Source organism: Cololabis saira, chromosome 13 (genome assembly GCF_033807715.1).
Source record: "Cololabis saira isolate AMF1-May2022 chromosome 13, fColSai1.1, whole genome shotgun sequence".
NCBI classification, from domain to species: domain Eukaryota; kingdom Metazoa; phylum Chordata; class Actinopteri; order Beloniformes; family Belonidae; genus Cololabis; species Cololabis saira.
Genome location: NC_084599.1, coordinates 26,676,788 through 26,793,921, shown reverse-complemented (window position 1 = coordinate 26,793,921; position 117,134 = coordinate 26,676,788). Strand labels below are relative to the sequence as shown.

The 117,134-nt window shown below is 38.5% G+C and overlaps 5 protein-coding genes and 4 non-coding genes across 13 annotated transcripts; 7 read left to right on the top strand and 2 right to left on the bottom strand.

Moving 5' to 3' along the window:
• The first annotated feature begins 12,707 nt into the window (after positions 1–12,707).
• ncl (nucleolin) lies at positions 12,708–21,019 on the top strand. Its single transcript, XM_061738483.1, has 16 exons — positions 12,708–12,867; positions 14,251–14,343; positions 14,429–14,528; positions 15,301–15,420; positions 15,760–16,086; positions 16,270–16,422; positions 17,104–17,187; positions 17,359–17,482; positions 17,639–17,775; positions 17,868–17,994; positions 18,081–18,217; positions 18,324–18,453; positions 19,188–19,330; positions 19,552–19,678; positions 19,850–20,139; positions 20,321–21,019. Exons 1-16 carry the CDS (start codon positions 12,850–12,852, stop codon positions 20,380–20,382), a joined length of 2,172 nt encoding a protein of 723 aa, XP_061594467.1. The 5' UTR covers positions 12,708–12,849; the 3' UTR covers positions 20,383–21,019.
• On the top strand, positions 14,998–15,137 carry LOC133458865 (small nucleolar RNA SNORA57). The gene has a single exon (XR_009783982.1). It is a non-coding gene; the product is annotated as a small nucleolar RNA SNORA57 (small nucleolar RNA).
• Positions 15,524–15,663, top strand: LOC133458864 (small nucleolar RNA SNORA57). Its single transcript, XR_009783981.1, has one exon. It is a non-coding gene; the product is annotated as a small nucleolar RNA SNORA57 (small nucleolar RNA).
• LOC133458863 (small nucleolar RNA SNORA57) lies at positions 16,617–16,754 on the top strand. Its single transcript, XR_009783980.1, has one exon. It is a non-coding gene; the product is annotated as a small nucleolar RNA SNORA57 (small nucleolar RNA).
• On the top strand, positions 17,221–17,290 carry LOC133458860 (small nucleolar RNA SNORD82). The gene has a single exon (XR_009783977.1). It is a non-coding gene; the product is annotated as a small nucleolar RNA SNORD82 (small nucleolar RNA).
• An 8,434-nt stretch (positions 21,020–29,453) lies between the features above and the next one.
• Positions 29,454–33,007, bottom strand: b3gnt7 (UDP-GlcNAc:betaGal beta-1,3-N-acetylglucosaminyltransferase 7). Of its 2 annotated transcripts, none has more exons than XM_061738481.1 (2): positions 32,833–33,007; positions 29,454–31,621 (listed from the first exon to the last, which is right to left on the bottom strand). In XM_061738481.1, exon 2 carries the CDS (start codon positions 31,618–31,620, stop codon positions 30,373–30,375), a length of 1,248 nt encoding a protein of 415 aa, XP_061594465.1. In that variant the 5' UTR covers position 31,621; positions 32,833–33,007; the 3' UTR covers positions 29,454–30,372. The 2 variants fall into 2 exon arrangements, with proteins under 2 accessions (XP_061594465.1, XP_061594466.1); XM_061738482.1 differs by lacking the exon at positions 32,833–33,007 and adding an exon at positions 32,317–32,732.
• A 13,278-nt stretch (positions 33,008–46,285) lies between these two features.
• LOC133458509 (lisH domain-containing protein ARMC9) lies at positions 46,286–75,969 on the bottom strand. Of its 2 annotated transcripts, XM_061738479.1 has the most exons (26): positions 75,820–75,969; positions 74,940–75,104; positions 74,603–74,728; positions 74,089–74,259; positions 73,511–73,666; positions 73,239–73,331; positions 72,691–72,715; positions 71,959–72,116; positions 71,601–71,699; positions 70,331–70,366; positions 68,972–69,006; positions 68,764–68,875; positions 68,267–68,359; positions 67,540–67,630; positions 66,892–67,015; positions 66,300–66,439; positions 65,295–65,371; positions 63,943–64,017; positions 63,363–63,453; positions 63,062–63,114; positions 61,932–62,030; positions 55,473–55,588; positions 53,025–53,206; positions 52,471–52,573; positions 49,968–50,149; positions 46,286–47,231 (listed from the first exon to the last, which is right to left on the bottom strand). In XM_061738479.1, the coding sequence occupies exons 2-26, from the start codon at positions 75,066–75,068 to the stop codon at positions 47,209–47,211; spliced, it is 2,589 nt and encodes an 862-aa protein (XP_061594463.1). In that variant the 5' UTR covers positions 75,069–75,104; positions 75,820–75,969; the 3' UTR covers positions 46,286–47,208. The 2 variants fall into 2 exon arrangements, with proteins under 2 accessions (XP_061594463.1, XP_061594464.1); XM_061738480.1 differs by lacking the exon at positions 70,331–70,366.
• Positions 75,970–76,632: 663 nt separating this feature from the next.
• Positions 76,633–80,332, top strand: polr2h (RNA polymerase II, I and III subunit H). 2 transcript variants are annotated; one of them, XM_061737181.1, is made up of 6 exons: positions 76,633–76,809; positions 78,343–78,434; positions 79,102–79,185; positions 79,420–79,513; positions 79,683–79,766; positions 79,955–80,332. In XM_061737181.1, the coding sequence occupies exons 2-6, from the start codon at positions 78,362–78,364 to the stop codon at positions 80,070–80,072; spliced, it is 453 nt and encodes a 150-aa protein (XP_061593165.1). In that variant the 5' UTR covers positions 76,633–76,809; positions 78,343–78,361; the 3' UTR covers positions 80,073–80,332. The 2 variants fall into 2 exon arrangements, with proteins under 2 accessions (XP_061593165.1, XP_061593166.1); XM_061737182.1 differs by lacking the exon at positions 76,633–76,809 and adding an exon at positions 77,245–77,319.
• A 4,283-nt stretch (positions 80,333–84,615) lies between these two features.
• On the top strand, positions 84,616–98,838 carry mfsd8l1 (major facilitator superfamily domain containing 8-like 1). Of its 2 annotated transcripts, XM_061737178.1 has the most exons (12): positions 84,616–84,942; positions 86,275–86,460; positions 86,617–86,679; positions 87,378–87,497; positions 88,102–88,181; positions 88,283–88,631; positions 90,716–90,789; positions 91,142–91,355; positions 91,572–91,694; positions 91,822–91,952; positions 92,578–92,689; positions 96,855–98,838. In XM_061737178.1, exons 1-11 carry the CDS (start codon positions 84,867–84,869, stop codon positions 92,653–92,655), a joined length of 1,494 nt encoding a protein of 497 aa, XP_061593162.1. In that variant the 5' UTR covers positions 84,616–84,866; the 3' UTR covers positions 92,656–92,689; positions 96,855–98,838. The 2 variants fall into 2 exon arrangements, with proteins under 2 accessions (XP_061593162.1, XP_061593164.1); XM_061737180.1 differs by lacking the exons at positions 92,578–92,689; positions 96,855–98,838 and having other exon boundaries at positions 91,622–91,694.
• The last annotated feature ends 18,296 nt before the right edge of the window (positions 98,839–117,134 follow it).

Genomic DNA, 117,134 nt, shown 5'->3' with positions numbered 1-117,134 from the left:
TTCTGAGGATAAGGGTAAACTTGTGATACCCTCCATGCATGATGCACAGTGCATACAGTTTGGTTATGTGATGCTTTTTCCTTGGTGACAATACATATCAAGAATTCAATAATAACAGCAGTCAAAGGATTTGTAATTTAACTCCATTAGCTATTATGCTGTCCCTGGTTAAAAGAAAAAAATTATTGACGTATTGGGAAATATTAACAGTTTATGATTTGGATGACTGCTCATGAATAATGTGTTTTCTTTGTGGTGGTGAAAATCCATCAATTCAGGATGCAGCTTTTTCACCCTTCTTTCAGCCTTCTACATGTCAGATTTTGTTGATTGAATATGGCCTTTTTGCGCAGCACTGGATAACAGGTGCAGGAGGAGGTTTTTCAATGAGGAAAATTACCATCTAAGTTTTACATACTGTAAGTCCTCTACAGCAGCCCTTTTATCAAACTTTCCATTTGGAAATAGTTCCTCAGTTATTCAGAGATAGATTGAAACTTGGCAGGCCCTAACTAGCAGAGGAAATTTGCGATAACTGAGCCGAAACGTCTCAAAAAGGGTCAGTTCAGGGATGTTTTTCCCCCCTTTCCATGAGTTGGAGTCTGAGTGGTTTCATAGACAGAAAGATATCAGAGAGAAGTCAGATAAGCATCATAGACAGTTTTGTATAAACTATTCTTAAAAATTCTGTACAGTTTGCTAATATCAATTGTGATTCAATTCAGATTGAAGGAAATGGAGTACAGTTGACATTAAAAAACGAAAAAAGACACAAAATTAATATTGCCATTCACTGGTTAAATTTAGTTCCACTTGTATGTCACAGCAACTTTCACTGTACAAGTTTCTTCAAGGGGACTTTATACATGGTTATGGCTGTGAAGGATCTCCTGAAGCTGTTTACCAACACAAATATCACAAAACCTCAGAGTAAATACAATGTTGTTGAATTATTTCTTGGATGGATTATTAGTTTTATCCATTATGTATTTCATTTCATAAAGCGTCTTTTTTTATTTGCATAATTAGTCCTTGAGGCTCCAGTGGTGTCGTTTCTTTGGAGCTCCACTGTGAGTTAAATAAAATGCAATACTGCCTCTGTGTGGTGTTGAGGGTCAATTACTTAAATGTGCACTTTTTGTCCTCTTAGACAAATGTCTTTTTTTTTTTTTTTAGTGGAACAACCCTGTTAAACATTTTTAAATACATATTGAAAATATTTATATTGTTCACAGTTCATTTGCATGCATTTTATATTTGCAGTTATCTGTGTTTACATTTGTTTTCAACTTATTAAAAACAAAAGGCATATAATAATACATTTTATTTGTTAAGACACCTTTCATGGCACTCAAGGTCCCCATACAACAATCTAAGTATAAAAACACAAATTAAACAACAGAAAACTGGAGAGTTTGCAGCAGAAGATAAATTATAAAAAATAATAATCATAATAAAATAATAAAACAGTTATTGTAGGTCAAATGGCTGTCTAAATAAGTAGGTTTTGAGATCAGTCTTAAAAACTGAAACAGTCAATATTCCAGGGGCCTCATGTTCGAAACGTGCGGCGCACAAAAAACATGCGTACGCCACTTTCTACGCTCACGGTCGTATGATCGAAAATTGATTTGAACGTAGAAAGTTGTGTTCTTTCACACACACACCAAGGCTGGCGTATGCACTTTTCTGAGGTTTCGTCCGTTGGCAACTCTCATAACTGTGTCTGGACAGAAAAACATTAAAATGCATTTTGAAGCGAAGAACCGGTTCTGTAAAGTTGTCTTTTAAAACAAAACTAAGATGTCACGGAAAGGTTGGTTGGTACGAACTGATGTGATTCAGCAATGAATGAATAAAGTTTTTATTGACTGCTTAGGCAACTTTCAGAGTCTGATATGGAGTCAGCTGCAGGTGCTGCAGGATCCAGAATTTCTCTCGTGATGGACCGGGACACAGACCGGTCTCTCCTCCTGCAGCTGCAACACTCCGAGTTACAGCGACTTTGCTCTTTATTTCTCACGTTTGCACCTCGATAATCCCGTCGGCACAAGTTGTCTTTCTGCAGCGGAGGAATCAGATCGTGATGCTTCATGTTTTAAATATAAGTTTATATTGTTCATATTGCTTATGAGAGAGGTGATCGCGGACATCCACAATGTGTAAAACTCAATAAACGTGTAGGCCTACATTGGGCTTAATCCGTCAGTATATAATACGCGTGACAGTAAAGCTGAACGAGGAGCCGTTTTTCGTCCCACCAATTTAAGTTCTGGTGTCGGTCCTTAAAATACAAACAGGAAGAGTGTAAGGATGCACTAACGCTGCCCATAAACATTCACAAATCCTTACGATCATAATAAAACCACAACTCTGCACGGAACGCAACACAAGGCAAAGAACAGCATTACCCGTAATGCATTGCAGCTTAAATCGGAAGAAATGCCCCCAAATAACTCATCAACCTGTTTTTTTTATTTCACTTCCCTTTCACCAGTCACCAAGATTGATTGATGTGCGTAGATGGATGTGATTGCTACTTGGATACACCTGTTGAACACACCTGTCACCTATATGTGTGATGACAGGGAATTAGTGCATTGAGGAGCAGCGCTGCGTGTCTCCACACACCCGCTGTGTGTCTCCAAACATCCGCAAATACAACGTTGATGAATGCAAGATTCTGCTTAATAGTGAAAAAGGTCAAGCAGCTAAATAAACTTCAGAATATTTTTTTGAGGTAAAGGATACTGTTTTACTAGTCAGGAGGATACAATGTGGTCCTATATGCTGATCGTTAAGTTAATTTGTCCATCTTTCACATTTAAAAAAAAACAATACATTTCCTCAATATTTTCTTACCAAGACTACTTCTTATTTACCGGTAGTTTATTTATTATCTTAGTTTTTCATTATAACACACATAACGCACAGGCAGCAGGGAATAGTGTGTTAGATAGCAGTGCTGTATGTGAAAATGTGCTGATAGTGATCGGTGATTGATTTGCCTGGCATCGATTGATTTAGTTTCAGAACCGCGGTGGTAGACAGCTCCTCCAAAGAGCTTCTTAAAGAGTGATCTTAAGAGCGGTCCTAAGAACGGTGTTAAGAAGTAATCTGGGTGACACCCGTATCTTAGGGCGTTTTCTTTGTTGAACCCTTCTTAAGAGCATTCTTAAAACCTTAAGAAGGGTCAGATCTGAGAAACCCGGGCCAATGTGGTTTTCTTCATCTCATCCACAACATCTCGATCCCGGTCTCCGTGAAATTTAGTGGTACGGTGGCCTGGCTCGACACGTCTCATTCATCCTGACGCTCAGCAGAAACAGACTGCAGGCAGGCGCTGCGCATGCTCAGCAGGCTCATTCATATGCAAATACAGTCATCAAGTACTTTGGATTGACCATTCATAAGGTTGGCGTGTAGAGGGCGGGATATGAGGCGAATTCACGTGCGTAACCTTCCAGGTGGACTGTGATTTATAAAGAGAACATTAGTACGGATCGTACGCAGTCTTTTATAAATGAGGCCCCTGGACATCGCCTTATAAGTATTGTATCTCCAATAAAATAAAAGAGTTTCACATTAAAATTCTGCACACTATATATCCAACAAATATATATTTTTCTAAATTCTTAAATATTGAAAATAACTGAACTTTTTGCAACGTGGAACCAGAAACCATAATTCATTTATTCTACCACTGTGCTCGATCTCTCAATTTCTGGTCTCAATTTGAACAAAATATAGTGTCTAAAATCAAGATAAACTTCTAAATTGACTGTAGGAGTGTGATATTTTATTTAGTCCATGAAGAAAATGATATCACTTTTATTATAAATCTGTTCATTCTGTATGGCAAATTTCACATACACAAATGTAAATACTCCAAAACTCTACCCCACTTTAAAGGTCTCTTACTTAAAGAGTACATTAAATCCCTTAAACTAATGGACACCAAACAAAGTATAACATCCACTGATTTTTTTTAAAGATTTTTTAAAGTTTTTTTAAAGATGAATACTGTATTTACATTTTATTTATTTACTTTTTTTTCCTATTTTATTTATTCACTTGTTTATGTGTCATTCTCCATACTTCTGTTGATTTCACTGGAATTTTATATTTATTTTTTTGTTACATATATATATTGGAGCACTTGTCTGATGTTCTTAACTTCCTCTCAATAAAAAAAGAAGGACACGGCAGTCACCAAATCACCAAATAGGTGACAGCTGAGTGGAATTGAAACAATTAACCACATGGTCTGAACATATAAAGGTTGGCTCAGGACAATGTAACCTTCAAACCACAATGGCATTCTTGTTTTTGTTGGAGGACAACAGTAATGGCAGGATCAGGAGGGAGCGAGTCTTCAGAGACCACGCTGATTTACTGGCCAACGATGATGACTGGCTGTTCAGCCATTTCAGATTTCCAAGGGCCATCCTCTTGGAACTCTGTGCTGAGTTGGGTCCGAGTTTGGAGAGGAGCACAAGGAGGAGCCACGCACTACCTGTCCCCCTGCAAGTGCTCACTACGCTTGGTTTCTTTGCAACCGGGTCCTTGCAGCGGGAGTTGGCAGAGAGGTCAGGAATCAGTCAGTCTTCACTGAGCCGTGCAATGCCAGCTGTATGGGACGGGATCATCGGCATGTGTGCCAGGTACTTCAGGTTCCCTTTCGATGCAGCTGACAATGCAAACATCAAAACGCAATTTGCAGCGATTGCCGGTTTTCCCAATGTAATCGGCGTGATCGACTGCACACAAATTGCAATAAAGGCCCCATCTGGGTTGAATGAACTTGCATACATTAATCAACATAATTTTAATTCAATCAATGTACAAATTATATGCGACGCACAAATGCGCCTTACAAATGTTGTGGCAAGGTGGCCTGGCTCGACCCAAAACTCCTACATCCTCACCAACAGCCGGGTGGGGATGAAGCTCGAAGCTGGCAGGGTGCAGAATGGATGGCTCCTTGGTAAGTGATCGTTTACAATGTCGACTGTAAAGCCACCTTACTGTTAATTAATGTATTTATTGACGATAACCCATCAGGTGACAGCAGTTATCCACTGAAGACATGGTTGTTGACCCCCCTCACCAACCCTCAGACTGCCCAAGAGCGCAGATACAACCACGCTCATTCCAGCACTAGAGCTGTTGTAGAACGAGCGATCAGGCAGCTGAAATGTCGGTGGCGCTGTCTGGACAGGAGCAGGGGGATGCTGCTGTACCGCCCTGACAAGGTGTGTCGTATTGTCATCTCATGTGCCGTCTTGCACAACCTGGCGCACCACCATGGCGTCCCACTGGCAGAGGTCGAGCAACCAGCAAATGAGCCGGAGCCAGCACCCCTCCTTGAGCAGCCCCATCCAGCCATTCTGGCCCGACAACGTGTAATTGACACAATATAAATGGGAAACTTAATCAAGGTTCATGTTTTTATTCTTTAATGTTAACAAGTGTGTCAGTCATGTGTCAGGTTTTTGTTGATTTCAGTAATTGACTGACTGATCCTGTCCTGGGAATTCCAGAACTGCATCAACACGCGGCCAGACGGGAGGCGCAAGGTTCTTCAGGAGGGAGGGATGGCAGCGTGACCCCAGAAGTTCCCAGTGTGGCATCTAAAATAAAATTTTAACAACTTCAGTCACTCAAGTTATTTCAATAAGAGCACAAATGAGTTCCCGTCAGTCAGGGTGGGCTATGGTACACTTGAACGAGTTAATTTAGCTTATGTGGATGCTCAATTAACTAAGTTGCCCTCACCGACGGGTAGTATTCCTGTGAGGACAGTGTCACACACAATAGAGCACACGTGCTCCTCGAACAGCGTGAGGTCCTCCATGGCTGATCCACCACCTGTCCTGGACGCGCTTTGCCGGTGTGCAGTGGCTCTCCGCTTTATCTCCACCTTCCTATCCGACCACTTTTTTTTTTTTTTTTTTTAATTTCCGGAGTGGTGTGGTTTTCAAAGCCCACCACATTTACAGACCCAGCCACAAGCTCACTCTAACCTTTCTTCTGCTTACTAGTCACGCCAAAGGACAGGGAACCAAATCCTGGCCTCCACTTCTGACAACAGTGTCTCCAACTCACACTGTTTTTTTTTTTTTTTACGCTTACTTTTCGCCATTTCTATAGTTTATTTCGCCAATTACCACTTGTTAGTTATACTCTTATTCAAATTGACCTACTAGAGGAAGGAGACAGGGCGGAATGTTGTGCTCCTGCATGTGCGCTCAATTCCATGTTGATTGTGATGTTCAAAGAAACATGCGTGGATTTGGGCATACGCACAGTTTTGAACATCTGAAACAATATAAATAAGTCACATTATACTCATCTCCCTACAAAGTGTGCTTACATAGGCAGAAAAATATGACTCCTATACATATGCAACGACAATAAGGTCATAAATAACCTAACAGAAACGCAAATTAACCACTACATTCACTAGTCCAATAGCTCCATCTACTGGCCAAACCAGGTAAGAAACTATGGTATGTGATAGGCGCAAATTGCGGCCCTCTGCTGTGTAAATACCACCTGAGCCAGGTATAGTTACTGGACTCTCCAACCACTCAGATATCAGCATTCTAATCCTTAACAATGCTAAACATTTTTTTTTTCTATTGGCAATAAACACACGTGATAGTAAACGAGGTGCGTCCTAATAAACACAAATTACACTTCGTGCATCCACTTAACACTCGGAGTAGCACAATAAAAAGACACTAAACAAAAACATGATTTCAGGCACAATATACTCGGAAGTCCCCACAGGTGTGCCAAGGTGAAAAAAGGAGAGTGCGTGCCGTGGGCTCCAACTAAACAGTCATCTGTGCGGCTCGCTGATCTACAAGGGTGATTGCGTCACTCCACTAAACGCACCTTCAAAATAAAAGCCTTTAATACAGTAGGAGTGTAACGGTATATTTTGTATTCGTCCCATCACGGTATGGGCTTCATACGCTTCGTGGGCCGCTGATGAGCCGTGTGGCCGCCATCTTGGAACGGGCACCCGCTCCGCTCAGTGTCATCTGTCTGGGTGGCGCAGTTAAGTGTCAGCGCATTTAATCAGTCATATTAACTCGCAGAATACAAAAGACATATTACTAATATAGTACTTTTAACAGTATGGAATATTCCGGCACGATAGGTACCTATTTTGCAAGACACACGATATATATACATATTTATAAAATACACACACATACATGTAAAAACACGACTATATGATAGACAAACAGAAGCAGATTGTGTAAACTCAGCTATTTTAATAATATGAAGAAACAATAATAAACATATATATATATATATATATATATATATATATATATATATCCATCCATAAACATCTCCATATATATAAATCTAAACCATATTTACATATGCTAAAAGCCCTGAAAGATGACTGCTTTGCAGAGCTTCTTTCTCATGCTCCCTTTCTGTAGGTCAAGAGAGGTGAGTTTGGCAATGTGACGTAGCCTTATTTTTAGATTTTTTATTTTATTTTTATTATTTTGATCCCTGGTCGCAATTGTTCGCCGATTTGTACCTGAATACGCGGCACACTGCTCTGGAATCTTCAATACTGTTGAGGGTTTAGGGCAGAGATTGGAATTCAGGGACAGTGTAGCAATATAACGTAAATCATGGGTGCCAAAATGAAAACCATGCAAAGAATAATAAAACTAAATATATAAAGAAAATCTCCCCTCCCTTAAACAAAAAATGACAATAAATCACAAAATGGCCTAAAAAGTAATGACAAAACAGAAGAGCAATGTGAATATAAATGCATGTAGGCCTGGAGGAGCACTGCATAGACCTGAGGAGCCACAGCTGAACTGAATCCCCTATAATTATGTATGTTTTTTGTCTCTTGTCTCCATACACCCTGAGGAAGGCACAATTTTTTTAGATGTAACCCAGTCTAAATAAAGTTTTTTTTTTTTACTTTTTTCAAGCCACCAGAGTGCCTCCATTTTTTCTTTTGAGTTCACTGTTGCACCCATCGCAAGAGCACCGGTGGTTGTGGGGACACCAGCAGCGCTCCTGTTATTCTGTATTTAGATTTTGGCCTTGCTCGTTGGACCGCTCTCTCATTCAACTCACTGAATCCCTTTACCATGTATATATTATTTACCATGTGTATATTATTTACCATGTATATAGTATTTACAAAAATATGTTGCACCAACTATGCCAAAACAAATTCCTTGTATGTCCAGTAACGTGGCAATAAACCTTTTTCTGATTCTGATTCTATATATGTGGCTCTGCCATAGACTGCTAACCTGTCCAGGGTGTACTCCTGCCTTTTGTCAGAGGAAAGCTGCGATGGACTACAGCACCTTGAATAGGAAGAATCGGGGTAAAGATAATGAATGCACAAATGATTTTGGTGTTGATGTTAGGCTTGAGAGCACAACCTAAATCTCCATGTTTGCATACTCAAATAAATCAAGTGATTGCATGAATGATAAAAAAATGTAATAGTTCAAATAAATATTTTCAAAAATACTGATATCTTTACTTGCTGCCAGAGGGATGGTAGTGGTAGTCATGTTAAACAAGTATACATGACAAAGCAGCAGTCCTTCATGAAAAACTGTTCACTGTTCTTACCATATCTATCTTACTGCGTAGAGCTCTGGGGAAACACCTACAGAAGCATCTACAGCCGATATGCACACTTCAGAAAAGAGCCATAAGGACAATAAACAATGCAGGATACAGAGAACACACAAACCCACTGTTTATAAAATCACACACACTGAAATGTATGGATCTGGTTAAATACAAAACATCGCAAATAATGTTCAAAGCAAGGAATAATCTACTACCAAAAAATATCAGAGGAATGTTCACAGAGAGAGAAAGGGGCTATAATCTAAGGGGAGAACTAAATTTTAGAAAACATAAAGTACGAACAACAATGAAAAGCATGTGCATATCAAACTGTGGAGTGACACTGTGGAACAGTTCGGAGCAGTAAATGAAACAAAGTACTAACATATCTGTTTAAAAAGAGATACAAAAAATTATTTGGAAGAGGAAATGGGTTAACGAGGAGTGTGAGAAACAAATAAAATAGGGAAAAAGGTATATTATACTTGCTTAAGATATGTTTAGATATTTATGTGGATATTTATGTAGTATATTATATGTTGAGAGGGATAGTTATAGTTATAATTATGTAATATATGTTATATATTTATTATGTATGTAGCATATATATTTATGGGGATATTTATGTAGTTTATATAGTGTATATTTATATAGATTTATATAATATTTGTATTTTCTATATATTGATATAATATTTATGTCATATTTATATTTTCTATATACTTATATGGATCATTATGTATTAATAGGCATGTTTACGTAGTATTTATATAGACTATATTTATATGGATATTGTGTAGATATAATAATAACAATAATGTAAATTCATAGTTATAAAGGGGTAGGAACTAGGAAAGTGTATACTTCTTCCTACTCCTTTTTTCGAACATATGTGAATATGAAAATGTTACTGTTTATTTTTATAATATACATGTTTGAAATAAAAATTCATTCATTCATTCATTCATTCATTCATTCATTCATTCATTCAAAAAAACAATTGTGCGAGGGCGACTATCGGTTGAAGAAACACCATCCGTCCATTATCTGTATTGCTTATTCCCTGTAAGGGTCATTGGGGATCTGGTGGAGCCTACCCCAGCTCTCTATATGGACAAACACACCCTTGGAAACACAGGCAAATTCAAAATCACCAACTGACCTTACAAACCTTTTTTGGAGCATAGGAGAAGGCCCACACAAGAACATGGAGAACAGACAAACTCCCCACAGGAAAACCCAGCTAAGATTTGAAACAGAATCTTTCTGGCAACAAGGGTGTTTCTTTTTCTTTTTATGCCTTTTTAATATGACAGTTCATAACCGTACTGACAGTATACATTTTACAAATGTAACAGAAAATATACAGCACTGCAACAAACATAGAGCACATGTAAAGACACGTGGCTCGGTGGGTTCCACCCACAGCAGGCCCATGCAGGCACATGGGGCAACTGGCCCGGACCACGTGGCTCCTATAAACAGCTGCATGGCTTGTAGGGCTAAAGCCTGCTAATGGCACTTTTTACAGTTCGACCCAAACATGTTGCAATTTGAGAAAATCTTAGCAAGTAAATTAAAAAAAATCGTAATATAGTTTTAATTCTAAAAAGAAACTAAAAAAAAACAACCCACTAACAGTAACATCATTGAGGAACGTATTTGTTATGGAAACAATTTATCGTTTGTTTCTTCTTCTTCTTCTTCTTCTCTGTTTTATTGGCGGATCGCAAACAACTTTAAGGTGCATACCGCCACCTACTGTACAACAGTGTGTAACATAATTTCATTTAGCCTGTTTTTTAAATTCTATTTATCAGCCTAGTGTCTTTTAAGAAATGAATGAGTGCCTTTCTGGGGATTTCAACCCCCTCTCCCTCTGTTCCCAGTATCTCCCTCAAATTCCACTCACGTCCTGCCTCTCTGATTTTTTCCTGTAGCCTCTCTCTTTCTATTTCATATCTGTTGCAATACATTAGAATATGTTCACTGTTTTCTTTTACTCCACAGTTCTCACACTTATCACTGTCCCTTTTTCTCATAAGATACAAAGTGCCATTTAATCATGTGTGATCCAGTCTGAGTCTTGTTATGACTATTTCCTCCCTTCTGTTCCTTTGTGTATAATTCTTTGTTATGATAGAGTTTTGTATTTTGTGATATCCCTGTCCTTTCTGATCCTCATCCCACCTTTTCTGCCATATTTCCATTCCTTTCTTCTTTATTACTGCTTGACGTTCTCCTTTTCCTAGTGGAACTAGTATTATTTCATTTTTTCCCTGTTACTTCATGTGATTTTTGATTGATTGATTGAAGAATTTATTAGAAGAATTGCATAGGATCAGGTACAGTTTAATGACAGTACAGATTCGCTGATACAAAGTCAACTAAAAGGCATTATTCCAAGAAAGCATTACACTTGTTTACATTGGAGACCTTTTTTAAACTCATATAACATTGAATGACATACAGGTAAGAAGCAGTAGGGAAGATTGTAAAAAAAAGAAAAGGGGGGAATTACTGTTATTTTGCACCGAGAGAGACTAAAAAGGTGATGAGACAAATAGAATAAGCTAGGTAATACAAAACAAAAGCAGAAAACCAAACAAAAAAAACAAGAAACAATAATCAGAAGGAACAGCGGGATGTGCAGTAGAGGCTTTGATTATTCCCAGTTACGAGTAGCAGCCTCCTGTAGGTGGCTTTTTAGGGCAGACTTGAAGGAGATTAGGGATTTGCTCTCTTTTATGGCTGTCGGTAAGGAATTCCACATGTTGGTAGAATAGGATGCAAACAAATTTGAACCTTTCTTGGAGTTTACCCTGGGCTGAAAGTGATTTGTGGAGCTGTGTGCCGGTACCCAACAGAACTGTACATCTATGCCACATCTGTGTATTCTTAATAAACTACGATCAATATCTACGAGTAAGTCTTCTCTGCAAGTTGTTGTTGACTGTATACTTTTCAATACAGCTATTTGGATCTCTGCCAGGGGTGCAGATCCGATGTCAGGATTGGGGGGGACACCAACGTGATTTTAATTTTTAATTTTTTGCCAATATGCAAGTCATACCATGCCATAAATTGGTAAAGGCTCGCCAAAAAATACTGCACAGGGAATCATTTATTGTGCTTACCTTTCTTGTTTATTTGTCCTAAACAGCGGACAGTGTGTGTCACTGCTTACTTAACTGTTATATTTGTAAATCATAAATTTAAGGGTTTTGGGCATGTAGTGTCTACTCATCTCAAATTCTTCTCCCCATCTTCCTTTTATCCTATGGGACTACTTTATGCACGATCAATTGATATATGGATGAAGTATGGAGCCCTAAACAAGTTGTTTAAACTAACTGATTATGTTTTAACACAGTTATGGTGGTAAACATTTCTAAAAAAAAAAAAGGACCCATTGCTAAGAGCACAATAAACACAGCACAAGTTGACCCAACATCAAATTTATTTACATAAATGTCCATGTTCGATTTCATCTGTCATTTTCCAGGACTCCCTGGAAGAAGAGATCCTGTATCTTAATAGGCTAACTCTTCTTGTCTGTATAAATCTTCTTATCTGTATCTAAACAACTCATGGATAATACAACTTGACAATAAAATCATATTCATTCATTGAAGAGACAACAAAATCATGAAAATTATCAACAAAATGTACCCATGTTGCCCTGTTTATCATCAATCTGACCAGTATTTTTTTAGAAATATATTTTTAATAAATCTTCTACATATTCAACCTTTTAAGTCTGAAAATACATTTGTTAAATTTTGATTTTGGTGAAATTGGTATTTTTATTGGGGGGGGACAATTCATGTTTTTCAGAAATTGGGGGGGGACATGTCCCCCCCGTCCCCCCCGGGATCTGCACCCATGATCTCTGCATACCTCCACCTTATCAGGTTTATCGTTTGTTTCACTGTGCACGCATAAAATTAAATGTCGTAACCGAGGCGCGGGCACGATGCAAATATCCCGGCTTGTGATTGGTCGGTGTCCGTCCCGTGGGCGGGCCGCGGTGGGCGCGCAGAGAGGAGAGCAGGCGCAGCTGCGACTCTCCGTCTTTCCTGCCCAGTATCCGACGGAGCGGACGCAACCACGTGTGCGCACACAGGCAGTTCTGTTAATTGTCTAAAGTAATTCGCTTCTGGCCCCCCTCAGTGTTTCTTTGAAACACAACTAAAAGCAACCATGGTGAAATTAGCAAAGGTAAGACAAGTTATTCTTATTTTACTGTTTTTATTTCACTGAAATGAAGCCCTGTTTTATATTTTACGCACACGAGGCCTTTAAGCAGAAGTTGCTGCGTTTGTGAGAATGGGAGAAGCTGGCACTGGTGGGGGGGTAATACTGGTGTACAGCGGTCAACATACTGTTCATTTAGAGATCATTTATGGTTTTACTTAATAGAAATGATCGTGTTTTTGTGTATGTATTTTGGCTTGAAGGTTTTTTTCCCCCTTTCTTCGGTCGTGTTCAGCCATGTTTGCAGGCCTGTTTGGCCTATCTACGCAAACGGATTATTCAAAATGGCATTCATGCTCAACTCGGATTTAAACATGGTCTTTCGAACTGCATATAGCAAATTACTATTTTTGATTTTTTTTTTATTTTTTTGAAGAAAAACACAGCATGCTTACTAACAAGATTTTATTTATTTTTTTGCAAGAAATAAAATCTGATGCGGCCAGCACGAGGCACCTTTTGGCAATTAGGTTGTTTTCCTCGGTTTTGATTTAAGTTCATTGTCTTCCATTTGTGCAGATTCAACAGTTCAACGACACATTAAAATAATCCTATGTATATAACACGTGTGCATGGGCCGTTTAACCTGTCGTGTAGCACATCGTGTTAGCCGCATGCTAGCTGGCTGGCCTCCACGTGGGTCGGTGCGTGATCTGAGTGACACACGAGGTGCAGCCCACACCAGGCTCACCTTAAACCACCTAAATGCTGGCTAGGACTAATTCACTTTTGGTGCAGTTAGGGATTTTCATGTTACAGTTTCCACACATCGTGCAGAGGATTAAAGATTAAAATGAATTCCCAAATGTATGCATAGACAGGAGTTCATAGGTGTTTTTTTTGAGACACGAGGTGGTGATTGTGTGGGGATTCAGCATAATGTGTATAGAAAATGGTGTATATGTAAAATGATTATATTGTTTATATGATAATATGTGTGTATGTATATTTATAATTGCTCTGGTATATCTATTTATAAAGCTCAGGTATAATAATAATGCTCAAGTATATGTATGAGGTATAATGCTGTACTATTTTCAAAAGGTAATAACAGGTATAATTTGTTTTGGTAAAGTAGTAAAGCTTGCTGTTATAAGCAAAATAGAAACAAGGGGTAGGACCTCATAAGTTTTTTACTTCCCCCTACTCCTATTTCCCTTTGATTTTGTTTAATGACTGCATTTTTTGTTTTGTGTAAAAGTCTCGCATTCCTTGACAAAGTATATTTAAACATGGTTGTTAACTTATACAGCTATCGTGTTTGAATTAAGGACGATTTAATTGAAATTAAATTGAGACAAAGTCGAACATGTTCTTTCATTTAAATCCTTTTTTTTGTCCTTCCAGTCAGTAAATCAGCAGGCTCAGAAGAAAAAAGCTGCTCCACCCCCTAAAGAGGTGGAAGAAGAATCCAGTGAAGAAGACAGCGAAGAGGAAGAGGTACGAGACACAGCTACTTTAACATTTCTGTCCCTGTTTTGTGTGCATTTATTGTTATTGAAAGTAATTATTTTTTTTGTTTTAGGCTCCTCCGCCTAAAGTGACAAAGAAAGGGGCTAAAGCTACACCGGTCAAAAATGGCACCCCTGCCAAAAAGGCAGAAAGTGAAGATGATGACGAGTCTGGTGAGTAGCAAAATGTTTAGTGTTCTGAACTGGATGTCCCTGGTAGTCCCTAATAGTTGCTGCAGTTTACAACTTTAACTTGAGCATCTACCGAGAAGGACAAATTTGATATTTATTACATTTTTATTTACAATAGTAGTAAATAAATAGTAAAAAATGTATTGTAGTTAGACCTGACATAAAGTTCAAAAGGTTGACTGACATTTTCTGACATTGAAAATGTGTTTTCCCCAAATAAGCATCTCTGATGTCTTGTGACAGTGTAAATTGTGTAAATGGTGCATTGGCAAGCTTGAGTAACTTAAGTCTAATGTTGGGCCTTAAACATGATTTAAGAATAATCATGTCATGAAGAATCAGATGATGGTATGTAGTGTTGCCGTATTAGAGGTGCAAAGGCCCATGGTGTACTAAATGTAGTCCAAAAGCTTATCAAAGTTTAATGTTTTAAGTAAATGTCACCTGAAATCCTCCATTTCTTGGCATGCATGTGGTTGTTCAGTACTCATGTGTGGTATGTACGGAGGTAAATAAAAGGCAGTGCTATGTCTTCGGTACCGGTGTGTATTTCATGGTCTGCCGGTTCTATCCTCAATCGCTGTCACATCAATCATTTATTTATTATATGTTCCATACATTTATTAATGTTGCACTCCCAAGAACTTTGATTTGTTGTAATTAAGAGTTTGCTGTAAATGGTGTAAATGGTGCATTGGCAAGCTTGAGTAACTTAAGTCTAATGTTGGGCCTTAAACATGATTTCAATCAACAGAGGAAGAGTCATCTGAGGAGGAAGCGCCTCCACCAAAGAAGACGCCTGTAAAGGCAAAGGCAACACCCGCTAAAGGAAAGGGTAAAGCCACCCCAGCCAAGGCAGAAGAATCAGATGATGGTATGTCGTGTCGCCGTATTAGAGGTGCAAAGGCCCATGGTGTACTAAATGTTGTCCAAAAGCTTATCAAAGTTTAATGTTTTAAGTAAATGTCACCTAAAATCCTCCATTTCTTGGCATGCATGTGGTTGTTCAGTACTCATGTGTGGTATGTACGGAGGTAAATAAAAGGCAGTGCTATGTCTTCGGTGCCGGTGTGTATTTCATGGTCTGCCGGTTCTATCCTCAATCGCTGTCACATCAATCATTTATTTATTAATACATACATTTATTAATGTTTGTCGCACTCCCACAAACTTTGATTTGTTGTAATTAAGCATAAGGGCTGTTTGCTTCTAGATGAGTCTGAAGAGGAGGCACCGCCCCCCAAGAAAGCAGGCAAAGCAGCTGCAAAGCCTGCCAAGGCGCCCGCCAAGTCCCCAGCAAAGGGCAAGGCTGCACAGGAGTCCGATGATGAGGATGATGAATCGGAGGAGGAGGCCCCACCCCCCAAGAAAGCTGCTAAAGCAGGAGCCAAAGCAGCAGCTAAAGCTGCTAAAGAGTCCTCTGAAGATGATGAGGAGTCAGAAGAGGAGGCCCCACCCCCCAAGAAAGCTACTCCAGGCAAAGCTAAACCACAGCCTGCTAAAGAGTCTGACGATGACGACGACGATGATGAGGAAGATGGTAAGATTAAGACTGACCAATTCCAAAATGATTTGGTATTACAAAGAACTCTATGATGATCAACAAGGGACTTAATACTGATCTTCTGTGATGGTACATTTGTATATCTGACACGGGCTAATGGAGGGGTTTGCATGGTTTTAATTCAGTCACAAAAATAGTCAAGTATTGTTTACTTTTCAGACTCCGAAGAAGAAATGGACACTACTCCTGCACCAGCAAAGGCAAAGAAAGCCGGCATGGTCAAGGCCAAAGAAGAGTCGGAGGAGGAGGATGATGATGATGACGAGGAAGATGATGATGACGACGATGAGGAAGATGATGATGACGATGAAGGTGGGTTTCTGTTATTTGATATGGTGGATTTTGACCTAGTTTTAAAATAGAAACACGGTTTTCTTAAAAATTAAAAGGTAATTTTTATTCAATTCAAGGCCAGGATGTCAGCAACCACACAGCAGACATCCCACATTATACCAAATGTTGTCCAAAAGCTTATCCAAGTTTAATAAGTAAATGTCACCTGAAATCCTCCATTTCTTGGCATGCATGTGGTTGTCCAGTACTCATGTGTGGTATGTACGGAGGTAAATAAAAGGCAGTGCTATGTCTTCGGTGCCGGTGTGTTTCATTGTCTGCCGGTTCTATCCTCAATCGCTGCCACATTCATCATTTATTTATTTATATTTGTTTATTCAAATGAAACAAGCAAAATACTAGATAAAGCAGTGTAGTTTGGTGCAGTGCCTGTAATAATGGCAAAGACTCAACATTTTTCAGCTGCAACTCTGGTAAAAGAAAAATAATACTTGCTGCAGAGTACCGACACTGCCTCCCAGTGGCTGGTGGAATAATTACTGAGCAACACAAACAAATCCAGGTGTAAAAACACCAGAGGTGGCATAGCCCACGTTTGTAGCTGCTACACCAAGTCATAGATGGTAAATTTAACCTATAACTGTCATATTAAACTTACTGAAATGACTGCATAATGAACCACTGCTTCTTTCTTAACAGACTCTGCAGGCAAACCTGCAAAGAGGAAGGCAGACAACAAGAAAGATGCACCACCTGCAAAAAAAGCAAAGGCTGAAGGAGAAGGTAAAATGAGTTGCTTTGTTATTATCAGAGTTCAGCTTCTAATGATGATCAACAAGGGACTTAATACTGATGTGTGATGTCACCTTCTTTATTCTGAATGTGCTTAGCTTCTTTATTGTCATTCTAGTCTTTCCCAAATGATAACCCCCGCATCTTTTCTTTATTTACCAGGCTTCTGTCTGTTTGTCGGAAACTTGAACGCAACAAAAGACTTTGATGAGATCAAAGCGGCCCTCAGGAAATTCTTCTCAAAAAACAGTCTTGAGATCACCGATGTCCGGTTAGGTGGCTCAAAGTAAGTAGTAGTAGGAAAGAGTGATTTAGCCTGATTTATACCTATACAGAGCTTGGGTGTGTTGGTGGAAGGGTTAAAATAAAAGATTTTTCAACACCGATTCTTAAAAAGTGTTTAAATTGGAATGTAGTAACAATGTGATTTTTGTCTCAACAGGAAATTTGGGTATGTTGAGTTTGCATCTGAGGATGACATGAACCAAGCACTGGAGCTCAGTGGCAAGAAAATCATGGGTCAGGAGGTGAGGCTGGACAAGGCCCGCAGCAAAGAGACCGCACAAGAGGGAAAGAAAGGTACGTTGTAAAGCTGTAGATCCCACACGAAACTAGTTTCTGTAATGAACGCATCTGAAATTAAAAGTCAATACTTTTACATTTTCCAACAGAGAGAGACGCACGCACACTCTTTGTAAAAAACCTTCCATTCTCCACAACGGTTGAAGACCTGAAAGAACTGTTTGAAGATGCAGTTGATGTAAGGCTACCTCAAGGCCAGAACGGTTCAAACAGGGGGTAAGAACTTTTTTCCTCTCCCAACTTGCAAATTGATGGCAATTTTCCAATCTGGTCCCAGACAGTTAATCTCCTTTTCCTTACAGCATTGCCTATATTGAATTCAAATCTGAGACTGAAGCAGAGAAGATGCTGGAGGAGGCCCAGGGAGCCGATGTCCAGGGGAGGTCCATCATTGTCGACTATGTTGGAGAAAAGAGCCAAAAAGGAGGCAAAGTTGCAGGTATGATGGCATTTTTTTTAAAAGCCAAACTGAAAACGAATCCAGCCTGATAAGGTATCAATGAAAATGCAGTTTTGTAACTCATCACTGTTTTCTCTTTGTACAGCGGCCGGAGCAGTAAACAAAACACTGGTGGTGAATAATCTCTCCTTCAGTGCCACAGAGGAAACCCTACAGTCCACGTTTGAGAAGGCTGTCTCTATAAGGATTCCACAAAAAGACGGCAGACCAAAAGGGTAAGTAGCTGTTTGGCAGATGTCAAATTTGACGTTTGTAGTTCCAGGAAGACGACAACCACTGGGATTTGTTTTGGAATTCTCCAAAGCTTCCCAGACAAAAGCCCCTTCTCATGAGCTCCTCTTAATCATACCTGTGATTCTGAATGGATTCGCACGAGAAGCAGAGAAAATGCTCAGTCAGAACATGCTGGCCCCATTCCTATATGGGTGTCTCCCACGTCTGCTGTGCAACACATGTAATTGGGGAATCGCTTGACTGTGTAATGGACGATATTGAGTGTAGGGCTGTGCGATTAATCGATTTTAAATCTAAATCGGATTTTTTAATCACAATCGATGTTAAAAAAAGGAAAATCGATTTTCCTTTTTTGCAGCTGGCTGCATTACAGACAGAGCTCGTCTAGTCATCTTTGTTTGGTCAAGAAAATGGTAAATGTTGTCACTTTACTAAACTCAAGGAGGATTTACAGTATCTTTCAATTGCACTTCTTTCCCAATAGGGAAATTTGTTTGCTATTTTTCTTTAAAAATAAAGATAAAATATTTGAAACATTTTATTCCATTGTCTTTTTTAGTTTTACCAAAAAAATCCAAAATCGGGATTTTATTTTTGTCCAAAATCGCCCAGCCCTAATTGAGTGGGAACAAAACTGTTGATTGTTTAACAAGATCTGAGACCTGCGAATAAGTCGCTTGATGTGTTACCTAACGTTATGTCTCTCTCCTTTTAGTTTTGCTTTCATAGAGTTCGAGAACACTGATGATGCCAAGGAGGCCATGGAAAGCCTAAACTACTCAGAAATTGATGGCCGGTCAATTCGACTGGAGTTCAGCCAACAAAGCGGAGGAAGGGACGGAGGCAGAGGGAACTCTGGTATGCTTAAACAGTTGGTAGTTTGAATATTGTTTGAATATTGTCCAAAGATCAAACTGGCCAGATATGATGAAACTTTGATCTGAAATTTCGGTGATGATTCAAAGATAGTCAAGTCCTGATCTGGTTTGTTCAAGAGGCTTTACTGTGTAATATTGCTTTTGTCCAGATAATCAATGTGGCGCTAGATTTTTAATTCTACATTTTCTTTTCCTCACCAGGTCCAACAAAAACCCTCTTTGTGAAGGGACTTTCTGAGGACACGACCGACCAGACCCTTAAGGATGCTTTCGATAGTGCTGTTGGCGCCAGGATAGTTACAGACAGAGAAACGGGTTCATCAAAAGGGTAAGGTGGAATATACCGACTGCTCTTGTGAGCCCCAGCCTGTCTTAGTGATGGGCTAACTACAGTTTAATGGGCTGTTACAGTTGTGTAGCACAACTAATTTTTAGTCTGAGCTTTAAAAAATGAGTCCAGTCTGATTGTTTCACTTACATCTGTTATTAATTCCAACAGATTTGGCTTTGTGGACTTTGACAACGAGGGCGACTGCAAGTCAGCCAAGGAGGCGATGGAGGAGGGTGAGATCGACGGCAGCAAGATAACCCTGGACTACGCCAAGCCAAAGGGCGACGGCGGCTTCCGTGGAGGACGCGGCGGCGGTGGAGGATTCGGTGGTCGTGGTGGCGGATTCGGTGGCCGTGGAGGAGGATTCAGAGGAGGTCGTGGTTTTGGAGGTGGTAGAGGAGGAGGAGGACGGGGAGGAAGAGGAGGCCCTCGTGGTGGCGGACGTGGCGGATTTGGAGGTGATTGAAACATTTATATCAAGAGTTGTTTGTTTTTTGTTTTAAGTTACCTAATGGGCAGTTTATAATATATTACGAGAACTCCAGCTAAATATTAGACTGGTGTGCTCTGATTAATCTTAAATCTTGTTCTCCCATATGACCAAATGTATTGACCCGTTTCCTCTGTTTTGATTTTTAGGTGGAAGAGGAGGTGGTGGATTTGGCTCAAAACCACAGGGAAAGAAGATAAAGTTTGACTAAAACTTTAATGGACTGAATGGACTCTGGTGTCATCGGTTTTTCAGAGCTTTTGGACATTCCACAAAGCGTCGTTGATATATATTTAACTGTAAATGGGCATTTTTTTAGCCCTTTATGTAGAGTCCTCACACATACTCCACCCAATGCCAGAATGGCACTTCTGACCTTTTTCAGCTTAAGTGCTACATGTGAGAACTGAATGTCCTGACCACAAACCCGCACCTCTTGCCCTCCTTAGGAATCTTTTTCTGAAGGAGTAAAATGGAAATGGTTCTGATGAGCGACGTTGCTGTGAAAGGAGGAAACAAAGGCTTGTCAGATATATGGTGTAAATTTAAACCGTTTGTATGGTTTCATTTTACCTTTTTGTAAAAAAAACAAAACATCTTACAAATGTATCCATATGCTTTTTATTTTGTTTAGTTTTCTTTAATCTAAGTTTTACTGTGCAGTTCATATTTTGATAATCCAGGCGAAACATTTATGTTGGATGTTATGGTTGTTTGATGGGGCCGAGTCTCTTGAGTCTTGATTGAGACATTTAATCAATGTAACATAAAATATTTGTAGCACATTGACTTTTTTTCCCCCCATTGTAATTTTTTCATGTGATGAAATAAAACCTCTTAGATGGTGATTTTTAAAAATATCTGTAATACTCTAAAGCATCAAGTTGAATACAAGCAGGGTCTCAGGCTTCAACTATTCACCGGAGAGCTCGAACGCTGATATGAATTATATCAAGTAAACAGCTTTTATGGGTGAGGAGTAGCACTGTTTGTGAGGGTTGTGCATTGCACCTGCATCTGCCATCAAGGTCATCTGAAAGATGAGTGTAAACATTCATCAGTTCAATTAAAAAAATACTGTTATCCTATTAAACCCCAAAGGGAAATAAAATTGCAGTATTAATGATATAAATTGCATTAGAAATTCATTGTAGAGGTCTGTTGCTGTGAGCAGGAAGGTTCTCCCGCATCGATCTGTATCTGAAGTGATGCTCGGGGTTGTCTGCTCTTTAGTTTCTGCAAAGGAGGATCCTTCATAATCAGAGCCAGCCATATCAGTTTAGTTTTCTATGTCATGGGCTCTTTTGCCCCCCCCCCCCAACACATGGCTGCAGATGTGATTCCACAGACATGTAGCCATGTATTTCGTCCATAAATGTGCTTAATGGTAGGGATATCCACGTTCCAGTAGGGGGCAGTATTCCAGTCACTTCAGATGTGCATTCAGCTTCGATTTTGAAATTGAAAAAAACTGAGCCGGCCTGCCTGCTCGCCTGCATAACGGTGGTGCTATCGGCAATGCAGCAGTCGTATTTAGTTAGGTTGTTGCTGAGTTGCCATTTAATGGAGTGTAGTTATTTAAAAAAAAAAAAAAAATCTTCAAACGTGAACAGGTTGAGAATATGGAGAATTTTGCATAAAAAGTGACTTAGTCAAGAACTAAAAGCACTAGTCATAACGAGCTGTCACTTCTGTGATTTAAAAAGTTTTCTTTTATACAGGAAAATACGACTTTATGAGAGAAATGAGATCACTGTCCCCAAATTCCCCATGGTAGTAAAAAGCTATAAAAATTACTGATACATTTCATTTTAGTGCCTTTTATTTTTCTCTTAAACTACCAACCTTAGGTGTTAGTCAGTGAGGCCTGTGAGACTCGACCAGACTAATTTAGAGTTCTACAGAGACCAGTGCAATGAAAAAGTCAGCCTCATAGTGGTGCTAGAGGAAAAGTAAACGGACTGCTGCTACTGCAGTATGGAATGAAACGCAAATTATAGCTCTAGTATCAGTTATTTATCTCTTCAGTGCATCCAAGTCCATACTCACATTTAGGAAGGAAAAAGGAAAGTTTTTACATACAAATTTGTGTAACAGCGGTCCAAAACCTCTGCCGAGGCTTTATGAATAAATCCTTGATCCATAATTACATTAAAAGTTAATCTCAAGCTAATCATCCTTTTTCTAAATTGGTAAATTCAAAATAAAACAAAAATAACTAAATTTGTGAAGTGTGCCCCGCAGCGTTTCAATTAAATTAGTTTTTCCTCTTGAAGCGGCTTCGCTCCGCTCCTGCAGCTTCTCATTGTCTACCAGGCCAGACTGCATTTCCACCAGTTGCTCATTTCTAAAGCATTCTTTCAGAATGGTCCCAATCATTTCAAATAAAATGTGCTACAGAATGAAATCTGCACCATTTTATTGGAAGATGGATAGAGGACTAATTGTTTGGTAACGGTGACCCTGAGCTCTGTCAGTGACACCAGACCAGACGAGGGACAGCCGAGTGCTGTTATCCACTGTCTGGCAGCTGAACGGGGATCTTTGTTTCTACAGATGCGTGCATGGAGGTTCTGATGATGGCATCGCTGAATCTCTCCATTTAGAGATTGGTTACGTCCCACCCTGAACGCTGATGGAGATCGTGCTAGCCTTTCTCTGTGGCGCTATGTCAGCCATCTAGAATGACCCATGTCCTTTAGTCTGTGGTTCGTCACCTGATGGTGATCCTCCCAGATTTCATTAATCTCCTGCTTCTTATGTGTTTGGGAGCTTTCAAATTCTTGAATATTGACCGCTAAAGTACAGAAGTGTTTAATGAAAGCTTCAAGACAGGCTGATGAAGAGGGGAGGGGACAGAGATTAACAGTTGATCCAGCTGATTTAAACATGGCCGTCTTTAAATGAGAGTATGGTTAGTGTCCCGATCACAGAGGATCTTTGTCTCTGTCGTGGTGTCACTGCATGCAAGGTGACCTGCTGTTAAATCACAATGCCTCACCTTTTCCAGTGTGATACGGGGAGTGCGTGACGAGACTATCTGTCTTCTGAGTGGGCATACGAGTACAAATGTATCATCGCAGAAGTTGCATGTTGAATGTCGCGGCCTTCACAATGTAGCAGCATCAGTTTTTATTGCTGCTCTTACACCCATGTACAAACCGAAACTCTAGACTCCCAACAATGTACAATCTTGATCTCAGACACATCAAAGGGATATTTATGTTCTTACACTCATACGTATTTGCGTGAGATAAAATAGTCAATTTTTTTTTCTTGATCTTAAAAAATATCATTCACTGTCAGTGTGGTTGACTATAAATATTAGCTTCCTCTTCTGACTGGAAAGTTCCATGTTTCAGAAGGTTTTATCAGATATACATATGTGGGTTACTTAAAAACTGAGCCATAGTTTGTAATATTTTGTTGCATTGTGTCTCTTCAGGCAAAACCTTAAACAGCAATTTTCTGTTGTGGGTTGAAGTGTCTGCATACTCCAAATCTGTCTAACTGAAGGATTTTTCACCTTCTCTGCTCACTAATATACAAATGAATCTTGTCCAGAGGAAAAATGTTTCAAAAGACCTTCCTATTGTACTTTTTCAATGATAAAGTGTATCCCTTCATCCACCTTTACTGTAATATTGCTAAACACAAGAGCATCCTGTCTCACAGTGATGCAGATAAGCTGACCCGTGCATTTGTTTCAAGATGGAAATTCAGTGATTCCTTATTATTGGCTTGTCCCAAAAAACCTCTCAGCTTATCCAAAATGTTTCAGCCGGGATTCTGATGAGAACTAGCAGAAAAGATCATATTTCTCCAGTTTTAGCTTCTATTCACAGGCCAGCTGTAAAATCCAGAAAATAATTGAAGTGTCCCATAGCTCCTTATTTTTCAAGCAGAACCGTTTGCTCCAAGACTGCAGGTTTACTTGTGTTTCCTGGAGTTTCTAAAAGTAGTCAGAGCCTCCAGTTATTAGGCCCCTCACCTGTGGAACCAGCTTTATTCATGATATTGTTCTTGTTGTCATTAACCCGTGTTCCTTCTTCCCAGCCCCTGTCCCTGGTGTGTTATTGTTGTAGCTATTCTCTCCTCTTTCCTGTCCTTTTAACCCCAAACCGGTCAAGGAAGATGCCCTCCTTCCTGATTCTGGTTCTTCTGGGATTTAATGGGGCGGCAGAAAAAACTTAATGCAATCTGTTGGTTTCCTTTAGCACAGGAATAATTTTTGTTATTATTTTTTGTATAGACTGTGTAGTAATTGGACTAACTTGGAATTAGTTGAACTGCACTCAAAAAGTGCCTTAAAATGACATTTGTCACAATTTGGCGTTATCTAAGTAGAGTTGGACCGAACGGCTTGAACACAATGATGCAATAAATATTAAAAAGAGAATGAAAGAATAAAGAAGCTTGTGAGCAGACAGCAGGTTTAGCTGGCTCACATTCCTGATAAAAGCCTTACCAGTGATGGCGTGCCATAAGAGTCCTTTAAAGAAAGTAGAGCTTTAGTGCGAACGCTTGCATCCCCATCCGCCCGACTCATTGACCAGGCTCACATCAAAAACTTTTTCCAATTAGTGTCAGCAAATATGAAGCTCCTGGTCTGCACACAGAAGAGAGAGCTGGCTGTGTGCTCACTTCTCATCACCACAGTGGCACGTTTACACTAGATAACAGTTCATTTTGGTTAGTAGTTGGCAAGTCAAGGTACAAAGTCAGCATTTTCCTTTCCCGTGACCTTGGCTCAGAAAGCACATTCATCTCTTGACGAGGGTGTTAAAGTATCCAAGTTTATAAGCCGAAATAAATATATTTAGAGCCTGGTTTAAAAAGAAAAAAATGTTTTGGTCTCTGTAGTGAGATTTCACATCCATGACAACTCTACAAGAGGAAATTTGTATGTAGTACAAAAGGTGAAATAATATAAAGCCACACATTTCTACATAATTAGGGGTGTGTTCTTTTGGAATTACATATGTTATAGCTAATTTGCTGTCATCATTTTTGGTGTCTGGAGGGTGCCCCCTTCCTGATTTCTTATTTTTTTGCATGTTTGTCGCACTTAAGTGTTTCAAATCATCAAACAAATTGAAATATTAGACAAAGATAACACAAGTAAAAACAAAATGCAGTTTTTAAAAGAAGGATTTTATTATTAAAGGAAAAAGAAATCCAAACCTACATGGCCCTGTGTGGAAAAAGTGACACCCCCCCTGTTAAAACATAAATTATCTGTGGTTTATCACATCTTTGGAAAGCCGAGTTCAATTTCTCTAGCCACACCCAGGCCTGGTTACTGCCACACCTGTTCTCAATCGCGAAATCACTTAAATAGGACCTGCCTGACAAAGTGAAGTCGACCAAAATATCATCAAAAGTTAAACATCATGCTGCGATGCGATAAGAAAATAAGGAACAAATGAGAAAACAAAGTATCGAGATCTATCAGTCTGGAAAAGGTTACAAAAACATTTCTGAAGCTTTGGGACTCCAGCGAACCACAGTTAGAGCCATTATCAGTGCTGAACCTTCCCAGGAGGCCGGCCGACCAAAATTACCCCAAGAGCACAGCGACGACTCATCCAAGAGGTCACACAAGACCAAAGAACTGCAGGCCTCGTCCACCTCTGAATGGCTTAAGAAAAACAAAATGAAGACTTTGGAGTGGCCTAGTAAAAGTCCCGACCTGAATCCAATTGAGATGCCGTGGCATGAACTTAAAAAGGCTGTTCATGCTCGAAAACCCTCGAATGTGGCTGAATTACAACAATTCTGTAAAGAAAATTCCTCCACAGCGCAAAAGCTTGATTGCAGTTGCTGCTGCTGAGGATGGCCCAACCGGTTATTAGGTTTAGGGGGCAAACACATTTTCCCACAGGGCTATGTAGGTTTGATATCTTTGTATAATATTTAAATTTGTTTGATCTGAAACATTTAAGTCCAACAAACATGCAAAAAAATAAGAAATCAGGAAGGGGGCCAACACTTTTTCACACAACTGTATCTTTGCTTCACTTTGAAGGTTTCTGGCCAGGGCTGACTGACACAAGCTGAGCTTCCTCCAGCTCATCAGCTTCTTCCTTGTGCAGCAACTGAGACTTCCAGTTGAACAACTTTCCCCCCACATCATTTCAGGACCCTGCTGTGCAGATTTCTGTTGCCCTGGTAATGCATTACAGAAACAAATGATATTGATTAGTCATTTCAAAACCACTTCTCAAACATTAATTTGTGTGTCAAATTGATTTCCTTTTTATCAACTTTGTCATGACTGATCAGTCAAAGAAAAATCTGATCTTTTTTTAGCGAATGGTTCACCTTTTTGTATGAAACACTAGTTCAGTTTAAGAATCACATTTTTCTATGTAAAATTGCAAAGAATTTGGGGATTTACTCGAAACGTAAAAGCATTTCTATCTTGTTACTTATATAATCTCTCATTACAAATTAAATGATTGAAAATCCTTATTTCATATATATGGTTTTCAGACCATTTACAACAACATTTCATTAAAAACACATAAAATCAATGGAGACGGTGCTTATTAAAGCCGTTGTAAATGAGCAATCTCAAACGTAGCATGAGACTTTTCCATGTAAAGCACAACCTATGCGTCTGGGACATCAGAAAAATTCTCCATTTATGTTGGGCAATGAACACAGGCTATGATGCAGGTATACAGGCGGGTCGTCAACCAGGACCCTGCTTGCTAAGCCTCATTCTGTACATTTTACAATCTGAGCAACCGCCGAAGGCCCACAGGCTCCACACGGCTTCTGTTGTGGACGCCCTCCCGACCTCCCAGGGGGACGCCTGATTCGTTTCCACCAGTGCCACTTGCGAGGAATGCAGACGTCTAACAAACCCAGGCTGTAGGTTTTCTGGAGCCCAGTGGAGTCCAGCACCTGGCCTTCTCTCGTCACGGATACTCCTGTCGGCAAGTCATGGTATTGCATTGTTAATTTCAAATTAAAGTATTTTTGTAAAAGTTGCGTCAGATTTATCTACTTAGTTTTGTCCATTTGTATTTAAAATACACCAAATACTTAATAAGCACTGAACTCCAACAACAGTACTGCTAAGTTTTTCTGGTGTTTGGTTACAAAAATACCCCTCCGCTCCACTGGTGACCCGTCCAGGGTGTATGCCTTCCTTTTGCCAGTAGAAAGCAGGGCAAGGCTTCAGCTGACCCCTGGGACCCTGAAAAAAAGTGGCTATAGATAATTGATGGAAGGATGAGCAAAAAGCTATGTTTGCAGTAAATTCAAACTGAATCTAAAGAACCCCCACTCGGAGGACATGTGGATGATAATGACATGTCCCGGTGAGAATCATAGAACCATTTGCCCGGCGTGACTACAAAGAATGTGAAGCCATAGTTTTAAGAACTACGCCTGCAAAGGTCCGCCGAAATATGGTTGAAACCTTTCTTTGCTGCTAGACAGTCATTCTGAGACATTTCCCCTAAAGGAGAGGAAGTCAGTACCACTGAGGCCAGATCAGTGGTTGGTTGAAACCTCTAACTACCTTCACTGCTATTGGTTCACTTCGCTCGCATTAACAAGCCTTTGTGTTGTACAATATTATATACGTGAACAAATTCAACCTGATGGTTCTTTTGACGGCACGTATTTTTATCCTTCTTGTTTTTCTTGCTTTTCTTGCTTTGATGCTTTATCAGAAACCTGGGAAAGTTGAATTAAAATGGTATAATGAAAGAAATACCTTTCTCTTGTTCTTCATAATCACTTCTTCAGTTCCTCTTTCTCTTGTTCTTCACATTGTTCATATGTACAGTACAGACCGAAAGTTTGGACACACCTTCTCATTCAAACGAATGGGGAAGTGTGTCCAAACTTTTGGTCTGTACTGTATATGCTCCGAGAGTTGATCAATTTAACACTCTATGACTGTATGTAACAAGAAACGAAGGAAACTAACTTAAACTCTCCCTCTGTGTTGGCAAGCGGGACCCGACTGAAACCTAATGAACCAGTTTCTGTACAGATCTGGTTTCTTTTTTCCTCACGAAGATTGTGAAGAACAAGAGAAAGGTTTTTTTTTGTGTTTGTTTTCGCAACGTATTCTTTGTCATTTAAGGCCAATTTAAAGCTCGGTGCAACATGCAATATATTCATTCATTGTTCTGCTCGCTGTATCAGTGTCAGTGGTTTAAATGTAAAGGGTGGAAACACATCATTTGACAGGGACAAATACAGTGAAATGTGTCACCAAATCTAGCCTGTGTGCGGATGTGGTTTCTGAAGATAAAAGCATGTTGAACAGGTTGAAGCAACAAATGGAAAAAAAAACATATGTGGGGGTGGATATGTGGGGGGGTGTTCATCGTCGGTCTTGCCCTGATAACTGGCAACAGTTCTGTATTGTGTCATTTCTAAATGCCACCATACAGAACCTCGGGAGCTGCGTGCTGACCTGCAGTCCCCCCTCTGATCGTCCCACTGCTGCTTCCACCTGTCTTTGTAGATGTGTGCTGTATGCTTGCTGACATCCTGGCCTGCCCCCGCCCCCTCTGACCACCTCTGTGTCTGCGGTACGTCTCTTTATGCAGTCTTCCTTGTAGTGCACCAGTTAACCATTGTGTCTGTGTCTCTCCTTTCTCTCTTATTCATTCTCTCTGTCTGTTTTCTCTTTTCCAGCTGGCCCCCAGCAGGAGGGCCCCCCCTTATGATCCAGGTCCTGCTCAAGGTTTCTTCCCTCCTAAAGGGGAGTTTTTTGACTGTTTGGCTTAAGGTTTTTCTCCCACTCTGAGAGTTTTTACCTGCCATTGTTTATGTTAAGTTTATGTAATAACTGCTCAGGGGTCATGTTCTGGTATCTGGAAAGCGCCTAGAGACAACTTCTGTTGTAACAGACGCTATATACAGTAAATAACATTGAATTGAATTGAATGTATGCTGTGCTCCACTTCTCCTTTTTAAGTTTCTGTTGCATTTTACAAAACATGCCAAACGCTTTTTAAGTCCACTGAATGCTCTTCAATACCTCAACAGGCGGACACTATTGTAGAGGAAACATGCAAATAAAATAAGTAAGTAATGTACAGCTTGGGGTATGCTAGTATGTCTTTAGAGTGTGTTTAAACATATGCTGTACGTTCTCCCACTTGCTCATTGCATAACTGATACTGATTGCAACCGTTGACACTTTAGTTTGGTTACCTGATTAAGATTTTTACAAAGATGTTAGGTATCGTTAAGCCACAACCCAGAAACAGCCAATGTAAGACAGATTTTCAGAGAACACTGTGTTTTCAATATCTTTATTTATAAATGACATCGTATGTACTTGTTGATTTTTAAATATAATTACATCATTTAGACACAATCATCATCCACCACACCCTCAACAGTCAACTGTAAGATTATTTAATCCTGTTAATATGTTCAACTGTGAGCATAAATTAAAAACCCTGTATCTGCCCTTTTTTAACGGAGGAACAGTTACATTTACACGTCATTCACTCGTACCAGCAACAGTTATAGTTCACAGTGTCATTGTAAACCCTCTCCCAAATTCACGTCAAGTATGTCGGCACATTCACATCCTCACACAGCACACGTATCACAAATATAAACATTCTTTTGTACGTTCCCAGTAGTATATGTGCATCCAGACCAAGCCAGTTAAAACAGTAAGTGCACAGACCTCTGCAATACAAAAACTGGTTCGGATCTTACTTCAGGAAAATTATATTGTGGCAAACAATTTGACAAAACTGACAGATTTTTCTTTTTTGCCTGAACCAGTGAGGTAGAGAAAGTTGTTTCTTACTCTGGTTTGAAACATTTTGCGCACATAACGACATGCTATGCATACAAGGTCGAAAGGAAGAACGTTTCCAGACTGAAAGCATCTCTGCAGCAGCTCCATGTAGTCGCTGTGTAGATTTCAATGCTGACAGTGTGAATTCTTCAAACATCAACATAAATACACAATTCTAAATAAACCTTCTTTTAAAAAATAAATCCTTATAATTTACTTTTTTTTTTTTTTTTTACAGATTCCTGTAAAACTTGCATTGCTGCAAAGACACAAGATTCCAGTGTTGCACTGGTTTCTCTCCACAGAAAGGAGAGTTCACTGGAAAGTGTCATCTTGCACGTTCTTTTGGCCTTTGTAGAGGTGAAGCTCAGCTCCGTTCTGTTGTCCTCATCTGGTGCTCCCGCCAAGCTATAGGAGTTCCAGTTTCTGTGAGCAGACCAGGTCCCCGTTGACCAGGTTCCACATGCGCCAGAGGTCCGGTGGGAGCAGCTTGTGCACCACGATCATATTTTTAAAGAAACAAGGTTCTTGGTTCATCTTGCTGTTCTTATTTTTCACCAAGCCGAACGTCTTAAAGGCATTGTGGTGTATGGGAGTAACCTGCAGCACTTCTAAACACATGCCCAAGAAAACGTCGTCGATGGGGTAGAGCTCCACGGTGTCTGCAGCATAGTGAAGTCTCCTAGCCAACCTCCCATCCATCAGGAACCCCCCTCCACCGGCATATGGAGGGTAGTTCGTTTTATCATACAAAGCCGTGGGGATGTAATATTTGCTTTCCTTTCTACGAATAGGCACAGCCTTGAAAATGACATCCCCAACAAACAGGTTTTTGTCATTACTGTCTTCCAAGTACTCCAAAATATTTTCTACACTGACAAAGACATCGTCGTCGCCCTTGAAGACAAAACGTACATGGGGGCAGTAAGTGTGGAACCACTTGAGGAAGTGGGTCTCTTTCAGTGTCAGATTGAAGAAACTATCTAAGAAGTCCCATTGGAGAATATCCCCGTAGATCTGGTCTTCGTACTCCACAAGTTTTTGATGGTTATGTTTTTCTGCTTCATTGGAAGACTTGGCGAGGAGGAAGACGGTTTTTATTCTCTTGCCGTTCACCGCTTGCTCTTTGCCCCAGGTTTTCCGGATGACCTCCCTGCGGTCATACTGGGTGGCCACGGACTTAATTACCATGAGCAAATGTATCTCTCCCGTGCACTTCTCTGGGTGGTTCAGGACCATGGGGAACCAGCGGCAATGTCGATAGAGCAAAAACTGCTTGAATCTGTCCTCAAGGCCGCTGAACGACTCCTGGTTTGTCAGGTTGAAGTTGGCGCTGCAGTTGGAGCTGGTTACGTCCCAGGTGGCCGGGCTGCTCGGCTCAGTGATCCTGGGCTCCTCCGTGGCGGATCGAGCTTTACGCTGCGGCTTCTGCCTGCTAACCTTCCAGAAGTCCATCTGGAAATGCGAGCCCGTTTTCTTTTCCTGGGCCGCTCCGGGGTCTTCTTGGTGAGAGTCGTGCATGCGAGCCTGCCTCTCAAGCGCAGAGGAAACTCCCATGGTGATGTTACCCCTCTGGACAACAGTCAGCGCCACCGCAGCCAGGAAAAACATCACACACAACCTCTTACACACTCTCGAGCGATCTCTGATGTTCATTCTACAGGAAGACAAAAACCAGAAAAGGAGAATTAGATCAGTCAGATTTTTGTACTATTTTAGAATCAACACATCATTGAGTTTACAAACAATTTACATAGTTAGTTAATCTTTATTTCGGTCAATTATAAGCATAAAAAATCAATATGGTGCTTATTTTGACCGAAAAGGTCTGGGCTTGAATCATAAAGGTTATCTTGCCCACCTTTTAACATAATAGAATATGCAAAAAGAACAAATGAAGTATCATGAGGTTACACAAAATAATAATAATAATGATAATAATGATAATAATAATAATGATAGCTCTGAAAACAGAAAGTGAAAAGATGCTCAAGAAACCGACAAAACCAATTTAGGTTGTAATTTCATCTCATGCATGTGTATCGTGTCTATACATCAAATCCTACATACTATTCATGCATATGTTCATACCGGTACATACAGACACACAGGCACACACACACCTACACGCATACATGTGTACATTCTTCTTTGTTTGCTTATTCTGCTTCTATATAAGTGTCCTTGTGTGACATACGCAAGTATGTGGTGGAAATGTCCCAGAATATATCAATGTTCCTTTGGTGTTAAATGGCATGTGGGAGTTTTTGCAGTTTAAAGAATAGGCAAAAAGAAAATACTTTAAAAAAAAAATAGACTCCAGAGACAGGCTATATTAGTGGTTTTGCTTACGTGCAAAAAGAAATGTTAAAACATCAGGAAATGTCATGTTCAAAGACTTTGTGATCTTTGCAAGAGGTTTTTGGAAAAAACAAATGAAAATTCAAATATGACATGTTGATGCCCCATCAGCCATCAGCTCACCGACCACACAACGCCGTGCTTAGTTCAGGGACACTCAGGTCGAAATTGCCAAAAAGACGGTAGAGAATTTGTAACAGTCTTTGTCTGAGACAGGTGCACCACGGCTGACAGTGGAGGTTAACAGGACTGCTCTGGCATCATTGTCTTTAAACACCGACATCAGCAGATTTTCACGTGTAGGCTAAAAATAAAATAACTATGTTGTCCAATTATTATCAAAGTACCATATACCTAGATCTCCAACATCGCCTTCAATTTTGAGTCAATTATTTTCCAGGATTTTGCGAGTTTTATTTTTTTACTTCTCACGTTCATAACTGCGAGAGCAATTTCGTTTTATAGGCTTAGAAAACTTTTTTAATTTATTTTTCATGTAAAACTTACTTTGTTCTCTCCTGCTTTTGACGATTGATGAGAAAGAAAAAAAAGTGATGAAAATCGAGACAAGAGAAGTGGAATTATTTCACGTCCTTTTTTTCCCAGCTTTTTTTAGGGAGAAGAAGGGAAAGAAAAAAAAGTGTAGTCCTTCCAACAGAGCGGGGTCTTGACTGAAGCAGCCTGATGAGGACTGGTGACTCCTGCACCGCTGCGCCGCTTTTTAAGCGCTCACTTAAGCCCGATTTATGGTTCCGCGTTAAATCGACGCAAATCCTACGCCGTAACCTACGGCGTAGTCTACAGCGTATTCTACGTTGGTGTCACGCGGAACCATAAATCCGCCTTTACGTGGAGCGCCTGGACAGGATATGCGATGAATGAACAGAGAGCGACGCACGCTCTGGACTCGAGCGGAACTCAACAAAGCCCCCGAAGATAAAGCAAACAGTCGATTTGTGTCGTTTATCCTGTGTGCATGGTCAAACAAGTTTTACTTTCCACCCTCATCTAACGTCATAAGAGAAATAAACATAAAACCACAGTCCACATTTCACACCCAGGCAAATAGAAATGTTTTTAATATCCGCAGATGTGACGTGTTTTGAGGGGGTTGACTCATTTAGGGAAATGTCATATGGCCAAACCCCTTAATTAAATTAAATAAAAAAAATTGGAATATACTTGTCAAGATTATCACATATTTAGCTGTGCATTTATATTCTCTGGGGAAATGTTTCATCCTGCATAAACTGGATATAAAAAGTATTTGAGCCTTTTAATAATTACCATATTGACCGCAGAAAAACTTCAGATTCAAATCACTTATTGTAACACGTATTGTGTTTATTTATTTATTTTTTTTGAATGAATTTTTTTGAATATTTCGGACAGAATACATTGAAACATTTACATGTTTGTTTCACAAATAAAATAAAAGGTAAATAGAAATGTCCGAAAAAGGAGTAGACTGAAGCCAAGGGCTTATAGCCTATCCTGTGCAGTGTATATCATTCGGTGGATGATAATACACAAATAAGAAAAGAAATATATAAAAAGAAAACAAAGAGAAGTTGTCATTGCATTATATTATATAAAAATAGTAAAACCAATAATGCAAAAAGGGGTATATAGTGGTGCTATTTTCATTTTATCTATAATAGGCTATACCAACATAATTAACAAATTTCTTTATAACTGTTTATCATTTTATATTTAAACATTTTTTTGAAAACATAAATTGAGGTACACCTTCTTAAATCATTATCACAGCAATTCCACAATTTCACACCTTTCACGGAAACACAGTTTTCTATTATTATTGTTATATGTTATTTCATTTATTCATCAGTCTACACACAATTTCCACAATGGCAAAAAAAAGTGTTTTTAAGTAGCTTAAAAGAGAAAAAAAAACTGGCCTGTTGAAACGTGAGATGATTTTATTGCTTGACAGAAGTCCATTTATTTTCATTTTAATTCTTTAGACACGGTTTGTACATTTTGTAGTCGTCACAGTCGAGCTCAGATCATTTAGTATACTTTTAATGCTCTGCTTGATGTAGTCCTCTCCGTGCTTCTGGGTTCAAAACTGAGCTAAGGTCCAGGCTAAGACTTTATGGACTACAACTGACAACCAACACCGCCCTTAAATGGCATAAAAGTTAAAGCTCTAAAACATGATGATGCATGTCGGTCTGTAAAATAAATCAGGAGATGCAGATAATTATCAGAACTAGTCGACTTTTCAAAACAGGCTAATTATTTGACAGATAATCTTTCAGTGTTTTGCATTTTATAAGTCAACATTAGTCAAAGAGGGACAGACTGCTTTATGTGTCTGCATCTGTGGAGGTGTGCATGGTTTCACAACCATGCAGACAGATAACTGAAAGCATCAGGACGCATCACTTTGAAATACTTTGTTTTCTTTACGAGAAGCTTCTGAGACACGCCAATTACACATTAACACATGCTCTTTATTTGTTTTGTTGATTTCCTCCAGAGTTTTAGTTTTTTATTTCATTAACCAGCTCTCAGAGCTGTGTGCATGTCAGTCTGAAGACCTAACCACGAGGTCAAGAGAAAGTGAAGAACCAATCAACAATTTAACACAAGCTGACCATGTTATGCAATCAAAGAGTCAGCACTTTAAAAAAGGTTTCCGAAGAAGCAGGGAGACCTATTTGTCCGGGCCCCGGCCTAACTTACGGTAAGTTATCCTGATAAATCACCTACAGTATGACACACAAAGACAAGTAAGCAGCAGAGCTTTTTACAAGAATGGCACTGAAGAATGAAGGACATTCCCCATGTTTGTTAGGTTTTAGATCTGTTTGCACATAGTCTAAAAGTAATTCAGTGTCTTCGCAGTCACAAATGTCAGGAGAGTCGAAACTTCAGCTGAGCATTTGACATTCATGAAACAGACATGGATTTAGCAGTCATCAAATATTTATTAAGCTTACTCAAAACTACGCTATGAATTTGATTAAACTTGGTGGAGAGATAAACCAGGCCTAGCCCCTAAAAATCAAAAGGTTTGTCAAGTGTTTTCAAAATGTAATTGACAAATAAAGGCACATATTCCCAACAGCCAATGAATGCTGATTTGTTGGGTGGGTCCGTTTGTCTTTATTTGCACTGTAGAACACAAGAAGGGAGAACAAAAGAGAACTTTGAAGTTCAACAGTTTGACTTTGATATAGTCCTCCAATGACAATCATTTTCTCAAGCGTAGGATTTTCCACCGCGCCAGTGACATCAGCAAGAAATCGTTGTGTTAAGGAGCTGACGCTAAGCTCCATTGCGTCTGCGACACTGTCCAAATAGAGGTTTCCGGTTAATTTCCATAAAAAAGACATGAATGGGATTAATGATTGACATATCACAGCCTTATACTGGAAACGGCTCTCAGGAATGGTTATCACTTTTGATAAACGCATTCCTTCAGCATAGGTCACAAACTGTCCCTGCAAGGTTTAAAAGTTTGAAAACATTTACAGAGTGAATTTTTGAATGGTTATCACTTTTGATAAAAGCATTTCTTCAGCATAGGTCACAAACTGTCCCTGCAAGGTTTAAAAGTTTGAAAACATTTACAGATTTGAATTTTTTTCAATCATATCATCATCATGGATCATGATGAGAGAATACAATAAAAAAAATCTACTTGTGTGTCGTCAAAAGAAATTGATGTACAGGATGGTTCCAATGCTGATTCTTACCACAGCAACCACACTTAATCCTTGTTCTGGCAAAAATATGCCTCTTTGCTTCTTTTTTTGTTTTAGGAAAGAACAAACAAAATGTCTCTCTGTGGTCCAAAACAGGAATTTCTCAATCTGAACACAGCTGTGATTCAAAATCTCTCCTTCCTCTTTTCTTTCTCTCCATTTCCTGGATTCCAACCAGCCATCCTTCTCGGGCCCATGTGCATCCTGTTGCTTGCTGACAGTGTTTTTTCCCGTTTTGAATCCCCTTCCCCAACTTTCGGTAGATGTGTTTTCTGTGTTTCTGCAGGGAAGCGATGTGGTGATGGACACGACAGCGCTTCATCCTTTCTTGGCTGATAACACAACATTTGTCACTCAAGCCCAACAGAATCTGCACGTTGCAAACATAGAAACTATTTATAACCCTTCAGATGATGAAACTTATCGTTGCATTTCTGTCTAGATTCCTAATTGACTTCATGTCACAACTGACTGACATACGTACGTATATACGTACATACATACATACATACATACATACATACATACATACATACATACATACATACATACATACATACATACATACATACATACATACATACATACATACATACATACATACATACATACATACATACATACATACATACATACATATGGAGGCAGTGTGATGCTGTGGGGCAGCATCTCTCTCACTGGAAAAACGAGGCTTGTCATCATTGGAGGTAATCTCAATGCAGGGAGATATCGAGATGAGATTCTGCGACCAGCAGCAATCCCATATCTCCACAGTCTGGCACCAATTCCTATCCTTAAAAGTGAGAACGCTCGTCCCCACAGAACGGGATTTATCAGTCTATCTCCAGAATTTGGGAGTGGAGAAGATGGACTGGCCTGCCAGCATTCCTGACCTCAACCCCACTGAATACTTGTGGGATCAGCTTGGGACTTGCTGTTCTTGCCAGAGTGACCAGCACAACCACGTTGGCTGACCTGTGACAAATGCTGGTTGAAGAATGGGGTGGGAGATGGCTGGTGACCAGCATGAGGAGGAGGTTTGGCTTAAGGCTTTTCTCCCTAGGGGAGTTTTTACCTGCCATTGTTTATGTAATAATTGCTTGGGTGTCATGTTCTGGGTCTCTGGAAAGCGCCTATAGCCAGAGCCGGATTAAATAAATGGACTACACTAAGCAGACTGTGATTTTTGGGCCCCCCTCCATCTATGTTATTTATAAAATCTTAAACTTACCAAAGTTACTAATAAAACTTAATTCACATTTTACATAGCATAGTCATAGTCAAGTTGGTTCTTTGTATTCCAAAATAAGTCATGTGTTGTATATTAAACTTGTCTATCAGACTATTTTTAGATTTTTATTATTTATACGTTATTACAATGCTCTATTAAATGCTATTAAATTATCCTTATCTTATCGATTGTGAGCATTTTGCAGAAAATCTTAATTAAATGTGTTGATTAAATTGAATTGTTAAATAAGAAGTCAAATCTACAAAGACCAATAAAATTTGCAGTAAGACAAAGTGTGCTGTAGTATGTATGTCTGTATGTGTACAGTATATGTATGTATGTGTATGCGTATGCAGAGCCGTTTGGGAGATTTGCGAGGCCCTGTGTGAAATGGCCAGGAGGGCTAAATTTTGGGGTTTTTCGGGTCGGATCGGGTGTCTATATGTGCAATTTTAACTCTCCAATTAGCAAAATACTGGATACCTTCCCCTGCCTCATCATCATCTGGGCTTGGCTCGACGCGGGGCCCCACGGCTGCTTGAGACCCGATCAGATCGGTGATTTTTGCAACAAATTTATCAAACGTGCCTTTGAGAGAGGCATTAAACTCTTCCATTTTCTTTCGTTTTTTTCTTTTTTCATCCCCTGATGGAAATTTCCTGTATCCGTCTCGTTCTCTCGACATTGTGTGACAGTTTGTTCCAACTCCACCCGTCTGGATCAGAGCAGCTTGTGTCCGCGCTTGGTCTGATCAGTTGTATTGAACAACAGACACGCGTCATCATTGCACATATATTTATTGATATGCACAGACTAGTACACATTTAGGTCTGTAATGGAACGTGACTGTTGATATTTATAAGGGAAAAAAACGAAAAAAAACGAAAAAAAAAAAAAAAATTGTGGAAAAAAAAAACGGCCCATAGCGCCAGGCTCCTAGGGGCGCGAGGCCCCTTGGGGCATGTTATCAGCCATTAATATGTGTGCAGACAAAAAAAAATAAATAAATTTGTCCCTCTGTCTGGGCCCCGCCCTGTCAATCGGGCCCTAGGCACATGCCTAGTTTGCCTTTGCGTTAATCCGGCTCTGCCTATAGCGCCTTTGTTGTATTAGACGCTATACAAATAAAATTGAATTGAATTGAATTGAGGTGCCAGGCTGTCGTTGCCGTGTCTGGTTCTTCCACATGCTACTGATGCTCCTGTTTGTTAAAACAGTTAAATTGTTAAATTGCCAATATGTGTTGTTTCTTTAAACTTCAATCATCCAATTTACCAAACAAGTGGCAAAAAAAGTTAGTTGGCACTGGTAGAGAAGATTTGGGAAATTTTTCATGGGCACAACCCACATACTCTGCTCTGCTGCTTGTCCCACAAATGCACGTTCCTTATAAATAAAAAAGATTTATTGCCAAGAAGCATTGTTACAATAAATAAATAATCCACCAAACACAAATCTCCTTACATTGTGTGCTAGGTTTAAAGTGAAATTATAATAGTAATGATTGCAATGGTAATCCTGACGATAACCATGGTAGTACTTATTAACATCATTGGCTACTGCCAGCAAAATCTTCCTGAAGACCTTCCGTGACTCTGTCGTGGCATCAGCCATTCTGGATTGGTCTGCTGGAACAGTGGCATCACAGAGAGGGACAGGAAGAAGCTAGGTAAGTTCATCAGGAAGTCCAGCTCTGTCCTGGGCTGCCCTTTGGACTCAGAGAGGGAGGTGGGTGACAGGAGAGTCCTGGATAAAGTGTCATCCATGCTGGACATTGAGTCCCACCCCCTGCACGGTGACCTGACAGAACTGAGGAGCAGCTTCACTGACCGACTGCTTCACCCTCAATGTGTGACGGAAAGATATAGAAGGTCTTTCCCTCCTGCTGCTGTTAGACTCCGCAACGAACCCTCTTAATCTATCTCTTTGAACATCCCCAATGCTGCACAATTTCCAACCAGGGGCCGCTGAGGCCGGGCCCAGGAGATAAGGGCCACGATAAGGCTGCCCCTCCCCCAAGCCTCCCAACTCCATCACACTGTTCACACATTGTTTCTTGGAGTAATACTTGTTCGGATTACAGGTTGATTTCTTGTGGTGTGCCTCAAGGATCAATTCTGGGCCCGTTACTCTTTCTTATTTACATTAATGATCTATACATGGTATCATCTAAAACATTTTTTATTGTGTTTGCAGATGACTCCAATATTTTTTTATCTGGTAACAATGGTCATAAACTAATATCTGAAATGAACATGGAATTGATCAAGGTTGACACCTGGTTCAAGGCCAACAAATTATCACTTAATATAAAGAAAAGTTCATACATGTTATTTTCCCCTCTACTAACGCCCTTCCAAATGTTCATATTTCCAATAACATTTTAGAAAGAGTTACGGTAACTAAATTTCTAGGTGTTATGATTGATGAAAATCTCACTTGGAAAAATCATATTGCACTCATTTCGAACAAGATTGCAAAGAATATTGGAGTAATCAGACGTATATGGCATCTATTATCAAGAAAAATCTGTATTAATTTATATTATACTATGATTTATCCTTATATTTCATACTGCAATGTCATTTGGGCAAGTACCCCCATGAGCAACCTCAACTGTATCTTTATCCTGCAAAAACGTTTTATCAAAATTATTTCATTTTCCAATAGACTTACTAGATCCACCCCATTGTTCCAATCCCTAAGTATTCTCCCTATTTTTGCTGTAAATGTTTTTCAGATTTGTCTTTTTGTCTATCAATGCATTCACAAGCTACTTCCAACCTGTTTTCATTCTTTATTTCAATTAAATTCCCAAATTCATCACTTCAATACTAGGTCTGCAAACAATCTCCATCCCACCTTTTTCAGGTCTACTTTTTCCCAATTTCATTTATTGGAACACCTTACCACACCATATTAGAGAATGCTCGAGTACAAATAATTTAAAAAAACAAATCACAATATTTTTACTAGCCCAACTTAGCAAAGCTTAACCATTCATTGTCAGTACTTCTCTTCACACCCTCATTAGATTCCTGTTTTTGTTTTCTAGCAATTTAGCTTATTTTCCTTAGTTGTCCTATGTTTTACATATTTCTGTAGATATTGTTTGTTTCACTATAGGAGGACCACTCGACAAGCCCTTATGGGTTTTTTTGGTTCCTCCCGCACATTTTCTGTTATATTGTATTTCTTTTTTTTATTTCCTTTTTTTTCTACATACTGTTCGTCTGTACTTTTAAAACCCCTATCCATGGTAATAGCACCGCCAAGTATAGCCAACCCACCAAACTCCTACCCCATGCAGCCCAGCAGCAGCAGCAGCAGCAGCAGCAGCAGCTGCAGCTGCTGCATCCGCCGCCCCAAAACAATGGCGATCCATGGACCAGACCCCCCAGCTGAAGGGCACCCTGGGCCCACTAAAGTCCCGGAAGGTTCCCAAATAGCAGGGACGCACACCAAACAACCCGGTTATCCATGGCCTGCCAGGACCTACTTGGCAGTAAACGGCCAAAATGCCATCAGATACAAATTGCCAACCTCCCTCCATCCCAGCTGACGCCACCAAATGTTTTTTTGGTATGTATTTATTCTTGGTATGCTATGTGTACCTGAGGGCATTAAAAAAGAAGGTGGAGAATCATGACCCAGCTTTCCGCTTGAATAGTGATTTCTATTGTCTTACCTGTTAATTTGTTTGTTTGTATAGCTTGTGTCTTGAATGCATTAAAGGGGATGTAGAACCGGAGTGTGGCGATTTCCCTGCATGCCCCAGCTTTCTGCAGAACTACAACCTGTGGAATGTGGGTGTTTTATTAATTTTTTCCTTTCTTTTTCCCTCCACCACGTTATTTCGCTTGTTTGTAGAAACTATATGTGTGTGAGTGGAAAGAAAGTGGGGTGTGCAGGGTGGAGAATCCTGGCGTGGCCCAGCTTTTCACGTGGCAAGTTTGAGGGGGAGGGGGCGTAAGACAACATTTATCACTCAAGCCAAACAGAATCCGCACTCTGCAAACACAGAAACTCTGTAATTCATCATTTGTGTGAAACTCATCGTTGTGTTTTTGTCTAGATTCCTGTTTGACTTCATGCCAATCCTAAAACCACAGAAAGCCATATAAAACAATAGAACAGTCAAAGCAAAACTTCAAAGGCTTATGAGAAACGAATACCTGTTGAGAAGAAATAGAAACTTAGTTGGAAAATCTTTGTCCTTATCAGTTGAATTTGCACAATGCGATTGCACTTTTGTCACACTTGCCACTCCCACAAGGGCTCCACCTATGAATTTTAAGTGATACAATTCAGCTTTTTTAACTTTTACTGCTTGTCTTTTAAAAATAGTAAATAAGAAATGGAAAAAGATACAAAGAGAGAAAAAAAACATTTAATAATTAAAGTAGTTGTGCCGGGAGTGTGTTGGGTTTTACCACAGATGTGGAGGAGAGGATTATCCATGGTTTCTCTGACTTTGGTCAACAGAATGGCTGGAATGAAGGCTAAAATCTTTGTCCTTCTCCCGCTTTCAATGGCTCTGAGCTCCTCAGGCCCCATGAAAAATGTACTGCTTGAGAGTAAACAGTAGCTGAAGGGAATTTGCCCTCCATCTCTTTCATTCAGCCATCAACGGAGGTCTGTCGTGACTTGCAATCGACATTCTACAAAGGAAGTGTGAGGAGGCTGTGCTTTGAAAGCCCCTTTGAGCTGTAGGTAAACACAGGCCACATGTCCAACCAGCCGGCTCTTCACAGGTTTAGTGTTTAGTGTACCTCCAAGAGAAATCAACCTTCTTCTTTCCAGGTAGACCAATAAAAAATAAAATCATTTATTGCTTTATTGTTTGATGGCGCTGACACAACTTCCCGATTTGCCTCTGACAAATAACTGATTTTACTACTTGAATGTTCCAGCAACAAAGTCATCAGAAAGATATTAATGCTTTACTGTTGCTTGGTGGAATCTTGGGAAACTTAATGTATGATCAATGCCGGCAAAGACGATTACAATTCAAGAGGTGGAGAAAAACATAAAGTACATCTAAAACTTAGCTAAAACGTATATATCCGCTAAAATCCCCCACCTCTAATGCAGAGCAAACATGAAGTATACATTTTACGCTAACATAAATAGAAATATCTACTGCTTCATCCAACATAATCAAAGCTCTGTAACAAACACATTAGTGGCTCAAGTTAAGATATCCATGTCATCGTATTTCAGGGATAACGTTGGATTGTGTTTCTTAAATCTATGGACGCTGTCACCCGTAGCAGCCGAAGCAGTTGCATTTTTCCCCCCACATGCCTACAGCTGGGATTTTCTCCAATGTTCACACAGTGAAAACACCCGGGCTTTCAATTTAAATGTTAACTGGTGATTTGTGAGGGGCATTCCTGAGAAGGTCACCAATTTAAAAGGAGAAATCCAAACACGTCTGTTTGATCAGCAGCTTCTTTGACCTTTATCATAAAGTACTATGACTTCCTTCAGTTTCATCAGTATTCTTCACTTTTCTTTTCCAGTGCAAAGGGAAAAAAAAAGACCAAAAGTCTCCCCGAAAGGAAAGAAAGTGTTTTGGACAAAGTTCAGCTGTGCGAGCCGACTCTGATCCAACTGTTCAAAGGGTCTGGGCAGGAGGAAACAGGAGGCTTGGGAGACACGTACAGTAGATTAAACTTTATTATCATTGCACATGTTAAGGTACAGGGCAACGAAATGCAGTTAGCATCTAACCGGAAGTGCTTGTGCAGTGAAATAAACACAATGAAATAAACGTACACTGAGATGTTGTCTTTTCTTAGGTGACGTAACCCTTTCATCAGAGGTATGCATGGCTTTTTACTGATTACAAAAAACCTGAATGGCTGATCCCAGTGACTCACAGATTAACAGAGTAGAGGATGTTCCTGCTCTGCAACATGGGTACTTTTGTAGTTTTGTACGCACAAAATTGAATAATCACCGTCTTCAAGTCAAATAGGCATTCTTATCTAATTACCAAACATAACGTTCAGGTAAAGCCACTCAACGTGAGAATCCCTAACTGTAAGCAGAGGTGTCAAGTAACGAAGTACAAATACTTCGTTATCTTACTTAAGTAGAAATTTTGGTTATCTATACTTCACTGGAGTAATTTTTTTTCAGACAACTTTTTACTTTTACTCCTTACATTTTCACGCAATTATCGGTACTTTTTACTCCTTACATTTTAAAATCAGCCTCGTTACTCTATTTCATTTCGGCCTTTAAAAAAAAAACTATCCAGTTAAATTGCTCCATCCGGATAGAGTGAATTTGGTTGTGGTTGTTTCAGATGTTCTTGTCCAGTTTTGTTCTTACATCCGTTCCCTCAGATTCCTGCAACTAAACTTGGATGTACATTCCAATAAAGGTTAGGATAAATGATAACATGCCTCTGAAGTTTGACTTTTTGCACCATTACAATACTTATAGGCAACTAGTCATCATATCTTCTGCTCTCTGAAACACATGTTAATGCTCAATAGTACACATATATGGTTCTTTAATATATTTGCATTATACTAAGATGCATTAATTTTCAATGGCTTTTGTCCTTAATAGCTTTTTTCCCCCTTACATTACGTTTACTTTTATACTTTAAGTAGTTATGAAACCAGTACTTTTATACTTTTACTTGAGTAAAAAACTTGAGTTGATACTTCAACTTCTACAGGAGCATTTTTAAACTCTAGTATCTATACTTCTACCTGAGTAATGAATGTGAATACTTTTGACACCTCTGACTGTAAGACCCCTCCTCTTGGTCATTACTCATACCTTTGTTTTGAGAGAAAGCAACAGCTTCCTCTCTCTCCACTACAGCTGGACCGGTCCTGCACGGCTCAGGCTCAGGGTTACACGGCCACCTGGCCGCAACTACGTCAGCCTGTCATGTGTGGCCTGTTTCCTCACATTGTGCTTGTCCTCGTGTGCCACATTCAGAGTTTCAACTGCTGTCATCTCCCGGGGGGCAGTGGGGGGTGGCGTGGAAGAGTTCGAAGACTTCACCAGTTAAAGCTGTCACTCCACTTCTTGCAGGCATTTATTCACTGCCTGCCAGCTAACATCTTAATCAGGTAATCAAAAGTAAAGGAACTAAAGATGTTGATCCGTAAAGTTGGCCTAACAAGGTTAATGTCCAGAAATGCGTTACCAGGGTAAAATCTTAAATGATTTTGATCAAAAGCTCAAAAAAGAGAGTGAAATTAAAAAGCTCAACAGTGCAGCTCACAGAAATGATTTACGCTGGAGGACAAGCAGACAAGTGAAGAGATGTTAAAGTATTGCTGTTAAGCATCATAAAGTTTGGATTCTAGAACAATGGAAGAAAGTCCTGCTATTGAAGGCCAGATTACCCTCGTTCCAGTGGATCTGCAGGCAAGACTGCAGATCCCAGCGAAAAGGTGATATGACATTTATTTAAAATCATCTATCAAAATGCATTGCAACAAAAATGAAATATAAATACGCATCACAACAACAACAAACGTACGATGCTAAACTTAAAACACCCACGAAAATTATTTTGCTTGTCAGATGTTGTACAGATTTCAAATCGTTTTAATAACATACAACAACTTGACCAGTCATACCAGTTTAACAGGAGCCAGTACTTTGATCTGACCGTGCATTTGGAATGTGTGAACCATTTCAGTCAAAACCTCATTCATGAGGAAATACGCAGTGAGTTTTAAAGGACTTGTGGTTTTCGAAATCTAGATAAGAGCAATTAATTTGATGCTGGAATGGTGGCTGCATTCATCTCATTTCCACATTGACTGAACCTTGGCTTATGTAAGAACAGGGGATGCAATGACGGCATGGGCAAACACCAATAATGAAATTATATGATAAAATAAATTGCGAAAGAGTCCAGACCATAATCCCACAGTGCTGGAGAAGAGTTCACAGCAGTAATACGTCTCTTCCACCTTCACTAAAATTCATGATCTCAGGAAGTTTGGAAATTTCCCCTCTGAGGGACTATTAAAGGATTTCTTATCTTATCTTAAGTTTAATTTTTTACCAATTTTGGAACCAAGATACTTTAGAAACACCCGTGCTTTCCTGAAAAAGTTGCTGGTGACATTAATCATTGCCAGTTTCTCCTTAAGAACCCACTAAGCGCCGACGGTAACGGTGACTCAGTTTTGTCAGCACAATTTCAGGAAGCTGAAACCAAATGACCTGAACAGAAATCAGGTTTAACAGGTTTTACCCTACATGCAGCTTTCCACCTCCAATAAAATCGGTTTATTCTTCCGTTAGTTGGTATTGATGTCATCCCGAGCAGATGAGTCAGACTGAAACATGAGGGACAGGTAATGAGGCTGAGCTGTATGTGCTCAGGAATGATCACAACGCACAAAGACTTTGCCAGACCTTTCATACCTTCCTCACGGGCTGTTCCAGTCGTTTTTTTCATTTCATATATCTCAAAGTAGGAAAAAACCACACTAGGGCTTTATTCCTCTCAAGGCAGGGCCCACTGCATTGTGGCGTTTCCTGACAAACACCATCTAAATCCTAAAAAAAAACTAAAAAAAACCCCCACTCGTCACATAAATAGCATAGACTTCACCATATGACAAAGATAACCCCTATCAATCAACAATTCACTATCAATGACTTGTCAGGCCACTGATAAAAATACTTAAAAATAGACCAGGGGTTGGAGAGAAGGGCAGCAAGTAAAAGAAACTATGAAGGAGAAGGAAAGTGTTACTCTTAAAGCCCGAAATGTGCATCTCCTCACAGCACAGTAGCCATTTTATATTATGATGAATTTAACTCTGTCCAGTGCAAACTTGAACACCCCACTGTGTAAGGACAGAACGCCAGGTAATACAGTAGGATTAAGTGACTCAGCTGTTTTTATTCTTTTACTAGCTGCCTACTCTGATGCGAATGAGAACATCATTATTGGTTGTATTAAAATGACTTTAACAGGCAAGACTGCAGATCCCAGCGAAAAGGTGATATGACATTTATTTAAAATCATCTATCAAAATGCATTACAACAAAAATGAAATATAAATACGCATCACAACAACTACAAACAGTGCAAATGTACAATGCTCAGCTTAAGACACCCACGAAAACTCTTTTGCTTGTCAGATGTTGTACGGATTTCGAATCCTTTTAATAACATGCAAAAACTTGACCAGTTATACCAGTTTAACAGGAGCCAGTACTTTGATCTGACCGTGCATTTGGAATGTGTGAACCATTTCAGTCAAATCCTTATTCATGAGGAAATACGCTGTGAGATTTAAAGGACTAGTGGTTTTCAAAATCCAGATAAGAGAAATTAATTTGATGCTAGAACGGTGGCTGCATTCATCTCATTTCCACATTGATTGAACCTTAGCTTTAATCAAGTCTGAACACATAAGCTTCCAAAAAGAAGCTCTGGTATATTTTTATCCTCATAAGGACGTAAAGAAAAAGGTCAAAAACCAGTAATCTAGATGAAAATGGAAAAGAAGGTGACATAATATTCTCTTTTAGATGGCTCTAAAATGATAGATTAACGTCTAAGTAATCACGCAGCTTGCATTTTGTTACACACAAGTTTTGTCGTTGCTCACGGCGTTCCAGTACCATCTTAAGCACAGATTCAGAGGCTACAAGCTGCACCGAGCTGCACGGCTCGAGGAGGCGATTACGTTCTGCCTTCATATTATGTTACCAAAATAGTCTGTGCTGAAGGCAGATGGGGGGAAAAAATGCAAAGCCACAATCCTACACATTGTTCCACTGACTCCTCTTGCTGCTGCCGCTGATCCTTAACAATCTGTTCCTCTGACATGGATCACAACCTGGGGGAGATGATGTTACAGGAAGCCGACACTCCTAGCGAGATAGTGCTGCTCCATGGTGACAGCTCCCTCCTCACCTTCTCTTTGACTGCTTACCTGAAGATTGAGAGAAAAGAGGAAGGGATGAAGGGAAGGGCAAGGAAGGCGGGTGGAAAACTATCCCGTTCAAATCCTAGTAAAGTTTTCAATATTTCTATACACAGCATTTTAAAGGTTTACTCACTGGACACCAGCCCTAAGACATAGTGTTGCACTTCCTCCTACTCTGGTTGCTTGGCAACATACGAAGGCTCTCTCACTACATTCAGCGGTCCGACTTGTCCTGCCTGAGTATTTTCTATCCTCTCAAAATTAAGGGACAATAGAGGTTCCTGTCCTTGTTTGCACTGGACGGGTAGATGGCCCTGTCAGCAACACAAACGCTTCTTTAATCTTTCTGTAACCAAGGGAGTATCTTTGTTAGTTATTGCCCTTGTGTATACCGAAGGTGGGCCTGAAGCGACTCTGCATCATTGTGTGGCATGTACGAGAAGAAGAGTCTATAAAGCAGGAAATATTAGACGGATGTTATACAGACGCTTGACAGACAGAGACTCCCTTCAAGTGAATATGAAGATTAAAGACTATAAAAGAAGCAGGAGTCCAATGACCGCTATAGATGCTCACAGAGGAAATGTACTTATGCTGTTTTGCGATACGTATTCTCTTTAATACGCTTTAAGCTGAACTATGACTTCAATAAGTGATTTCCCTCTTAAGGCAACAGACGTAAGACACTTGCCAGATCTCATAAGACTCGAAGGGAGGATGTGGTGGCTTTGAGTGAACATTAGGTGCTATCACAAGCATTTTTGGTAAGAGCGCTAGGCGGAAGAGCTGGAGATAATCGCTCATAAAATGCGATTAAGATGCATGAGCGCATGGCGAGATGCTATCATCAAGCTAAGAGCACCAGATCTTTTCTGGAATAAGTCAAGTTGTTTAAGTAAGATAAGAAGTTGACAGCTAATAAAGCTTTTTCTTTGTACAAATCGAGCTTAATACAGTTTGTTTACCCGTTTTCTGTAAATGATCTCTTAAATAAAAAACGATGAGAGTTCGCCGTGTTGTTCGGTTTACACAACTTGCCTTATGTCTTGTGCTGATTTGAGTAAAACAAATATCACTTCTTCTGTGTATTATCTATCAAAAGTAAATATATTAATCATCTAAGGAGCAAATAAAAAAGTAATTATTTTGGCCTAAATAAACTCCGACATCTGCTTAGTCTACATAAGACTGTCCAGTCATCCTCATACTTGCAATGGCTACAGAATCCTTGCAAACCCCCTCTTTTCCAACTTTTACAGAAGAAATTAAGAAAGAAAATAGGTGTGTACACACTGAAAATATACTGTTCACGAGGAGCTGAAACCTGATCAGTGTTGGGAATTAATCTTAACCGTTCCTTTTTGTTAACTGACTATTGTGTATCGTCACTTGCAAAACACTGCTATCGTTTGAAGATAAAGTTATAAAAGCTTTAAAACAATTATATGCCACATTAAGTTACATATTTCCAGTTACAACACTGTAGCTCCAGATTTGAGCTTCAGGAAACTAGAAAATCATTGGTCATCTTCCAGTAAATGTCACTTTTGCTGATTGGAGAAGTGTTGGGCTTTGAGGATAGCTGTTTAAACAAGCAGTCTTTTTTTCCTACTATTTAAAAAAAAAAAACCCAATATTTTCTAGACAGATTCAGTGAGGTGAATCTTTTTGGTGACAGCTCATTGTAAAAGTGCAGTGAATGTGACAAATGCAAATAGGCGTCTGACACATATAGCGTGAGGACAGTCAGAAAGAGAGTTTATCAGGAAGCTGAGCATCAGGGTGTGAATGTACAAGAGGAACAAAGTTATGATGCGGTTTGTGAAAAACACTAAAAGATGTTTGACAATGTTGTACAAAAACCCATCAAATGCTCTTTAATGTTTTCTCTCCAACTAGGTGAATAACTGGACTGAAACTGAGTCTAAATTACCAAGAATAAGGCTTGAGAAATGATCCAGATTTCAGTAGATTTAATTAAACAATTGCATGCAAAAGGGTCAGAACATACCGGTAGGTGTCAGGTGTCTCGATGCAGAATGACAACGTAGCAAAGGAAGCATAATGATTTTAAGGCACAAAGGATGATTCATTCTTACGATTCGATTAGACAAAAAACCTCTTTAAGGTCTGTGTTAATCTTTTTTTGAGCAGATTACCAGTCATTACACTCTTGGGCCAAGCCTGTTATTTTGCTGCTCTCAGCAGTTTTGGTTTAATCAAGTAGCCAATTCTGAATTTTCCATCACAGATAATGATGCAGAAATGTCAGTGAACTTCATCGCTTGTCATCTGCCACACCAAACCAGATTACCTTGTGATTGTGTCAACTTAGTGTTTTCTATGAGGGTGATTAAAGGGAAAAAGATTAACCAACCATAAAGATTTAGCTTTTAGTGTGAAGTTTTGGAAGAAATGTTTCAAAGGGGACACTATCATGTAGAATTGAAAGTTTGGGGGAATTTTTACTTTGCATTCTACTCCAGCATTTTTACTTTGTCACTTAGTTTTAATATACGTAAAGAAATGGGTCTGAGACGGAATCACAAGCGTCTTATGTTTACTCACACTGCTTTGCTACCAACTTGATTTTTCAGAGAACCACTGAACCTTTTAAATCCCGGCTGGCTGTCCTCCAACATGACTGGCAGTAGAGTAGATGAAGTAACCAGGTGGGGTCAAGATGTGCCAGTACTGACTGCTGGCTGGGACTGATTTTCTCAGCTCTTAGCATATGCTTACCTCCACTTCCCCCTCCTCGTCCCGAGGAGCTGGCAGAACCAGGACAGCTGCTCTGTTGTGGCTCTGCCTGTGAAAAGTGTGGTGCCAGGCTGCGATCCCGGTGAGCACCGTTGTGACTGACTGGATTCTCAGGGGTGCGGGGTAGCTTGGACCGGGTTTCAAAGGGAGAGATGTAATTATCACTGGGGAAACGTGGAAAAACAGAAAAAAGAATAAGAAAATGCTGAGTTACATTAGTAGTGATAATGATATGGTGTCGTTGTTGTTATCACGCCACCATCATGTTGGAACATTAACATGGGATACTGCGGATCATGAGCTCTGTCCCTTTCAATCATCATATTGCTGCAGGTTCATCTTTGTTTCATCACCAGTGAATCTAGGATTAAAAACTGGGCCCATTTAGATGTTTTGTAGCAAAATATGTTTGATGTTAGGAGGTGTGCCTTCTGTATTTATTTACACCCATAAAGGTCTGATTTTATTGCAGAGTTTGATAACCATTTAAATACCTTCCCAGAAATGACTTGGTTAGAAATTGTGGAGTGCTTTTCCTTCAAAATCTAAACAATTTCATCATAACATACTTTAGCTGTCCTTCAGGCGTGTTGGTGTTGCTAAGTTTAACAGTTTAGCCACTACCTCAGACTTTAATGTAGTGACAGAGTTGGATTTCACATTTGTATCAGAGTTTATTCTCTGAACAAAAGGTTACCAGCACAAGTACAAATGAAAAAAAAGTATGCATCCTTTTTTGTTGGCTGCGGTATTGGTCATATAATGTAATGAAATTATGTAAAAAGTTACGCCGAAGTGTAACCGTAGTCTACACCTACATAAATAAAGGCTTCATCTCTTTTCTTTTCTTGCAGATGTACTTTGTTACTACATCAGCTTCAGTCAAACAGCAATGGTCCACCTTTCCTAATGTCCTTATTAGGCAGGACTCATATGACCTACATCCTGTGTAGGAGATACATACATTTAAAAATTCATTCTTGCATTCTTGTTACAAACTATCATTGGGTTAGATGTTGCATGAATTGCCTTAAGTCCTTTAAATCCTATCTATAAAGTCAATAGGAGATGAGCAACATAAAAACATGTTTTCTACATCACTATGAAATCTGAATCAAAGTAAAAGTAGCTAGTCCCCATATGTATGTATGTATGTATAACATTCACTTACACTGTGTGTAAGTGAATGTGAAGAATGCTGAAGAAGTGTTTTTCCAAAATGTGTTTCCATTTGTCGAAAAACAAATTGAAAAGTATTAACCTTCTATCCTGTCATCTGCAAGAGTTACGTTTCTCAGTTTGTATCCTCTTTAAAATGAAAGTCCTTTTCCCTTGACTGTTAAAGTCTTTTAACACAGACCAGGTTGAAATGAAGTTGTTCAGTTCGACTCGGCAAGATTAATTTTGGAGGGGTTTTAAATGTCTAGGGGATGAAGAGAGGGATAACTAATGCAGTTTCCTGGACATTTATTACTGTTGGTGGGATTTAGGAGTCAAGTTCCTCTGGGATTTAAAAGGAGAGGAGAAGCAGGGGAGGTTTGGCTGAATGGATCTCTTTGTGGCTGCTGCTAGTTTAAACGCATGTCACAGTCTCACAGACCAGCTTGGATGTGCTGAGTCACCCAACAGTGTCCAACAACTCTTGCCAACTCTCTCCACGAACACACAAACATACACATCTTAATTATCTACAGTAATCTGGGCAGATTTTTCTGCCTCTTTCTATTTACATTATGTAATTATAGCCATAATACAAGAAATACTAATAGATAAAATGTATCTCATATTGGTTTTGATGGATGAACTTTTTATTCTTCAATACAATTTTCACTTTTTTAAGTCATTCACGTTTCATGATTTGTGTAACACCCCGTATTGTTAAAAACTGTCAGGGTAAATGCAGATCAAACAAACTATGGATAATATCACTGATAAAATTGTAACTTTATTACTGCAGAAAAAACTATTAACTTAATGTGTCTTGTGTTATCATGTTATAAAGTTCCTTCTCAACTACAGCTGCATAATAATCCAACATGGATAAGAGAAACAACAGGTGCATTTAATGGGTTAATGTACCTAATAAAAATGAATACATTGCTGTTATTGCAGATAAATGTAATCTGTCGGTGGTTTATAGTAGCTTTATCTTTAAACTTAGTGCTACCTTTTTCAGAAGCCATGCGTGAGATTTTCAGTTAAAACTAACTAACTTGTTAAGTTCTTTGGAAGAAGTTCTTTGTTTTCTGCGTGTCTTGTCTTGGCAACTCTGTGTACTGGTGTGAATACATTTATAGGAATAACTGCACAACAGAGATGTATTTTTGTATCTGTTTGGAAGATACTTTGCATAGATGTTTACTTTCACATTTTCAAACTCAGACTGACTTGTGTTATACTCACTAAGCAGCAGAATCATGAAAACAGGCAGAGCCACATGTCACATGTGTCTGTGTGTGAAGTGAACATTTGTGTGTCACTTTACCTGGCAGCGTGTCCATTTTGTTCGTCCTGGGAACCTTTTCTGGCTCCATCTTCATACACCCCGTCCAAGTCTGAATCCTGGGAGAAACGCCCACACTCCGAGTCTGAATGAGAGAAAGTGAACGAAAACCGAGACTAGAGTTGAAATAAAACCACAATACCTGTTTTTCTAGTTACGGTATAGGCGAAACCTGACCACAGTCATTTAACACTAGATTGTTGTTAAATATTAACATCAACATGAGCACGATCTGTTACCGTGGTGACATTTTTAAAGAAAGCCAAAATGGACCATAAGCCATTTGGTGTTCATTTTGAGTCTCTACCCTTAAAGACTTTTTAGGAAGTTGCTGAAGCTTTCTTGTCTGGAAGTGCTTTGTGATCACTGCGCAGGTTGGACACCACTTCAAAAAAGTTCTGTATGCGCCGCATTATTAACAGGAGGCAGAAAGGAAATGAAATTGTTCCAGAAAAATGCACATATGTATGAGTATCCTAACCACAGACGTACAGCCACAGCATTTTCTACAGAAAACAGGTACACAAAGCACGCACCGATGCTGTGACGGAGGGAGTCAACGGTGCCGGGGCGACTGCCGGGGCGACTGCCAGAGCGTGTAGGAGGCCGCGAGTTGTATCGGGAAGGAGGGAGGCTTCCTTCCTCGCTCTTCTGTCTGCTCTTGGGATATTCCCTGTCCCTGCTGCTCTCACATCCATGGTTGGTAACTTGGTAGTCACTATGAATACAAGAACAAAACAACATGCTGCTTTTCAGAGTTTGTTAAAAAAAAAAAAAAAAAAAAGTCTGATTGTTCTCTCGTTGATCAGAGCTACGTAATCAAGGTTCAAGTTACTGACTATTAAAGTACAGCATGTTTAAATATAAGTTTAGAATGACCATTATTGATCCCCATCGGGGGAATAAAGCCGCTGTTTGACAATCTGATGGCAGTGGGCACAAATGAGCATCTCAAGCCCTCTGTCTTGCTCCTGCGCAGGGCGAGTCCATGACTGAATTTACTGCCCAACTGCCACAGCTCAGCATGGAGAGGGTAAGAGCGGTTGTTCTGCATGACCTGATTTTGTTCTTCATTCTTCTCTCAGCCACCGTTTCCAGACTATCCAGATGCAGAACAACCACAGAACCACTCTTCCTCACCAGTTTGTGCAGCTTGTTGGTGTCCCCAGTCTGGATGCCACCAGAAGAGGCCGCGGGCCACCAGCCTGGTAGAACGTCTTCAGTAGTTAATGCACACACAGAAAGATCTGAGTTCCCTCAGAGAGAACACTCTACACGGTCCTTTTACTGTAGAGGGCTTCAGTGTTGTGGGTCCAGTCTAATTTGTTGTTAATATGTAACCCCAGATACTTATATGACCCCACGCTCTCTACCTCCTATCCCTGAATACAAACAGGGACAGGTTAAGCCGAGGACACACCAACCCGACGTCGGCCGCTGTCGGCCGACTGCTGTGTCGCCTCGCGTCGCCTGTGTCGGGCTGGGTCGGGCTCAAAAAGAAGCACTTGGACACACCGCAAAGACGACACCCAGCGGTAGTCTGTATTCACTCAAAAACAAGGGGAAAACCGGAAGCTCTGGGAAGCCGTAAACAAAACAAATATGCTTCATATTCACGCCACATTTCCACACCACTCTCGCTACCACAATGCGTAAGAATAAAGAATTGGCACTGGCGTTGTCAGCACTCGGCCTTCAGCTTGTGGAAGAAGAAAAGAGGAGGCGGAGGCGAAAAATAAGAAGAAACTGCACTACATGGGTGAAATCATGGATACAACAGCGACAGGCTCAAGGAGCTTACCCGAACCTGTGTCGAGAGCTGGAGATGAATGAAACCAACGATTTCAAAAATGTCGCTCGGCTTTTCCCTGTTCAGTTCCACGCTACCTGAACAGCCAATCACAGAGTGAGCTGTTTGACCGACGGCCGACGCCGATGCGACATGTCGCATCGACTGAAAAGCTGCTGACGGGAGGCCGACCTGTGGCGACGTGTGGGACACACCGGGAAACTAGGCCGACAGACGCGCACCGACGCTCATCGACGGCCCGACGGCCGACAGTCGGCATGGTGTGTCAGGGCCTTTAGTTAAAGCTCCTATCAGCTCTTTGGCCTTTTTGAAGCTGAGCTTTGGGTAACCATCTGGTGCTGCTGACCACAGCCGTCCCCTCAAGCTGTGGTGGACTGGTGAGGTTGTTTATGATACGGGCTGTGGTGCCGGGGTGCAGGTACATCTCCTGTAGCTTTTCTCCTAGCAGGGAGGGCTGGATGGCAGTAAAAACCCTGGAGAAGTCAAAGAACACGACTCTCACTGTGGTTTCCTACTTTTCCACAGTGCCCTGTGCATCATATAGATGATGGCATCATCTACCCCTGGGGCCAGAGAAGCTGTCATGGGTTTACAGGTGCCACAGAACCACTCTCTCAAAGGTGGATGATAAAGGTACATTTATTGATGCTTTCTTGTTTTCAGGGCTGTCATGTTGCATCTCAACTGCCAGTTCAGGGTGGAAGACAGAATATGAGAATGGTCTATTGTCAGTGTTTCAAGTTTCAATTTACTTCTACTGACTTAGTTTTCTAAAGTTCAGGCTTTGCAATGATGTATGCAAGTGAATCCACTCTTGTTTTGACCTACTGCACTAGTTTTAACAGTACGAGGAACTTCAGTATCTGAGTGGTTGAACAACAAGGGAACCACAATCGTTGTCAAAATGGTCTATATGTGAGACTATAAGCCATTTGTGCATCTGTAAATCAAGAAAAGTAAGCAGTATCTTCATCCAAATCTACATTTTCTGGTACTTTGCAGTCATATGGAAATGCTTACATACTGTTATAATGCATCACTCATCTTTCCTTAAAAATAAAACCAAAAATTGAACACTACAACATTTCTTAGTAATTTTGTTGCCGCTTTATCACAATGACAAATCAAAAAGTGTGGCATCACAGGAGGGAACCATGATTTGGATTAAGCTTACCCCATGCTGACATTACGATGAGAACTCGGGGTGACTGGTCGTTGGAGGGGCTCATCCACATTTGGCTGTGGCAAAGGGGTTGACCTCCTGATTGTTTTTGCCATGTTGGTCATAATCTACCGGATACACAACATTAACATAAGTAGCATGTTGGCAGTAAAAACAAGATGGGCATGCATATCTTTTTAATAGGTTACAAATAAGACCTCATATGGAAGATAAGTACAAGCATCACTATTTGCCCGTGTCCTGATGAAGTGAAGCTATCGACTGATCAACACCTTGTGGTGAGTTGGCTCCGGTGGTGGGAGCACCGACCGGTACTGTGTATGGAGGGGATGGTGCTGCTGACCTGGGCTAGGGACTTTGTGAATCGGTGGAGGGAATACTTGAGGACCTCCTCAATCCCAGCGAACATGACTTCCTATGAGGAAGCTGAGCGTTCAAACTTGGAGGTAGGCTCTCCTATCTGTGGGGCTAAGGTCAACGAGGTGGTTAAGAAGCTCTTGGGTGGCTGAGACCCTGAGTTCCTTAAGGCTCTGGATGTTGTGGATTTGTCTTTGTGGACATGCTTGTGCAACATTGTGGGACAGAGTCTCTGGATTGGCAGACTGCGGTGGTGGCCCCCCTCTTTAAAAGGAACCCTGGCTATTAAGACATGTAGGTCTTAAAAGATAAATGTTGGTATCAATTATAACTATGTGATATAAAAAACCTTTTTGATGTCTTCGTTTTTATGAAATTTGAAAATATAAATTTAACTCGTAGGTCGCCATTGTTGTTTACACCGCAATGCATTCTGGGCAGTGACGTCACACGGTTGCACCTGCTGGCCCCCGTACACTGTTGTGACTGTTCAACGAGATAATCCAGAGGATAAACATGTCATCTGTTCAGCCATTTCAATTTGAACCCGAGCACAAGGTCAAGGAGGAAGACAACACTGAAAACATATCTCAAAACGAGCCAAATGAAGACCAAGAAAGACGGGATGAGGCGACAGTGGGACAAAATCCCAGCAACTGCGTCTCAATGCAAACAGAGGAGGAGAGCGTTTGCTGTCAAGAGCTCGTGTTTTTGTCAGCAGGTGTTCACTTTAAGCTATTATGTGATAAAACGTATTCCAATATCAATAATTTTGGAGATTATTAGCATCCACCGCTGTCCCTTTATAAATCATTAGGACAGTGGCGCCGTCAGGATTCAATTTCGTAATAGGCACAGAAACAGTCCGTCCACTGCTCTATACGGCTAATTTCAGGGTCCCACTCGGCCTGAATATTCCACTATCCATTAGGGAGAGGATAGGTTGGTTGGCTATTCAGAGTTCAATAAGTATTTCAAAGATCTTTTTTCCTCAAACAAAACTTTGCAGTGACAAATTGGATAAGGTGCGCACGGCGCACTACACATGGTGACATTATTATGCGCATCAGAAACACAGATGAAAACATAAGCATTATGGTGTCAGCGCATCAGAAACACAGATGAAAACATAAGCATTATGGTGTCAGCGCATCAGAGACACAGATGAAAACACAACTAAACATTAAAGGTGACGGCGCACCCAGAAACAGATGAAAACCCAGCTAAACAGGTGGCGGCGCAACAGAAACACAGATGAAAATGCAGCTAAAAACATTAAGGTGACGGCGCACCTACAAAAAAGTAAAAAAAAAAAAAAAAAAAATTACCGCACCATACAGCATGAACTATAAAAACACCATAAAACTCGGATAGACTAACAGACCACACGTTTCAACTAGCAGATAGCCGATGCTACAATAAAAACCCCAGCCAGATCTGGCGTCATTAAATTAAATAAAGATGTTCTTGCCTATTTGACGCGAAGTCTGCGCCTCCCGTTTCGTCAAAGTCCCGGGCCAGTCCCCTCAGCCTCTGGTCTGTCATCAAACCCAGCACGTAAAAATAAATCCTTCAAAAAAAAGGGTATGCACAGTGCGTACAGGATTCCGGCTGGCTGCGCCGCTGCATTAGGCCTATATACAGTTTAATGCACTGGTAAGATGCGCACGAGTTTTATCTTTTTTTAAAATTTTTTACTTTTTTGTAGGTGCGCCGTCACCTTAATGTTTTTAGCTGCATTTTCATCTGTGTTTCTGATGCGCTGACAGCATAATGCTTATGTTTTCATCTGTGTTTCTGATGCGCTGACACCATAATGCTTATGTTTTCATCTGTGTTTCTGATGCGCTGACACCATAATGCTTATGTTTTCATCTGTGTTTCTGATGCGCTGACACCATAATGCTTATGTTTTCATCTGTGTTTCTGATGCGCATAATAATGTCACCATGTGTAGTGCGCCCTGCGCACCTTATCCAATTTGTCACTGCAAAGTTTTGTTTGAGGAAAAAAGATCTTTGAAATACTTATTGAACTCTGAATAGCCAACCAACCTATCCTCTCCCTAATGGATAGTGGAATATTCAGGCCGAGTGGGACCCTGAAATTAGCCGTATAGAGCAGTGGACGGACTGTTTCTGTGCCTATTACGAAATTGAATCCTGACGGCGCCACTGTCCTAATGATTTATAAAGGGACAGCGGTGGATGCTAATAATCTCCAAAATTATTGATATTGGAATACGTTTTATCACATAATAGCTTAAAGTGAACACCTGCTGACAAAAACACGAGCTCTTGACAGCAAACGCTCTCCTCCTCTGTTTGCATTGAGACGCAGTTGCTGGGATTTTGTCCCACTGTCGCCTCATCCCGTCTTTCTTGGTCTTCATTTGGCTCGTTTTGAGATATGTTTTCAGTGTTGTCTTCCTCCTTGACCTTGTGCTCGGGTTCAAATTGAAATGGCTGAACAGATGACATGTTTATCTTCTGGATTATCTGGTTGAACAGTCACAACAGTGTACGGGGGCCAGCAGGTGCAACCGTGTGACGTCACTGCCCAGAGTGCATTGCGGTGTAAACAACAATGGCGACCTACGAGTTAAATTTATATTTTCAAATTTCATAAAAACGAAGACATCAAAAAAGTTTTTTATATCACATTGTTATAATTGATACCAACATTTATCTTTTAAGACCTACATGTCTTAATAGCCAGGGTTCCTTTTAAGAAAAGGGACAGAAATGTGTGCTTGAATTACAGAGGGATCACACTTTTCAGCCTCCCTGGTGAGGTCTATCCATGGGGACTGGAGAGGAGGGCCTACCTACCGGATATAGTCAAGGGGCAACTTTAGAAAAGAGCCTCCGTTAAGACTTTTGCTCACATGTCTGGGTAAAGTTTGACAACCTATTTTTTTTGTTAGAACAAATCTATAGAAGGAATTTTAGGGGTGTTGTCATCTTGAATTTTTTAGCTGGTGACCACTAGAGGCGCTAGAATATTCAAGTTCTCAATTCAGGCATATGGTCAGTTTTGGTCAACGTGTACAATTTATATGCATAATTGTCAAGATTAAAACATTGTATATCTAAGGAAATAGATAAAACAATAGTAAAAAAGCCTTTATGAATCATTTTGTAATATTTTAGCCAATATTGGATAAAAAATATCACTTTTTTTATAGATAGTCAGGGGGCAAACCCTAAGATTGATAACTATGCTCACGCTTCTGGGTAAAGTTTGACAACCTTATTTCTTTGTTAGAAGGAACCCCTAGGAGGAATAATAGGGGTGTTGTCATCTTGGATTGTTTTGCTGATGACCACTGGAGGCGCTGTAACATTCAAATACTCAATTCATGCATATGGTCACAATAATGGTCAAAATGTACAGTTTATATGCAAAAGCTTCAATGTTCAAGATTTTATATTTAGGGAAATGGATAAAACATCAATTGAAAAACATTTTTTTAACTGTATTGCTATATTTTGTCCAATATTGGTTAAAAAATATGACTTTTTTATAGGCGTTTTGAACACACACATAATAAGCATCTTTTTTTTTTGCATTCTAACTAGTAATGGGATGTTATGCTAGTTGAAGCAGCTAGGTAGCTAGGCAAGCTAGCAAGGCAAGCTGGCTAGAGCTCTGCACCATGCTTTTTAGGGCTTCACTTTCTGGCTTGACTGAACGGAATGATGCCAATGATTAATTCTCCAGCGCCTGACTATGATACACTTTGGACAGTATTAAAAAACTGCCATAACATGACCAACAACCTATGCCAAAAGTACACAGTCAGTGTCAGTGGCACCATCAAAAGTGTGAGTGGATACAAAATATCACTTTTTTATAGACGTTTTTGACACAGAATTTCATAGAAAATGTGTTTATTCACACTAAACAACAGAAAACATCTTAATATATGTGGGTCCAGTAGCTGGTCTCCTTGTTTGAGAGAGGGGAGAGCATGTCAACTCGCTGGTTAATGAAAGACATGATATCTCTGGAACTGGTCAACAAGTTTATTGACATCATCATGATCCCGTTTGACTCTTGATGGAAGACAGTCTTTATGGGTATCTTCACCATCCTCATCCTCATGTGTCAGTCCAAAGAGTGATCTTGTATCCTCTGCCAGGGAAGCACGTTCATTGTAGGTGATGGACCAGCGATTTCTCGCACTCTCATTTCTTGTGATGCCCACCAGTCCTCCAGCAACTTTTCCTGTTTTGTTGATGTGTTCAAGGCGAAGGTCAAAAGGCACCCCATTGAAGCTATGCTTTGTTTCTTTGGCAACAAAATCACCATCTAGAAATCCCTGGTAGACCTCTGGTGCTGTGTGTGCCAGATGTTCCATGTCTGCAATGAATACAGTACCCCATCTTGTGTAATGAGTGTGATCATAAGCAGCGAACCAGGGCATCATGCTCTTGAATGCTGACATGTATAGTTTCCAATCTCCACACCTAAGTGCCCGTGTGAATGCCAGGAGAATAGACACGAGCTCCATGTATTGTCTCCAGAAGGTGAAGGTAGGCTTGTCTTCATTGGCCTTGTCAAACTCTGCAATGAGATTCTGAACCTTACCGACTTCCAGCAAAAGCTCCTCATAGCATGCTGCAGCTGTTTCAACATCTCCATTTCTTATGTGCTCTGATAGTGCACCTGCCAGCTCCAAGCACCCTTTGGTGATTGTGTATTCATTGTCTTCCACCCATTGGAGAAAGCTTGGCCACAAGATCTTCCAAAGTGGTTCAAAGACAAGTTTGTGTGCACGGGCTATGCGGTTCCATCCCTTTCCCATCATGATATTATCTGCTGTGTTCTTCCCAAACACACCGCTTTCCTCAAGGATGTCTCTCAGCCCTGAATCGGCAACATGATGGCCAATGACCTTTGCAAAGTTAATTTGCACATGGAAGCCACCCAAGAGGATCACCATGTTCTTACACTCCTTTTGATGGTGCCACTGAAGCATCTTTGCTTTACAATAAAGCTGCTCATCAAATGTTATGACTGTGTACTTTTGGCCTAGGTTTTTGGTCATGCAGTTTTTTAATACTGTCCAAAGTGTATCATAATCATGCGCTGGAGAATTAATCATTGGCATCATTCTGTTCAGTCAAGCCAGAAAGTGAAGCCCTAAAAAGCATGGTGCAGAGCTCTAGCCAGCTTGCCTTGCTAGCTTGCCTAGCTACCTAGCTGCTTCAACTAGCATTACATCCCATTACTAGTTAGAATGCAAAAAAAAAGAAAAGATGCTTATCATGTGTGTGTTCAAAACGCCTATAAAAAAGTCATATTTTTTAACCAATATTTGACAAAATATAGCAATACAGTAAAAAAAATAATTTTCAATTAATGTTTTATCCATTTCCCTAAATATAAAATCTTGAACATTGAAGCTTTTGCATATAAACTGTACATTTTGACCATTATTGTGACCATATGCATGAATTGAGTATTTGAATGTTACAGCGCCTCCAGTGGTCACCAGCAGAAAAATCCAAGATGACAACACCCCTATTATTCCTCCTAGGGGTTCCTTCTAACAAAGAAATAAGGTTGTCAAACTTTACCCAGAAGCGTGAGCATAGTTATCAATCTTAGGGTTTCCCCCCTGACTAATAGTTGAATCTAGCAGTGGCAGTGCACAATGTTCCTTAGATTTTGGGGAGGACGAGCTATTTCAGGACCCTTTTTAATTAATTAATTATTAATTAACATAATTCATTGAAATCATTTTTGGGTGCTTTTATACTTAAAAGGGGCAAAGTGGCGTTTGTATGTGCATTATCTTGTTTGAAAATGCAGATAAATTGCCCTCAGTCCTGAAATTCAAAATCACAAACTCAAAAACTAGCAGTTATCGTTGACCTAAAAATAAATGAGCTGTTACCAAAAAGATTCACTTCACTGAATCTGTCTATAAAAAAAAACAAAACTGAAAGAAAAGAAAAACAGGCTTGTTAACAATTAATTTTTCATGGTAGATAAAGTTTTCCTTTGTTGTTGTATCATGTGCTAGATAGACAATTGCAGTGGCTGCTGAACTGGTTCTTGTGTGTGTATTTGTTTTGCTCTTACTCCCAGGTACTCAGTCGTGAGAAGACTCTCCCCAGACAGTTCGCCGTGCTGAGGTTGAAGAACTTCCTCTTTATCTAGGTCTGTCTCCATCAAGTCTTCCTGTAAAACAATGACTAAGAATAAATCTATGGTTGCCATTATGTTTCAACATATCTGACACAATCCATTCTACTTTCTCTTTGACTTGGCGGCACATACCAGTTCCCTATTATGGGAACTGTAAAAGGATAGAACTTCCAACAGGCCCCAAGCTAAGTATCACATGCAATGGAACAAGGACACGCACATCAAAGAAAGCCTTATGCAAACATGAGAAGGAGAATACAGGGTCAAAAAAGATATGGACAATTAATTTATTAATCAATCTCTGCTGTTCAATCATTGGTGCATTTTCCAATAATGCGCTTGGAGACACGTCTGTGAAAGTGATGGATAGTGATGAAGTGCTTTGATGATATTTCCCGTTTATGTGAGATTGGAAGTTGTATCAAGAATTGATATGAACAGTGGAAAACATGGCATGGTGGATGTAAACAGTTGGAACTGTCACTAAAACCAGGGTTGTGGTCCTCAGGGGCCGCTGTGCTGCATGTTTTAAATATTTCCCTGCTTCAAGACACCCAGCTCAAATTAGTGGGCCATCGACAGATTTGTGCAGACCTTGATGACAAGCTTATGGTGATTCCGTCAGGTGTGTTGAAGCAAGGAAACTTGGAAACCCTCAGGGATCTAAAAAAATGCAGGACCGTGGTCCTCGAATACCAGAATTAGACCTCCTGGAATATGTAAACTTACTTAACAGTAGTTTTTTATTTAAAAAAAAAAACATAACAAAACACAAACAAACCCCAACAAATTCTTATTGGTGTCGTGTTTGTCAGGATTAATTTGCACTACAGCACTAGCAATACGCCACCTCCCTGGTCACTGACCAGTGCAGGAGAGGCTGAGCAGCACACAAAACTCAATGGCATTCTAGAGTTTGAGTTTTTCTGCATAAAAAAATAAAATACAACCAAAACCTATTTTTATAGGTAACAATACTGAGTAAGAAAGTTGAGACATGACTATAAATCTATGTAAAGTTGAACAAATAGTATGATAGCAGATGAAGACGTTTGAGGCCTTACGTCATTGTCGTCCTCTTCATCTTCATCATCTGACTCTGGTCCCTCTTCTTCAGCTGGGACGACAAATGACACAAAGATATTAAAGAGTCTGTAAACATTTTAAACTATACATTAAACCATAATCCCAAAAGACATTTAAGAGATCTATATTATGTAAACTAGTGACTGGATTTAATGGTAACTTAAAGGTGGATTTCTTTGAGCATGATTATACAATATCAAACTTAATGATTACCTAATTATGTTTTGGTCTCTTAGTTAATAATGCATCAACTGGAAAAGTACATTTGACCTCACTAACCTGAGTTTAGTTGTTTGATGATGAACTCAATCTGTCTGTTGAGGTCTGCGTTTTCTTCCTTGTTGTAGCAGCGAAGAATCTCCTCAACGCTCTGAACACATGAGGGAACAGATTCACAGCAAAAGCAGAGAGGACCCAGAAACCTCAGGGACATGCTAATATTCCACTTGGCTTTTGCTTCAAACAATATTTAAATGTTCATTTAAGTATAGACTAACAGTTGGCTGTGTGCCCATTTTTAGACTTGACAATAAATTAAATTATAAATAAGTTATAAATTATAACTGTGTTGTCTTTAAATAAAACAGTTATATCTAGTGTGTTTGAAATTATCTGGTCAAATTTGGGGACATAACCAGTACATCAACTCCACATCTTATGGCATTTAAGCATGTACTATTTTTTTTTCCGGTCCCAGTTAATAAATGAAAAAAGATATGCAGCTCATTTCCTGTATCTTGGACCTGAACACTTGTTTTCCTCTCTGTTTGAGTACTGATATAAAGGAAGACAAAAGTAGTGCAAAACACTATCTGCATCTGTATCCTCCAAGCAGCTTAAGGCATTTCTTTTATCTCACCATCTCCCTGGCTTCCCGTCGCACAGAGGGAATACACAGGATACTGTACAGGGCTCCATTCACATATGGTCGGATCTAAAGAAAACAAATTGATATTAACAAACATAATCTCGTCCTTGATCTTCAACACACATGGCAACAGCAGCAATGACCAAGTAGAAATCAGGAAATATGAATATATAAAAAAAAAATCATGTTCACATTTTTTTTTAAATAAATAAAAAATAAATAAATACATTTTAAAAATAAATTGTATGTATGTATGTATGTATGTATGTATGTATGTATGTATGTATGTATGTATGTATGTATGCAAAGAGAGCTTAACATGCTATGAGGCTTAACTACACTTATAATAGTTATTAAGGTGTAATTAAATGAAATTCTCTGTCTATTGAGGGTTTTATATGACAGGAAATAAAACCTTAGAACTGAAGGAAGGTGTTATCTTTCAACAATGCTAGGGAAAGGGAGTGCCAAGGTGTCAAGGTGTCAAGGTTCTCTTGACGGGTTGTACTGGAAGTAATTTCACTGTGCCGGGACACCGGGACGCCGGGACGCCAGCTCACTGGCAAATAAAGCTGTAATCTAATCTAATATATCACCATTTCCGTGGTAATCATAACACAAAGGCCGCTAACCTGAGATGGAATATCATAATTAAGATGGCCACCTTGAGCCTATGTGACCCCTTACCAGGGACACGAGACAAGGTACCTTTGGAAATCTGTTATATGAGCACAGGGAGCATACAATACCTAGTGGAACTATCACAGAAAAAAACAAAACAAAACAAAACAAAAACCGATCAGTAGAGATGCCTGGAATTAAGACAGTGCTTCCTCAGAAATAGAACAAACTCTTTATACCTAAGACCCAAACAATAACCTGCATCTACACAACATAAAAGTTCCTGTTAGTGCATCACAGTGGCCGAGAATTAGAAGAAAAAAGTCCACAATATCAATGTTATGCCTTTCAAGTAATCAGAAATCACGCTGGCATAATAAAATGATCACAAGCCATGAGTGTCAAGACAAGGAGGCTCCTCAAATTGCATGTAGGACTTAACAGACTGCACACCTTATACACTAATTTAAATATGTGGTCTATCTGAAAGGGTCTAAAATGCTAAAGTGGCCGCAACTCAAAACCCACTAGCCTCCCCGAGTATGATCTATGGTCATTCTTTAAATATGTTCACCTCGTTGTGACCGCATGCTGTGGTACATTAAATTAATAATATTTATTTATTTTTCTTAATATATGTTTTATCCAGTGAAACATCCTTGAGTATGTATTGATTGTAGATACAACTTCCATGTCTCTGTGTGAAAAGATGTGCGAGTAACCTCGTGGCTTTCATGTCCAAGGAGGTCAGTCAGAACCTTTAGCACTTGCTTAGCGTTCTCTGCACACTTCCTTTTCCCTGTAAGAAAACCATATACACACGTTAATATACTTCAAAACAATAGTCTTTCTTGTTTATGGTGGAAAAAAAAAAATTCTGTAATGAGATGTTTTAAGTTTTATGTAATATGTTAGATTTTTTAATTGATTGGCTCAAGCCCACGCCTCAACACCATGTGGTTGCTTTTTGTAAGACAGACAAACTACTGTCTGCCCCTCAGAAACGTCCCGTGTTAGACTTGCCTGGGCTCTGCTTTTAAAAGAATGACATGTCAAAATACTTAGCTTTAATTTTACATGTGCTTATTTAATATATGGTGCAATATGTATTTGCGCTTTAATGTATTTGCAGTAAAAAGGGCTGAAAAAAATAGCATGACGTAAAAGGAAAGTTGTTGTTTTCCTTTAAAATAGGAAAACGCTGTAAAAGTTAATTAAACATTACTGGTTTCTTAAAGACAAACCAGTAGTTGTGTTATATGTTGGAGAGCTGAAGGAGTGTTTGAAAGGATGATGCAAGATTTTTAATACTGCTCACTGGTGAGGTTACAAGAATATCCATATAAATATCAGGTAAAGGAAATGTCAGACAATAGTCAATAACTATAAACAGCTACCTTGGACGGGTCCAATAGTACAAGGTCATTTAAATAGAACCACTCTTGATCAGTATATAAAAGTATATTTTTTATGCCATTTATTTTACAGTGATTTTGATTATTATTTTTTCAATGGTTTACAAATAATAACTATTGGAACAATAACATCTTGTAGTCTGCATTTCTTTTCTCTATTCATTGATGATGATGATGTCAACCAAGCCATAAATATTGTAAGGTTCTTGGTTCTTGCACAGCTAGGTATGTTTACAAGGCATTTTAAAACAGGCGTTTAACAATTATCTCATGAGAATTGGTCTCTGTATCTCGTTATGCTTATTTGACAACCTTTTGTTCGCAGACACAAGTTCATGAGCAAAGCTGCAGAGTACTCTAGGGTGTAGTCACTGAAGCAATCTGTGTCCTGCAGCTCATCCACAAGCCATCCAATCATATTATTTGCTATCATGGCTGTCTGCTGGTTCCTCCTAAGAAGAGCACATAAACACAAATATTCATGTTCATAAGTGGAGGAAAAAATGCAGATGTATATACATTGAAAATGAATATGTTATTATTTACCTTAGATATAGTTTCAATGACTTTTTTATTATTCAGAATAAGAGCAGTACGTAACTTGTGTATCATAATGTAGGCATGTCATGAGTGAGTAAACTGAGAATAACTTCTTTGTCACTATTCCATGTACTGTTAATAACAAAAAATGCATCCATGATTAAAAAAAAAACACAACTTGGAAAAGTTGTGTGTACCCAGACCTGTGGAGTGATAACTTTATATGCCTAATTTGTTATCCAAATCATATAGAGTTACAGACTAACTATTTTGTTTAAAATAGTCCCAAATGATAATGGATATATTTAGTCTCTGCAATAAAACTGCAGAAGCAAATGTTCATCAAACCTTGGTGAAAATTTACCTGAGGCTCAGTTTCTGCAGAGCCACCAGTACATTTTCTCGAGTCAGGGAATCTTTTTCCTCTTTCCTGAGCGTGTCTGTCAGAAGTTTCAGAAGAACTGGAATTTGAGATAGGTAAACCCGTCCTGTAAAGATCAAAAAAAGATGTACAGGGTGTGAGCATGGTGTCAGTTTAGTTTTAGTTTCAATGAGCAACACGTTGTACACATGAAAAAACACTATACTTGTTTTAACGTTGATATTAGGACTGGTTTTAATAATTAAAAAATAAATCTTAAATTTGGCTTAACAGCTTAACCATCACTGGAAATCTGACTGGACATACTGTTGCTATTCTGTAGGAAAACTTGATGCAGAAATGTTTCTACCACCTCAACTCCTGCCTTCGCCAGGAAGGCAGCTCCAAAGAGCACATGCTTTACCTGCATAACACAGCAAAATAGACTCCAGATAACACTTTAAATTCTCCTTGTTGAGAAGGAAAACTAAACCTTGTCCCTATTATGGTTACTTGCTGCTTGGAAGCATCTTTAGGAGTTTCAGTCCTGAACTTCAAGCTAATGAGGTCTCCCATCCATGTGTGTTTGTAAAGTCACACAGTCAGCCACTCATCGTGACTCAAGCAAATCTAATGATGCTGAAAACTTACCCTCGGCAAGGGAGGCAAACGCATTGATGAGACGAGCCATGGATTGGCGGACGAACTCATTTGTTGATCTCATTAAATGAAGCACAGTATTCTGAGGAAAGAAAAATAAAAACAAAAAACTAAATATGGGGCACTTAAAATCTGCACACTGCGGTTTGTGATACACTTGCAGTACTTAAGTGGTACTTTGAAAAAAAACAAAAAAACAACAACCTTGAACTAACAAGCTAATTATGCTGATAATGCCAGTCACATCACTATTTTGATGACAGTTTTCTAATGACAGAGACTTTCTTAACTACCTATACTAAGGTCTGGCAAAGGATTAAACATTGGAGAAAACGCAGGCACGCACGCACGCACGCACGCACGCACGCACGCACGAAAACTACTGTATAAAACAAGACTGAAGCTTCCTGTAAATATGCTTGATATTCCTGTGTGTGGGAAATCTTGGCATGCTGTAGGATGTGTCTGGTGTACAAGGGAGAGAAAGGAAATTCTGTAAAACTGTAATTCTAACTGTAAGTCACACTGCACGAATTCAGACCTGCCAGGAATTGTATCCTTGAGATTAAACAAAAACATTCATGTAAAACAAATATGAATTCATTATTTCAGTTTTACTGTAGCAGTTGCCATTCCATCTTTTTTTATATCATTAATTTCAGAATGAATCTGCCTTTGTAACATCAAAATGCAAATGGATTTCATATTGCTGCATTACCTGCTTTGTGCTGTAGCACCCCAGCAGATCGTTGCTAATGTAGGCCTGGAGCATCGTGTCTCGTTGTTCACCAGGGAGTGAGCGAGTGAGTCTCTGAAAAAGACATCAAAAGAAATATACCCAAAATTTAGCACATGAATATTCTTAAGGTAAAAAGTGTTTAAATATTTAGCAAACTCGACACAGAAAAGCCATAGCCAGGATTCAAACCAGGAACCTTTTAGCTAACCACAGATTCAGCATATATTATATTGCGTACCATCCTGAAGACAAGGGATGATTAACAAAAGCTTACACTGTTTTACATACTATAAACTACTATACTTTTACGAGTGTTGACTCATATTACGACCCATAAAAAGTAAGAGGGATTGCTGCTTTATGAGAGTGGAAAAATTGAGTTTAAGCAAAACGTAGAGACAACAAATATTATGAAGAAGTCCAGTTACATCAATTAGTAGAGACTCAGCAAATCTAAATTTGTAAAACATTCATACCCAGCGCAGTGCTTGCAGCAACAGACACCTTAGTCTGTCTGAGCCTTCAATCAGGTCTTTCTTCAGCTTCTCATAGTCTAAAGAGGGCAACATTGGCACATCTTTTCCTCTTCTGGAGAGCCACAAAAATAAGATGTTAGACCTGGTACTAACCAAACTGTACTAATCAGAATTAAAATAATACTAATTTGAATCGTTTAATACTTACTGAGGTGCAATGGATGCTCGTAGCATAGAAGAGGCCTAAAAGAGAAAGCACAATCAAATAGACGACACAGAACACTTTTCAAATTTTGATTATTTCAGATTCCATCTCAAACATCTTGTTATCATATTATACAAAATGTAACCCATGCAACAGCTCAAATGCATCCTGAAATCTTATTATTGTCCTTGTCGTGTACTCAGACTAAGTACTAGCTTGTTCACCCAAAGGCATTCAAGGTAAGTGCAATCTCCGAAGGTTATTAGTCATCTATTACACATGCATATATCATGCTTGAATTACATGCTGAACAATGGAATATACAGCAGATTATTGCTTGATACTGTACATCTTCCTTGCTGTAAAATAACAAGCAGGCCAAGAACCAGTACCAGAAAAAGTGGGTTAGTATCTTTGCCATTATCAAACCCCAGTGCCCATGTACTATAAACCTGTATCACTTATCTGAAATAAAATAAAATGGAGACTTCTATGTGAAAAAAAAAATCAGTAAGGAGGTGTGTTTTATGTTTATGCGCGCAGAAGAGCAAAACAAATTATTTGTGGTCTTTTTTTCCAAATGATAATGAATTTTGAATTATAATCTTTAGTGTGGGAGACGCGAGGTATAGAGTGGGAGCAGCCTCTAGTCATCACCAAGAAAAACACCCACAATAAAATGTCAAATGACACACAAGGATGCACCAAATGATTCAATAGTAGGGCCACACAATAATAATTTTCCTATATATATAAATTATTATCTAATTTACCAGGAACATTGTCTACTGTCCACACGCTTCCAGCAATTAATATTGTGTCTGTAGCTGTTCTGTCTTGTACTACCTGCAGCTTTTCATTTAACCCCAGTTGTTTGACAACCTGAGCAGGAGAGAAATCGATTCACATCAAAAAACTTTGTGCTGGCTACTCTTGTCATGTTATAGTGTTTGCCTAAATTATTATTTTTTTTCAAAACTATACAATTAAACATGGGGAGGACAAAACGGAAACTAAATGATAATAGTACAAAAGCAGCAAATAAAAAGAGTTGAGAGGAGAAACAATGAAACAATCTGGCAAAAATGAGGTCTACTCTGAGAGGAGCTCTTGCTTGACCTCATACATAGCCTAACAAAAGGGGTCATTCTTCATACAAATGAGGACCTACATCTTAGACAAAACTACCATGACACAAACAAAATAATGGATTATGGACTGAGGAGAATGGATACATGTTGCTGGGGGAATGACACAATAATATGAGGAGAAGGAGAAGGAGACATAGCAAGGGACAAGCAAAAAGAGAGGTAGGAACCGGAGTACTGACAAGAGGAAAAGGTGAAAACATATGAAACTTACATAGCCATCATCATAGGGACTCATAGGGTAATATCCCTTTGTGGACAAAAGTATCACATACGCAAAAACAGACACACACAAAAGGTTGTTCAGTCAAAACAGAAGAAAAATAGAGTTTACAAGCCAGAGTTCAATACCACAATAAAGACCACCGACCGCCTGAACACTTGAACAGGCAGTGGAGATGATAAGTCGCATCTGGTTAATTCTTGGCCGTGTTCTGTCAGTGAACATATGCTTCTCTTAGCAAAGTGAAGTGGCACCAAAGACGGTGCTACGGTGGCTTCAGCTGCATTTTAGAAATGGCTATTTGATGACAACCTAAACAGTTAAAATGCTACAACAATTACTACAGAATAAGGAAATAAATAAGTAAATATATCAAATTTTAAAGGCGTATGGTGCCTTATGGGCCTGTTCGCAGCACTGAGAGCATTTTCTTATTGGGGTTTGCCAACCACAAGCATGAAACTGTGGCAGGAAGTCGTTCTTTTTTTTCGTTTTGTTCTTTTTTTTAAGTATTCCATATGCTGAATGTCACCAAACTAAGAGCATAAAAAGAATCTTGCATCGTGATCACATATAGTAGTTTAGAATAAACTAGAAAATAGGAAAATGATTTACAGCTGTACTTAATATCGTAAAAAAAATGGTTTTATAATAGTTATTAAGCTCATTGAAAACCAACTCAGTTCCTGCACATATCACATATTTGAGCAATCTGTCAGCCAGCTGTCTACTATTTGCCCCAAACCACCACACTATTTGCATTCAAGGGAGGCATGTATTACATGACCATTCTGTGCAAACAGCAAAATGAAATACATATTTTCATTAATGTACTACAGGAATGTGCTTTTTTTCTTGAGCAAATTTCAAAGGTAGTTGATTTAGATGTTTTGAACCACTATAACTGATTTTAATAGTATAACTTTTCTAGTTTTCAAGTTTTCAACAACTAGAATCAGGCTAGGATGCAGTCACTGGCTACCAGGATATATGCTAAGTACCGGTACACTACCTGCTTATACAGTATACAAAGGGAGACACTGAGCATTTCAATCCTTTATCTTTAAAAACCCTTTTCAAACAGGGTGTTGACCAGGCCTTAGTGACGTGGCCACATTCAGCTGTCACCCATGTGACATTATCCATGCCACATTATATAATATAGCCATGCCTGAAGGCTGTGTCTTATTATTCTCCTATTAATGAGGGGTGAAGACGAAGGGAAAAAAAGACAAACTGGAGGGCTGTGTGTTGTACTTACAGTGCCAGGCCTGGTAAAATCAGTGCTCTCCACCACACTGTGCCTCATCTGATTGCTGAACAGACGAACACACACACTCTGCAGATACTCAGGAGAGATCTGCAAAAAGAAAGCATGTCCCTCGCGGTTTAAGACACTGTGCATGAGAAAAGATGTGTTATCCATGTCTCCATGTACTAAAGCCATACAATGTCGAATTAAAACATCATTGTGTGTCCAAAGATTTAATTCATATTGAAATATAATCTATTCACTTTGCATATGCAAAGAAGTGCCACATAAAAGACTTTTTGTCAGCACGATATTTGTGTGAGTGTCTGGATGCATGTTAGTGTGTTTCTCTCTGTGTGTCTCCTACCATTTTTCCGCTGATGGTGGCCTCCAAAGAGTCGACCAGCTCAGCAGTGATTCCAATCAAGTTGCTGTAGTCAGCTTTCATCTTATTAAACTTCCGTACGTAACTGGTGATCCGCCGGTCTGATTCAGCGAGCTGAAGCTGTAACTGCTGCACGGTCTCTGTGCAGTCACACAAGCACACAGAGCAAAGTTCTTCTATTAGCCCTTATTCAAATACACACTGCATTCAATTTGCAATCAATATCCAATAGGCACCAGTAAATACAATCTTTAAAGGGCTTGTAAGTAATTATTTACGTTTATTTAACTCTAAACAGAGCCCTTTGAAACATTAACAAAATGAATGTCAACAGCTAATCTTTGTGACGGCTCAAAAAACCTCCTGTCTGACACGTATATCTTAAGCAAATATTAGAATAAGCTGGTGTGGTCTTGGATGCTTTGATTTGTTTTATTTTATTTTTTTCAATTTTACAAATCAAATTAAATACCAACCAAATACCACCAAACTATGAGTGTCTGTTTTTATTCAATAATAAAATATCCGTTAAAAACTTTATTAACTTAACTAAGTACACCTCATGAATGTTACAGAAATGTGTATTAATCTGTACAGTTAAAAGACGGTGTCTCCATTCTGATGACAGTTGTAGTTTACACTTTGCTGGACTGGTTTAAGAAATGCACTGGTAATAAACTCCAATGAGACAGATTCTTTGATTGGTTTATTTACCTTTCATGGTCCTTCCACCCTCCTTCTGTGTGTTCGTTAAAGAATACATCCTTGAATAAATATATATAAATACACTGTTCAAAATGTTTCATTTTGAGACATAAAAACTTAATCCGAGATCCTAATGTCTTGTTTGATTTTCAGATGACAAAAGATAAGTGCACTCTAAACATCCTGTTTGAAGACGGCAAACTCGTCACAGCTATTTGTTTAGGATTTAATGAATACGTTGTTCTATGATGAGTCGCAAGTAAATATTCAATATTTGCTTACTTTCTATGAACTATTAGACATTCTTTTACCCAACACCCACGTGTTGACAAACATAGATATAATCAAGTGTACCTAAGGTTTCATGGTCTGTGAATATTACAACTTGCCTTGCAGTCAACTTTTCTTAGGTCTGTCTACATGACTTTTACAGTTATGTTACAGGGAGTGGATGGTAAATCATCAAACTCGCTGCTTGGACCACTTCATCTACAAAAGAATAAACAACACAGGAAGAAACCAACGTGTCTCATTAGCCAGAGACAATAAAAGGATACATATAAAGTCATTAGCCTTGGAGTCTTAGATGGTTTTAGTGTCAGTGATAGGAACTTGACCACCTTGCCCTTCAACTGTGGTATCCATGAGTCCTATGTGAACAAAACATATAGCATATAAGCAGAAACACATAATAAGGGCTGAGTTCATTATCATGGTAAAACATAATAATAATAATAATAATAATAATAATAATAATAATAATAATAATAATAATAATAATAATAATAATAATAATAATAATAATAATAATAATAATTTTTCTATGCACCTGAAAAAGATCCTTGAATGAAGGGTGGACAGTGGGGTTGGGAACAAAAGGCAAAGCATAGTAAGGCAAAAATTCAGTCGTCTGGCTCAGTGCTGCTCCACGAGTTTCGAGGTACTGCTTGAAACAGGAAATCCTCTCCTCATACTCAGCTCGGTCCTGGAGATAATATTTGGGTTTTGGAGTTAAATAATTTATTTGAAGTAAATAATATAAGTTCATATACTACCTTAAAAAAACAAACAGACACTTAATTCTCTTCAGTTAAATTAATGTCCACTGTTCGACTGCAACTGTCTCAGTGTAGTCATCAAAAGCTTAAGAAACAGCTTTTGCAACAGCATGCCATGTGTAGTATTGTCCTCTATTTAATTACCTATGCAGTCTTGTAATTACACAAACTAAAAAAAAATGCAGGGGTGTATTCTCATATATTGTTATGTCAGCAATATTCCTGAGGGGGTAAAAAGCCTGTGGCGCCCCTTAGTGGACACTTTGAGAAACAGCGCATCATGATATTTTGATATAAATTTCCAATAAATAAATAAATAAATAAATAAAGAATATCTGAATCCACATACCTGTCTATCCGGGAGCCTCCTCAGTGGGTAGATAGTAAAGTGGATGTGGAGATAGAACTCCAGTCTCTGGGCCTCAGCTTCTGTGCCTTTTACTTCAGAGGAAATATTCTCTGTCCACAATTCAAAGAACACCTTTTGGTCTCCATCATCAAAGCAGGTGAGGAGGTCTTTCTAGAAAAGTCACATACAAAGAAGGGAAAGCTTAGGAAGCTATGAAAAAATTATATTCTATTCCATTATTAACACTTTATTTGCATAGCACAGAATAATAGCTATTCACAATAACATGCCAGGTTAAAACAAGAAGATTACATCACAATCCAAAATGTTCATCTCATGACTATTTACTTATTGTACAAGTTGTGTCAATGTTTGTAGGCGCTGTGCTGGTATGCTAAATGTATTTCCTCTTTTTATCCTTTACACCGCTATTCGTGCCCATCTACAGCGACCAATTCTGCAAATAATAAACCAGTGTGATGGAACAACCGGTTTTAGAAATTCAATGATTTACCTGAATAACATGAGTCTTTGAGTCTCTGAGAGTACTTCCTCGAGGCTTTGAAACAAGCTTGCCTTTCCTTTTGCACTCCTTGTCAAAAATTTGAACAGTCTCTGCAAATTCCTCAAACTTAAGGTACTGAAAAAGACAGAAACAATCATGAAATTACGTGCATTTCATCACACCATTAACACACTAGAATGAAACAGTGTTATATGTCAAGCAAATGACAAAAGATGTGCATCTCTTGTCTTGACTCAATGCCGTCTCAAAATGTTAAAACATAAAAACTGTCCAGTATTACATTTTTTAATAGACATCTGTTGCACTAGTGCGTTGCCTTGGTTACCTCCTTGATCATCCCCAGAAGGTCGGCTTCGGTTGCCAAGATGTCCCCCATCTCGGCTGGCTCCCCGGAGCTCATCCGGGAACCAGAACTTTCGACCCACCTACTCACTGGAAGGATTTCTAACTTCATTCAAAACATTCGCATTCCCAATGACCATGTTTCGGGCTGCAAAGGCAGAATTGTATATAAGATAAGAAAGGAGTGGGGGATACATATAAACATATGCATGTATAGTATGTAGGATTTGATGTATAGACATGATACACATGCATGAGATGAAATGACAAACTAAATTGATTTTGTCGGTTTCTTTAGCATCTTTTCACTTTCTGTTTTCAGAGCTATCATTATTATTATTATTATTATTATTATTACTATTATTACAACTATTATTAATATTATTATTATTTTGTGTAGCCTCATGATACTTCATTTGTTCTTTTTGCATATTCCATTATGTTAAAAGGTGGACAAGATAAGCTTTATGCTTCAAGCCCATACCTTTTCGGTCAAAATAATCACCATGTTGACCAAACCTGTAAATGTTTATCTTGCTTATTGATTTTTATGATTATAATTTACCGAAATAAAGATAACTAACTAACTAACAAGTAATTGATGCCCCTTTCACTGGAAAAACTAAAACTGGTTAACTATACCATTCAAGATTTTTCCTTCCTAAATTTCAGGTGAAGTTTAAAACCAGATCAGTGCTTTGGCTGCATTGCATTTAATATATGCTGGCAATACAGAACGGAAAACATCTTTTTTACGATCAACACCAGCGTTAGCATCATTCATCAGATGTGGCCAGCTAGTGGGAGCTATAGCTAATCTGTTCACATTTATTAAAGTTACCAGACGACAAAATTGTCCGTACCTCATTCAGATATCCTGTAACTGGTCAAAAGGGTGGCACAAATCTTTTTGAGGCGTTTATCCGTAACTAAAACCCAACCTGCACATTTTTCGACTCGATTTAACTCCTACATGTAGCCTGTATATTAACTAGCAACCGTGCGCAGACAGGACGCTAAAATCGCCTAGCAACGGGATGGGAAATGGCGGAAATCTGCGAAAATGTCGTAAAAGACTATTGTTCCAAAATAACAATTACATATTTAATTAACCAATAATTATATCCACCGATTATCTATGCAGACTCTTAATACTGGTCTTCCGGGAAAATATATATATCTTTTTTTTTTTTTAAGTTATAAAGTATAACGTATATATACTTCAACATGCAGTAGGCTAATGACAGGAACAGTTATTTTTTTAATTTTGTATTTTTTCACACGTTTTTATCTTTGTGTGTGTGTATTTGTTTAAATTAATTTAAAATGAAAACAGTAAGTAGTAGCCTGAATTATGGTTCCGCGTTAAATCGACGCAGAAGCCCACGCCGTAGAGTACGGCGTAGGGTACGCGGCGACGCGCACCACTCTGCGTTGGTGTAACGCGGAACCATAAATCAGCCTTTAAGGGGCTTGGTCCAGTGGGGAAGTGACGTCAACGCATACCCTCTATAAATAATTATATTGTATTACATTTGTAATAAAACAAATAAAAAAACATTGCTATAATGACGTGAAATACCATTTAAATTTCATCGAGGTTATTATTATTTTATTATATGTATACCGGATATCTAACCGGAAGTGCTTCTGGTGTCAAAGGTCGAGCACATTGTTCCAGCCCAATACATCCATGGTTCCAGCGCGGTACCGTTTGCTTTTGATCGGAATGAATCAATGAATGAAATCATACCTGACTGTTACATCTAGCGCCTTCACTCGTTGTCTCCTAACGAAGCCCACTGATTGCCACGCTGTTGTGTTTAAAGTACAATATTAAAGCATCCTTTGGGGTAAGCAGGAAAAGTTGTCTGGAAATATGCTAACGCTAACTTAGCACACTAAAGAGACTGCTGAAGTTGTAGTAACTACAAAAACAAAACCACTTCGCCTGGCATTTAGACACATCAGGTTATATGAATCTTGTGTGCTCTTAGTTTATGTGGTACATTCACTTTGTTATGGAGGTTAATATACTTGCAGTACATGCTTAGTGGATCCAAACTAAGTGCGTTTTTGTCAAAAAAGGGAGTCCAAGGTACTCTTCTTGTGGAAAAATATTAAAAAGCCTTTATTGAAACATGGCTAATAAGTTTAAAAACATGGGAGCAGAGAAGTGCGTTTTTTGTTTTCTTCTGTTGTTTGGCATAATTTTGAACAGTGTCAACACATTTTATTGTTCTTTCAATTGTTTTATATTATTTGATATTTGTTTGTTTTCCTATGCAGAGGTGTATAATCCAGGTGCCATAAAGTAAAAATCCAGTCCAGCAGTTCCAACCATCACTAAACCAGCTCTGCAGGTAGGTGGTCCTTAGTGAAAACACCTGTTTTAAATGTACTGGTTTGTCCACTAGTATATGTTTTAATGAGCAAATATCAGCTTAATGTAAAGAAAATTATTTGACTAATGGTGCTTTGAGACTGACCCCATGTCAAAATTGGTCTTAATTTAAGATTGATTCAAAACTATTTTTGATTTTTGAAAAAAAAAAAAAAAAAAAACATTAAAGCACATTCAAGAGGTGTATAATCCAGGTGCCATAAAGTAAAAACGCTGCCGTTTCTGGTAGGGCTGGGTATCGATTCAAATGTCAAGATTCGATTCCGATTCTTAATATTCAGAATCGATTATCATGATTCGATCCGATTCGATATTGATTTGGATTAGTGTTATTTAAAATGTTTTTTGAACTGTTGCCTGAATTATATGACTGTAAAATAACTAGTGAAATAATAATTTCACAATAATTATTGTGAAATAACTAAGAAATAAATAACTCAAACAGGCCTTTCAATATCCGTTTAAAGTGCAAAAAAGAAAGAACAGCAACAGTTCATGCAGTAAACAAATCATTTTAGCTTATCTAATTTATTCTGTCACCACGAACACATATTGCCATGAAGCATGAAGCACCTGGCATTTTTCAGAAGTGTCATGACAAACTGTGTCCGACTACTGGGATTAAAGTTCACCTGGCGAAATGATGAAGGAAAAAAAAAAAAAATAAATCGATCTTTAGACATAATAATTGATTTTTAGGAATTAATATGAGAATCGATTTAGATTCGGAAAATCGATTTGTTTCAACACAGGCCTAGTTTCTGTACATTTAGAACAGGGGTTTTCACTAACGACCTACTATCTACCTGCAGAGGAGCTGGTTTAGTGACCGGTTGGAGCAACTGCTGGACAGGATTTTTACTTTATGGCACCTGGATTATACACCTCTGCTCCTGTGTCTGTCATATCCTCACATCATACCAATCAAATGAAACGGGCTCAAGTGTTCACTTTTCTTCTTCTTTTTCCTCTCTTTTACAAGTTCCTAGACAAGGGCGGAGATGGCCGGAATACTATTTGAAGATATCTTCGATGTAAAAGACATTGATCCAGATGGGAAGAAATTTGACAGAGGTATGTGAGTTGTTATAAGATCATAAACTTGAGTAAGATGTGGAATTGTTACACCTGGTAAGATTGTATTTCTCTGCCAGTGTAATTGGTTTCTATCTGAAAATGTAGGAGCTCCACTTCAATTTACTTTAATACAGTACTTTAATTTTTTTTCCCTTCTTTAGGGCACAAAACATAAAATGATAACACTTAAGGGTCACGTAAAGCATGAGCAGTGGTAGTCTGCTTTCTGACCAGACATAAAAAGGATCTGTTTACACTATTCTCATCTGCTGCTGTTACGATAACATCCTACATTCTACACTGCTTTCTTCGAGTCTTTCTTTATGTGTACTTATGGTCTGAAATCCTACACTAAACTCTTACATGCTTCAATGGTTTACACTTTAAGCATTGTTATGTAGAAAGGAGCTATTATATAGCTCAATTCAATTATATAGCGTCTATTACACCGCTTTCCGGAGACCCAGAACATGACGCCGAGCAATTATTACATAAACATAACAGTCTGTTTCATAAGTTAGCTAACATAAATCATCCATAGTCATAGCTTTTGTGTTTTTTTCCCATTCCAAATGTTATTACAATATTAGTTTGGTGGTTCAGCATTATGACTGACATCATCCATCAGGTATATCGACTAATCCAGTTATTACCTTTGCTGCAGTGTCTCGTCTACATTGTGAGAGTGAATCTTTCAAGATGGACCTCATCCTCGATGTAAACATTCAGATCTATCCCGTTGATCTTGGTAAGAAAAGTTAATGTGTTTTATTGTTATTTATACGTTTATTAATATAAATCTTGACTTGTGTGCACTTATCATTTGCTTGGTTTTGTCGTATTGCTCAGTTGTTCAAACTGTGGGATAATGCTCATATAGGACATAAAGAACCTTGTAAACTTAAGTTTACCCAATATGTAAATTTACACAATATTGTGGTACATCTACTGTAGATAATATTTAAATATTTCTTTCATTAAGGTGACAAATTCAGACTGGTGATCGCTAGCACGTTGTATGAAGATGGAACGCCAGATGATGGCGAGTACAATCCTCAGGATGATCGGCCATCAAGGTAATACATTTGCTTGATCTATTTTAAAGAATATAAAAATGCCAAGATTTGCTGTCTTGAACGTATTTTAATTCAGCAATCAAATGTCACCCATAAGCAAACAGTATACTGTATTTTGTGTTCCCTGTTTGAGACGTCTCTACTTATTTCACATTGTATAACTTTCTAGAGCAGATCAGTTTGACTATGTGATGTACGGAAAGGTGTACAAGATTGAAGGGGATGAAACTTCGACAGAAGCTGCAACGCGCCTGTAAGTGAGAAGTCATCACTGCACAATTTTCAGCAAACTGTCAAATAACCCATACTTCTCCTGGAACAAAACTATTTTTGAAATTCAGATTGTTTTTTTTTTTTAGATTACATTTTTATAACTTAGTGATCACTATCAAAAACTGTATAATTTCATCATGATAATCCATTTCTCAAATTGCCTTTCAGATCAGCCTACGTGTCTTACGGAGGCCTCCTCATGAGGCTTCAGGGCGACGCCAACAATCTTCACGGCTTTGAGGTGGACTCCCGAGTCTACCTCCTCATGAAGAAGTTGGCCTTCTGAACCCCCCTCTGCTCACCCCACTTTCCATGCTTTCTCCTAATCTCACAGTTAACCTCATGGTCATAGTAACCTGGGTACCAAAAACATTCATAAAACCAGTTAACACATTACAAAGTAAATATATGGATTCATGTTTGCTTTTATTCATAATTCTGCCACCAAAGTGATGGACTACAACCTGAATACTGTGACACATACGAACTGCTGCACACTCCACCTGCAGGGAAACTGTAAATAAAGATCTCTTTTATACAAAATGATCAAGAGATGGTCAGCTTTTAATTCTTTCTTTTTTTTTTACTCTGTTAGATTCCATCTAATCTAAAGCACACTTCAGCAGCTGTTAATTTCCTTGTAACCTGTGTCCTTTTGTAACATGACAGCAGAAAACTTTGTATTTAAGTAAATACATGAAAGAAATGGGAAAAAACAAGGTAATATTCCATGTAATTTGCAGAGGTGTGGCTTTCATTACAACTCCAGTGGAAGGTGTTTATAGTGACAAATGGTTGATGTAAGTAATGACATGAAACTGTTTCTTGGCCTTAGGTTCTTTGTTTTTTTTTAAGTGAATATGATTGTATAATCTTGCCAGCATTGTAAGAGATGTGAATATTTCAATTCTGGGATTTTAATCCATTGTGCCTTGAAAAACTTGTAGATTGCGGCAAACTAGGGCGTGAGCATCTAGGACAGAAAATTCAATTATGGGCAAAGAAACAGCTTTTGTGCACAAAATAAGATACTCAAAGTCCGTCATAATGGATGTCACAGGACTGGGAAGTACACGAGTAATGACTCAGACTGCTGATAAGTGCATGAAAAGTTTAGTTAGACCTTGGAATGTACCAACACTGGAAAAACCTTGGACATGTTTTTTAAGTAGTAACATACTTCACTTGAATTTCTTCATTTCTTTTCTTTTTCCATGATAAATATTTTAGGTTGTATGAAGTATGTAAGAGACCAGTTGCAATGTGGCTGATTATACAGGTCTTAGCAAGTTACTATTGTCAGTGCTGTGTCTCATTTCACTCAGCTGTTTTTACATAAGGTGAGGTGCACAAGCTACAACATGTAAATAATTACATTTTGGAATCATTAGGAAGTTTATTTATTCACTTATGCTAGATGTGTCAATCTACTTCCAGCAAATATGCCAAGGCTGACAATTGTAGGTATGCACTATAAAGAGGTGTATCCCCTTTGCCAAGATGACCCAAACTGGGCCTCAGCAAGGTCAGGTAAAAGAAACATTCATTTATCAGGACACAGTAATCTGGTACATTTGAGTAAAGAGAAATTACTTGAGACATTCATCCATAATATCATTGTACCAGCTGTTAAGCACAGTAATGGCAGCAATATTCAGTGCAACTGTTTTTCTGCCAGTTAAACTGACAAATTGCACAAACTGCATGATGAAAGGAAAGGGGGGAGGGGGTGGGGGGGTCATTTCACAATTCTGCAGCCTGACCTTAAACTATCAGATAAACAGGTTAAACTTTGAGTCGAACTTCTCAACGTGACCTTACACCACAGTTAGCCAGGTAGGTGTGAAGCTTTGTAAAATCACATTTCTATGTTTTGAAAACTGAAGACTGATCTAATTTTATTTGAATATTTCTACAGAAGTTAAATGCACAAGTCTCAGCATGTAAATAAGTCAATTTTGGAGTTATTTGGAAGTTTATTTCATTATTTAAGCTGGGGGTGTCCATCGACTTCCAGCAACTATGTTTGACTTGGCTAGCAAGGACTTTGTCAGTCTGGGTTATTTAATGCACTGAGATGAGAGAAGTATTTACTATTTCATGAGACTCTGGGAATGACAGCATTTCCAAAAGTGTTAGACAATCCTTGTAAATGAGATTTCCAAGTGAGTTTACAGATCACCTCATACAGCCCAACCTTCACATTGTGAAGTTTTTCAGCATAGCCGCTTCTACAGTTACAGTCAAATTACTATTGCAACTTCTGTTAAGATTTTAATATTTTCAGCACAAAATTAAAACTAGAAGGTTAACTTCATCTTTCGGTAGGTTTGCAGCACATTTGACAAACATTAAATTGCAGCTGCTCATTGAAAAAAAAAAAAAAAAAACTAAATTGTTGTATATGAAAAAAAAAAGATCATGGACACCAAATATCTCTGTGAGATAGTGGGGTCTAAGATTTTTGAGGTCATACTACGTGGTGCTGGAAACGTTATGGGGAAGTCTGTCCCAAGTCTCATTGAGCAGAGGGGAATCCAAAAAATACTTTTTATTTTATTTTAAGTGTTTAATAAATAGCTACTGCAATCAAATACACCTCTAAATCTATCTTTAACCATTCATAAATAATTATTGGGTAATTTGAATTCATCTTTATTTATTTGTTATAATTGTATGTTTTGCATAATTTGTTACATCTGTTTTTGATTGTGGGGTGATGCAGAAGTCTCCATAGTTAATGTAATCAAACACGATACATTATAGAGTTATTTTTGTAAAGAGAAACCGAAGCAATCCACATTGTGCTCATGTGCAAAATAAAACAGGTAAGAAAAAAAAAGAACTGTTTTAATGTCAATGTTAGAACGGAGAGTGGAGACGGAATACAGTTTATGTCCCACTTTATGCTCAGCATAGCATCTTAAAATGACCAGTAATGCAGTGTATTAGGTTTACCACATTGTGATGATTCTTTTTTCTTTAAAGAGATTCTGGATACCTGGGGTGGAGCTGTTTGTTGTGGAAACATGAGTAGATAGTAACATATGATGCCCAACACAGCATCTATAAATCTTATTAAAGAAGATGAACTGGTTCATAATGCTGGTGCAGACCCAGTTATATACGGTGAATTTGAGAGTTAAAAAACAACTATTTACATGTTAAGCTGTATTTGTCCCTTCAACCATGTGACCATCTTCAACCCCATTACCCTACTCTCAACCCCGTCACACCAACATTTATATACTTTTTTTTTTTTTAAGTTTATGAAAAAAAATTTAATGTTTGTTGACTTCTGTCTCAAATGTTTAGAGCTATCATAAAATTATTGATTTTGGTTAAAATTCTTTAGTTAAATCAAATTTTTTACGAGAAATTACAAGAATGCAGTTAAAAAAAGTGCCACTTCAAGCTTTTGTATAGCAAAAATGTAATAATTTATGTCATTTTTGTATTTGCAAATATTGAATTAGTTTGAGGGACATCTGATTAATATGAAAATGTTGACTTCATTTCAAATACATTTTATAATGATATTCAGAGAGCTTCCACTGGGGTTGAAGAACAATGGTGCCCACATCATGAAATAATGACCAATAATAATAGGAATTTGATGCCTGAGATGGGGAAAAATATATATTCTGTTAGTTAAACATGTCCTTAATGTTGTGGGCTGTTCATAAAAGTATTACATTTTGGTAAAAAATGTGAAAATGCCAAAGTCCAATTTGTGCCATTCTCATGGAATGACTCATATATTCAAGAACCATGGAAAGGAAGTGCAATTTGATTTAAATTATTAAAAATGAATGGGGGACATAAGTGTAACAACAAGGACTATTGTGATCAGGGGCGAAAATCCCGGGGGGGACAGGGGGGACAAGTCCCCCCCATTAGTAAAGCTGTCCCCCCCTAGAATAATTTGAGACAGAATTAATAATTTTGGAACAATGCAGTAGTATTTAGTAGTGATGCACCAAAATGAAAATTTGTGACCGAAACCGAAATCGAAAATAATAATAAATAGTAAAATCTCATTACACTTAAAACAAGAGTCATCACCAGAAAAACAACTTGTTATTTGACAATTTTCACCTGTTTCAAGTAAATTTTCACTTGAAATAAGTAGAAAAATCTGCCAGTGCGACAAGATTTATCTTATAACAAAACAATCTTGTTCCACTGGCAGATTTTTCTACTTATTTTAAGTGAAAATCGACTTGAAACAGGTGAAAATTGTTGTTTTTTTCCAGTGATGAGTCTTGTTTTAAGTGTAATGAGATTTTTTTTAACTAAAAATGAGACATTTTAACTAGAAATAAGACAAATATTCTTGTTAAGATTTTGGGTTTTTGCAGTGTATTATGTCAGATGTGCTGTATTATTGCCACCTACCTAATACCATGGTTTTGTATTGCTCTAAGAAAGGTCTTCTGCCTGTTTGCGAGATAGAGATGAAAATGTCAAAATGCTGTATTAAAGGAATGCTAAAACTTTTATTCCTTGTCCCCCCCTGGATGTATTCTCTAAAATTTTACTGTTTATTGTCCCCCCCAACTATGAAACTGGATTTTCGCCCCTGATTGTGATGATGACACCCAGCGCGGTTTTCAGTTTCTGGAAGTGTGTTTGAGTTGAGTATAAGACCACATAACAACAATGGCAGCAGGGTTTCCCTAGTTTTTCAGGAAAGGACGATGATGGATCGATGAATGCGCGCTCCCGCGACCAGGAGCGCCCTCTGTTCGGCAGGACACCGGGAGCAGACTGCGGCTGCGCGGAGCAGAGCCGACCTATGCGTTTATAATACATCCATGATACAGACGCGGATCTGAGCCTGGAGTCTGCAGGACCGAGCCTGGATGAACCTGGAGTGTGCAGGATGTCCTGGACCTCAGCGCTGCTGATGTGGCGGAACGACATGCAGATTTGATGAAAGCATTTCCAGTTTGTTACTGATGAGATTAGTGTCTTCTGTAACTCCAATTGAAGGCAGGGCGCTGGGGTTTATTTCGGCGGTGTATGTTGAATTATGAACGCGATCAGTCAAACTACACAAACATAGCAGCCAAACAAAATGGATTATCGACGTAAAAAGAAACTGACTTTCTTCACCATTGGACTCATTTTTCTCCTTAGTGGTGTGGAATATGGTAAGATGACTTGTTTGTTGTATCTATCTATCTATCTATCTATCTATCTATCTATCTATCTATCTATCTATCTATCTATCTATCTATCTATCTATCTATCTATCTATCTATCTATCTAGTGTGTATATAAGACCATCTTTTTTCTCTTCATAATGAAATCAACATTTAAAAACTGCATTTTGTACTTCTCACTCAGATTATATGATGTCTGTCTGACAGAGACATACATAAATACATACATTCATTGTGTATGAATGTACTTATGCCTTAGTTCTTTTATTTGGGCTGAAACTTCCCTGTCTGACATGTTCAAACTTTGTCATTAAAGCTGATTCTGACTTGAAACAAACAAGTCCTTTTTGACCTCTTTAGATCATGATTGGGTGCAGCTCGTAGTTTATCATTGCTCACATGAAAAGTACGCAGTGGACCGCTGAACATGCAGTCCAGCGGGATACTTCAAAGGACTCATCTCTAACATAAGAAAGAATCATAAAACCCCAAATCAGTATGATATGGGGAGAAAATGTCAATTAACAAAGAAGAAAAAACATCATACTCTTTTGTCAGTTTAGTTTTCATCAGTTAAAGCACACACTATTGCCGGGATGAGCCATACCTTCAGTCTCAGCAAAGAAAACAATTTACAAGGAGTTTCACCAACAACCCAGAAACCATCAGCACAGTCACTGGCCTTTTCATTCTGGGGAATATTCAGGTTTTAACCATCTGACCTCAACTATGTAGAAAAGTGGCGATGACAAGAGAATTAGAGAATTTGAGTCATCGTTTCCTCTGGAGTTCTCTGAGAGCACGCTTTTACTGGGTGTCATCTGACCCCGTTATTGAGTTTGGATTGTATGTAGTTTAGACTATCTTTTGTCTGTTTAATAGTCCATTGATGGGGTAGAGAACTGCTGCTGTAGTGAATGTGCAGCTCTGCTGAGTGGCTCCCTCGGCATGATAAGATTTACTGTTCTCACATAATGACATCAACTGATCAGTTGTTTCACCCCCATCACGTCTTCTTGGAAGACGTTCATTCAAATAAGTGGAACATTCCTAATTCTTTTAACATAAAGAGACTTATACAATTTAAGAAGGTGTAAGAACCTAAACATCTGTGTAGTTTAATTGACGCCATGTTGTCATGGTAAATATGAACACTTTTGGCTGACTTTTGCTTAAACCTTTTTAATCAATGTCACATTTCACCACTATCACTTACTCACAGGGGTCTTTTGTCTTATTGTTGTGCATTGAAGATGGAGATATTATATGTTTTTCTAAGATGATGAATGATATGAGTTCCCATGCTCTCTGTCTCCCCAGCGGTGATATTACCAACAATATGGAGGTATTTGCAGACTTTAGATGCAGCTCCTTACTTCCTGGGTTTAACCCTGTCAGCCTTCAGTCTCAGTGGGCTGTTGTCAGGACCGCTCTTTGGCCACTGGTCTGACAGAACTCAGACCACAAAGAAGATCATCTTGATTGCAAATCTTTTCGAAGTACTTGGTGAGTCAAAACTTGGCACGGGTTTCACAATCACTCCTCTCATCTCCACATTGTGACTCTGAATCCCAGACATAATAAGCACTCAGCATCAATTTTCTATTCATTGAGTGTTGCCATTATAACCGTATTTCTCACGTGTTTATTTTTACTTTCCAGGTAATTTAATGTACTTCATGGGCTACTCCAAGTGGCTCTTACTGTCCAGTCGACTTGTAGCAGGTAAGTTTGTTTCAGGTGAACAGTGATTGAATCATTCTGTCTATTAAAAGCTTGTGTAATACACCAGCCTCACCGAACCTGCATAACATGCTGAGGTTAGGACATACAGTATCTTGTATTGCACATTTATATTATCCACAAATATCCGTTATGACCTGAAACACCACTCAAACTTGCTGTTGATACGCCAATGAGCATGATGTTTAAACTAGTATATTATATGAAATATTATGTCTTTAAATGTAGTTTTTCTGACATTACAGTTGAGTTATGTGCTGTGCATCACTAATCCGTTGCATTGTGGGGGATTCACACCAGCATTAGATTGCGCAGCATTCTTTCTAAAACAAGATGCGCTTCACATTCAGTATGTCTGGGTTTACACGGATGTTTTGGCCATACTAAAAGTTCTCATGTTCTGTTTTTTGTGTAACTAGTGACATATCCCTGTCTAAAAAAACCCTACTTCTTCCACTTTTATACTTATAATGGAAATTCTGAATTTTTCTTCAGATAATTGTGAATACATTGATATTATGGCACTGGAAGCATTTGCTTATTTAGGAAATGTTTTTTACTTTAACAATATAACCCTATAGCAAGAGTCAGAGAGGGATTGAGGCTTTTTTTCTCCCTAGATGTTACTTTGCAATTCTCTTCGTAGCTTAGGTACAAAAATCTCAGAATTTCTTTTCCAGGCATTGGTGCAGGCGCCGGCTCGTCCATCTTCAGCTTCCTGACCAGAAGCACGGCTCCAGAGGACCGGGCCACTGTATTTGCTGCTGTTATGGCATGTCGACAAGCTGGCCTTCTAGTCGGTTGGTGCTTCTGTGCTTTTCAATACTAAATTGTGTGTATTTTTTCCACCAAGATCTGTGTGGATTCAGGAATGCAGAAAAAAAGACTACTGAGTATAACTCACAGAGTGTATCGTCTAAAGATAAGTCCAGCAATGGTTAGAACGAGCAAGAGCATCAAAATGATGAGTAGGAAGACGAATCCCCCTTAAAGAGGGACACAAGTAACTCCAGAGATGTAGACGGATGTAGACGATTCACGAGAACAGATGATGCAATGAGGAAACTGGTTGAGTGAAAACAACAAGGCTATACTAGATTATCAGCTGAACGGTCTGTCAGTAATTGAGCCAAAGATCAGAGTTTTTATACTCGTAGGATGGTGAATAGAGTGAACATGATCGTGCCGTCCTCAGGAAGAAAGAGGAGCTGACAATCACACACACATGAGACAGACAGAGATAAACGAGGCTGTAAGGAGCCTGATGGATGATTGTTTGATTTTATTAGTACCGTAAGAACAATGGGTATAAAAATCTGCCCTTTCTTCAGATTATGCAGAGAGATTTATCGAGACTCTGGAATCATAGTTGAAATAAACACCCTCACTTTGTATTCAATGCAGGTCCGGCATTTAACATATTTTTGAGGCTGTGTGACTTCTCCTTGGGTCCTTTTGTTGTCAACAAATATACTTCACCTGGGGTAAGGAGTAAAACGTGTCAGCGTGCCAAGTAAAATTTCATCTTCATTTTTTTTGCCCCCCTTTATAAATATTATAATCCCCTTCTTCTACTCCCTTGTAGTTGTTCATGTGCCTGCTGTGGATTCTCCTTCAGCTGGCGGTGGTCTTCATGTACTGGGACCTCCCACCTCTGGAAAGGAGGCCGACTAATGATACTTTGATACCAAAACAAGAGGAGAATATATACGGCTCCATGGCAGACGGGGAAAAAGTGGAGGAAGAAGTGAAGCTGCTAGTGGGGTCCCAGGAGCTGGTGGGGTCCTACGGCTCCGTGGTGGCATCCAGCCCGTTCAAGAACGCTCCTGCCGCCCCAAACTCCTCGCTGAATAATCCTACTCCACCCGCCTCTCCTGGGACACAGCAAACCCATAAGGGCTTCAGACCCTTCAAGAATTCCAGGTTATCCCGAGGTAGGTGGCTGGTCGTATCAGTAGACCCACAACTATGTCATTACCAAGGGACACAGTATGAAATGCTCATCAATCGTTAGTGTCTTACCTGTAGTGGTCCAGGGCAGTTTAGAAACAATCAAGGAATTTTGTTAGGTGTTTGTCTGAGAGCTGCTCAGATTGAGGTTTGTAAAGAAACACATTTTCACTCTGGAAAACATCTCAGAGCTCATGAACTCCTTAGTGAGTTAAGTGAGAGCCAGAGACAGCTGTTAGAGGGAAGCAGTTGTCCTACGATTCCTTTCCGATTCTCCAAACTGAGAGAGTTGTGACCAATGGCTTGTTCAGGTGAGACACTAATGGCACTTTTGCACTAGGACTTACTGAGCCCGACTCGGCTCGTCACGCCTCTACCCGTCTCTACCCGTTTGTTTTTCCACAGCCAGGGGAGAAGCGGGCAGGTTGGGGTGAAGCTGCTGTGACGTACTCGATTGCGCAACCGCTTTGTTCATGTCGGCGCTGATGAGAAATCAGCTGGAGCCGCGAGCAGCTGAGAGTAAAACAGCCCGTCTACATCCCTTTTTTAATTCTCTCCTCAGCCACCAGGTTTATGAACATCTGCACCTCAGAGTTGGATCACCAAACAGACGTTTTGCGCTTTATAATAAAATCGCAGCGAGTCGCGGGTCGCTCTCGCGCTGAGTCCCGCTTCCTGATTCAAACGTCTGCCGGCCCCGCCCCCGACCAATCAGAGGCGCGGAGGGTGGTGACGTCAGAAATAGTCCCGGCTCAGCCCGCAAAGAACCTCGCCAGAATGGTTACAGAAATAGTATTGGCTTGGAGCGGCTCTACCCGTCTCAGCCCCTAGTGCAAACGTGCAAGACGGGGCCGCACCGAGCTGGGCGGAGGCGGGACTAGTGCAAAAGCGCCATTACTAACTAACTAACTAACTAACTAACTAACTAACTAACTAACTAACTAACTAACTAACTAACTAAGACTAAAAGGTATGCTTTATTGAACTTTTAACCCATATTGGTGCTTATGTATTGGTATTTATTTCTGAGAGAATACGGTTTGTACATAAGTGGTAAGACACTCACTTCTTGTTTTACATTTCTCGTATCTATTTGAATTGAATTGAAATGTTTTATTTCGAACATGAAACAGTAGTGAATACAAAACAAAACAATAATACCACCATAATTAACATGCTCGAGAAGGAGTAGGAAGAAGTAAAAATGTATTAAATCCTACTCCTTAAATTATATTTCATTATGATCAAAATGAATTTAATTTTTATACAAAAAACAAAAGATATCTATATATACATATATAACACATACGCACAGATATATATACACACACACACACACACACACACACACACACACACACACACACACACACACACACACACACACACACACACACACACACACACACACACACACACACACATGCACTTTTTGGATATGACATACATACAAATATATATATATATATATATATATATATATATATATATATATATATATATATATATATATATATATATATATATATATATATATATATATATATATATATATATACACACACACACAAATGTTATATGAATATCAATAATAACACATCTTCATACCTATATACACTGATATAAAAACTGGTTGATGCTTGGAAATTGCTTCAGATCTGTTCCATAGCCTTACTCCATTATTTTTTGTTATGCAGAATCTTTTCATTGTAGTTCGATATTGCTGAATCTTAAAATTTAATGTTTCCCTTAAATCATACCCTCCCTCTCTTTCATGAAACTCTGTAATAATAATAAATTTTTCCTGGCTTTGTATAGAAATTGTGCTGTTTGGAAATCTACCATATCATAAAATTTTGTTATTTTAGACTTTACAAATAATGGATTGGTGTGTTCAAGATAACCGACCTTGTGAATTATTCTGATGGCTCTTTTTTGCAGTATGAATAGTGGCTCTATTGAACTTTTGTATGTATTGCTCCACACATTTTATCTTCTCCTTTCGCTCTGACTCCTTCTTTCTTCTGTCGGCCACCTGGCTTCACGTCTGTCTTTCTTTCCCCCTCAGAGTTCCTGAGAGAAGAGGTGGTTGTACTGCTGGCTGCCCAATTCATCACCCTATTCAATCAGACGGCGCTGGAGGTGCAAGAAACACACAATTACAGAAACATGGTCCCGACATAGATAGAAGTCATGTGACTGATCAGCAGCCACAGCTGTACACGAAATGTGAAGTGAAACCTCTTGGACTTACCGAAGCATTTCTTTGATAATCCCAAATGACCCAAGAGAAGAGTAATATTTGTCACTTCAGACATTGTCACGTGTCGGGTACATCCCTACGTCTATCTGTAGTTTAGTTGGCTCGTTAGCATAGTAACAATCAGAACACATTTTCAGAGTAATCATTTCATTTTTCATCACAACCTTTTGACTCTTGCAGACTTTGAAACTAAATCACTTAATGCACTATGATCCATCATTCTCTCTTCAGACTATGGTGACCCCTCTGACTCAGAAATATTTTAATTTCGGGGAGCTGGAGAACAGTGTGATGTACTGTCTCGGCGGTGTGGTGGTGATCGCTGGATTCCTGTTTGTGCGTTGGCTGAGCTGCCATGTGGAAGAGCGTGTGGTTCTTGCCATCGGTCTGACCATCTGCAACATCTCCTGTATTTGGTGCCTCATATTCCTGGCAAACCCGCTGGGTAAGTTGTGCTTGCATAAAGAGCAACCAGCGCACCAGAGCCCTCACTGAGACACAGTCCAAGTACAGAAATTAATTGAGAGACCTGTTTCTAAGAGATATTGATCATGTTTAAATCTTGAAAAAATATTTGACAATTGTTAAACGAGTTAATAGACTATGGTTTTATTCTATAAATCATGTTGAATAATATTTTTTTCACTTTTGCTTTGTTTAGGTGGCTTTTCTTGGCAGCTGACAGAATTCATTATTGGGGTATTTCTGCAGGTTTTGGGTTTACCATTTGTAGCTGTGGCCCAGGTTTCCCTCTTCTCTAAAGTTACTGCTGAGAGAACTCAAGGTGAGAAACAGCACCATCTAGTGGAGGGTTTTTGTTGTTTCAGCGCAAGCCATAAGAAGTTCCCATAATATGATCAACCTACGTAACTGAACTGATTTTTTATTTGTATTTTTTGCTGATCCTGCAGGTTTCAGTCAAGGTGTACGTCGCTCCGTGGGGGGTCTAGCTACCATCCTGGGCCCTTTGTGGGCTGGTGGCCTCACTGAGAGCATGTATATAATGATGGGTGTGATGGTGGTGCTGCTGGCGCTTCTCACGGTAGGGAAAAATTATTCTGAGAAAGTTTAAAGTAAAAATACAAGGAAAGAGTGTATCCAAATAATCGTGTTGTGGTTGAGTCTTTCTGATGATCCATTTAGGAACACATCCATGTGAAAATACCACTTACTGCCGATGGCACACACATTTCTATCTATATTTTCATGAAAACACATTTAATTTCTGTTTCTACAAGACAAAAATGAGTTTCTTCATGTCAAACAATCAGTTTTGATTTCCTCTGAGAGCATATATTATCATTTTTTAGAAGTGCTGACCAGTTCTTGTGGTCTGTCCTTCCTGCTTTTGGCTGAAAGCAACCAAAGGAACTTTGAACTCCTGTTCTGGTCGTTTCTGCATATTGCCCTACACTGTTTTGTCGTACTTTCGATCTGTTTTTAACACTGTTGCCACACACCTTGCAGTCTCATACTCATACTGAATCTTTGCTGGGGCCTTCCTGGGTGGAGTTTGCATGTGTTCCTGCTGTCCCCTGCCTGTAAAGCTACTACAGCTTCACAAAAGCTGCAAACATCTATATGAGGCTGACTGGTGATTCAACATAATGTTTCTCAGCATATAACGTTTCCATTTAATGAAGTTCAGTTCCTTGCACCCCATATAGATGATGGTGGCGTTCTCATACAACCGGCTGGTGGAACCTGCAGAAGGGCAAATGGACAATTCTGATGAGTCAGGTTAAAACTGTAGGTGCTCCATGCAGGAAACATTACAAGGTATAGTGTTTTTGTTTAGTTTCCTCTTTCTTTTTTATAAACATTGCTGATAAATCTATTTGACTAACCCCGTTACTGCTGACATGAGGCAAACAAGATCGTTAGCATTACAAGGACACCACTTCTGGTTCAATATTTTAATATGGTAAACTTAACATATATATTAAGTTTAAATATATATACACAGTATATATATATATGTATATATATATATATATATATATATATATATATATATATATATATATATATATATATATATATATATATATATATATATATATATATATATATATATATATAAAATGGTATTGATCCCTCTTTAAATACAAATTTAGTTGACAATCTAGCTTTTTATTGTTTCCGGTTTTTCAAGCAGTCTGATTCAAAATAGTATGGGCACCCCTCCCAAGCTTTTCTTTTCCCCTTTCCTTCAAAAAGGAAGTAAAACCACAGGGCTCTCTAGTTCTCTGTTGATGCCAGTGAATATAACATTTTGTACAGCCAACAACTCACCACTGCCAATGCCTTCAAATTTTGGGCTTGATAGGTCAATTTACGTCTGTCTGCGAAAACAACTATTTCAGTGAATCTTCAGAACCGTTCGGTTCTGTGCAGCCAAATAAGGGCAATTCTGCCGTGGATTGTTATTGGTTATTATAAGAACCCCTACTGTGAAAATCATAAAACCTCAGTTTTTCACATTAATCCTGAATGGGTCAGCATACGCAACACACACTGGGTGCTTTAATAAGATGTTTTATGGTCTGATAGGCAGCCCACATACCAAACTTTCATGCATCAAGTCTTAAACAAGTATTTTCCTTAATATGCCCCCTTAAGAACTGAATTTTATGAGAGAAATACCTTTTGGATCACCTTTTGATTCAAGAGTTTAACTTTAAAGTACTTAAATGTTAGATGTCTACTGTATAAGTAGGCTGAGTGTGTAGTGCGGGGGCCCCCTAGTGGCTCAGTGAGGTCCATGCATCCGTATGGTCCACATATAGCAGTGGTCTCGGACTCCGGTCCTCAAGGGCCGGTGTCCTGCATGTTTTAGATGTCTCCTCGCATCAACACTCCTGATTCAAATTAACGGTCGTCACCAGCTTGTCATCAAGGTCTGGACAGCTCTGTTGTTGACACAGTTCCTTGTCTCACGGCGTGCTGAAGCAGGGAAACATCTGAAACATGCAGGAATGCGGCCTTCGAGGGCGGGAGTCCGAGAAACGGTTCTGGACATGTGAATTACCTTTTTATTTTTATATATAGGATTTTTGTTTTCAGGTGTGGATAGAGCTTTATGTTTCAATGCTGAATGATGCAAAGACATGCAGCCTTTCTGAAACGACCTCCTTTTCTATAACATAGAGCAGCAAATCATTTCCTTTTGTCACTTAGCAACACCTTTTAGTCTTTACAAGCCTTTACAATTATATCTATCTATCTATCTATCTATCTATCTATCTATCTATCTATCTATCTATCTATCTATCTATCTATCTATCTATCTATCTATCTATCTATCTATCTATCTATCTAGTATTTAGATAATAAAAGGAATAAAAGCAAATGTACGTTGAATAGCATTTGTAATATTAGCATTAACCAGTTGAAGACATTGTGCGAGTTAGCAATAATTAAATTACACAGTAAGATTGGCACGGTTGGGCAATTAGGTCCCCACAAATGTCAAAAGCAATTTTACACTCCTCTCCTGGTCGAGAGTTCAGTTGAACTCAATGACTTTGTAGAGAAGCACATCTCCATCTAAGTAAAGTCAAATATGAAACATTTATGACAACTTTTCTTGTAAGATATGTTTTGTATTAAATGTGTTTTTGTACAATTTAAGAGAGAAAAAACTTTTATACAAGCCTCAGGCCTTAATTGGCTGCGTGGCTTGTGCACAGAAATTGTTATTCCAGACCCTGGGGTTGTATACTTCAGAGTTTTATAAATAAAGTACTCTGATACTCAAATGTTTTCTTAATTAAGAGCAGCCACGGGCTCCTCTAAGGAGCTGCTTAACACTTGAGAATTAAAATAGCTGACTCCTCAAAGAAGGAGAAGATGGTGCAAAGATAGTTAAGTGTTATCCTGTGGCCCTTTCCTCAGTTTGCAATGTAATTAAGAGATTCCAATTAACAGGAGCAACTGAGGTGAGATAAAATCTTTCCGAATATGTAAAGAAGATTCTGTAAGAGGATAATGATCATAACAAAACCCCCAAATCCACAATGGTCTACCTTTAGGTGTAAGGTGTGAGGTTTATCATGGCCCTCACAAAGAGTCTGACATCATGGAAAAACACAAAACACAACAAAAAGACAATCTTTAAATAGACTTCAAAATCGATACATGTAAGATAAGACATAACAGAAATCAGCAGGACCAGGAGTGAAAGAAAAATAAAAAAGACAGAGGAAAATAAAACAAGCATGTTAAAAAGGCTACTTTACCAAACAATGACTGAAGAGAAGGCTTCATTTGTTTTACTTTATTTTACTTTATTAATTTGACACCAATATACATATATGCAAATAATACACACACACACACACACACACACACACACACACACACACACACACACACACACACACACACATATTTGCATATATATATATATATATATATATATATATATATATATATATATGCAAATAATACACATGTATGAAAATAAAGTACTTTTTTGTTACCATTTAATTATGATTAAAATACTGCTGTGTTTCCGTTTAAGGTTCACTACTAATTCACTAATTCCTGAAAGCAAAGTATTAATTCCATTAAAAACATTCATTTTCCTTTTTCAAATAATTACAGTTTATTATCCAACAGTCTTATATAATAATAATATTTGTATGTGTGGCTTTCGTTTTTGGTGCTAACTGCTTAAAGTTTTTGATTATAGAACAAACCAGAACCCACAAAATCAGTTGTCAGGGGCAAAAAGATAAAATTTCAATAAAAAATAAGGAACGAAAAACAAAAAGTCTCAATATATGCATTATTATTTCTTTTTTATTGTTTTTGTTGTTAAATATGTCCAAAGCTTTTGTCAGCACCGTCAGATATTTATATATAATCAATAAAATCAGGCAATAGCAATGGTCAGTTATACTTGGACCCTTTTTTATGCTCCATTTCTACTGACTTGAGAAATATGAAGTATGCCTAGAAATTTATTTTTCAACAAATTTGAAATATTTTCCATTTTATCATCATCACAATGATGATTTCTCTACTCAGTGTACTTTCTAGAGAAATAATAATTTTTTAGAAACATAAAAATCCTCCTTATTTGTAATGTTAATTTTGTGTGTGTCCTCATAATAAATAACTGTATGGCTTGTAGAATTATCAACAATATAAAAAATAAAAACTCATCATCGAAATGTATAATGCACATTACAAACCCTTATTTAATCTTGGTCAGAGGCCTGTATATCCTAAAAATCTAAAACCATAAAAACATTTTAGCTTAATCTGGTGTAAACTGGCGTACTGCTGAAACCTTCAGACCAGTGTAATCACTGCCAGATGTTTCATCTCCATCACGTCTCAGTCTACCGTCAGATGGGACTCTTTGTTTTAACTTTTTTAAATTTAAAATGTGTTTAAAAACAAAAACATTAATTAGATGTCATCTTTAAAACAAAAAAATAAAGTTGCAAATGGTAATACTTTATGAAGGGGGACAATGGAAATGGTCTAAAATATGAACAAAAGTTAATATTCCACTTTTACCAGCATATACGTATGATGTAAATGATGAAGCAATTTTAATTCTTCAAAAGGCTTAATAAATCCACTTCTTATTGACTCTGACTGTTCTAACAAAATTAAATAGTGTCAAGAAAAACACATTTTTAAGAACACAGCCACAGTGATAAATTGCTAAAAAACCTAAGACCTTGTTGTATAAGCAAATAGGTTTACATCCATGAAATTTGAACAATTTATTTCACAATTATTACCAATTTTATTGACATTCACCAGACACAGTAAATGTCAACAATGCTCTTAAAAAAAAAGCACAAAAAAAAAGCAACAGCTTATTCTACAGGCATTAAATGTAAGATGGTATGTAGTATGTAAGGAACATTTTCATATGTATGAGATGATTTAATCCTATATTTCCTTTTTCTCCGTGTGTCAGATCTCCAGTCCTGCTTCTCCAGTCTGCTCTACTGCGTACGGGGCGACGGCACATCACACCAAGAGAATGCAACTTGCTGGGTGAAGCATTGACTTGTCACTAAAAGTTAGTTAAAGGACTGACAAGGAATATGTATAATATATTTCCCATGGAAATATAGAATTTTGCTAACAACAAATGTTAAAATGTTGTACAAAAATGTCCTCCATCAAAAGTACCTACAAGGTGAACTGCAACTCCTGCACATTCTGTTTCAGAAAAGGTTATGTCCTACTGGTTTAGTTGAGAGGAAAGTCTCAGCGGTAATATTTAATTCCGATTTTTAACAGTCCTTTAAAATGTTTTATTCCTGTAGTGTATTTCCTTAGAAGTTACCCTTAATATTAATGTAAATGTTTGATTATATAATTTGTGTGGGATCAATCTGTCCCCCAAAAAGCTGCTAATACAAGTGAAAAAATAAAGATAAAAAGATAAAAAAACAACATCATAGGAAAATAGTATCACTGAACTACTTGTACTCAGATAGTTTTTTTCACATGTTTAAATTTTAATAAAACAAGTAATAATAATAATAATAATAATAATAATAATACTAATACCATTTACAAACATTTATGAAAAATCTGAAAAGTGAAAGAGCACAGTTCAAGATGTATTCTATTTGTTCATTTACATTTTTTTAACATGACAGCCTTTTACACTAGGGATTTTGGATATCTTTCATAATTAGCTGTAATTTAATTTATTCTTCTTTTTAAAACTCTTCATAAATTTCCAGTTTGACTGCTAGGTTTGTAGTTCATGTACACTTGTGAATTAAAATTGTTTCCCTTTGTCCCATTAAACACATATTAATGCACATTATGTATAAGGGAACTTTTATTAAGAGACCATTAAAATTCTAAACTATTTACTTATGGAAAATAAACAAGTCATTTAACACAAATGAACAAGCCGAATGAGGTTAGATGAGGTTAGTCCGATGAGGCACCACAGGCCATAATTAGCACCGGAATACAATAAGTGAAAAACCCCAGCACTTCAGACTTGAATGTGTTTTGTATTTTAGACAATTTCATTTCACTTGTATGAGGGAAGATAATTAAGCAAAATAGCCTACATGCACAAAAAAACAATGTTGCTTTATCTCTCCTCAACGGGAGTTTCACATAACATTATAATGATTAGCTGACGAAATTTGCAGTTTCAGCTGAATCATTCTACAACTTCAGGAAATCAATTTAAAAAGACATTAGCAACATCTTTATTTATTTTGCAAGTCATACATAAAGGTTGCAGCTGGAATTTCTTATCTGCTTTAAAAAATGTGTTGAATAATAAACTGTTAACCCCTTTTTGTTTTGTTCACTTGTGATGTAATGCATAGTTTCGCCACAGGTGGACGCTCTTAGTCTTTTTATTCTGAAAACATCATCCCCAACAGTTTTGAGTCCTGCGTGTGTGTGTGTGTGTGTGTGTGTGTGTGTGTGTGTGTGTGTGTGTGTGTGTGTGTGTGTGTGTGTGTGTGTGTGTGTGTGTGTGTGTGTGTGTGTGTGTGTGTGTGTGTGTGTGTGTGTGTGTGAGCTTCTTCAGCGCTCTGGTACAGTGGCACATGTGAGCCAAGCTTAGCTCTGGTGAACAAAATCAGTCTTTTACGAGTTTTACGAGGCAGCGTCGAACTTTCACATGAATCTAAACAATTTTAACCAAACGCTTTATTCCATGCATTGTATCTTGTTAAACTGTTGATATTTTATACAAATATATAAAATATGTAATGACAAACTGACACCTGTTTATTTCTTATTTAATAAGCATTCATTTGAGTTGATAATATAGGAGGACAACCCCTTCTTTTTTTATATATATATTTTTATCCCTGTTTTTTCCCCCATTTTATCACCCAGTGCTCCTACCTAAGTAAGTAAGTAAGTTATTTTTTTTTAAACTAAAATTAAAGGCCAACTTTGACTTTATTTCACTGGCTTGTATTTCCTTAACAGTTAATTATGAATTGAAAATGAATATTACCAGAACAATTCAGCCTCTGAAGAGATAATAGTAACAATTGCTTTTAAGCTTTACCTTCTTTTTTCTTTAATAACCAGAAAGACAAAACAGCACGTAATTTTTCCAACTTCTAGTTTAATGTACCGTTTAAAAAAATAATCTAAAATAATTATTTCTGTTGCAATTTATTTTAATATTGTTATTTTTGATTGCTTTTTTTTTTGGGGGGGGGGGGGGGGGGGGTTATGCATTGTTTTCATACATTTATTCTAGATCTGAGGCGGGTTGATCAGCAGTGTACACATTGTACAATTCTCCAGTCCATCAAAGGGCCCATGTAATATGTTTTAGCAAGTTGTTTAAATTTAATTGAATTAAGTGTTTTAGAAATTCAATTTGTTAATAAATCGTTGTATGTACAATGTCTGTGCTGTGTACAGTATGATTTTATTTCATTAAACTGATTAGGATTATATCAATGTTTATCTGCCACTGCAATTTATTATGTATATGCTCAAATAATTGTTGCACAAATAATTATTAATCTGTTATCTTCCATTAAATTATACATACACACACACACACACACACACACACACACACACACACACACACACACACACACACACACACACACACACACACACACACACACACAATTTTTACAATAATGTATGTGTGTGTGTGTTTATAATTTTTTTGTGTTTATTTTTTATTTTAAAGTCCTACATGTTCAACAATCCTAGATTTAAAATAATACAAAACTAAATAACTCATCCTCCCTATATCTATCCAGTAATTACAATTATTTTTAAATGTTTCAATTTGCAACTTATTTTACAAAAAAAGGTTATAGTTATATAAAAAAATGTCATCTGATTCTGAATTATATAGAGTAATTTAGAAAGCTCAAGAAAATAAATATATATTTAAACTCTTTCCTCCTCCCAGTAATTACATTTTTTTATTTGAAAAAAAAGGTTGCAATTTGCAACTTATTTTACAAACAAAAGGTTATAAAGTTATATAAAAAAAGTTATCTAATTCTGAATTAGAGTAATTTACAAAGCTCAAGAAAATAAATGTATATTTAAACTCTTTAAAAAAAAGATACACCATCACGTGTCTTTAAAGGTAAATGGATCAAAATGTCACAGATATATATATATATATATATATATATATACAGAAATCATTACCAGCATTTAATAATAATTAATAATAATTAAATGAAAAGTTGTTATCCTGTAAAATCAAAATTCGACCAAATAAATTGACAACATAAGATTGATTTCATAAGAAAGCTCAATTTGTACCAAAGATTGGGAGTTTTTGCTCCGAGCAAGTGGCTGCGGCCCCATGGGGTGTCGCTGTGACCTTCCCAGCAGCCAGTAAAGGTAAGCCGTCTCCAGCTCGTGATGACGATCAGTCTGCCCGATGATGGAGTCGCGAGTGGGCGGGGCCTCCCACCGTGAACTCCAGTTGAACCTGTTTTTGGAGTTGGGCGGGGCAGGCTTTAGGGATGTTACGACACAGTGTCAGAGATATTTTGGGATTATTCTTTTTTTTTTTTTTTCTCGAACTGAACTGGGTCCCCGTACCCATCACATCCACACAATCCCCAAACACAGTTGGCCTGAAGCGGCACTCTGACCGAACAGTGACCCTGCGTATCGGGGTCGGAAGTGCAAAACACGTCATGTGTCATACAGTTTTCTGGGTACATTTGGCAAGCTTGCGCCTCCTCCTTCCCCTCCAATCACAGACCCATACTACCAAATTCAGCTATGATAATGGACATGTGAACTTTTGGTGAACTTTATTTTACCTCAACTAGAGAGGGCAGTGGGGGCAGGTGGAGTTTAGTAGGACTTCGTGTTTGTTGTTATCCTTTTTTTTCTTATTCTATTTCTCCAGGCTTGAACACTGATTGACCCCCACAAACTGGGCGTTGAGATGATTTTCTATGACTGGGATTTCTCTGGGACATCGCAGCACAGTCTAATACAAATATTGTCTTTGTGCGAGTATGGGTGAAGCGCAACGGGTCGTGAAACCCAAACAATATTGGACGCTTGTCCTTGATGTCCCATAAAACCCATTAACGCCTATTAAAGAACACAAGGAGCGTCACTTGTGGTGCATAAAAGGAAGCGAAGTCTGACAGGAATAAGGAAGGACTTTCGACCAAGACATCTCTCCAGTTTGTCTCGGACTACGATTTTTTTCCCGACTTTTATTTCCTTTTCGGCACCAAAACCCGCCAGGGGAATACCACTTTCAACATTTTATAACACTTTTTTTATAAATGTCTAAGGTTATAAGATCCGCTGCTTATTTTTACTTATTCACATAACCATTGTAAGTTTGTTGAATTTAAAATATAAATACGGGTCCTAAAATTGGCTTTCAGGACAAACTAACTCTTAAGCATCAATAATCGTCTGTACTTCTTTTTTTTCTCCCTTGTCCATTTATAAGGATTTTACAAACACTTTATTTTTACAAGGCTTGTCTTTATACCAATAATAATAGGATCCAGCAAGTTCAGTCAGGACGCAGATATACGAGTGTACAACAATGCAAAATCAAATGTTTTAAACATAGTTTTATACCTACTGCAATAACCCTCCTAAATAAATAGATATGGTTTTAGCCTTTTATGTTGTGATTATGGTTTATACTGTATGTTGTATGTGAGTACTGAAGTGTCTTGTTGCTGGACTCGCTAGAGCGCTTTATTGCAAGGCAAATTTACCTTCGGGTGAAATAAAGTTGAACTGAACTGAACTGAACTGATCTCTTGAAGATCCCTAAGCTTTAATCCATAGATAGCACTGCTCTCAAAGTAAAACTTCGAAGTTTGAAGTTGTCAAAAACATGAAATATTTACTTTGTGCTCTGGTGTCAGAGTTTCCTAATGTTTGGGCAGAAACTGTTTCACTCACAGTCAAATCAAAATGATGGCAGCGACACAAACATGCGAAAGTCTCTCCCTGTCCCTGCAGGGATAGCACTTGAGTCCCGTGTTAATAATACATGTGTCACTTCAAAAGTGCGATATTTCAAACACACAATGTCACGGAAAAATCGGAGAAGCAAAGTGCTCAGTCGTGGTCTCACAGTTGGAAAAAATAAGAGAAAAGAAAAGATGCACTTCCACAGAAGGTCTTCCAAAGAAGAGGGTAAATACAAGGTGATTCCATGCATAAGTTATACTTTGGCCCAGTTTCTTCTTTTTAAAAGGTCACGTCGAGAGTCTCTGTTTGGTTGATGTAAAAAATTGAACTGGCAGAGTGAAATGAACTCCCTCCGTCACCCAGGGCTGTATGACAGGATGAGTTTTTCTTGGTGGTTGGTCTTATCGGGAAAGCACGGTTGTGTAATGCTTCTTCTAACTGAATGAATAATTAAGTCTGCATCGCCTACAGCCTGGGTACCCTAAGCTGTGTTGTGCAAGCTAGCCAGCTGCTGCATAGACTTTTTCGCCATTTCGGCAGATGGGCCATGATTCAGTCAAGCTCTGCAAGTTCTATTCGGACTATACTTCTCCACCTCTCTGTGAACCTAAAACATCGCTCGCTTGCGTCCGATTCGTAATCCAGTGGTTTGTATGACCTTTGACATCTCAATATTCATGAACCGTGCCGTCGATGAGAATTGAGGAGCACATGGGGGATAGAGAATATTTACGTCCAACTGTACACCTTTTATGAGTTGTCAAACTCTCTGAAAAGAATAGCAGTCGTAGCTTTTTACTTTGCTATAATGCTCTCCTTTTTTCCATTGGTATAATGGAGGAATCCACAGTTTAACATGCAAATTATTTTATTATGGATAAAGGTCCGCTCTGCAGGCACATAAGTTCCTTTTGTTTTAACTGAATTCTAGGGAAATAGCATACATAATTAATGGATATATATTCACATTCATCCGCAGTACTCTATTCATGCCTTTCATCCTTTTTGAATCACTTGAAGTTTCAAATTATCAGTAATTTTATCTCTCATTTCCTTTGTCCTTTTTCTGAAACTGCAGCTACTCCTCACCAGGTGACATGAAGCCACCTGCCAGCCTCAGAGAAGGGATGACCAGCCCATCTGCATCGCCCGAGTGGAGCTGCGTTAAGCCGACGGGAACCCCGCTTGGCAAAGCCGCATCGTAATTGTTAACCCTGATTAACGTGATGTGTCGTTCTGTGGGGGGAAACAGTGTGAAAATCAAGTCAAGGCTGTGACCCAGTGCCCTGCCGCTGAACCGAGGGGATATTGGGCAACTTGGGGAGGGTGAAAGAGAACTGGAGGCAGGGAAAAAGAGGCATGTATTAAAACAGAATGAAATACAGAGAGGCAGGAATCGCATATTGAGGAAAAAGGCTTCAAGGTTCAACGAGATTTAATTTCTGTTTAAATTGACTAAATTAACTGTGAATTTATGTTTAATCCTTGAAGCACAGCTGCATTGTACTTGTTTGGCTTTGAACTGGCAAAGTCTCTTATTTTAAAATACTATTATGTGATCTACTATTCATTGTTTCACATCTGTTAAAGTGGCGTTCAATTAAACTCCTTTTCAGATGGTATTTTAGGTTTTAATGTAAGTATTCTGTAATTATTTCTGTGACATGCATTGTGTTCATTTTCAGGCTCTCAGCTCCGCACTTTTCCGGAAAATTCATAATCACTTGTTTGTACAATATGATGTAATTAAAACTCTGGTTTTGTAAGTTCAGTACTGTTGGATGATTCGACAGGTGATCACATGGGTGCAAATAATTCCTTCCATCCATCCATCCATCCATCCATCCATCCATCCATCCATCCATTAAAACCTGCTTTATCCTGTTCAGAATGGCAGGGAGCTTTAGCCAACCCACAGTCAAGAGTTAATAGGCATTGCACACTCTGAACATGTCGCAAGTCCGTCACAGTCATTCTCTGTGTCCTATGTGTCATACTTTTTTTTCCCACAAAAGAAGCATAAAATGTCAAAACATATTCTCAAACTGAATTTCAGCATTGCCAGTGGCTCACTGTGAATGTCACATTTGACACTTTGCATTCAAAGCAGGATAAGACCACTATTCTTCCATTCTATGGTGCAGCCAGTTGAGGGTGACAAATATATTAAAAATATCAAATGAATTACTTTAAACCTTTAAGGCCTGACATGAAAACACACCGAACATTTGTCTGTAACGGTTCTCAGTCATCCAGGTCCTGTTAATGTCCAAAAAAACCCTCTTCTTCGAGGCAGCTGGATAGTCCAGTTACCATGGAAAAGAGTTTTTTTGGACACACAGATATTTTTTAGTGTATATTATATATTGAAATAAAAAAACAAAACAAAACAAAAACGAATTTTGTCTTTAATAGTTTTTAAACAATATTTTTTTGTATCACTATGAATGTTTTGGGTCATTTTATCTATGTTTAATTCAAAGTATGAACATTTTTTTTATAATATTTCATAAATCAAATATGATGCATCTGGTATTATAAGGTTAATATGATAAGGTTAATATGATGATTTATATATATATGTGTGTGTGTGTGTGTGTGTGTGTGTGTGTATGTATGTATGTTTTTGTGTGTGTGTGTGTGTGTGTGTGTGTGTGTGTATGTATGTATGTTTTGTGTGTGTGTGTGTGTGTGTGTGTGTGTGTGTGTGTGTGTGTGTGTGTGTGTGTGTGTGTGTGTGTGTGTGTATGTATGTTTTTGTGTGTGTGTGTGTGTGTGTGTGTGTGTGTATGTATGTATGTTTTTGTGTGTGTGTGTGTGTGTGTGTGTGTGTGTATATGTGTGTTATTTAAAAATATATATTCAGTTATTATGAATTATGAAAATTAAAGGATGAAAAGATGATTCAAAACTAATGAGTGGAGTAAAGACCCATTAAGCATAAGAATACAAAAGCAGAAAACAAACCTAGTTTTGACTTGCGGGGGTAAAATCCAGCGGATAGATGCAGTGGGAACAACATGCTGAACTCTGTAACAACCTTAACACAACCACTCTAATCTTCTGCCCTTTCTCCTTTGACCCAATAATTAAGCTGCTTTCGTCGTTATAAGTTGAGAAGCAGCTTTGCCAGCATTTTGCGACAGATCTCTTTCAATTTAACCACAGCTTCGTGGGCCACCGCTGTCCTCTTTGCAATGCATGGATGCTCCCTGGCTGGCTCCCTGATTCCACTCAGCAATCTTTTCTCATCAGGCTAAGAAGTGATGCACCGCTGTGATTCCATTACAACAAGCAGCTAAGGTCTGAGCGTGACCTTTTTGATTTGGTATCACAAACGTATTGAATTGGATGAGCTAAAACAGCATGTGTGAGAGATGCTTGCACTATCAGGGGCTTACATGCCAAGCAGAAGTATGCAGAAGAGAGCAGAGATCATCCCTTCTGACCTTTAGGTGTGATCACACCCTGAGTTCAGCAACATTTAGATCATCGTTTTCCAAATATAACAAGTCTTGGGAGAGTATTGTTATGGACGTTTTTGGACAGGGTTTATGAGCTCTTGTCTAAATGGGCAGCACATTAAGAGGGGGGGCATGGGGGGCAGGGGAAGAGAAAGAGGGAGAACAGGATCAAGGGTGGACTTGCTCTGCAGGAAGGAGGACCCTGGAACTCCTTTGTATTACAAAGGAGTGACCCGGGATTAAACACGGTAGCAGTTTGATTTGATTGGGCAGTGCTGTGTTGTTAAATCACTCATTAAATCCAATTAGGGGGAGGTTGTTGGAGGCAGAGTCGGGGGTGGCTGAGCTTTAGTCTTGCTCCGCACAAGTAGGATACCATGCCAATCCGAGCAGGTGACAAACTCCAGCTTTGAACTCCCGACCTAGCCGTAATGCTCACGCCGTTTTAGCCCTCTAGTCTCCTCTGTGCTTTTGCTCGGCCCATTCACAGCTCTCACCTGCGACCTCCCTGGCTTTAAACCTGCCACTGTGAGGTGTGAGACTGCTGGAAATGTCTGTGACACAGCTGACATGTCAGGGAGGAATCAGCCTGATCCGCACTCCATGCCAAATTCACTGTTTAGCCAATTAATGTCTCATCAAATTAAAAGAAAGGAAAAACTGCAGCTGATGTTGCTCTTGGGGCGGTGCCGAGACACGCCGCTGTCGCACCACAGCACCACCAAGACAAATGCTATGCAGCAGAGCGCCACCCTCATGTGTCCTCTCAATAACCCAGCACAAAAAAAAAAAAAAGATTAATAACCATGGACAAACGCTCAAAGGTTTTACAAACTATCCTCAGTTCTTCCACCCTTCACTGTCTCCTCAGCTCAATCTTTTGCTCCAGTTTCATGGTCTGTATGTTTTTGTCAGGAACTGTGTTATGGTTGGGGGGCACAAACAGGGATGGACAAACTTAGACACCATCCCTGTGAAGTCTCATTTGGTGTGGTGATCTATGAGCTGATCTGTGTTTATGAACCAAATTATCACAACTCTCCTGCATTGTTCAAATGTTCCTCTGCGATTTGCCTCCTATCAGTGTTCACGTCTGAGAGTCCTGCAGAATCTTCCTATTCTTTGATTTAACCTCCTTTAGAAGATCTGTTTGAACTATTGAACAACTACTTTTGAATACGTGTGACAGATTGTTACACATATATGTTAGATACTGTATATGAATGCTGGTTGATTAAGACTAACAACATTCATGTAAAATCCACATCACATGGATGTTGCCACATGCCAGTTGCCTTTAAATGTAATCAAAAATCGTTTGGTAATCCGGTTACCAGTGAAGGATAATGAATTTCAGAATTAATTTAAGCAGGCTCCATTGACTGGGATGTTTGGGAAAATCTCCTTTGTGTCGAGGTTGTTGTCGGCATGTTGGGAACGTTGAGGCCTCAACATACCTTTTTATCATTACTATTATTTCTGTGTGTAAAAACATAATAAAATCATCAGCTTTTTTTCCCACCATGCCATTATCTATTTAGCAAAACTGAAGAAAAGAATAAAAAAGAAATCATGTCGATAATAATTCATATCCTGAATTTTAGACCAATTTTCTTTACAACATACAATTTATGGAGGTGTTTGGACATTCCCTCCTACACAGCTATCTATCATGGTCCCACTGCAGCAGTACAATCAGGATGGGGTCTGGCCATTCGAAATTATTGATTATTGTGCCTTTTCTGACCAACAAATCTATACTGAGTATCTGGCGTGTTTCAGATTATTGTCCTGTTGCGTGACCTGATTTCAGCCAAGTTTACTCTTGTAAACAGTGGCATTGATGGTTGATGCAGTGACTGTCTAGGCCCATCCATCCATCCATCCATCCATCCATCCATCCATCCATCCATCCATCCATCCATCCATCCATCCATCCATCCATCCATCCCTGGCCACTTCATCCTGCTCATCTTGGGGTATCTAGGTACTAAGAGGTACTAAGTATTGCTCACATCATTTTTAACCCCTTTTTTGCTCCATTTTTATGAAATAAATAATAGTGAAGACAAAAAAAAACATTTTTTTTTTCTTTTTGTCTGAAGTTATAATGGCCTAATACTAAGCAGATATTTTTGTTCAGTTTTTGCACAAATGTAGGCTTAAAAGAGGGGGTGTTCACTTTTGCACATTATTATATTTCTGATCAGTAACATGAGTCAGAACATAAATAGTTCAAGACTCTATTTCAAAAAACATTGTATCGTGGTAATAAATACAGTAAAATTAAAGATAATCAACCTGGCTCATGGTATTTATCAGACAGTACTAGTTATTATCTACACATTATCATTAAGACATTTAGAAACTTTGAATAGGTAATAACAACAAATATATAAATAAAAAACAGTACTAAAATACCAACATTTAGAAACAATGTTCATAATTCTTAAATGTCACAACATGCTGGTTGAATAAAGTAGCAATCAGAAGCCATTGCAACCTGATGGTCTCAATACAAATATAATATTTTATAATATTCTCAGGGTCACCTTTATTATTGTTATTAGTATTAATGTTTGCTGTTTTGTAATTATACATGTACTTTTCTACTTTTAATTAATCTTCTTCCTGTTGTGAGACTCAGTAGTTAAACTTGAATAAAGTCTCTGAATACTTCTGCTACTATTTTAAGTATAGAAAGCAGAAAAATATTTAGAGGTGATGTCCGCTTTTGTTGTGAAAAAGGTTGCTGCTGACATGATCTCATGCATCCTGCTGAATGCAGAAGCACTGTAAGTATTTTCTTTCTCGTTTAATTTAAAACTCATCCCAGTGTTTGTATTTCAACTTCTCAGTCAGTAAACGGCACTTAATGGAGTAATTATTCACATAATTAACAGAAATTAAGGAAGCATGGTGGAGCACATTTTCAGGTGTGTATTATTACTCAGGAAAAAAGTAGATTGCTCTGAAATGATTATCTGCTTTAAGTGTGTCGAATCTAATTAACTTTCGGTAACCTGACAAGCCTAAGGAAGAATGCGATACATTTAAAATCAGATTAACAAAATAAAATCCAGGTTTACTTTTTGTTGTTGTTGTTGCTTGTCTCTGTACTTACTTTGTGCAGTAATGACGACTGATTATGTCTTATTTTTTAACAGGGATCTTTTTTTTTTAGTACAGTAACAGAAATGCAAAACTTTGCAAAATGTAATTTAGGACCAGGAGTCGAGACTGAGGGAACGTCTCTGTACTGTGTGGGACTTTATTCCCGAAGGAACAAGTTTAATTAAAATTGTGTTTATTCTATCCCCGATGCCCATCGGTCCCTGGAGAAAATCCATCTTTCTCTACAAAAGATCTTTTTCTTCAACAGTGTGAAAACTTGTGTACTTTCTCGAAGCTTTCCCACATAATTTAAATACTTATTTGTTAAATACACTCTATTAAAAAAATGCCCTTTAGAACCAGCCTCCTTTTTAAAATACAATCACTGGAAAATAATCAACTAAGGTATAAGCGTTTGAAGAGTTCTATTATAGTGGTTCTGTTAACCATACATATTACGATGATTATTATTTTTAATGTGTTGTGATGTTTTTCATTGATCAAGCTAAGTCATTTTATTAATTTATTGGGTGACACATGGTCAACTTAAAAAGATGCTCAGTCTCCCAATCTCTCCTGGTATTAATTAACAAGGAAATAGTCACAAGATCCAAAGTTTGATTAGTCTGGCAAATGTATATATAGAATAGAATAGAATAGTATAGAATATAATAGAATAGAATAGAATACTTTATTGTCAATATAACTGGGTACAGTGAGATTGAAAGCAGCATCACCTCTCCAGTGCAAGACAGTGCAAACAATAAGAAATATAAGAATATAAGAAATATAAATAATATAAAATATAAAAAGGTTAAGGTGCATTTGAATAGTGCAATCAAAACCTGAGATCCAATCTACAGATAATAAACATATAGTTACACATTTGGTGGAATATTGCACAGATAGTCCGGGAAAAGTATTGCACGGTAAAAACAGTAATTGCACATGAAGGCATTCACATTTTGTTCAGGATGGTTGTGGCTTTAGGGAAAAAGTTGTTTTTTAGTCTGTTAGTTTTTGACCTGATGACTCTGTAGCGTCTTCCTGAAGGCAGCAGGTCAAACAGGTCAGAGCCGGGGTGGGAGCTGTCCTTTTTGATTTTTGTGGCTCTGCCGAGGCAGATTATATATATATATATATATATATATATATATATATATATATATATATATACATATATATATATATATATATATATATATATATATATATATATATATATACATATATATATATATACATATATATATATATACATATATACATATATATATATATATATATATATATACATATATATATATATATATATATATATATATATATATATATATATATATATATATATATATATATACATATATATATATATATATACATATATATATATATATATATATATATATATATATATATATATACATGATTTTACAAAGCAGCTTCCATAGTTTCTTTAAAAAAAATAGTAAATACATCTGAAATGAAGCAGTTATAGTACTCAAGTACGTTTTCATCACTTGTTTTAAGGCCCTGTGTGGTTTTGCAGCCCAGCATCTCTTCGACATGTTTCCAGGCTGGTCATCTGATACTGTGAAGTGTCCCATGAATATTGATGGAACTGTCCTCACTTTTTATGCTCTAGCTTGCTGGAACACCTTGCCCACTTATATTAAGTGTGCTTCAACACCCTCTTCTACTAAAAATTCAGCTAAAAATATTCATTTTGGTACTGACTTTATTTTCCTGGAATATTCAACATTTTTTTTGGGCGGCCAACAACTGATCTCAACTCTTTGGCCATTTATAAAGGATGTGATTCATTTTTTCATTTATTTAATTGGTTGATCATCTTACAATTATTTTAGAAAATATATCCTTTCTGTCTTTACTCACTTTTGCTCTTTTATGTCTTTGGCAATTTTATTGATTAATATCAAATTTTTATCTTCATACTATCTTAATATTTTTCTTCTTAGTGAATCTTTCATTTCCGCCTGGATTTAAATGTGCTTCATGTACATGCTGGTTCTGATTTGTGTAAATCTTTAAATAAAATAAAGGCTAAGGCCCAAGGCCAGGGTAATATCTCCAACTATCAACTCTGTTTTTGATATAAAACAACCACAAAACTATTATTATAAACCCTTGCTATATTGTTATACATTTGATTATAGCGGAAGTTTGACTATTTTAGTACATCGGGTACTTTTATAATATTGTCATTATAATTATATTTAGCAATTATTCATGAATGGCTTTTGTCATCACTCAATACAACGTCAATTGTATGAACCAAATAAAATATACAATGGATAATGTTGGTCTCTCTAATGTTGGTCTCTTTTTACAGGTATTAAATGAACATTATGTGAACTAATATGCAACCTATTTTAAGTCAGATTTTCATCTATCAAAGGTGCTTTTATTTGCTGCTTATTTAATGGACTGCAGATAATCCTACACTATCTGCATTCCAATCTTGATGTAGCTGTTGCGTTAATCACAGACTGCAAAGCACTGAGTGTCTGGTTCTCATGTCTCCTCTTGTACTTACTTTGTGTGGAGACATTTACTGGTTCCTCCCATGCCTGTGGACAGATTATAAAGGTTTCATATCGTTAAAAGCCTCACATGTAAATGACATTTTAAAGCCTCAGGAGCAGTTTTTTGGTCTGTCTCCATGGATAGACCAAATTCATGCTGGCAGGGAAGCTTTTTAGGTTATTTCATCCCTTCTTTCTATCTTGAAGGCACAACAAACTAATTTAAAGCCGAGAAGTTTGTTGTGTCTTGAAGGATTTAAACTAAAAGTGAAAGATGTTTCACTTAAAGGGGACCTATTATGGCATCTAATGTCTATTTTAAACAGGCCTTGAATGTCTTAAAAACAAGCTTTTGATTGTTTTGCTAAATAAATAAATAAAAAACAGAAATTCAGCCTCTGGGCCACGTCTTTATCTTTACCGTTTCTAACCTCCTTCTCTATGAGGGATTCTGAGTGGGCGGGGCTATGAAAATGAGGCTCTGTGCTGATTGGCTGCTTGAATGACGCAATACACCGCTACGAAAAAATGGCGGAAGCTCCGGCCGACGGAGTTACGTGTCCTAACTGCATGCGATGCGAGCGAGCGTCAGTGACAAAATCAATTCCATTGCTTTATTTTCTATTGGACTGTCCTAACTGGCCACAGCGCTGCGCAGCACGACACGGTGCGCCGTTTTGAGCTGAGCATTTATCGGACGCCCTGCTTTATTTTCTTCCTGTCGCTTGCGTTGAAAGCCGGTTAAAAGCGCTGTAGGAAACGGTCATGGATGAGGAACGGCTGATCCAGTTAGTTGAAATGAGAAGTTATTTCTATGATACCTCCTCATTTCACTACAAAAACCTCAATAAAGTGGCAGCTGGCTGGAGGGAAATGGACAGAGAGCGTCTGATGTCACACGATAGTCGGACGGTCGCATGCAGTTACACGGTTTTATAGTTGTGGGCGTGGTTTGCATTTTGGTTACGTAACGAAAATGCGCAGAATCTGAACGGCTCGTAGATCCACATCACACTGGATGGCTCATCCGGGCGGCTGTACAGACACTGCAGAATTTGGTAGCTTTCCTCCTTCTCTGAGTTGGCAGGCTGAGGGGAGACCACTGTATATATGTTAAAGTAAGAAAAAACGTGTTTTTCATAATAGGTCCGCTTTAATGATTTCTCAAAGCTGTGTCTCTTGAGCTTTCATGTATATATACTTGGCACTTGTGATGTCACTGCGGTGACATATCCAATTTCTGTGACTGTAAGAAAACAAAAGAGCAGTAATAAGTGAAGAAGGCAGAATAAAGATTTTATCAATGTCATTATTAATAATATTAAGCTGAAAGAGTTCACATGAGCACCTGCTTTGATACAAAAAACATTTTACAAAACTAAAATGATCCAAATTTGGGCTATTTGGGCAGGTAGATGCTCCTTTATTTATCCTGCAATGAGTTTCAGCAGTAAACACCAAAGAATACACACACAAGCACATACAGTGAAAAATAGAAATAAATAGAAATATGAACAGGTATATATAGATGTGAAAAATAAATAAATATATATGAAAAGATGAATTAGCTGGTGCTGGTGCACATATGTATATTTATTTATTTTATTGACTGAGAAAAAAATGAATATTTTTTAAAATAATTCAACGTGTTTAGCTTGAGAACTAAAATATTCATCACTCTAAAATCTTATTATAGTTTTAATATATTTACTGCACAAAAAGTAGTTACAGAAATATCAAAGGCATTTTATATCTAATTGTAGAAAGCATTATAAAGGCATCACTTAACATTTCAGTTGTATGACCAGTTAATACATAAAAATAATAATAAACTGAACTTTTAAGCCTTAAAAAATATTTCTGTGTCATTTGAGATTGATGGAATAATTGGTTGAAAGATTAATTAAATTGAGAACATTCAAATGCAGCTTCTGTCAAAAAGCATTTATTTCAATGTTTCTTTCTTTCTTTTTTTCCAAAAGCTGGGATGTTTTTCTTTTCATTACATATACATATATATATATATATATATATATATATATATATATATATATATATATATATATATATATATATATTATAAATATTTGAATCAAAGGTCAGCATTCCCATCTGACCAGTTTGTCTTTAATACCGTACCTCATCAACTCTTGATTAATGTAAAACAAATGTAAGGCATTATACATAGTGTTTTTCCTGTAAGGGTGGATAAAACAGTTACTCGCTCTAAAATATGAGTATGCATTTAAAAAAGATGAATCAACCAATTTGCATAACTAGATAATTAGAACTAGATAATTACATGTGATAAACACAGTTCTTTTAATAATTCGTAGATGAAAGGATTTGATCCCAACTTTCTTCTAACATCGTGGTATTCTCTGAACAATAATCATAACTGAAACAGAGCCTGCATTCATACAGCTTTAAATACATCGGTATCTGGCAGCGTAAGTGTGAAGTTTTAAAAACAGCCCCACCACAAAAAGCCAAATGTTCCCACCTTCAGATTATTAGCAGACACAAACAGAACTCTTAGGTCCCACTCTAATTTAATAGGAGGCTATCAACACAACTATATGTGTGAGTTCATTGAATGGAGATTGTTATATGTTCCCTTACAGCATGAAAGCTGTTCTGCTGTGTGTAATGTGCAGATAAACAGTGATGGAGGGGCTGGTGTGCAGCAGCAACTGCTTACCTCCACCAAGTATACTGTAAACACAGAAAACGAAGGACTTCAGGTGATACACACCACACGAACGCGTCACCTGCCGTTTTCTGCGTTGGGGATTAAGCTGTACTATGGAAAAAGGCTTTGAGGCTGAGTTCAGGGCAAAAAACATGGCTTGTGGAGGTCGTGGATCAGTGGGCAGCAGGGTCAAGGTGGAATCAGTGACTTATTCACGAGGAATGAGAGCGGGCTCGTTGTGGCTCCGATGCATGGCTCCGTGCCCTAGTTACATTGAGATACGCATCAATGTGTGCCCACGAGCAGAGCCCCGGTGGCTCTTAGGGTCACCGTCAAAGTCGGCAAAGCAACTCTAACCTTATTTTGACCTTTGTCACTCTGTATTATTTTCACTGGGCTCTTGGTGCTCAGCCCAGCTGTCTTAGACTTTTACCAGCCTAAACCTCTAAACAGGAAAAACATCTGACATAAGTCATCTATACGTATCACATCACAAAATGGCTCAAACACGACTTGATCTGGTTTCACCGCCTCTTAGAATTGCTTTGTCTGCCTGTACTGAATATGTGCGTTATCAGGATGGCTGAGGAAGACGGTTATGCCAAATATCTTTGCCACTATCCGAAGAAAAATCTGAAGATTCTTCTCCAAGGTTTCTTAGTCTCAGAACAGATGACAAGTTTGACATCGATGCATCAGTATTTCAGCCGTGGAAAGAAGCCAGCCTGGGCTTCATACAGTGCAGGCAACAAGCCAACGGAGCTACAAGAGGAATATGGGGGGAGACCTATTTAAAAACAATCCTATCTGTGAATCCACTGTGGGCTAAACAAAGGATTGGGCCTCATTAAGATAAGAGTGACCACGAAAGCAGACCAGTTGTTATGTGAACATGCTGCTGGGGAGGCTACAGAGAGGCAGTGGCCCATTTTTTTGTCTTTTTTTTCTTGATCTCTAAATTGCTCTGTGGCTTTCCAGTGCATCAGATGTCTTTGCTAGTACCAAGGACGCTCGTCAACATCCCCCATCCATTCCCCTTCATTAAGTCCATGTTGCTCGCGGTCATGTGTGTTTGTCAGGAGTTAGAAAACAATGACAAACATTGACAAATAGGCCAGGCTGTTTTCCTGATGAGCCACAGAGCAGAAGTAACACTGGGCAGATGGAAAGATGGACGGAGAAAACTGCTCCCTAAAACACTTGATCATACAGTGTCAAAGGTTTTTTTATTTTTTTATTTATTTTTTAAGGCTCGCTTAATGCAAAGATTCACCAAGATCGTGCTGTGTGTGTATGTGTGGGATTTTATTGCTTGATAATACAAATATTTCTTTAAATTTTTCTTTTAATTAATTCTAATTTCCATTTTTTCAGTATTGAAATATTGACATTCAGTGATCTTTTCCTCATTTGTCCTTTTTGATTTTTTCATGTGTCCTGTGTTTTTATTCTGAATATGTTATTGAAATATGTTGATGATGCAGCAAATCCAACAGAATACCAAAAGAAACGAGCATAACAAAAATCATAAAAAGTGTCAATACCATTGTTTATGAGCAACGCAAACTCACATTAGACAAATGACAAAAAAAGAAAAAAAAGAGATTTAGGCTATAGGTAAAAATAAAAATATAATGTAGTACATTGCTTCTTAATTAATGTAGCCAATCACAAATTACCGTAGGGGGAACAATGATCTGTAGGGGGTTATGAAATCACGTGCGTCTTTCAGATGAACGTTCGAAAGCGCTCCGACAGCTGACAGCATCCTTGCCTTTTCCCAGTGGATCTTCTTGCTCCACATATTGATTTGGAACAGGTTTCAAGCCCTTCCTGACACAACCCTCCCCATTTTTCCGGGCTTGGGACCAGCACCACAAGAACACTGGCGTGTGGCCCTTCCTGTATCTGGGGGTCGGCTACTGGAGGCAGCGCGGGGTTCAGTGTTTCCCAGGGACACTCTCAGGGCCACCCAACCTCCCCGCCACGCTGCAGACACCCGGCATGAGAAGTCACAGCTACTGCAGGATTTCAGGAGTTCAACAGGGGTGGGAATTTGCCACCAAATCTTTATTTATTAAAAAAAAAAAACTACGAGTACTTGCCAGATATGTTTCAGATACTGAGCAATTTTGTTTGCCTAAAGTGAATTTATAGTCCAACTACTATTACTACTACTAATGATAAAATAATAATGTTCTAAAACCAATAATAAACAGCAATTAAAATAGGACTAAAAAAAAAACATATTGCTCTTGCAGTACAGCTAAATGATTATTTTAAAGTATTACATTGCTTTGCTTGCTACATTTCTTTGTTTAATCCATACAGGTCTAATTTCTACATGTAAATATTCGAGAAAAATGTATAATTTGATAGAAATTATTTTATAAATTGATGTTAGTAATGTAATACTATTTAATATTTAAAACATATACAACGGGCACTCATTTCTCAGCACTGTACATGATTGGGAAATTTGTAAAACCTGCCCATTAACGCCGTCACCAGTGTATAAAATGCTTCTAGCAAACATGCAAAAGCTCTGAAATCATTAAGAGTATCAGGCATGTCTAAGCGTTATTATCTGTGAAAATAAAGGAGCTTAGCTGTTAACTCAGACTCTGTGAACTCTGAATGACACTGAGTTCAAAGAGAGGTTATTTGTTCAAAATTAGCTGAAAGAGTTGCAGAGCTGACTGACTCTCGCAGCTCCACGACGGAAAAGCCCCACTAGGGGGCAGTATACCACCTCAGTTTGGCCCAGAGGTGCTGTGATGAACGGAGTAATGAATGAACAGAGGAAGAGAGTGGGAGAGATATGACCCCCTGATGAACTGCAAATCTGCTGGGAGCTCAGCGGGACAGTGCTGACTGGTTAAATGCCAACCCTCCACCTGCGAGAGGAGAACAATGACAATGATGCATGTGCATGTGTGTGAGTGGCTGTGAGTCGGTGCCCAAGTGAATGTATTTCTGTTTGTCTTACAAAGCCTACGTGAGCCTTCGGGGACATTTTGGTTGTGGTTCATCATACTAACATGCCAGGACTGAAACAATCACAAAGTCCTCCGCACACATCGTCCACTGTCCTTTCTTATTCCTACTGATTTCCAAAGGGATTAAATTAAGACTGTTCAAGCCTTCTACTGCCAAATTACTTCTCCAAATAATCCCTTGACCGCTCTTTTCTTGCTGGATTTTTCTTTTTTTTTTTATTTACATTTTTTAAACCCCCCTTTTTTCAGCTCTATTCATTACTTTTCTTGATCTCTTCATTTTGTTTCTTGACAAAAGCCAGAACTTGGAGGCGCGTGATTAGGTCACCACTAATTGGTATCAGATTCACAGGTTTGGATCAGCAAGGTGCTGGCAGGATCCAAGGTACGGCTCACAGGCTGTACGTGGCAGCAGCGGGTCACCTGGAAAAAGCGGAGTATGTTGAGTTGTTGGCCCACCGTTAGTTTCCCCCTCACAGACCCGCGCGGCCC

Bases quoted from the DNA above. Each gene is read 5' to 3' on its own strand.
- LOC133458509 (XM_061738479.1), bottom strand. From the start codon at position 75,068: ATGAAGTTAGAAATCCTTCCAGTGAGTAGGTGGGTCGAAAGTTCTGGT. The intron at 73,332-73,510 runs GTGCATAGAAAA...TTGTTCACATAG, and splicing joins CATTCAAGGATCTTTTTCAG to GACTCATGGATACCACAGTT. The intron at 47,232-49,967 runs GTAAGCATATGC...CTCAATCTTCAG, and splicing joins ACGAGGAGGGGGAAGTGGAG to GTAAGCAGTCAAAGAGAAGG.
- ncl (XM_061738483.1), top strand. The intron at 14,529-15,300 runs GTGAGTAGCAAA...TTCAATCAACAG, and splicing joins TGAAGATGATGACGAGTCTG to AGGAAGAGTCATCTGAGGAG. The intron at 16,423-17,103 runs GTGGGTTTCTGT...CTTTCTTAACAG, and splicing joins AGATGATGATGACGATGAAG to ACTCTGCAGGCAAACCTGCA.
- polr2h (XM_061737181.1), top strand. From the start codon at position 78,362: ATGGCCGGAATACTATTTGAAGATATCTTCGATGTAAAAGACATTGAT. The intron at 79,514-79,682 runs GTAATACATTTG...ATAACTTTCTAG, and splicing joins CAGGATGATCGGCCATCAAG to AGCAGATCAGTTTGACTATG. The intron at 79,767-79,954 runs GTAAGTGAGAAG...ATTGCCTTTCAG, and splicing joins ACAGAAGCTGCAACGCGCCT to ATCAGCCTACGTGTCTTACG.
- b3gnt7 (XM_061738481.1), bottom strand. From the start codon at position 31,620: ATGAACATCAGAGATCGCTCGAGAGTGTGTAAGAGGTTGTGTGTGATG.
- mfsd8l1 (XM_061737178.1), top strand. From the start codon at position 84,867: ATGGATTATCGACGTAAAAAGAAACTGACTTTCTTCACCATTGGACTC. The intron at 86,680-87,377 runs GTAAGTTTGTTT...TTTCTTTTCCAG, and splicing joins GTCCAGTCGACTTGTAGCAG to GCATTGGTGCAGGCGCCGGC. The intron at 91,953-92,577 runs GTAGGGAAAAAT...CACCCCATATAG, and splicing joins TGCTGCTGGCGCTTCTCACG to ATGATGGTGGCGTTCTCATA.